The sequence below is a fragment of the Mytilus galloprovincialis genome, chromosome 7 (assembly GCF_965363235.1).
Source record: "Mytilus galloprovincialis chromosome 7, xbMytGall1.hap1.1, whole genome shotgun sequence".
Lineage (NCBI taxonomy): Eukaryota > Metazoa > Mollusca > Bivalvia > Mytilida > Mytilidae > Mytilus > Mytilus galloprovincialis.
In genome coordinates, this window is record NC_134844.1 from 75,009,932 (window position 1) to 75,154,110 (window position 144,179).

A 144,179-nucleotide genomic window follows, 5' to 3' on the forward strand; every position below is an offset into this window, starting at 1 on the left:
GGCCAAAAAGGGCCCTAATAAGCATTTTCTTGGTTTTCGCACAATAACTTTAGTTTAAGTAAATAGAAATCTATGAAATTTTGACACAAGGTTTATGATCACAAAAGGAAGGTTGGGATTGATTTTGGGAGTTTTGGTTCCAACAGTTTAGGAATTAGGGGCAAAAAAAGGGCCCAAATAAGCATTATTCTTGGTTTTTGCACAATAACTTTAGTTTAAGTAAATAGAAATCAATGAAATTTAAACATAAGGTTTATTACCACAAAAAGGAAGGTTGGTATTGGTTTTGGGAGTTATGGTCCCAACAGTTTAGGAATTAGGGGCCAAAAAGGGGCCCAAATAAGCATTTTTCTTGGTTTTCGCACTATAACTTTAGTATAAGCAAATAGAAATCTGCTAATGATGGTAAGTTTAGTGTAGTAAGCATGTTTGTAACACTACTTGTATTATGGAATTTATTGCAGACATACATGTACCGAGCAGCTCGTCATTGGACCATCTCAATTTTGGATACCGATGCGGTTGTGTGAGGGTCCCAAACTAATTAACAGAACAGGAATATTCAAGTTTGGGTCTGACGAGTGCTTGGTAACCGTTTTTTGCCGAAACCGTCTCGAAAGAGTCCCGTTATTAATACGAAATTCGTCAATGATACCCACGTCAGAGTCCCGACAATTACAGAATACAATACGACTGAGACCAGACAAAGCCGTTTGCAATGCGATAGAGCGGACCTTGATAGGATTACGCTTCGATAGTACCTGATCGTCCCGAATATGCCAACAGTTTTCGAACGGATAACTTCCGTCAGCGTCGGTTCACTGTCTGGTCACTGTCTGATATCTGTCGGATAACATTCGGTAGAGTCGGGACGCAGTCGTGACAGACTCGGTCGAATTTTACCTGGCGAAATATACAAATCGGATTAGAAGCGGATTCAGAACGGGATTATCGGGACTAATTCGCTTAGAAACGGTTGAATATCGACGCTTCCTGAACACTATCTGATTGTTGTCGTGATCAAATTTTTTTTTTTACAACTTTTAATTTAAGTTTGAATTTCCATCCACGATTCACAGGATCTTGATCAGACTTTTAATAAATTTTAATCGGGAATGGTCCTGTCAAGGACGGTAGTAAAAATCGTGAATGTGTGACCCCAGCTTAAAAACAGTATAGGATATTTTGATTGAAATGTAGACCTATAGTAAAAATGTCGATTTCAATATGCATATGGTTTGCATAACGTGTATTAAATTAAAAAAAAAGAAGACATGATTTGTTAGAGATTTAACTGGGGAAAAAATATGCATGCAGGCTTTCCTTAGGTAAAATTTTTCAATGAAAGGCATATTTTTTTTTATAGTTTTTATACGATCGCAAAAATTGAAATTTTTTTCGTCGTATATTGCTATCACGTTGGCGTCGTCGTCTGCGTCGTCGTCCGAATACTTTTAGTTTTCCCACTCTAACTTTAGTAAAAGTGAATAGAAATCTATGAAATTTTATCACAAGGTTTATGACCACAAAAGGAAGGTGGGGATTGATTTTGGGAGTTTTGATCCCAACATTTTAGGAATTAGGGGCCAAAAAGGGCCCTAATAAGCATTTTCTTGGTTTTCGCACAATAACTTTAGTTTAAGTAAATAGAAATCTATGAAATTTTGACACAAGGTTTATGATCACAAAAGGAAGGTTGGGATTGATTTTGGGAGTTTTGGTTCCAACAGTTTAGGAATTAGGGGCAAAAAAAGGGCCCAAATAAGCATTATTCTTGGTTTTTGCACAATAACTTTAGTTTAAGTAAATAGAAATCAATGAAATTTAAACATAAGGTTTATTACCACAAAAAGGAAGGTTGGTATTGGTTTTGGGAGTTATGGTCCCAACAGTTTAGGAATTAGGGGCCAAAAAGGGGCCCAAATAAGCATTTTTCTTGGTTTTCGCACTATAACTTTAGTATAAGCAAATAGAAATCTGCTAATGATGGTAAGTTTAGTGTAGTAAGCATGTTTGTAACACTACTTGTATTATGGAATTTATTGCAGACATACATGTACCGAGCAGCTCGTCATTGGACCATCTCAATTTTGGATACCGATGCGGTTGTGTGAGGGTCCCAAACTAATTAACAGAACAGGAATATTCAAGTTTGGGTCTGACGAGTGCTTGGTAACCGTTTTTTGCCGAAACCGTCTCGAAAGAGTCCCGTTATTAATACGAAATTCGTCAATGATACCCACGTCAGAGTCCCGACAATTACAGAATACAATACGACTGAGACCAGACAAAGCCGTTTGCAATGCGATAGAGCGGACCTTGATAGGATTACGCTTCGATAGTACCTGATCGTCCCGAATATGCCAACAGTTTTCGAACGGATAACTTCCGTCAGCGTCGGTTCACTGTCTGGTCACTGTCTGATATCTGTCGGATAACATTCGGTAGAGTCGGGACGCAGTCGTGACAGACTCGGTCGAATTTTACCTGGCGAAATATACAAATCGGATTAGAAGCGGATTCAGAACGGGATTATCGGGACTAATTCGCTTAGAAACGGTTGAATATCGACGCTTCCTGAACACTATCTGATTGTTGTCGTGATCAAATTTTTTTTTTTACAACTTTTAATTTAAGTTTGAATTTCCATCCACGATTCACAGGATCTTGATCAGACTTTTAATAAATTTTAATCGGGAATGGTCCTGTCAAGGACGGTAGTAAAAATCGTGAATGTGTGACCCCAGCTTAAAAACAGTATAGGATATTTTGATTGAAATGTAGACCTATAGTAAAAATGTCGATTTCAATATGCATATGGTTTGCATAACGTGTATTAAATTAAAAAAAAAGAAGACATGATTTGTTAGAGACTTAACTGGGGAAAAAATATGCATGCAGGCTTTCCTTAGGTAAAATTTTTCAATGAAAGGCATATTTTTTTTTATAGTTTTTATACGATCGCAAAAATTGAAATTTTTTTCGTCGTATATTGCTATCACGTTGGCGTCGTCGTCTGCGTCGTCGTCCGAATACTTTTAGTTTTCGCACTCTAACTTTAGTAAAAGTGAATAGAAATCTATGAAATTTTATCACAAGGTTTATGACCACAAAAGGAAGGTGGGGATTGATTTTGGGAGTTTTGATCCCAACATTTTAGGAATTAGGGGCCAAAAAGGGCCCTAATAAGCATTTTCTTGGTTTTCGCACAATAACTTTAGTTTAAGTAAATAGAAATCTATGAAATTTTGACACAAGGTTTATGATCACAAAAGGAAGGTTGGGATTGATTTTGGGAGTTTTGGTTCCAACAGTTTAGGAATTAGGGGCAAAAAAGGGCCCAAATAAGCATTATTCTTGGTTTTTGCACAATAACTTTAGTTTAAGTAAATAGAAATCAATGAAATTTAAACTTAAGGTTTATTACCACAAAAAGGAAGGTTGGTATTGGTTTTGGGAGTTGAGGTCCCAACAGTTTAGGAATTAGGGGCCAAAAAGGGGCCCAAATAAGCATTTTTCTTGGTTTTCGCACTATAACTTTAGTATAAGCAAATAGAAATCTATGAAATTTAAACACAAGGTTTATGACCATAAAAGGAAGGTTGGTATTGATTTTGGGAGGTTTGGAACCCAACAGTTTAGGAATAAGGGACCCAAAGGGTCCAAAATTAAACTTTGTTTGATTTCATCAAAAATTGTATAATTGGGGTTCTTTGATATGCCGAATCTAACTGTGTATGTAGATTCTTAATGTTTGGTCCCGTTTTCAAATTGGTCTACATTAAGGTCCAAATTCGGGTCCAAAATTAAACTTAGTTTGATTTTGACAAAAATTGAATCCTTCGGGTTCTTTGATATGCTGAATCTAAAAATGAACTTAGATAATTGATTATTGGCCCAGTTTTCAAGTTGGTCCAAATCGGGGTCCAAAATTAAACTTTGTTTGTTTCATCAAAAAATGAATTAATGGGGTTCTTTGATATGCCAAATCTAACTGTGTATGTAGATTCTTAATTTTTGACAAAAATTGAATTCTTGGGGTTCTTTGATATGCTGAATCCAAACATGTACTTAGATTTTTGATTATGGGCCCAGTTTTCAAGTTTGTCCAAATCAGGATCCAAAATTATTATATTAAGTATTGTGCAATAGCAAGAAATTTTCAATTGACCAGTACTCAGCAATAACAAGAAATCTTCAATTGCACAATATTGTGCAATAGCAAGAAATTTTCTGTTGTACAGTACTGCGCAATAGCAAGAAATCTTCAATTGCACAGTATTGTGCAATAGCAAGTATTTTCAATTGCACAGTATTGCGCAATAGTAAGAAATATCTAATTGCACAATATTGTGCAATAGCAAGTAATTTCAATTGGAGTTATCTTTCTTTGTCCAGAATAGTAGTAAGTTGAATCAACTTAAGTCATTGTTTTATACAATATACAATGTATATTCACTTTTACTACCAAATGATAAATTAAAACAATCTTTACCATTCAGTGATAACAAGCACTTTTTTTACATTTTAATATTTTATGATGTATTTAAATGAGTAATTATTGTTGCAACTCCATTAGAAATTTGAATTGAGATCGGTTTTGAAATATAGGAAAGGGGGATGTGAAAAAAAAATTGGGGGGGGGGGTGCAATTTTTCTCATTTGAAATTTCATAAATAAAAAGAAAATTTCTTCAAACATTTTTTTTGAGAGGATTAATATTCAACAGCATAGTGAATTGCTCAAAGGCAAAACAAAAATTTTAAGTTCATTAGACCACATTCATTCTGTGTCAGAAACCTATGCTGTGTCAACTATTTAATCACAATCCAAATTTAGAGTTGAATCCAGCTTGAATGTTGTGTCCATACTTGCCCCAACCGTTCAGGTTTCAACCTCTGCGGTCGTATAAAGCTGCTCCCTGCGGAGCATCTGGTTTTCTATTAAACTGCATGTTTCTGTAATTTTTTTTCTATTCTTAAATTAAATACTTAAAATCTTACTTGAAAACCGGCAAAATTTATAGCAAAACTCAAATATAAACCGCTATTTAACCCGAGCCGGAAAAACAGTGCTAAGGAGGCTATTTTTGTCGCAGCCGGTTAAATAGTACCTTAGATGCTACTTTGCGGGAACCGTCAAAATAGCCACTGCCTTTTATTCAACATGTCCACTTATAGATATAAAGAATGTAGAAAAATGACCTGAAAATCAAGGAAAACAGACTGAAATGACTGATTACCCACCCCCAGACCCGCATAAAACAGAAGTTCCTTTAATATGAATTGTTCTAAAAAATATATATTTCCCACAGGAAGAAATTATTACATAGAGGGATTATACAGTTTGTATTACTGGCTGAAAAAAAAAGGCTGATTGTTCCAACGAGAACAGATAAATTACATATTACTATTATGGCTTTGCATTGCTAATTGAAATAACGAGTGTTAGGCGGAAGAAATATACGTTGACATTACGGTCGACCTAGCCTACTAATCCATAGTAATCATCGATCCTTGATTTTTAATATAAATAACTAGACAAAATAAATTTAAATCACCCATGTATAGTGCTGAAATCATATTTATGATCATTTATAACACTTATAGCCTGTCGTACTTTTAAACTGTTTACACTGGTAACCAGTGACATGGAAAATGCTGAGAGTTTGATAAAGTCACGAAAAAGCAAAGACGTTTCATATATCGTGTTTGAAAACAGATCCTCAACTGTGGCCAGTGTGTTTTGGCATGATTTTGATGGGAGAAAGATAAAATTCTGCCAACTTCAGAGTAGTGGAACATATAGCAAATATAAAGTCAAAACATTCGTGGGCCATCCATGGTCGGCTGAAGATTCTGACACTGGAGTAAGCTTGCGAATCGACTATAAGCCTGTGTTCTATCCGTATTCAAATTCAAATAGGCACGCAACGGTTTACATAGATGACGTTACTAAAAACAGAGGTATAATAATGCTTATTAGTCACGAATAACTGTTTATATACTATCAGTTTTTGATAAGTTGTATTGTAATGCAACATTGAATTAGGTTAGTTATTTAGATCTTATTCCTTTCAATACCAGTAATTCATCAGCGGCGGATCTAGAGGGGGTTCCGGGACCCGGTTAGAACCACCCGTATTTTGGAACGATCATCGCAAAGAAGTTTGGACATATACATGTAGTTGAAACCCCTCCTTTAGTCCTGGGTTGCGATCCCCCTTTTAAGAACGACTGGATCCGCTCTAGCTTATACATTATTGATATGTGACCTAATATAAAAATTATACATGTATAATCATAATAAATTTTCAGAATCACAGGGACTTTGAAAGCAAATTACATGTATTTCATTAATGTCAATGTGCAATTAATGTTTACTCTCAATATCTGTACACTAGCTGTCGGGCTTTCATTTGATCAATCCTGACACCCCTCGGTGTGTTCTACGACAAGAAAACCCTTAAAATATGCATTATCTATAACATAATATAGGCCTACTGATGTGTTAATTTTGTCCCATTTATTATATGGAGAAATTTATGTATTACTGAAAAATTATTACACCAGGGTTTTCGATATCACAATCTAGTCAAAACATTTACTAAATTTTATCATCGGTATATATAATGAAATAATTCGTTAATATAACATGCAAAATCTTATACGTTCAGGTATTTCACATCCAATCTTTTATGGTAATATTCTTTACAAGCACAAAAATGTCAGTATTCACCTCAAAAGCTTACAAAACCTTTAAACATACTTATTAAGAAGGGATATAGTTACGATACTGTTGTCATGTCATTAAAGATTGCATATTTTGGCTTTAACACACGGAACTAAACACATTTATTTAAAAAAAACAGTTGTTGGCATGGCACGGGTTATGTTCTTCTCATATATTTTATGATAGTCTGATACTAAACCCTTAACGGGAGGGATTGTGCCTGATATTCATATGATGGAAGATATAATCTTTCATGCAATCAGTTGATTGAGGTCTGGAGATGACATGTCAGTTAATTGCTAGTAGTCTGTTGCCGGTTATTTCTGTATTATTGTCATTTTATTTATTTTCTTTTGTTAACTCTTCGGACATCGGACTCGGACTTCTCTTGAACTGAATTGTGCGTATTGTTATGCGTTTACTTTTCTACATTAGGAGGTATAGGGGGAGGGTTGAGATCTCATAAACATGTTTAAATTTGCCGCAATTTTGCTCCTGTCCCAAGTCAGGAGCCTTTGGCCTTTGTTAGTCTTGTATGCTTTTTAGTTTTAGTTTCTTGTGTATAATTCGGAGTTTAGTATGACGTCCATTATCACTGTACTAGTATACATATTTTTTAAGGGGCAAGCTGAAGGACGCCTTCGAGTGCGGGAGTTTCTCGCTACATTGAAGACCCATTGGGGGCCTTCGGCTGTTGTCTGCTCTATGATCGGGTTGTTGTCGCTTTGACACATTCCCCATTTCCTTTCTCAATTTTAACAATCGAAAACAAGCACCAAATGATAACAACCAGATAATAATAATGGGTAAATAATTTCTTTAATTTTGATTTATTAATATATTGAAAAGCTGTACATGGACATATATTGTGTTGACTGTAATCAGGTCGGACAATTTCTATTAGACGGAAGGGCCTTTTTTCTAGATGTCTGGTTTAAGGGAGTAGACATTGGTTCAGGGAGATAACTCTTTAAATCAGTTAAGCGTTTGTAAAAGTCAAGTTCATCAATGTATTTTAAGCATTTACCTGAAACAGATTGTAAATAATCTATGTAACCTAGAAGCTTAGAATATATTTTTGAAAATGGTTGACACAATCGTACTGATGATTTAAGAGTTATTTCCCTTAACTAAGGTCTACCTCCTTAAACCTTTATTTTTGTTAGAATTTGAGATTCGTCTTTAATTTTCGCTAGAATTCGGGATTTATACTTATCAGGATCCGGGAATTAATGATGATTTGTTGGGGATTCGGTAAAGAATGTTAATCATTTTTTTTCGGGAAAACAAGGATCAAGAACCCCTACCCTCACACTTCTGTATTCCTCCAAGATGAATCTGCCACACACTTTGTTTATACGCAAGATTTTGAAACTGCAAAAAAAAGACCAGCGTTTCTCATGATCGCTGTGACCACCGGACCCCAAATATTGATAAAAGATGAGTTAAGAGCACCAATAAACCATTCGATGTATTGTATTAATGATGACTTGTAGCTAAATGTTTGTAAATGCATTCATTCTAGTCTGCAATGCATAAATTCTGTATGTCACAGAACGTTGTTAGACTTATAGATGTAGACTGGATATGTTTCTATATATTTGTGTTTAAAACATCTTAATTTTCATGTTGATTCTTTTTAGATCCTCGTTTATAAATCCATCAGCAATTTTTCATAACTCTTATTTATTTTTGACAGATCCGGGAAGCAGTAAGGGTTTGCAGTCATTTGTAGAAGCAAAAGGTAAATCGAGTTATAATTGTAATTTTTTTTTAAGATATTAACATCAAAATTGGTCAAATTGCATCGAGTTCCAATATTGCGCACATACCATTTTGCAAAAAAGGTGACTGAAATCTGATATTTTTTTTTGGAGAATTTAACAGTTTTTAACTTTCATATATCTATGCAGGTCTTTCATCATCACTTAATATACAGTAAATTCAGACATTTTAGTAAATTCTATCGAGTCAAAAAGTCAACCATAGCAATTGAGCAAAATAAAATGTCCAAGGCAATATTTCTTCAAAAATGCAATTTACAAAAATAGACTAATGTCAAATTGTTCTATAAAATTTGGAGAAATAAAACAAAATATCCGTTTTCGATTTTAATGATTTTGAAGGAAAATACCACGAACTCATCGTAACAGAATTTTGCGTCGTTTGGAAGTCGGTTCTTACTCATTTCTTTTATGATTCAGTACGGATTCAAAGTTTTGTTTTGGAACTACATGTATATGTTAACAAGAATGTGTCCAAAGTACACAGATGCCCCATCGGCACTATCATTTTCTATGTTTAAAGGACCGAAAATGGGGTAAAATCTCTAATTTGGCATTAAAATGAAAAAGATCATATCATACGAAACATGTTTACTAAGTTTCAAGTTGATTGGACTTCAACTTCATAAAAAACTACCTCGACCAAAACTTTAACCTGAAGCGGGATAGACGGACGGACAGACCAGAAAACATAATGCCCATAAATGGGGCATAAAAAGGGATAATTTTATACCTAGATAAAATAAACACAGAATGGACACTTTAGTATGTTTCTGATAATAAGAGTAGGTGAGAAACGATCAAAATATGTGCAATTTGAATACCCTCACGTTATTCAAATAAAGAGATTTAATATTATTGACAATGAATGACACGGCTACATGTATCAACCATCCAGAGACGTAGATGAAGGAAAATATAGATCACCACACATGCAGTATTCAACAAGGAGTACAAATTGAAACTGAAACATACATACATAATTTTTACAATTGCAAAAGAAGTCATTTGCATTTGCTGTTGTGTATAATTTTTAAGCATTTTCTTTTTCAGCATGTCCAATATGGGTCCGGAAGAAACTAGCGAAATGAAAGGAAATCAATATAATGCATATTTGAACATTGACATTTGAGTGTCCGAAATGACCTTAAACAATTTCACAATGACCGCCATCTGACCATGCATCATGATATTTGTTTATTCACGTTCAAGTTTGTTGCCTGACACTCACAGGATATATGACGCCTTTTCTTGCATTTTTCCTACTTTGTATTTTGCCATGCACTAGTGTCACATGCATATATATGAAATGAAATAAGGCCAATATGTTAAAATAAATTTACTTTTTTATGAAGCTGAGAAACAAGAGAAGTAAATTGAAATGTTTCCGTCCATTCGTCACAACTCGGCCGATTCCGTACCTCATCTAGGAGATTAGCGGAGTCAGCCGAGGATTGCCGATTGGTTTCCGTCTTAACTTCCCCCAGATCTCCATACTGATTTGATATTGCATCTTTTCAATTGTTACAATTATATTATTTCATATTGGTTAAGAATACGCTTCTCTTATTGTATAACAAGCGGCCACATAACATTCTTTATTCTTCAGTCTGTGATAAATTCCATCGGTCTTTACATAAAAAAAAACGGACCAGAAAAGGCTATAACTAACTGTTAATAACCAGTGGGGCATGGGTTCTCTGTTTTGAGTGATGTCAAGTTTTTCAATAATTATTATGTATACAAATAACCCTTATTTTCTATCACTAAACGAACCCCAGATTGTGAAAAAAACGTGACTTGATATGAAATCATGATCGAAATTGCACTAACCATTTGATAGATAAAGACAACAGTAAGTGTTTCAAGGGGTTCGACGACTTACAGAAAAGAGCGACGATTTACAGAAAGGAACCGAAAAGGACAAAAAAGGACCAAAAAGAACCGAAAAGGACCGAAAAGAACCGAAAAGGAGATCAACGTTTTTTGTAATCGAAGAAAATTAGCAAATTGCAAATTATTTAAAAGTCTATTAAAAATGAAAGGATATTTTTGACAAAAGTATATTATTAGGTTTTTAAACCTTATACTACGACAGGACTACATATAATAGCTTACTGTACAGGTGAAAAATTATAGGTAGGGTAGGATGCCTAACTTATGGAATAGAAAACATAGAACAGACAAGAACATATAAGATATTTATTCATTACTGTCAAACAATCGTTCTACGTTAATTGTATTTATAAGCTAAGTGTCATTATTTTGTCCAATCTCGGTCGCTAATTCATTTCGAACATTACAACAGTTCCTTATATACTGAGCCAAAAAAGTTTAGCAACACTTTTATTTTTTTTTTTTGTTTTTTTTTTGTTTCTGGAAAAAAAAATATTCAAACATCATTGATATAATCCTTAGTTTTACCTGTAATTTAAAACAGACGTACTTTTTTCCTGGTGATTGATTTCGCGCCATTTCAGCTTTGCACGTGTAATTGACGTTTTACCTTCTGTACCTGTACTTTTAAAACGATAGTAAAAATTTCTTTTTCACTGACGTTCAGAAACATGCCATTGATAGGAAAAACACCTTTGAAAAAATTGCATGGGGCGTCAACCAGGGCTCCCCGAAAATGACCGTCAGACAGGTCTTGGAATGGTTGATGTCGGAATGAGTGTTGCTGACATCTTGGATCGATTTAATGTGCATACGGCAACAGTTTAGAGACTAACAAACAGATATCGACAAATTGCAACTGCACAAGATAGGTCGATATCCCGTAGAACAAAAAAATTATCGCCAAAGGAGGAGCGCTACCTTCGCTTTTCATCAACACGTGACAAGTTTTTTCCCGGCCACAAAAGTAGTGCATTGACTAAGGGCAGCTGCTGGTGTGCCTACCAATCCGTCATTGGTGCACTAAGGGCATGGCTGAGAAATTGATTTTGAATAACAGTATATTCATTTCCGCATTTTGACCCTCCCGCGCTCCATACAAAGAAAATCCTAATGAATGTGAGTGATAAACAGCCATGTTGCTTCTGACATGTAATAAATCCAGTTTTTTATTATTAAAATTATATGTTGTTATGATTTTGTAATAAAATAAAATTTCATATTTTTGTTGCTAAACTTTTTTGGCTCAGTATATATATTTTTTTGGAATGTGTCTATATATTCCATTCCTCAGTGAATATATAATAACACGGACATTCTTACAATCGGACAAAAAACAAAATAAAACAAAATATCGTGACGGAAAACTTTACAGTAGTTATTGAATAAATACGAATATTTCGTTCTTTTTTTGTGTGTGTTTGTGTATGTGTATTACATGAGGGAGGTAATGCCCTTTACCGTCAGGCGTCAAACGGTCATTTTCGGCTACCGTAAGCGTCAAATGTATATTTTTTTTTACCGTGATTCGTCAAAATATCCTTATCGTGATTCGTCCGATGTCTTAAATAATTATCGTTACCGTTATTTTTGGGAAAAAATAGCGTGATTCGTCAAATTCAGCTGATTTTTTTATCGTGTAAAAGAAAGTGTAAATGTTATCGTCATTCACTAAAAATTATCGTTAACGTCTTTGGTTAGAATTTTTACCGTTATACGTCATTAAGGTACCCCCATTTCTACCCTGATCTTACATGTTAAATGAAAACACATTAATTGTTACTTTGACAAGTTAAACCTGTCAAGGATTTGAATTCTTCAAGGAAAAGTCCCGCTATCTCCATGCACAAGTTTCTCTATAGATACATATACTAGCACAGGCCAACATTTATTTTATCACCATCTGACATCGTTTCGCTAATGTGAAAGCTGTTTTAAATGGTTTATAAGATAAAATTATTAGAAATCAACAGGCCATTAACTTTTTCACACCCTTTAATCTATACCTATAAAAGAGTAAACAGTTATCAATTATACCGAAAGCGGGTGCGCTATTCATTTATCTATATTTCCTGAAAGACGAAATGAAATGACTGTGATGTGCACAACATTTATAATATGTAGATAATGATGTATTTTTTTTTATTGATTTATCTCCTTTTATTCACATGTATAGCCCAACGTTTTATACCGTAAATTGAATTAAGAAATTGAAACGAACCAGGAACATCTTAAAGTTTGCCATGGTTTACATGTAGCAGGAATTCAAATTTTCTTCAAATGTTTTTTACAATTCTATTTTCTAAAGCAAGGAAATGACACTTTGATTTTTTTTTTTTTTAAATATTTAAATGCCTTAATCTGATACAGGGAAATCTAACTTTTTTTGTAAGTCTACATATCCCTATAAATGTTCAAAATAAATTTGAACTATACATTCCTTTATTACGAGGGGGGGAAATTGGTGTATATATATTAAATAATAATTTATATGTATGCTCTTTTCGGTTCTTTTCGGTCCTTTTCGGTTCTTTTTGGTCCTTTTCGGTTCTTTTTGGTTCTTTTTGGTCCTTTTCGGTTCTTTTTGGTCCTTTTCGGTTCTTTTCGGTTCTTTTCTGTAAATCGTCGCTCTTTTCTGTAAATCGTTGGACCGGTTTCAAGTGCAGCATAAAAAATTGAACTACAAGACAATATTTATCGAACGTTTGTATTTTCTACTTTACAAATTTATGATGCTGAATTTCCACAAATAACACAATGAAAGGAGGTAGTGTCCAGAATGTAAAATTCACTTGTAAAATAGGCTTAAACGTATAATTTCCAGGCGCGGATCCACAAGGGGGGGGGGGGGGGGGGGGGGGGTTCCGGGGGTTGGAACCACCCCTTTTTTTTGGACGATCAATGCATTTGAATGGGGACATGTAATTGGAACCCCCCTTTGTCCTGGGTTAGGAACCCCCCTTTTTAAAATGGCTGGATCCGCCCCTGATTTCCATATATGCAACATGTATAACTCGTTGACTAAAAATGAATGAAACATTTACGGAAGTTCAAGTTTTTGATTTATTATCCACCATAAAGGAGTGCTAGCGGTTGCTGTGCATTTCCCCGTTCGAACTCCTCTATTTATATATATTAATTAGATTAAAAAGTAAAAGTTTGTGACACTTATGCATGCTGAACTCCCTTTATATCGTTTCTGGAACGGATTGGCAAAAAGAGAGAATAAATGTAGCAGAAAAAGAAAACGTTCCATTTTCAAAAAGTTGACTGTAGTTTTTTGTCGAGCCTGCGACTTTTGTTGCAGAAAGCTCAACATAGGGATAGTGATCCGGCGGCGTTTATAACTTAGCTAACTTCTTAAAAGCTTTATATTTTAGAAGGTGGAATATCTGGATGCTTCATACTTTGTATATACAGTTGCCTCATGTTACGAAGTTTCCGTCAGTCACATGTCCTTGACCTCATTTTCATGGTTCAGTGACTACTTGAAAAAAAAGTTAAATTTCCTTGTAATGTTAAATTCTCTCTTATTATAAGTAATAGTTTCCACTTGATCTCGACCTCATTTCATGGATCAGTGAACAAGGTTAAGTTTTGGTGGTCAAATCCATATCTCAGATAATATAAGCAATAGGTCTAATATATATCTACAAGGTGTACATGTCCAACTGACAGGTGTCATCTGACCTTCAGCTTGACCTCATTTTCATATTCAGTGGTTAAGGTTTGGTGTTTTAGTCTGTCTTAAACTATAACAAAAGGTCAACTATATTTTTTGTATGGAAGAATCGTTAGCTGTACATGTCTGCTTGACATGGTTCATCTGACCTTGACCTTTAATGGTTCATTTGTCAATGTTTATAATTATGGTGGTTACATCGTTTAGTTTATGAGACAGTTCTAATAAAGCTTTATATTTAAGACTAAGTATAGAAGGCGAGACATTTCAGCGTGTGCACTCTTGTTTATTGTAAAAAAAAAGTGAGGGGAGAGAAAATAACTTATATTTACATGTAGGACAAACAGTCTTTGTGTTTATGAAAAATATAATATGGTTACTTTTAAATATGTTCTCTGAACTACGAGTTTGTTCCTTTTTGAGAGGGGTGTACATCATCGCGTTCTCCAAACTTTTTAGTCGTTTTTTACCATTCTGAAATGAATTTCACTTTCAAATGGTAAGAGGATTGAAGTTACAGACTTCCACAAACACTTGGATGTTACATTTAGTAAAGATGCTAAATGGAACATCCATGTAGGAAATATCATAAAAATGTATCTAAACATCTAAATGTACTTAGAAAATTGAAGTACAGGATAAGTAGGAACCCTGATAGAGCAACTTAGAAAAGCTTTACTAGAGTTTTATAAGACCGCTACTCGAATATGCATGTGACGTTTGGGATAATATGGGTGTGGGTTAATGAAAAAAATTAAAACAGCTGCAGCTCGAGGCAGCCATAATTGTAACAGGTCTTCCTATTTTTACAAGTAATAGAATTATTTAGGATGAGATTGTTTGGAAAACTCTAGCTGAACGAAGAGAAAGAAGGAAGTTACAATTATTATATAATATTCAACACAATAATGCACCAGCCTATGTTTACAATTCAATTCCAGGAACAATTCAAAGTAAAGCTGTTTATCCATTACGTAACGGGAATGATGTAATATACCCTTTTTGTAGACTTTCATTAACCCAAGAATATTTCATACCTTCAACAATACGACTGTGGAATAACCTTAATGTGGTGACACGCAACATTGACTCTTTAGGTAAATTTAAAACCGAACTAAAAAATCTTAAATTGAATTCAAAAGCCCAAGTACCAAAACATTATGACTTTGGCAATCGTAAACTCAATATTATTTTGACACAACTTACTGTAGGTGCTCAGCTTCTTTTTTTTTTTGAATTATGATCTTATCAGAGTCAACATTATTTCAGATCCGTCTTGTAGTTGTGGTGCTAAGTGCGAAGATTCACGTCACTTCTTTTTTTGTTGTCCTAATTATTCAAATATACGGTGTCTTCCTGCTATTCCCACTTTTTAAAAATACTATTCCTTCTATTCCCACTTGCAAATAACAATAGATGTTTTGATAAATAAATTGTTTTTATAACAATCAAGGTTAATTAGAATTTCACCTAAGATTCACGTGTATATTTTTTAAAGCATAACTTATGGCAGCAGTCCTTTTGCGCCAATTACTGTTTTTCAGGGGTATCATTTGCGCCAAATTTTATTTTCAAAATGTATCAATTGCGCCAATATTCGTAACTCATTTGCGCCAATTTACCTGTACATATATCTATCATAAATATTAATGATTACTATATATGTATTCTTATTTTTGCCCCAAAAGGTATCACATGTTAGGAGATATTTCACCATAAAGACGAGTTTCTGAAGAGAATTAAATGACTTAAGCAGCATTAGGCAGTCAATGTACAGAGAGAGAATAAAACTTATTGCTTTGCTTAACAAAGATATGCCAATAGAGAAAATAGAAGTTTTTGCTCTTTATGTTTTAGCCACAAATGTTGATGACACAGAGCTTTGTTCCCACCATGCGTATGGGCTTTATTATTATTATGAACTATTATTAACTATTTTATGGATTTCATCCTTCAATGTTTGTGTTTTTGGACAATGAAAAGAAGTTAAAAGCTACTACATACATTAAATTGGGAAGTACCCATGCAGCAGCAGTAATAAAAACATGTTTTAGAAAAGGAAACATGTGCCGTGTTACACTGCCGGTTCCAAGTCCGAATAAAGGAGTAAGGAAGTAATTTTCTTTTAGGCAGTGGCTATTTGACCGGCACCGGCAAAATAGCAAATTTGCTATTTGACCGGCACCGGCAAAATAGCAAATTTGCTATTTAGCCGGCTCTGATTAAGTTATATCTAACTGGAATTAAAATTTAAGAATAATAGTTAAATATCAAAATTTTCTATTTAAAAACTTTTGTCACTGTTGATCATATAAACACTTAAACTTCTTATCTAAAAAAACTATAAAAAAAACTGTGTACACATCGAAAATTTGACAAAAATAAAAATATGATGAATCTATTATGAATAGAAGTGAAGTAATAAGATAAATTAAAAATTAAAATACAAATATGATAATAGTCACTTTGTAGCTATACTACATTCCGGAAACTAGTATACTCTTTTCATTTACGGAACCAGCATTGTGATTGTGTTGCCGATGCAATCGCAGAATGGTCTTTCACTTTCAGTTATAAGTATTGAATGCTTCTTTTTGTAACTTTGTAGGGTTGTAAAAGCGTTGACCGTGCGCACATTTTTAGAATGAAGCGCTTCCGCGCTTCATACAAAATGTACTTCGGTCAACGCTTTTACACCCCAATAAATTTACAAAAAGAAGCATTCAATTCTTAAATGTATTTTCTCATTTTGAAAAATAGCATGTAAGTTGCACAGACGCTGCTCCTTATTATCCAATCTAGCTCAACCCAGTACACATTAGAATAGATATAGGAAGATGTGGTGTGAGTGTTTTTCTCTAATTATTTTTTGTCTTCAAATTATTATATGATTTTTATGAGGTCATGTTAAGTTCCAGGAAATTGCGAGAATGCAGAATTTTTCACTATTAACACCAGAGCTTCCAGGGGCCTTGAGGGGCCACAAGACCCCTCGCAATATGACTTGTGCTAGACTAAACAACTTCCAAAGGCAAATAATTGGTTTTGAAACAATTGCAAATGTTAAATTATGTGTCCATTTGAAATTCATAGCAAACAACTATTAATATTGTCCGTCATATCTGTTTTATGATGTAGTTTTGCATAACACTATTTTTATCACTGGCAGAATATATTAACCATAGATTTTACACAGATTTAAATTTGAAAATCAACATTTTGTTATAAATATTTTAGAAAAAACATATTTAATAATGTATTTACAAATGTGTTTTCATGCTTTTAATTAATATTAGAAAGTTATAAATTATTTTTTTATGAAAATCTTTTATTTTTTATTGTACTGTATTTTTAATGCTTGATATTGTGATAAAATGATTTTAAATTATTATTTAAGCTTTTTTATTCCCTACTAATCACATCAATGAACAGTTTTATTTAGTGCCGGTTAAATAGCAAATTTGCTATTTAGTCGGTGCCGGTCAAATAGCAAATTTGCTATTTTGCCGGTGCCGGTCAAATAGCCACTGCCTTTCTTTCAACTGGCGCAATCGTATGTTTTTTTTTTGGCGCAAATGAAACCATCTAATTTTAAAACATGTGGCGCAAACGTAGCATTTGAGAAAAAAAGTTGTGGCGCAAAAGGACGCATTTTTGGCGCAAACGGATCTCTCCCTAACTTATTTGGTACAATATAAATTCAAAAAATTAAAATATAATTTCTGAGCCATCTTTGTCAAAAGATGTCAAAATTAAATGAATATCGTATAAAATTTGATTCTTAACTTTAAAAATAGGTGCTCTGATGGTTTGAAGGGCTAACAAAGAATCTACTAAAAATACAGTTTTAATAGGTCTTAATCTTCTAGCCAAAATAGACTTAAAAATATTGGCATTAATTCTGACACAAATATTGAAATATAATTTGGTAGTTTAAAACCTTTTTTGATTTTAAGTTCTGGAACAACATATGCACAACGTGTATTGCCATGTGGGTCTTTGGACCCATCTGTAAAAAATTACAAATGTTTTGTATATTTTGAGTCAATTATATCTCGGCTTCACTTTTAATTAAATGTGGCAGATCCTTTTTACTTATTTTATCATGAAGTTGTGTTTTAACTAATGATTTTTCGATATGCCATGGAGGACATGTCCATTCTGAATATCTATAAATAAATTCTTCAGAAAAATTATTTTTAGCTAAGAAATATCTTGCTGTTATTGAAAACGGTTTTTGTTTAACGTTTTTTTTTTAGTAATAATCAAAAATGAAAGTAACATTGACTGCAGCTTTAGCAGGATGCGAGTTCTCAAAACTAGCCATATTTAAAAAAAAAAAGCCTTTGCTATTAAACTTTGTCTTCTTATTTCTAAAGGTGGATCTCCTATTTCAACTTGTAAAGCTTTTAAGGAAGATGATCTCATTGAACCAGTGCATATACGTAATGCTTGAGTTTGAATTTTATCTAGACATTTTTTAGTACTAACAGAGACTGAATTATAAATTTTGCATCCATAATCAAGTTTTGATCTAATCAAAGATATATAAATAGTTCTAAGGGTATTGCTGGTTGCGCCCCATCTTGTTCCTGTAAGTACTCCCATGCAGTTAATATCTTTTAAACACTTTGTTTGTAAACTTTGGATATGTTTACAGTCTTTTAAACAAAATCATTAACCATAATGATAAATAAAGTGGGACTGATATACAAGTAATAAAAAAAAAATTCATATATTTGTTTTAATTTCTTTCATATTTACTTTGTTTAAAAAAAACAGAATTCATACAGATGCAAAAATATTACCTGTTCTAATAAAAAAACAGGACCAATTAATAACAGTCGATTAAAAAATGTGTGTACAGTACATGTATAATCCTTTGTTTGCACAAGTTTTCCTCCTATTCCCACATGAAATTTGACCTTTTCTTACCAGATCAATAAAAGTGGGAATAGATCGAGGGAAAGAACCGATTCGGAAGACACCGTTACCAGATAACCAGCTGATAACTCTCTACTAAATTTGAACATCTTAACCTCCGGCGATACGTATTTAACTAATGTTGAAAATGAAAGAATTGTAAAGAATGTATATGAATTTATTAAAGAGTCTAAGAGGTTTCTAATTGTGTAATATAGCACATTATAAAGTGCAAATACATACATATTGTGTATAACCATTCACATCATCACACACCATCTCTTCACAGTTCAAATATTATATATATATATATAATGTATTGTTTGTATGCATGCTTTGTAAATGTTCTATTGTTATAAATTATTATGGGAGAAGACTTTATAAGTTTAATTAACTTGTGTCTCATCCCTTTTGCACATTTAAGCAAATAAAACATGTTTAAACTAAAACCATTCTGCAATTTTAAACCTATAATTCTCTACTCTTGATATTTTTAAGTACAAGTCATAAGTTAATTTTAGTCAAATTTTTGTACAAATTGTAATATGTAAAGGCAAGTTGCAATTTGTACAAAATCAAAAATGCAAATTATATTTGTTCAAATGATAACTTGTGCAAACTATACAAACTTAATTACCATCTAAAAGTAAGATGGGAGGGGCCTCAGTAAGATGCATCTAATCGATTTTTACTCTAAATTTTGCCAACATTTGAACAACAAAGACTACTCGAGACAAGACAAACCGATGCATCTAGCAAAGTTTAAGGTGGTACCTAACACTACAGGCAGATAACTCTGTAAAATCAGCTGAACGTTTTAATTACGTTGCGCTGTAAATGGAATATTAAGCTTCTGAATGATCAAAAATAGTGTTTGTCAAACTGCTACATACTAGTAACCAGTGTAATTTTTCTAATAGAATGCTTGGTTTAAATTTCTCGAAATTTTTATATTTTTGTCAAAGGGTCAAAGTAAATACAAGTAACACATTTACACCACGCAGAGTACACTATACTACATGTATTGGTTGTACCAAGTCAAGAATATGACAGCTGTTTATCATTCTTTTGTTGTTTTTCAGCTTTTGATTTCGTCATTTGATAAGGGATTTTTTCGTTTGGAATTTTTCTTGGAGTTTTGTTATTTTATTTTTTGTAATGTGTATTTTATCAGGATCATTATTTTTCCTCATAATTTTCACAAATAACAGAATGTTTAATTTTTTTTTAGACTGGTGCATCAAATGTGTCTTTTATAAACAACTGTTTTCAAAATTGTATTGTATCGTCCCGAACATGCATGAACTATTTGCCACTGAACGTTAAACAACCATGAAACCGAGCAATTAAAAAACTGTTTAATGAATCAAATTTTTTAAAATACTATATTTCTGCATCACGGGATGCAGTGATGATACCACCATTTTCTAATATGATGGAGTTAAAAATCAGTAATTCGGATGAATCTCACGTGAAATGTTTCATTTAATTTTCACGTAAACTTAACAGAAATCTGAAGGTATTTTTTATGGTTTTAATCAAATTTTAGAACAAAGATATTATTTAAATAATTTTATTTCAAATATTTACGTGAATTTAACGTGTACAAAATTCCGGTGATTTATGCATGAACTATTATCATAAGATTCACATGGAACCTGTTCACGCAAGTTTCAAGTATATGCTCGTTTGATGTGAAAATCAGACGATATTAATATTAATTCATATGAATGAAATTCCATGTGCAGGACGAAATAACATTATATCTGATTCAGTAGAATTTTATATTGCATTACTAGGAACTTTACGACAGTCGACAGGGGATATGAAAATAAAATATACTCATTCAGATCCCGACACATATTTTTTTCTCCATTTCTCTGAGTAGGAATAACGTTATATTCCGTACAATGTCACACGTTTTTGGTCAAATTCTAGGCATATCGATCAACTTTGAAGCCATTTATTTCAAAAACAAGGATGGTGACATATGAGTTGCTATACGTTAATGGATTCACTATGCAATCCCGGATATTATGTTAGTTTTTTGTTTTTCTCCGTATATAAGAAAATAGCCATCCATTCGAAAATCAAAAAAGGTAAGCCGAAAAAAAGGCATTTCCCCTATATACCTAAGTAAATTTGTCGCCAAAATTGACGTTTTCCTATGAAAATTACAAAAAAACAAAAATGGTGACCCCCATTTTTATTACATATTCCGATGTAACTCGATTCAAAGTACACGTATGCCAAAAATTTTGGAAATCGGGAGATATGCCATTCGGTATCGTGTTACCTTAAGTCTTGCATGCATGCTTTTTTTATTAGTTGTTAGTGGCTTTGAACTAGCTGTCAGTAACTACGAGTACACTTAGATATGTACTTAATGTCTTAATAATCTCTTGGGATATACAAGTACCTGGCCACGTCCACTCTGTTTTTGTTAGATGGATTTCAAGTTGTATCCACCTGATGAGTTACGTACTTTCACCTGATTTCAATAGTTCTTTCTTATATTGTACTGTTACACCACAGTCCTACGTTGGAGGAGGGGCGTGATCACGCTTACATGTTTAATCCCGCCACATGCTGCATGTGTGTGCCTGTCCCCTGTCAGGAGCCTATATTTCAGTGGTGGTTGTTTGTTGGTGTGTGACATATTCGTTTTTCCTTAATTTTTTGTTTACATAAAAGGCCGTTAGTTTTCTCGTATGAATTGTTTTACATTTGTCATTTCGGGACCTTTTAAAGTTAATTATGCGGTATGAGCTTTGCTTATTGTTGAAATTTTTGACCTATAGTTGTTAATTTCTGTGGAATTCGGTCTCTTGGGGAGTTGTCTCATTGGCAATCATACAGCATCTTCTTTTTTATATTAACTAACTAAGGCATGACTGGACATAGATGCATAAAAGGTATCAAATATGTAGTTTACGTTCCTGAAAAAAATATTACTTGTCAATTTGCATCATTCCTAAGTACGGAATCTGATGTTCAGCTGTTGTCATTAAACACGGTCCGGGGCAGATTTGTCATTCCATAACTGGTAAATTTAACTTTGTCGGTTGACAAGATATCCAAAAAAATTGTCCACCAATAGATTATTAAAAAATCAAAAAAATCCCATGTGTCCCAAACTGTCACTGCAGCTGATTAAAAGTACATTTCCCGTGTAATGTAATAAATTTTGCTAGGTAGAAGTATTTCGTTTTGATTTCCTTTCTTTATCAACAGAAAGTTGAAAAAAAAAAAGAAAAATATTGTCGCAGCTGTTTCAATCAAATTGAGAATGGAAATGGAGAATTTGTCAAAGAGACAACAATGCGACCATAGAACAGTCAACAGCAGAAGGTCACCAATAGGTTTTCAATGCAGCGAGAAACTCCCGCACACGGAGGTGTCCTTCAGATGTCCCTTTAACTTTCTTCTCATTGCTTCATATTCTACTGGATAATGAGTTTCATGAAATGTGCAATTTTCAATAGAATTCAATTGAATGTTGTTTTATGGCAAATATTTCATACATGTTCTGAATGAGTCCATTCTATACAAAACCATATAGAATTCTTGCAGAGAACCTGCTGACTTTAATAATTTAACATAAATCCAGTATTTACAACTTTACAAATTGTAATTTTTCTGGGGAAGAAAATTAAATGGAAAATAATGTTCCCATTGTAATATTATATGTTCCCATAGGAAGAACAAATTGTTCCCATGGGAAGAAACATTGTTTCTTTGGGACGAAAATTATTCTCATGTGGGAAAATCTTCCGATGGGAAAAGTTAATTTCCATGGGAGTAGGATTTTGAAAATAAATTACTCAGTATTGTTAATCCCAAAAATAAACGGTTTGTTTTGTGGTAATTTGAAAATAAATAATTTTGACTTACAACGTATTGAAAATAAATAACTCGGCGGGCTTTTTTAACCATTTTATAAATACTATTCGACAGTATGAGATGACACCAGATTCTTCATTAAGTTCATATTTTTTTATCAGAAAAAGAATCGGGAGACACTTCCCAAATCTTTTAATTATAAAAGTATGAATATCATTTAAATATACTTGCTGAATGTATGAAAATGGGTTTCATTTAACTTGAGGTATATTGTCTCAGGAACACTTACAACTTTTATTACAGGGCTGTAACTACATATTAAGAGCAATTGCCTCATGTAGGGAATTTCAAAACCAAAAGCTTGTTTTAATATCAAATTGTTTTCACGGCGAGTGTCTTGTGATTGATTTTTCGTTTCATTCCTTTTGATATTTAGTAATTTTGATTATGAGTTTTATTTTATTTTAGACTTTTGAGCTATTTTTCATAATTTTTAACTACTTTAAATTGTATCCCAGTTAATAATAATAGTAATAATAAAATTCTTTATTTAACGAAGGTAACACATTTATTAATTACATGTTAATCTGCCATGAGGCCTTCAAAAACTATTAATACAAATAGAAAACAACAAAAAAATACATACAAAATAAAATACATACTACAGTTAAATATACCAGCTTAAATATTGAATAAGTACATATGCATTCAGTAGAAGAAGAAAAATACATTAGTTTCGTGCATCTTTGTTCTGTTCAGTTAGAAAATAGTTTGAACAGTTGGTCTTAAATGTATCTAAATTATCTATTTATTTAATATTAGTTGGTAAATTATTCCAGGTAATAAGACCAGAATATTTAAATGTTCTTTTTAAAAAATCAGAATTATAGGTCTTGGTACATGAAGAAGTCCTGATGTTGTCGACCTCAGACAATAATTATAAAGATCAGCACAAGCAGTAAGTTTAATAGATTAGTTAGGAGCTATATCAAGTTGTAATTGAAACTTTCTTCACATAGTTATATCACTGATAATCAGTCCCCTCTTGACTTAACTTGAAGAAAAAACCCATATAATTTACTGGTATAAAAGATTAAAATTTTGCAAGCCGAAACACCAAAAAAAAAAAAAAAAAAACAGCAGCCACATATTTAACTATGTGGATTACAGTTTCACTGGATCTACTATGCATTTTGCTTTGAGACCAAAAAATTGTTAAAACAGAATATGCGTTTTCAGATTAAGAAAGGGTCTAAGAATAGCCTATAGAAAGCATGCTTTTGCATCATTTGCTCTAAAGCCTCTTGGGGGGCCTTTCTGAGGCTCCCAAATCCTGCGTTAACTTTTTTAACGAACTGCTCGGCATAAAAATGTTTGTTAATACTTTTTAAAGGGGCACTAGCTGTCAAATTCATGGTCACCGATTTGACTCAAATTCTCATATTTGATTTATAACAATGTAAAACATTTATCCAAACTATCAAAAGTCTAAAATAAACAGTTTACAGAGCATGGGGTAGATACAAATGCAGTGAAGTTTATCATTGATAGTTCATTGATAACATTCTGGCGTATCATTAACAAACAACTTGTAACGTCTCATTTCATTGGCCGAAGGATTCAAATACAAAAACAATGTAGTCTGTGTGCACGTGAATTGACACAGGTGACCGACAATGGAATGTACTATGTTACTACGAACGTAAAAACAAGGATTGGTTTAATTTACAAACCTTTGGTCAAACGAATTAAATAAATCTTTTGTTAACTTCAAATAGTGGGGTCGAAATATTATACTGGTATTTTGTATTAAGTAATATTGCATGCAGCAACTCAATTATCGTGTACCGCATAATGAGAAATATAACGATAAAATAAAATGCATGTGTCGCTTTTATACAAATGAATATATGAACCACTTTTAATTTCTTTCATACTGACGATAGGTTATAATCCTAACAATGTCGTAGTCACTTATAATAAGTATCTCATAATGCTGATCCATTACAATAATTAATGATGGGTTGCACTGACATTCCTCTTTTATTATTTTCATGCTATAAAACATACACACAGTAGCTACATTTGTAAGCGTACAATAAACGGAGGAAATTGCCCCCCCCCCCCCCCCCCCCCCCAAAATAGAAACAAAGTAACTTTAATCGTATCATTTGTGCATGAATTCAGTGAAGGCATGTTGTTGTAATAAATTATAAAGTTACATCGGCGAAGATTATTCAGTTCTTTTGCATGTGTTGAACAAAATAATAAATTAATACTTGTGAGAAATGTCGTAGTTTACAAGGAACAATTCTCGTTTGAATTATTTTACATTGTCATTTCGGGGCCTTTTATGGCTGACTTTGCGGTATGGGCTTTGCTCATTATTGAAAGCCGTACGGTGATCTATTATAGCTGTTAATTTCTGTGTTATTTTGTTCTCTTGTGGAGAGTTGTCTCATTGGCAATCATACCACATCTTCTTTTATATATGTATTTATAGTATACAAGGTATTATCCCGCAGTTAAGATTTGTCCACTTTTTAAGAACACATCCGTAAAAACGGACGCTCACCGGACAGAAGGGGTCAGAAGGGCAATCATACCACATCTTCCTTTTTAAATATAAATGTACTGTTTTCGATTTTAAATGGATGAATATTTATTTTTTTATTTTATACTGTAAGAATAGAGCTGCATAACATTGTTGAACTATTCGCTAAAGTACATGTAGTATGTATTCGTATTTAAAATGAAATACAAAACGAAAAATGTATGATAAACTGATAAACAAAATATCAAGAAATTAACCTTTTTGATCAAAAATTTTTATGAATAAACACTTTTTTTTAAAAACTGATTGTTTCTATTTACATGTACATATTTACAATTATTATATACAATTTACGTTCGTTTTTCAACCGAGAATAGCAAAACCTCATGAAGTATATCGTTGGAGTTTATAAACTACATTTAATTCCCCTGTGCCATGGTTTGCCATCTGCGTTTTTTTTAACAAAGCATGGTTGGTTACATATTATGAATTTACTTACAATTTCGGAATTTTTTTTTCTCAAGTAAACGGAATCAGAAAAAAAAAATCACTATCCTGTGACGAATACCTAAAACTTGACAAAGAATATGAAAAGTGTTTGTAGAAAAGTACGGTTTCATTTTTCAAGTACAACGCTAATTCATCGAGTCCATTGAGTGAAAGAAAAGGCAGGATGAGCAACTTGTGGGGAGGGGGGGGGGAGTCAATGAAAACAAATATGTGGATTGAGTTTTTTTTAGTTTTTCATTGAACTTTTGATGTCGTCCCGTGATCCAGAGGACAAATTTGAATTAAATATTTCGATGTGAAAACTGTTAAGATTTTAAAGTTTAAAATTTTACTATGATATCAATTGCAGAAAATTATAAAACCAATGAATTTCACATGCACATTTATAAAAGCTAGAATTGTGATTGCTTAATCAAGAACACAATCATGTACGCAAATACGACGATGGAAGCTTTAAACGACCTTGACCAGCTACATGAATATTGATCAGTCCATTCAACGTTATAGTACGTGTGTTCTATTTCCGCAGGTGTGAGGTCGAAGGTTTGAATTGACCAATGAAAACGATCGTTCCTTAAAGAGTTAATCGAATAAAGTTTGTTTGACTGATTACGTCGCAATACCTTTCGCTAAGCTTTACCGCATATGAGTATAATATATAGGTTCGTTTCGTGTGTATTTTAGTCCAGACGCCATCTAATTACCTATCGATTTGACCTCAGATGACCATGTAAGCGATGTAAACATAAATAAAGATATGAATAGATTAAACCAATACGTGCAATTGGATTTGTATAGGTCTGTTTGATTTTATTTTATAGACTAAAAATAGATGTTTCTCATTGTTTTTAACCGTATATGCATCGAATTAGTAATCAAATGATTTACCGTAGTTTCACTTTCATTGTTGACATTCTTCTTATTTAAATAACCAGTACACGTACAATGCATGCGTTGTCAATCTTTACCTAGGGGTTAAAGTGAATAACTAATTATCAATGTTTCTTAGCGTAGTTTGACAAAATTTAACCTTTTTGGCTGAAAAAAGCGAATTGTTATTTCACTATTTCACTTTCATTATTGATTGAACAAAAAACATCAAACTTTAGATTTTTTATATATCTCGTAGCTAGTGCCCCTTTAAGAATAAAAAAATGAATTTAAAAATACTATAAATATGTTTGTGAAAATAGAAAGTCGTTCCCTTATTCTAGAATGGAAATGAAAAATCTTGCTTCAACAGTGCATAAAATAAATAAGTAATCATGATGCAGTCCTCTTAGGTTTCAAAAATAAATAACCAAATAACCGATTAAAAACAAATCATCCTGTCACCCCCCCCCCCCCTTTTCACCAGAATATCAAAATGATCGTCCCTTATAATCACCTATAAACCCATTTCTCTTTAATTTATCCGCTATAAGGTAAACATTAACTACCTGTGCATCAACAAATATTAAAATCCACAGTATTTGTATTTAGTATAATTACTTATTAGCAATGGAGATTTAAAAAACTCAATCAATAGTATAAATAACTGACGACTGTAGTCGACCGTAGGTATACGCCATTGTGGTAAAATATGTTTACATTAATAACTGTATAATACAAAATGGAAAAAATAGACGCAGAGCCAATTGTCAAATCTCTACAAGGCGGCAAAGTTTCCTATACTTTGTTTGAAAACAGATCAACGTGTGTGGCGAGTATTTACTGGCATAATTTTGAAGGACAAAAAATAAAATACGCTGATATTGAACCTAACGGAACGCACAGTATGAAGACATACGAAGAACATCCATGGTCGGCCCAAGACCCAACGACAGGAAAGATCCTTCCGATTGATAAAAATCCTGTGTTCTATCCTCGACACAATCCAACGACACACGAAAGAGTATATATCGATAATCCAACAGACGTGACAAACATAATAGACAAAGGTAAAGTTTTATCAATTTTGTTCGCAATTTCTAGACTGTGGTAGCCTTCATTTTTTTAGCGTAAAAGATCGATACATGTATAATATGCTATTAAAGGAATGCAGGTACATGACGAAATGATTGAAATAGAACTACCAAAATTCAATATACATCATGGCAAAAGGCTAGTCCGTACAGGTTAGTCCCGCTAAGTCTGAATGGGCTTGTCTTTAATGTGTGTGTTTGTCATTTTTTTCTATTTAAATGTAATTAAACATAAATACTCCAAAGTCTTTTGTTAACCTGTTTGGGTAGTATTGTCCATTCTAGAAGATCCGATCATTCCTTCAAAGTTTTGGGTGTTTTCAAAGAGAAAACGTATTGCGTACGATACAATTAAAATAAGAGAGCAATTTCCATCTTACTAAGGCTTGTACTACATGTATGTATATTGTTTTAGTTAACAAAGAAAAGAAAAAAAAAGATATATATTTTATATGTAATATAACCATTTATAAGTTTGCCCTAAGAATTGAATGCTTCTTTTTGTAATTTGCTATATAGAAATAAGTATTAAATCAAACGAATCGTAAGGAAAAAGAAAAGCTGATGGAAAATCACACATATTTTTAATTACTAGTATATAAAAAAGAAGATGTGGTATGGTTGCCAATGAGACAACTATCCACAAAAGACCAAAATGACACAGACATTAACAATATTATAATATATTCAGTAACAGAAGAAACGCACCATCTCTACTTTTTCTCAATCTCCTTGATCATAGCGGCCTGTTTGTGCTGCTGGGCGGAAACCACCACCAATCAATCATTGACTGAAGTCCAACCCATGTGTCTGGAAATGACTAATTGAGAAAAAACATATGACACGAGGGTCTAACTTGGGGGTCCTACATTTCCGTTTTCTAAAAAAAAATATATATATAATATTATAGGCCATTTTTCTCTATTCTTTATGTTATTGCTCATTATTCCTCTATTTTCTTTTAACACCTCATTATTCTCCTTTTCAGATTTTTATTATGCATTTTTCTCAATCTATTCATTATATTTTTATCCCACTATTCTCGATTCTGTAAAACCCTATTCACACCCTCTGACAAGATATGTTAGAAATATAATGTCTATAAATATTGTATTTTCATTTAGAAAAAGATATAGAAGATACAGAGGATCAAAATAAAGGAATCGAGTCTTTTGGAGAAGCAAAAGGTAAAATGTATTAATCAGAATATCAGAATATAGAGCATATATCTCCAGTTTGTTATAATTTTCTAGAGCTTACAAATATGTTACCTATGATGATTGTCTTGATAAAGGGTTGCTACTAACAGTGAAGCTTTTAAACAAAGTGTTTTACGTGGTGAGAGTGGTGAAAGTCAAAGCAACATCATGTCATGTTTTTGTTTTTTTTTTAATTACCTGATTCTTACCAAGATTAACACTTTAGGAATATGTCTCCCTCATGCATAACCATGATTCCTTGTCCTAGTTTTGGCTTTACGTACAATGTATGACCATTTCCCGTTGCGTCTGCTCTTCAAAGTCGTGTATTTTGTGTACGATAGTAGAGGGGCATTATGTTTTCTGGTCTGTGCGTCTGTTCTTTCGTTTTCAGTCCGTTCGTTCGTTCGTCCGTTCGTCTGTCTCATTTTAGGTTAAGGTTTTTGGTCAGGTCAAGGTAGTTTTTTATCAAGTTTTAGTCCAATCAACTTGAAACTTCGTACACACGTTCCCTTTGATATGATCTTTCTAGTTTTTAATACCAAATTAGAGTTATGACCCCAATTTCACGGTCCGCTGACATGATAGTGCGAGTGGGATATCCATGTACGATGGACATATTCTTGGTTTTTTTTTTATAATTTATCGACCGCGATCATCAATGAAGGGACATTTATTGTCGAGATGCACATCTGGTGCAATTAAAAAATGATTAAAAAATGGTAGATAGCATTAATCCTATTTATCAATAAGAGAAAAGAGGTGTTTCGCCCTAAATCATGTAAACTGAAATATATATACTTAAGGTTTTTTTCATCATAATTTACCGACGCATATGTGCAAGGTAAGCGATAGTGGTTATTGTCCAATCAGGTCCACACATTTAAAGTAGAATATTTTTACAGTTATTATTATTGTTAGACGAAATATGTGTTATTGTTTGTAATTTAAAAGCTAATATTACAGTCATACTTAAGACGAGAACAAGACTTTGTAATTTGATTAAATGATGGAAAACACTACATAGATATGTAAGAAGATGTGGTATGAGTGCCAATGTGACAACTCTCCATTTAAGTCACAATTTGTAAACGTAATAAAACCATTATAGGTTAAGGTACAACCTTCAACATGTCTGAAGGATAAGACAAAATGATATTATGGACCTTAGAAAGCCCTCATACATATCTGGTCCCGTCGTTTAGGAAAATGTCATAGAATGCGGGTTATCGGGGTTCATATTAGAAGCTTGCCCTGTTGACGTCACGCATCTGGTGTAACTCCGGTCTAATAGATAAAGAAAGATGTGATATGAGTCATGTGAGTGCCAATGAGACAACTCGCCATCCAAGTCACAATTCATAAAAGTTGACCAGTATCGGTCAAAGTACGGTCTTCAACACGGAGCCTTGACTCACTTGATAGACATTGTTACAATTTCATGTTATTTGTTTAAAACGTAACATATGATTTAGATTTTTGTTGTGGCAGGATACTACTTAAAAGTATTAGAGAGGGGTTTTATGGTTTTTGTCTGAATCAGACAATTTTAGAATAAGCACGATCATGTTTCTAGTTTTTCGAAGCTTTCAATCAAATTATATTTTTTTTTCAATTTGGGACCCCATCAAAATGGAAACATGTGATACATATATATATATATATATACATGTACATGTACATAACTTATAGATATGCTAGGAATTTTTGGGTCTTCTAGTTTGACAGTCCAAATAGTACACCTTATAACTCATACATTGTATATATTTGTTTAGGGTCCAGCTGAAGGACGCCTCCGGGTGCGGGAATTTCTCGCTACATTGAAGACCTGTTGGTGACCTTCTGCTGTTGTTTTTTTTCTATGGTCGGGTTGGTGTCTCTTTGGCACATTCCCCATTTCCATTCTCAATTTTATTAACTTTATATCTTGATTTTTTTCAGGTTGTCCAGCATGGGTTCGAAGGAAACTTACCAACTGATTACAGAACTTAATGATATCATGTTATTTGCATGGAAACGTCAAGGACAAAATATTGTTCTCTCGAAGTAAACGTTTAATACTCAAGTCTGACAATCAAAGGTGTTTATGTGTTGCCGCGAACTACTAAAGAAAAACTGATATTGCATTTAGGGAGCTACCATTTGATTTTTATGGGGGGGGCTAGGATGAAAAATTGTGTCCTGCCTTTTTTTTTCTTAGCTTATCCTGACTTTTTTACAACAATTGTCATCCTGGCTTTTTTTTTGCCAAGTTACTCATCCTGCCTTTTTTTTTTACTCAAAATCCTGTCCTGCCTTTTTTTCAAATTTCATCCTAGCCGCCCCCCCCCCCCCCCCATAAAAATCAAATGGTAGCTCCCTTACGCATTTTTTTTTTTTACCAAGTACATATGTGATGTCCCTATGATATCTTTAGAAACTCAAGAATCTCATGCTTTTATCGTATCGTGTGTGGCAATATTTTATTTTGTTATTATTTCGTTTTACATGTAAAAAAACAACAATAAACTTTCTTCTCAGGAAACGTTGTTTATTTTTTGACAGTGAAGAAGCCCCATTATTGCAGGCTAAAATCACTCCGCAAATAGAGCGTAGATCCAACAGAAAGCAGATGTGTTTTATCATTCTGATAACATACCACGCCAATCATTTCTAGTTAATGCAAAGCTTACATGTTAGCAAACAAATGGAAATTTTTAACGACCTTGACTGGCAATTACATATTAGAGTGTTTTCTGTACCCTATTTATAACCATCAAAAGACCTGTTTCTGGATAGCAAAAGGTGTAAAGATACATTGGAAGTTGTAAAAATGAAGGATAATATCAAAAACCAACGATGTTGAACTAAAACATTTTTTTCTGTTCTTTAATAAGGAGACTGAAGTCTCCATTTATATAAGATCCAGATTCCTATATCAATATACATTACAAAAATTTATTAACCAACTAAGTGCATTATTGCCAAAAGTGACTGTTTATTAAAAATTACATCTTTTCTGTAATGGCCCTGTTTTTCTGTAATGGCCCTGTTTTTTTTCTGTAATGGCCCTGTTTTTCTGTAATGGCCCTGTTTTTCTGTAATGGGCCTGTTTTTTCTGTAATGGCCCTGTTTTTCTGTAATGGCCCTGTATTAATGCCCAGTTTGTCTGTATTGAGCCCTGTTAGGGTTTTTAATAAAGTTAATAAAACTAAGTTGTAAAGAGTATAATACCTTTTTGTATTTTATTTAATTTAGTAACCAGCAACCAACATTAAAGAACCATATAAAGGGATCACTGTTCATCCTGTTTTTTAACACATATCTCTTTCAACTTAATATCTTGGATATTTGGTATATTTAAAGCTTTATAATGGTGAAGTACAAATTATTTTGTTCAAACTAAACTGTCATTAAAAGAGTAAGACAGTACATCAAGTTAGCAGCAACACATACACTTTTGTTCAGTTGGTTAATAAATGTATTAAGAAATAGGTGTTTTTATAATGGCCCTGTTATATGTCCTCGGTCAGTAATAATGGCCTCGGATGTCTGTAATAGCCCTCGGCGTTGCCTCGGGCCATTACAGACTTCCTCGACCATTATAACAGACCTTGGACATATAACAGGGCCATTATAAAAACACCCATTCATTAATACTATAGTTATTTATTCTTTAACAGAACAGAAGTCCCAATAATGCAAACAAAAAATCACTACGAATGTAGAGCTTACTGAAAGCAGGCTTGTATTATAATTCTGTTAACTTAATTATCATCACAACCATTGCTAGGTAATGCAAAGCTTAATTACTTTTTAGAGTGTTTTCTGTATACCCTATTTATAACCATATTTCACCAGAAGACCGGAGCCTTGTATTTGGAAAGAACAAGATGTAAAGATACAACGGAAATTGTAAAAAGGAAATGACAGTATAAAAAACACCAATCTTGAATTAAAGAAAAATTCTATCTTTAAAATATGGAGGCAGAAGTCGGAAAGAGAAGTCTTAAAATATACTATAAATCAAACTCATATTTTACCGGATTTAGCCACAGGAGGTTGAAATCCTATCAATGAGGGTCTATAAATATGTCAACTCGACTATCACAGTAGAGCTTCTCTCGTAGAGAGAAGCGACAGGAATGCAACGCGTTTTTCAATTTTTTTTAACTTTTTTGAATCTGGGACTTTTTGATCGGAATAAACGCTATGCGTCAACTAATAAACATATTGTTACTTCAATTAACCACTTAAACTACTTTGCAGGTCACTAATTATTAATTTACAGCTTCTTTTTACGTCCTGACAGAATCCTTGTCATTATTTTTGGCCATGGGAGGAAGTCGAGGAAATTCCAATCAGCAGTGAATATCGATCGACTATCTCATGAATAAACATTAGAACATTGAACTTTTGAACTTTTGAACCATCATGAACTTCCGGTTTCTTTCCCGCAAAATTATTTCTTTCTACCAGAGCTGTCAAAATGGACAATAGACGAGAATTTTCGTTCGCCAAAGCAAGAGAGGGCCATAATTTGCTAATTACAGGCATGTGTGGAACAGGGAAGACAAGTATTGTAAAGTATGAGTATATTTCATCAGCAATTAGTAAAAATGCGTGATAAAAGTAAAACATAAAAGCTCTGAAAATTTGGCGCAAGTTATTTTTGGTCGTATGCCCTGTTTGCCTCGGGGTCCTTGAGGCATAAAGATTGTTCGAGAGATTGTTACTTCATCTCAACATGAAAAAGCATAAATAAAACAGAAAAAATATAATATCTCGAGTTTTATTCTATTTTATTCACGTATGAATTAAAATTATTGATAAAATTTGATGAAAAAAAATTGGCGCATTTTTCTGATAGTATGCCATGAATGAGGATTGGATGTATTCTTGGCATGGTGGTCCTCTTATTATAAAGATTGTGAATTAAATTAAGGCACTGATCATTCATCTTTTGAATGAAAGTTGGGTGTTTTTTTTTTTTTTGAAAAAATGTTTGATAATTTCTGAAATTTGTTAAAAAAAAAAGTTTTACGGGAGGGGATATAAAAACAACATTAAACCTGGTACAAATTTATCAAGACATTGAACCCGTGCTAGGATACAATTTAAAAAAAGGCAGGACAGGATCAAAGTTTTGAGTGAAAAGCAGGAGGAGCAGCTGGACAAATCAATCCAGGATTAAGTTATAAAAAAGAGACGGGACCAAATATCACACATATAGTGAAAAAAAATAAAAATGTTAGACAGAGATTGCAACTAGAAAAAGGCAGCCCAAAATATAGTCCCCCCCCCCTCCCCCCTACTAAAATTAAATCATAGCCTAATTCTAAACTATAAACAGCCATAACCAAAATACCAAACAAACTGTAACTTCTAAGTATGTGTGACTTGTCTTGTGTCTTGCAAGTCAAGAAAATGATTTGTTTCAATAAAAAAAAATCTATGTCCCATGCATATTTTCATTGGTCTTATGCATTGAGAAATTTTGACCGGTCACTTAAACAGTTAGAAGTACAAAAAAAATACATTATGTTTCAGAAAAATATTTGTTGTTTCTGTATGCTATAAAACATTAGTTTGTTCCTTTAAAACATAAAAAAGTTTGTTCTGAGAAAATAAAGGTTTCCCACCCCTCTAAAGATGAATGGTTGGTGCCTTTTTAAAAACTTGATATCACACATATAATCACCCAATGCACCCTAAAAATTATAAATTTGTTTTACAAACTATATGATAGAAATGTGTCCTTTATATTGTGTTCAGTACCCAGCTTGGCTTTTATCTTTTATTATCCTTTTGCCTTGATCAGCAGAGTATACATGTGGCAAGTGGTCGTCAATCTCAACTTTACTCGAACACTGATAACCATTCAGAGCGGATATCTCATTTTTGATAGCATCCTGAAAAATAAAGTTCATTGAAGAATTTGTCACCATGACCCTGGTCACCCAACATTTCATTCACCTCCAAATCTATTAGCATAATCTTCAGTCATACATTGTATATTCAAGGCATCACACCCCGGGCTACTAAGTTACATGGGAAAGAATAATGAAATATCCACAATCTTACAGGAGCATAGTCAAAGGCATTTGTGGGTTCACACTTTTATTTTTATTTCTACATGAATAAGATCTGGTGTGTGTGTGTGCCAATGAGACAACTTTCCATCCAAATCACAATGTATTAAAAGTGAACAATTATAGGTCACAGTACAGCCTTCAACACAGAGCCTTACATAAGACAGAACAGCAAGCTATAAAGGGCCCCAAAATGACCAGTGTAACTCAATTCAAACAGGAAAATAAATTGTCTAATCTACATTGTATTTACAAAACTAGAAACAAGAAACACCTAACAAACTACCAATGACAAACACTGAACAACAGGTTCCTGGGTTATGACAGGTGCATATGATATGCAGTTGGTTTGAATATTTTACCAATTGCCAATACAGCAGTATAAAACTACAACACGAAAAGGCACACTGTAAAATGATAATTGAAAATGGCTTAACTTAAAATGGCAATTGAACAAAATACATAATAAAAAAGAAGATGTGGTGTAATTGCCAATGAGACAACTCTACACAAGAGACCAAAGGACACAGAAATTAACAACTATAGGTCACTGTACGGTCTTCAATATTGAGCAAAGCCCATACCGCATAGTCAGCTATAAAAGGCCCTGGAATGAAAAATGTAAAACAATTCTAACGAGAAAACTAACTGCCTTATTAATGTACAAATAAATGAAAGAAAAAAATATGTGACACAGTAACAAACGACAACCACTAAATTACAGGCTCCTGACTTGGGACAGGCACATACATAAATAATGTGGCGGGTTAAACATGTAAGCGGGATCCCAACACTGGGACAGTGGTGTAACAATACAACATATAAGAACGAACTATAAAAATCAGTTGAAAAAGGCTCAACTCATCAGATGGATAGAAATACATCTAACAAAAACAGAATGGCTCAATGTTTGTTAATTGAATGAACTGAAATATGCATATGAGGTCCCCTGATTTGAACAATTAAATGACAAAAATTTCACTTTACAAATTTGTGTTTTCTAGATATTTTTATTTTAGCCTTTTCAATTCTATGGCTGTCAGAATGTATTTTAATATAGTAAATATAATACAGTTTGTATACACCTGAAATTATGAATTCTCTATATATGCAATTTATAGCTAGTTTTGTTGGATTTTAAATAAAGTAATGATTATTAAATGACCAGGGCGATTCATTAATTTTAGCTGCATTGTATAAGTTTCATATTTGGTAAAAGAAAACTGAGGCCAGAGGAGCAACATATTTCGCAATTTTTTAATTGATAAGGCCACACTTAAAAATATTATCAGTTATAAGTTGTGATGTCACTGCAAATTTATGTATGTATAAAAAAGAGGATGTGGTGTGATTGCCAATGAGACAACTCTTCACCAGAGACCAAATGACACAAAAAATAATGGCCTGATTAATTTACAAAAAAATTAACAAAAAACAAATATGTAACTCAACAACGAATTACAGGCTCCTAACTTGGGACAGGCACAAACATACATAATGTGGCGGCTTAACCATGTTAGCGGCATCCTAACCCTCCCCTAACTTGAGACAGTGGTAACAGTACAACATACGAACGAACTATAAAAATCAGTATTGTTTGAAAACCCATGGACAACCTCACAAGACAACGTCCAGGGATGTCAACAAAAACCTTGGTATCATTTACAGTACACTGAAAAACTATCCAAAAACTATAAAATATGTATAACATAATTATTTTCATAACTAACTATTACAGGAAGAAGTGAAATATTTTCATCACAAGAACACAGGATGTTAACTGGATTTTTTTTCAGTTAAGTATATATATATATTAATCAGTAACTAAAATAGAAAATCAAAAATGCCCCAGATTTAACAGTCAGGGGTATGACTCAAACAAGTGATTTCATTATCGCTTATTTCAGTGATTTTCAAATTTCAGTAATCACCTATTTAAGTGATTTTGGTGTTTTCTTTGATCTTCAAATGCTGATTTCACTAATTTTCCATGAAATGGCAATTTTTTCTGAAATTTGTCTACATAGATCAATTATCTCTTTATCTTGATATATCAATTTTATCAGTGCGCTTGGGCAGCAAGTTAGTGCGCTGAAGCTTTTAAAAGAACCCTTGGGACTATTTCTGTCTTCTATATACTATATTTCTAGAGTTTACTACTCTACCAATAACATAAAGGTCAACACATTTATGTAATCTGCTTTGTTTTCTTTATAATTAGTATGATTTACTTCAAGGTTTTGACCGTATCTACAAATTATCCCAGTTTAAGCATAATCCAAATAAATTTTAAAAACTGACAAAATAATTTAGCAAAAGAGCATTTTTGCATGTATTCAGTTGTATTTTCAATAGAATAGTTTTTTTAACCCTATGTAAATCTAGATTGTGGGTAAATTATTGAGAAAATGTTATAATAAGTGATTTAATGTTTACATCTCAAATCACTTATGCAAGTGATTTTAAAAAGTGTTTCTAATTTTATAAACATTTTTCATTTTTCAATAGCGCAATCACTTTAATAGGTGATCCTGAAATCACTTGTTTAAGTAGTACCCCTGACTGTTTAATGTTTAGTCAATAAATTCAATGTTTTAAATAATATCAAACGTACCAGGCTTTTAATGTTAACCAGACACCTGTTTTGTGTAATCAACACTTATCAGTGACTCAAATCGAAATATTAGTTAGGCAAAAAAAAAATCTAGAGCATAAGACAAAATGATATTTGATATAAGTGCCAATAAGACAATGTAATAGTTATGTAATTTATGACACAGGTATTGACTCACTCAAGAGAAAAAAACAGACAAATAGAGGATGTAAAGCAAAGAAGACTGAACATGGAAGAATCATGTCATATTCTGGAAGATAAATGGAAACATCCTTGGCTGAAAAAAATAGTTTAAAGCAACAGGTAACAATTTAACTAGATAAAAGCAAATATATGCAGTGACGCAGGTCCAGACCAGTATTGGTCTTGAATGCTGGATACTATCCATGCATGTCTGTGTCCACACAGTAAATTAATTATAAATTTCCGGATCTGCATTATTCATCATACGTAGCTGTTATAGTTTTAAATAATAAAAGCAAACAGTTTTACAATTTTTTTTCTAATTATTCATTTGACAATATATAGTTTTCTTATTATTTCAGTGAGACGTTTCAATATTTCATCACATGAACACTGGGACATCTATAGAAACAAGTGGGACATGCAGTTTATTGATATTCTAAATAAAAAAAAATTGCTTCCAATTTCATTTCAAGCTTTTGTATTTGACCTTTAGAATGAGAAGATTTATATTCAATTCTTTACACCGCCTCGGTGATGTAATGGTTAGTGTGGTCGCCTCGAGTGCGGTAGGTTGTGGGTTCCACCCTCGGCGGGGTCAAACCAAAGACTTGAAAATTGGTATTTGCTGCTTCTCCGCCAAGCACGCGGCATTAAGGAGTTAGAGCAAAGACGATTCGGCCCGGACTGTTCAGTCAGAATAATGTGTCTGGGTAAGTGACATATATTCCTGCGAACTGTTACCTTGTGAGCTAGCATGTTAAAAATCCAGGTCAGTGTGTCGGTCGAGTACAAAGCAGGGTTAATATTCATTAATCATTATCATGTTCTCATCCTGAATATGCATCTGACTTGCCACTGGACGTTAAACAACCATCCATCCATCCATCAATTACTTATTGTTTGATTGCTGGTAACCCTTAATTTAACTGCTACTGTAATTTCCTTCCACTGTAGTGTAATTGTAGTGTAGTTTGTAATTGAAAACAGACAACCATTTTGACTGACATATTGCTATCCACATAAGTTGCTTTAAAAATCTTCCCTTCTATAGACTGATCAGAATCGTATTTAGAACATCTAATCGTATAAATAAGAAGATGTGGTATGAGTGCCAATGAGACAACGCTCCATCAAAGTCACAATATATAAAAAGTTGATAATTATAGGTCAAAGTACAGCCTTCAGCCTTCACCACAGAGTTAAGTTTCTGTTAAAATTATACCCCATGACGCCATCAACCAACATGATGAAAATAGAGTTATTTTTTTCAGTTTCATGCAGTTTTCAATTGATATTAAGTACATAATTTTATAATGATAAAAGAAAGGTAAAACCGACTTGAAAGGGACAATCAAACTTGAATGTAGAAAGGAAACTTACATAAACATGGATAGATATGTATTTCATTTTTTTTCTGCTTACAGACCCTTTGCATATAAGCTTATTCCATACAGAGATTAATAATTCAATTAAGTGTGTCCTCTATTTGAATTGAAAATAACAGGTTCTCTGGTTATTGCAGTGGTCAGTCTGTCTGTTGACCATTTTCAGTGTTGAGACTACAGAATTTAAGATTTTATGGAACGCCACGACTGCCTTATGTTAATAATCAGCATTATACGCAGTGTTCACAGCATTATATGAAGTGATCACAGCATTATATGTAGTGCTCACAACATTATATGATGTGATCACAGCATTATATGCAGTGCTCACAGCATTATATTAAGTGCTCACAGCATTATATTAAGTGCTCACAACATTATATTAAGTGCTCACAGCATTATATTAAGTGCTCACAACATTATATTAAGTGCTCACAGCATTATATGCAGTGCTCACAACATTATATTAAGTGCTCACAACATTATATTAAGTGCTCACAGCATTATATTAGGTGCTCACAACATTATATTAAGTGCTCACAGCATTATATGCAGTGCTCACAACATTATATTAAGTGCTCACAACAGTATATTAAGTGCTCACAGCATTATATTAAGTGCTCACAACATAATATTAAGTGCTCACAGCATTATATGCAGTGCTCACAACATTATATTAAGTGCTCACAACATTATATTAAGTGTTCACAACATTATACGTTTTTTGTTGTATGATGAGATTGATGTATGATGAGATTTATGAATGATGAGATCATTCGGTAAACTTCGTTTTTAGCGGAAATTACCGAATCCATAATTGGTAAATTACGGTAAATCAATGCCCAGCAAACAAATTTAAACAGTTATTATTATATATGTGATCATTTAAGGCAGTATCCAATATTTAAAACGGATTGAAATAAGTAAATTAAGAAGTATGATCAATTTAACCCAAGTTTATTCCACACCAGGGCATTTTAAACTTATTTTGAGGATTAGTTTCACCATATTCACAAATTAATATGTATATCACTAGTAGCACGATTTCAGTCTGAAACGGTCATTTTGGTCTGATCGCATCTTGATTGACTGGATTTACCGCTAGAGAAATTCGTCAAGATATTTAAGGTCGTTCAGTCGTCGTTCAGATCGATAGCCTCATCAGGTAAATCAGTTCGTTAAGGCATGTCAAGACGGAAAAGACTGAATCGTCTAGCGGGCTGTTAAGATCCGTTACGACTGTGTCAGACCAAAACAGACTACGGATAGAAAATTACGTTAAGATGTTGTCAGACCATGTCAAGGCATGTTCAGATTTTTAAAATTTGGATAAAAAACGGGTGAAACTTTCACAGTGATTATCAGGGGTTGCTCCCCTTTTAAGAATAAAATAAAAATTAGAAAGAAGACGGTTTATGTTAACTGAAAGTGTACCATGTCCCCTTAATTAAATAGAAAAAATAATCAACTTTAATTCTTGCTTCTTCCTATTTAATTAATTAATATTTTTGATATTAAAAAAAATAAGTAGCTCAAAGTCAAACTGCTGCACAAACCGCTGCGACTTGAGTTAAAAATCAACAGATTGCCGAAGTATTATTTATTTATTGAATATTAAAGCATCTGAAACTTTATAAGTGATTGCAAATACATTTGTGCAATTACTGACTGGTGCCGTAATGAAAAATTTGTCAACTTGACTTATCAGTTATAAATTAAAGAATTACAGATGTTCTTAAAAAAATACGGGATGTCGGGATGATCATAGTGACTTGAAAACGCGTAATCATGTTTAATTAAATTTTGATGTATTTTTTTTTAATATTGGAAATGAAAAAAAAAACATTATCACTTATTTTCTTTATGTTTTCCATATAAATTTCATTTTGGGTAAATTTGAGGCAGGAAAAATCTATTAAATAACGAAAGTTGCCAATCAATCTCGCAGTGCACAAATTATTCGGAAGACTCTTGCAATACTCTACGTAGTTTAAGGTGACCCCAGAGGAGTATCGATTGAGGCACGCTATCGTTGGCGCCATTTTAGATGCTGAAGCCGAACAAACTACAACCTGTAAATTACATCGGAAATAGTAGACACCCGTAAGTAGATTTTTCTAATAGAAAACTATCTTATATTGCCACCGGCCTTAAAATATCATTTATAAATGTAAAAATGTATAGATATATTGCAATTTGCAGAGTAAGAGCCTAGAGGCTCTCAGTTTCCGCACTCCATGATCCATCATAACAAATTAAAATTGATAACTTGGCAGTGAATTCCGTGCTAATAAATGTTTGAAACATCACCACCTCAGTCTGACTTGAAAATCCCTTGTATTCACACAAAAGTATATTTCTGAACTTTCTATTTTAAAAAAAATATATGGAATGAGGGGGTGGGGATGGGGTGGGGGAAATATACCTTTTTGTGTTAACCTGTTATGGCCCTTTTCAAGGTGCTGGTAACTGTTATTTGAGATCAAGTTGTTCGTTAAATGTTATCAGCATTTTTTGTGACCTGTTTTTGCCAAAATCTAGGTGTTGTTAACCTGTTAACAGACCCCTATTGCCCCCCCCCCCCCCCCCTGATGAAATATTCACTGACAGAATTCACAAAGTAGTGTATTGAATATTTTTCTACACACTGTTATACATAGATATATAGGAAGATGTGGTGTGTTTGCCAATGAGACAACTATCCGTCCAAATAACAATTTATAAAAGTAAACCATTATACATGTGGTCCAAGGACACAGTTATCGTCCTTTGGTTTTCGTTGTCTACGAATATAGTCCCTAGTGTAAACAGTGTATAACTTGCATGTTTTATTTGATACACTTTCCCAATTTATTTCTTGATATTAAATGCATGCAATATTAAGTAGGGGGATGTAATTACATGTAAAAAAAAATTGGGTGCTGAATCTTTATGTTAAGAAGTAAATTAGTCCAGTTCTAAAAGGTCAAATTTTAGCACGTCTGAAGCTGTCAAACTGAATTTTACATCCCCTTAACACAGATTTGTCAATATTTTGAGTTAGAGCTGGTAGAAGTTTGTATAATTTTGATATTATTTGTCTCACTGGTAGTACACTACACTGTAAAATCATTTTGAGAAAGAGCAGGTGCGGATTTTTTTAATTTGAATTTATTGTCTAAAAGAAATGCACTACAAAATAACTGTGTTCTCGGGCCTAAGAAGGTCAAATTATGGCATTCAACTGGGAGCCTTGTTGACATTAAAAGAATGAAAGGAAGTATTGTCCACTGTCATTGATAATTTTTTACAATATTTGAATAAGAAACTTTCTTAAGGTGCAAGTGTAATTCAGAACATATGCGTGACAAGGCAATGAATATGAATAAATTATTTGAAAAATAACTAATCTGTACTTCTACTTAAAACTTAATGTATTTTGAAAAACATGAAAAATGTATTCTTAAAAGTACATGCATTAACACAGACTTTCAATTTTTCCTGAAGTTTCATTGGTGGAGGTTGACTTTTCACAGTTTGGTGGTCAAGGGGTCTCTAGTTCTGAAGTTTGATTATTAACTTTTTTCTACCCTTTATATTACATTATAAGAAGCATAAAAAGCAGTAGAAAGTGCTTGCCTAAATAAAAAAATCCCTTTCAGAAAGCTGTAAAATATCGTCATACATGTATATGAAAATCATTATTTTCTTTAATTTAAGAAAGGAAAAATGGGGAATTTAATAGCAGAGTCTTAAATACTTAGCTATTACTCAATTGTGTTCAATTTTAAACTATTTTATTCATCTCAGCTTTTTTGTACATGTAATATTCATTTGGTGACACTGACATGACTGATAGTTGATTTACATGTATAGATATCAGTAATAATAATTATAACAAGTTACATTTTTGTAACTAACATCTAAATCACACCCAGCTTCATATAAACCAGTACTGTCCTTATGCAAATTAAAATGTTACAGATTAGCACCATCACTCAGTTGAGAAAATATTGTTGATATATATTTGTACATGCATTGATAATTTAGTAGCAAGATTTTCTCAGATTTAAATTTTAAGTGGTTTCTATGTATTACATTGACCTATGGTTAGAGGAATGGTTAGGATCCGGCTTAGATGTTTAACCCGCCACATTCTCAATTTCTGTATGGTGTCTGTGCCATGTATCATGTGTATATTTGTTTGTTATTTTTTTGTACATAATTTAGGCCAATAATTTTGTTGTTATATGAAGGATTTCACTAATATACAACAGCAATTTATACCTGAAATTTCAACCAAGAAAAAAAGGTGTATAAATGCTCATTATTGAAGGCTGTTTACCATGTTCACCTATATTTGCTAACTGCTACAATATTTGATCTAGTGGAGACTTGTATCAATAGTATAAATCATACATATACATTTGTGTACATGTACACGTACCACGTAATTAATATATTAAAAATAGCTGGCCATTTAGTTATGGAACATGAGAGACAAACATTGTCATTGTAAGACCTTAAATTAAGATTTATTTAGAGTCTGATAAAACCGGGCTGTACTGGAGATACAAATGTACATGTAGGTGTAGAGTGGTCATTAAGGAAATGAATTGCAATGACCATAGTCAGAGCAATTTACATATTTTTGTATGTATAGTGCATGTAGTTGTTTCGTGGTAATAAGGGGAAGTTGAAAAACCATCTAGTTATTAAAATGTATAGCAACACATCCATAGCATAATTTATAAGAAAACCACTTCAGATAGCATCACATTAAAAATTGTAAAATCACATTACCATGAAGTTAAAAGGCCCTTGGGAGAACACTGTGAGTAACTATAGAAAGATGAACAAAAGTTTGCTCGTTTATGGTTGTATGCTGTTCACCTTTACATTTACCTGATTTATATTCAATGTCCTTTGGTCTGTGATGGCATTGTCATATTGTAAATCATACTAGATATCTTTTAACTATAAAATTTAAACACACTGATAAAATTTAATAGCTGGCATGGAGACAGGGCTCACATGCTTCAGAATCATAGGGATACATTGCAAGTGACTCTAGTTGAAACAGATAGGGAGAAGTGGAGATTTGAGAGAGAAGTGCTCTAGTACTATAGTATTAAGTGTCTACCGGTATGATGATAAAATTGAGAAAGGAAATGGTGAATATGTCAAAGCGACAACCACCCGACCATAGAGCAAACAACAGCCGAAGGCAACCAATGGGTCTTCAATGTAGCGAGAATTCCCGCACCCGTAGGTGTCCTTCAGCTGGCCCCTAAAATATGCATAATAGTACAGTGATAATGGACGTCATACTAAACTCCGAATTATACACAAGAAACTAAAATTTAAAATCATACAAGACTAACAAAGGCCAGAGGCTCCTGACTTGGGACAGGCGCAAAATTGCGGCGGGGTTAAACATGTTTATGAGATCTCAACCCTCCCCCTATACCTCTAGCCAATGTAGAAAAGTAAAAGAATAACAATACGCACATTAAAATTCAGTTCAAGAGAAGTCCGAGTCTGATGTCAAAAGATGTAACAAAAGAAAATAAATAAAATGACAATAATACATAAATAACAACAGACTACTAGCAGTTAACTGACATGCCAGCTCCAGACCTCAATTAAACTGATTGAAAGATTATGTCTTCATCATATGAATATCAGGTACAATCCCTCCCGTTAGGGGTTTAGTATCATACTATCATAAAATATATGAGAAGAACATAACCCGTGTCATGCCAACAACTGTTTTTTTAGAAATAAATGTGTTTAGTTCCGATGCAAAGACCCTATCAGTGAATCAATGTTAAGGCCAAAATATGCAATCTTTAATGACCTGACAACAGTATCGTAACTATATCCCCTTTTAATAAGTCTATTTAAAGGTTTTGTTAGTTTCTGAGGAGAATACTGACATTTTTGTGCTTTATAAAGAATATTTCCATAAAATTTTGGATGTGAAATACCTGAACATATAAGATGTCTGCATGTTGAGTTATATTTACGAATTGAGTTTATATATGTAAATAATGTTCTTTTTATATTGTTCAATTCAAGTTGGAGTATACAATTTAAGTCCAAATCTTTTAATTATCATAAAAATAAATTATGTTTCATTGACTTGTTAAGAATGATCCATGAAAGCAACTAAATAGAGAATGGTCAGGTGGCAAAAGGAATTGATTGGAAAGCGACTTGAACACTGATGTCGCCTGCTAGCATGAGCCATGAATTAGACATTGTATTTTATTTATTTTAGAATCTGACATACATGACATATGACTAAGATTTACTTCTAGTCAATTAGCAAAAATCTTCTGGAAATCTATTTATGCATGGCAGTCATTTAGGGAGCTACCATTTGATTTTTATGGGGGGGCTAGGAGGAAATTTGAAAAAAATAGGCAGGACAGGAGTTTTGCGTAAAGAAAAAGGCAGGATGAGACACTTTGCAAAAAAAACAGGCAGGATGACAATTTAGGTAAAAAAAAGTCAGGATAAACTATAATAAAAAAAAAGGCAGGACCGAATAGAGTGAAAAATAAAAAGGCAGGACAGAGCTATTACAACTAAAAAAAAATGCAGGACAAAATTTTTCATCCTAGCCCCCCCCCCCCCCCCCCCCCCTAAAAATCAAATGGTAGCTCCCTTAAGACAATATTGTATTTTATCAAACTATGGCCATGTTCCTAGCTTTAGTTACAGCTAAGATAAAGAGTGATGCAATTTCACCATCTCTTATAAGGTTACCATAAGAGTCTTGTATTTTCATCACAAAGAAGTGTTACATGTACTCCTTTGAATTATAGAATAAGTTAACATCAGTAAATTAAGTCTCAAATAAACTTTATTTCATCACCAAACATAAAATCAGGACCATTTTCCCCATTTCAAGCCTCTGTAAGTTTTCTTCTATTTTCACCATGTACACACATGCGCAAAGTCAACATTCTAATACACATCCTAATTGGAATTTTGTACATCAGGAGTTTGTAAACATTGACCAATAAGACAATGATTTAAAACATAATGAAATATTGGCAAGCTAAAAAGGTAAGACCAGTTCGAGTCTATGGACATTTCATGCTTTTCTGAATCCCACTGACTTCATTCTTTTTTATACGTCCGCAAAAAAAAAAAAAAAATATGGTTGTATATTGGTATCACATCGTCCGAAGACGGATTGTTTTCGAATTATAACTTTTGTATTTATATAAGTAAAAAGAAATCAAAAAATTTTAACACAATGTTTATAACCACAAAAGAGGGGTTAAATATCTATTTTTTGTATGTTAAATTAACTCACATAAACTCTTGTAATATGATAGGGGGTTAGGGGGGATATTTGTAGATCATAACATTATGTTGAATAACAACATAAAAAGAAATTTGTCTAAATATATGTAAAATTAATTCCTAACTTTTGTCTCATTTAGGTTAATACATTGTACGTGTACAAAGTGATGGTTACATTACCTTAGATGAATATGGATTTTTCTGGTTATTTTGATATATGTGGTAAGTACAATTACAAATAATTAAAAATGTTAATTCGTACAACTGTATTTTTTTATGGTCCTGGGGCTGGCCTGTTATCATTTTTATACCCCATGGAAAGAAGACACAGAGAGTATAATGTTTTTGACCCGTCCATCCGTCAGTCCTGTTTCTTGTCATAGCAACTCCTCTGAAACTACACTGTAACAGAATTTAATGAAGCTTTTTGAAGATAATAAGGACATACTATGTAGATGTGCATAAAGACAGGATTTTTTTTTATATTTTTCTTACCATTATTTAATTTCTCCTATAAAGACAATGTGTGGATGTGGGGTATGTGAGGTTGTTTAATCTTGCATGAAGAGATATTTCCTGTATCACAGTATTGATAGTGTCATTATTATATTGAAATTAAATACCATGATATATCAAATGATATCCAGTAATTACTTGTGATGAAACTACATTTGTGTAACTATTTATTGATTGTTAAAAAAAAACATTGATATATACATGTACATTTTTTTTACATGTATCCTGATAATAGTGAGTGCAGTTGTGGGAAATGTTGTATATTATTTAATGCTATCGCACAATTCAATGACAATGCAAGTATTAATTGCATCCACCCCTCAGTCAGTGTCTAGCGACTTGAGTTTACATCTATTAATTAACTAGAACAAACCCGCGAAATTGCAGGCATTCAAAGCGTGTTTGAAAGTATGTAAAGTGTCATAGGAAGGATTTTGTGGTTGTTGTTTGTTTAAGTGTTTCATATTTGTTTTTCGTTCATTTTTTGTACATAAATAAGGCCGTTAGCTTTCTCCTTTGAATTGTTTTACATTGTCATTTTAGGGCCTTTTATATCTGACTATGCCGTATCGGCTTTACTCATTGTTGATTTCTGTGTCATTTTGGTCTCTTGTGGAGAGTTGTCTCATTGTCACTCATACCACATCTTTTTTTTGGTAAAAAAATTTGATAACTGAAGAATTTCAGAACAACAAATCATAGGTGATTTGGGACAGGATTATTGTTTTTATAGCCCGGCTCATGCTTTTTTCACAAAAAAATAAGTTTTTTTTGTTTGCTATTGATTTTAATAATACATGAATAACTTTCATATGTATGTTCAAAAGTATACAGAAAACCGCTAACCGTAAGTCTAATCTGACTTAGAATTTCATCTAACGACGAATATCAGACAGCAAATACACTTCATTCGTAGTATATGTATGTTTATAGTATACAGGAAAACACATACTGGAAGTCTAATCTGACTTAAAATTATCTAACGACGAATATCAGACAGCAAATACACTTCATTCGTAGTATATGTATGTTTATAGTATACAGGAAAACACATACTGGAAGTCTAATCTGACTTAAAATTATCTAACGACGAATATCAGACAGCAAATACACTTCATTCGTAGTATATGTATGTTTATAGTATACAGAAAAACACATACTGGATGTCTAATCTGACTTAAAATTATCTAACAACGAATATCAGACAGCAAATACACTTCATTCGTAGTATATGTATGTTTATAGTATACAGAAAAACACATACTGGAAGTCTAATCTGACATATCAGGACGCCTTTTTCTCGTTTTTCTCCCCAAAAAACTAAATCTGAATAATTATATGAATGGATGACAAATGCAATTATGCACTGTACCTATAGGACACAGAGGCATGATGATTAATTTATTGTGGAAAGAAGAGAATTGACACACATCTGGTTAAATAGTATAGATATTTCTGGCATTATTTCTATTATTCAATATTGGTTGTTTTATAAACCAGATTCTCAATACCGATGCTGCACTTGGTCTCTTGTGTACTTGGTAAAACAAAGTCTACCTAACCATTAGGAACAGTATTACTACAATGTATTCTGTATGGTTTTTTGCTCATTGTTGAAACCTGTATGGTGGCCTATACCTAATAACTTCAACACCATTTCAGTCTTTGTTGAGAAGTTTCATACCAAATTTTATGTTTTATAATATTATTAACTACTGATCTTGAAATTAAAAAACCACATACAGTCCTTGTTCTGTAACATGTGTAGATATACATTTGGTTCTGTCAATTTCTGTTAAGTTTGTAGTACATATGTTCATTCGTAAGTAAGCAAAATGTGAAGTATTAATTCGTTGCTGTGAATGCCAAACCTCTATTTCTATGGCTGAGCTGGTAGATAAAAAATATTTAAAGAAAGACTTGATGATGTTATATTTGCCTTTGGCATTTCTTTTAATAAATACAATGTTGAATATACATGTATATTGATGATCATACATGAATGAAAAAATGAATATATATCAAAAAATATAAAAATATGTATATATTATATCCTAATTTATCCTTCCTCACTCATTTAATCATACATGCATGTATCGTGTTTTGTCGAATTTACAAATGATCAATACATGAAAGTTTTGGGCATTCTATTTTAGACATTTACAATGTACAAACATGAGAAATATAATGCCACAATTTTAGGTGCTGTAATCATTAGACTAGGCCTATAATTTATCTTTAATGTTCATACAATTTCATACATTTAGGTTTTGATGATATCAGTCTATTGGGTTTTAAAGTAATATTCTTTCATTTGGTTTTTTTTTTTTTAGCTAATTTAGGGATGACTTGATGATGATAAGATATGTCAATAAAAAATCGTTATGAACAAAGTACAAGGTTTATAAAAAAAACTGTTCTGGTTACACAAACAATTTGAGTTATATATTTCAATTAAAAAAATTCTTAAACATTCTCAAAGTTGCTCATACCAAGTAAACAGGGACAGTTTGATAGGTTTTCAATTTTTGATATATATATTATTTTATAATAAATAACATGTGATAACCATGATAACAGAAATATAATTTAAAAATGTTGACAATAATGGATCAGTTTTTTTTCCCAAGCTTCATCGGCTGGTATCTCATCAGTTGGAACAGTTGATTTTTCCTCAGTTGGAACAGTTGATATTTCGTCAGTTGGAACAGTTGATATTTCGTCAGTTGGAACAGTTGATATTTCATCAGTTGGAACAGTTGATTTTTCTTCAGTTGGAACAGTTGATATTTCATCAGTTGGCTTTGCAGCATCTAAGTCTTGAATGGGTGTTGCTTCATATATTATATGATCATGATGATCTGTATCATTGGACTTGTGATGAATTTCTGCTCTAATTGTTATGTTGGCTCCAGCAGTTTTGTTTGCTTCAACCGGTGTGTTGGCTTCAAGGTCTGTGTTGTTGGTATCAGAATCATCTTGCTGGTTGAATTCTGGTTCTCGGTCAGGATCGATTGTCATCAGGTCTGTGCTTGTTTGGTCATCAAGGGGACAAGTTGATTCAAGTCTGAAATTAAAAAATCCTAATTAATAAGATAAGATATTAAAGATAATTGTATTCCAATTAAAGGGCCCATTTATTACAATGATTTTTATACAATCGCAAAAATTCTAAAAATTTTGGTCATATTGATATCACGTTGGCGTTGTTATCTGCGTCGTCAGAGTACTTTAAGTTTTCGCCCTCTAACTTTAGTTTAAGTCAATAGAAATCTATGAAACTTGAACACAAGGTTAATGACCACAAAAGGAAGGTTTGGATTGATTTTGGAAGTTTTGGTCCTAACAGTTTAGGAATTAGGGGCCAAAAAGGGCCCAAATAAGCATTTCTTGGTTTTCACACCATAACTTTAGTTTAAGACATAACAATATATCTATTATTAACAGGCAAATATATTCCATGAATTAATATGTTCATGTTGAATATTTTATACCCCATTGTCCAGAAGTAATGGTCTAAAATATGATCTTATATGGATAATAGAAATTATGATGAGTCTGTGCTATCTAAGATGGCTGCTAGTTGAGGACTTGATTAACCATATAAGACCCTATGGACAATACATTAGAATGTCTTCTGTTAGAGAACCACTGTATCATGTGTATGGAATGAATGTTCCAAATGAGGTGATTGTACTCTGAAGCAATCCAGCAACCAAAATGGCTGACAATGGGGAACTTAGTTTAAAAAGCACCCTGTATGCGAAATATATACACATGTCTTCATCTAGATAACCTCTTAATTATGGAATGAAACCAAACATTACATTTATAAATGTTCCTTATGGGATGCTGATCATTATTTGCAACTTAGTTGTCGATTTACTGTTCAAGATGGCCACCAGGATATTAAGGCCAAATAAAGAAGTATGTGTGGTTCCAGTTAGATCTGAAAAAAGTTAGGGTAGGTAGGTAGGGATTTTTTTTTATTTTATGGGTTTTTTTTTACATTGAGTCTATGGGAGCAACATTCTGACTTTAACAGTGCTTACTGAAAAATGACAATAAAATCTTTAGGGTAGGCTATTTTTAAGCCTCTAGTTTGTAATAGGGGATAATGAACCTTCAATAATGTTAAAAAGTGCCACTTATAGTGTTGAGCTTTTTTTATGATGCATTTTATTTTAGTCCGTCATTGATTTTGATTTAAGGATGCCCTACCTTTTTGTCTTATTAAGCATCTGACGCACTGTTTGTCCCTGTGTTTCAGCTCTTTGCCTGTAATTAAAAAAGTAAAATATAAAACAAATCGCAATCGAAACAGATTAAGACAAATTTATCATAAATCAAATTAATATAATTAGGACCAATCATGGTCTTTTGATTTGAGGTATTAGTTTATAACCATGATAACCTTGAAATATATCTCAAGGTGACCTTTTGACAATTGAAATGACACTTTAAACTTATTTTCTTCCTTCATACATTGTCATATTTGAATACATGTTTTTGGTGATAAGACCTTCCAGAACAATTTTTAAACGCCCGTCAAAATTTTGAGGAGATGTACATGTATTTTGTAATAAAAATGTCAGGTGTCAGTCAAGAACGACTTATCCAAATTTCATGAAACTTATTATAGTTGTTTATTATGAGGGTCAAATGATCTGTATACTTTTTGGTGAAAACAAGATTAAAACTTTTTTTGAGTTACGGCACTTTGTTACTAAAACAGGTGTGTGTTTTTCACATGTCATACTGTAGATCTAAAACGATTTAGATTATTGCTTAAAACTTTACACACTTCTAAGTTATAATTTAATCTTAAGATCGATATACTTTTTTGTGATGATTCAAAATTTTATTTTTCAGTTATTTAGTATTTTGTAAAAAAGGGGAAGTTTTTTTTACATGTCATGCCATATCTCAAAAATAAAAATTAGGATTAGTGCATAAAACTTTACACACTTCTTTGTTATATTAATCTAAGGATCTGTATATTTTTGGTTTTGATTCAAAATTCAATTTGAGAATGTGCTATTATCTTGTAAACCGTCTAGATCCCCACCCCTAAACCATATATATTCTTGTATCAGGGTTTGCAAAAACCCTGGTTTTATGAGTATTGCCCAGCCCAGTGGGAAATACTGGGAAAACCCGGGTTTTACTGGGTTTTAGTGGGTAATAATGGGCAATACTGGGTAATATAAAATACTTGTCTGAATTTTAAAGAAGATTCAGTGATACACAAATTTAATATATTTAATAAGATATTTATACCCTATTTTGTTTGTCTAGCATTTGTCTAGATTGTCAAACTGTAAATATAAAGCAAAACAATTTTTTCTTTCAAATAGATATAACTCCTAATTTAAGAATTAACAATTACTTTGTAAGAAAAATTACAATTAAATAATGTCACTAATTAATTAGTAATTATTCAGATTAGAACACAGATTTGTTTATGTAACAATAATCAGCCCTTAAAATTCTATAAGTTTTATTGGCATGACCCCTTAGGGTGTTTATTTAGCAATATGAATGTATAACAAATAAAATTAACAAGTCACTTTAACACTGCAATAAAATGCATGTTTCAAAGTTTGGATTATTAAAATAATGTTTGGTAATTAAAAAGGTATCTTTAAATGTACAAATCTTCTGTTCTGCCTACATATAGAATTAATAGAGAAGAGAATGAAATTGAGAATGATATATTTCTAGAAATGACTGTCAATGGTTATCTGTATAAAAAGTATATATTTAGCTGTTATACTATGAAACTGTACCAAGTCTTTACTTTTTAGTGTTAAAATAAGCTTAGAAAATCATATTGCCCAGTATTGCCCACTATTACCTATTTCTGGGAGTATTGCCCAGCCACGGGAAAACCCGGGTTTTCCCACCGGGGAATTCCCGGGCGGGTAATACTTTGCCAACCCTGTCTTGTATGGGACAATAAAACAAATTAAATGATAAAAAAGGGAAGTCCTTGGGGGTCACCTCACCCTATTCAATTTAATAATGTGCTTTTATCTTGTAATCAGACGAGATCCCCACCCCTAACCAAGAAATATTGGGTAATAAAACAAATGAAATGAAATAAAAGGGAAGCCCCTTGGGGTCATACCCATCCCCTCTTGGTTAAAAAGTTGTAAACAGTCCCCACCCTTAAACCATATATATTCTTGCATGGAACAATAAAACACATCAAATGATGAGAGTCCATTGACTGTCATTAAACCAAAACTATTCATGAAAAAAATAAAATTACGTACTTGAGGTTACCATAGTATTGTCTGTTGACTTTTGACCTTCTAATAGCACGGTTTAACTTTTTGTTGGTTTTTGGTGATGAGCGTATCTCTGGAAACATCTCTCTAACAATTCCAATAGTCTTGTGTCTATTGTCGGACACTTCATCTAGGGTTCTTATGGCTCTCTGCAAGTGTAAAATGATTTTAATTTAATTTAAACTAAAAACAAATTGGAGAAAAAATGAATGACTACTAAACAAATGGCGGTTTTTTTTTATACCCCAGGAATAGTGCAGTAGGATTACTTTTTTCAGAGATATGATTTTTGGACTAAAAATAGTCACTTAAATGATAAATTTTCAACACTTTTGGTCTTCTTTCTTGAGGATGTTGATTTGATATAATTTGTCAAAAAGTATACACTGTGACAAGTTATAAATCAAGTTCGGATTTTGTTCCAATAAAATTAATTTGTAACAGGTACCAGGGATCTCCATGGATGAAAATTGAACCATGGAGGAACTTTCATCATCATAAACTGTATCATACGCCGTACAGTGTAGCACGATGTAATGTATTTCATCCCTCCACATAAGTATGGGTGAACATGCTAATTTATTTTATTTGAATTATATTTATTTGAATTTTCATTATAAATACTATATAGAAGTATATATTTTCAATGATTGCCGTTTTTATTAACCCTTCAAAGGCCAAGCCCTCATGCCCCTACCTTTCCCTAAGTCGAGAATAACCAATAGCTGTCACGAAGGTCCCAATGCATTTTTCTTGCTATTTTTTGGTAATTGTTATGGGGGTTAAAAATTATGTGGAGCTTATTTTTCACGGACACTGTCAAATTCAGTAGTCATGAACCCATTACCAGTATGGCTGGTTTGCAGTAGTGCGGATGTATCAATTTGATTATAAAATACGAAATGTTTGCACCTGTCCTAAGTCAGGAATCTGATGTACAGTAGTTGTCGTTTGTTTATGTAATATATACGTGTTTCTCGTTTCTCGTTTTGTTTATATAGATTAGACCGTTGGTTTTCCTGTTTGAATGGTTTTACACTAGTAATTTTGGGGCCCTTTATAGCTTGTTGTTCGGTGTGAGCCAAGGCTCCGTGTTGAAGGCCGTACTTTAATCTATAATGGTTTACTTTTTAAATTGTCATTTGGATGGAGAGTTGTCTCATTGGCACTCACACCACATCTTCCTATATCTATATATTATTGTTACAATACAGCAGTACTCAAGTTATTTCTGATGAAATAACAATTACTGTTCTACGCCTTATTTTGTACTTCTTAAAAAAGGGGGATGCTGATTGCGCAAGTCAAAATAAAAGCATGTGTTCATCTTGTTAAAACTTTGTAACTGGATTATCAATTTATTTATTTGATCTCTGAATTTTCATAAGCATTTGCGGAAACTTAGTTAGATAATTCGACAAATAAATCGTTTATCTTCAGATAATATTCTCCTGTCTGTTTTGTTGATCTATCTGTACAAGCTCAGGTACAAGTGATTAGCGATCTTAATCTGGTTATCCCTAATGGATTATACTATAAAAACAGCCTGAGGGTTATGCAATAACATGCATTTGATTAAAATTGCTAATAAAATGGTGTCAGGCTATTAAAACTTTCCAGTTTTGAACCATGGCAGAAGACAATTGAACGATGGCACAAGTCATTTGACGATTGCGCAAGACATTTGAACGTTGGCGGGGCGCTATCATTAAACAGGCCATGGAGATCCCTGAGGTACATGTAGTGATTTGCAATACTCACAGAAATCAGAATGCTAAATGTTTATATATTAATTTTTCGTTATAATGATCTGAGTTAATATCAATCACACAATTCCAAATTCACTAAAATCTGTCTTTTCTTTCAGAACTTGGGAAAAGTAAAAGGACTCAAAGAAGACAACAACAGAATTATTTTAAAACCATCAGTAATTCAATCAAGGAATCTTCATATCTGAAGCCAAACTTTTTACCGATAGAGAATAATGATGATTCACTTGGCGAAAAACTTCAAGAACCACTATATCCAGGTTGTCGTACAACACTACTTGACTCCTTGTTTAGACACTTCATAAATTTCAGCGCTAACAATGGAATGTCTAAAACAGCACTGAGCATGTGCCTAAAAAATGAGAAGACAGTATTACCAACTCCCAACTGCCTCCCTGAATCTTATAAGGAAGCATATCAAATGATAAAACCGATGATTATAGAAACAAAAAGATATGATGCATGTGTCAATGACTGCTTACTTTTCTGCAAAACAAGTGACAATGACCACTCATTAGACAGAGAATGTACAAAATGTGGAGAGCCAAGATACAAAGCAGAGTCCTTAAGTGCACGAAAAACTTTTACGTATATGCCTATTGGACCAAGACTTTCAAGGATTTTTGGAAGTGACAATATATGTAAGATTCTTTATTCCAGACAAGATCTTTGCAATGGAAAGTTAACTGACATAACTGATGGAAAGATATATAAATCTTGGTATGAAGATGGAGGAGTCTTTCAGGACATGGAGGAAAGCTGTACAGTTCCATTGGCACTTTTTTGTGATGGGCTTAATCCTCACAAAAGTATGGCAACTCAGAAGTCGATGTGGCCATTAATCCTCACCTGGCTCAATTTGCCTGTAAATGTCCGAAATATTTTAGGACCAATGATGTTGGTTGGCATTGTTCCAGGTACAAAGACAGAAGAGCCAAAAAACCTCGATCCATATTTGGACCTTTTAGTAGATGAATTGCTAGAACTGACAGAGTGCACAATGTTTAATGCCTACAGAGGAGCCCCTACATCAGTCCGAATAGCACTCCTGCATTACATGTGTGACATTCCCGCATTCAGCAAGATTTTACATGTTTCAAGCCAGGCTGCACTCCGTGGATGTCCTTATTGTAAGGAAGAAGGATTCTATTGTAAGTCTTTACACAAAGTGGTTCATATCAACAATAGAGCTTTTTTACCAGAAAATCATCCATTGAGAAAAGAAAAGAATGGTTTTGCTATCAAAGGTGAGGACAGAGCAAGTAAACCAGAGTCTTATACAAAAGAAGAAGAATTAGAAATCAGAAACAGCTATGATCAACTTCCAAATCAAAACAGAAAATCTCTTTTACAGAAAAAAACAGGACTGAAAGGAAAATATAGCTTCATGAGACTGCCTTACCATAATCGTCAAGAACAAATGCAACCTGACGGTATGCACACCATTGCAGATGTAATTGGCAATCTCTTTGGCCTCATAACAGGAAAAGATGATGGGAAAAAGGTACGGAGTGGAGAAGAAGAGTTTCAACGATTTAAGGATTCATGGAACAGCAGAACCATCATCAATGACGAGGAAACAGTTGTAGGAAGCAACAAAAGAAAATCAAATACAGAAGACGGGAGAAAAGCTAAAAAAGCAAGAGTAGAATCAATGACAGCAGAAAATGAACTACCCCCAGCTCCATGGAGACTTGATAGATCAAGTGTTAAAATTGCTGATCAAAGAGCCATGTCATTGGTGTATCCAACAGGATATGACTACCACCCAGACCAGCATTTTTCAAAGCCATGGACACTGAGGACTATGCATGGAAAACATCAGGTATACATTTTGACTTTTGATTTTGTTGTTCTTGTTAGGAGAATGATAACATGTATATGATGTGGGTCTTTGACTGGCACACATGTTGTTTATGCCCCAATTATGAACAGTGTGTTTTTCATTCTGTTCCTCCTTTTGTTTGTCCTGCTTCAGGTTTCATTGACCTATAGTTGTTAATTTCTGTGTCATTTGGCATGTTTGGTCTCTTGTTGAGAGTTGTTTCACTGCATCGGCAATCATACCACATCTTCTAAGTTACAGGTCAAGTTTAATATTGGTTTAGTCTAGTGATTTTGTATAGAGCTATGATCCTTGATGTATTATGTTTACACCTTGACAAGTTATAGATTAAGTTAAAATTTTGTTCAAATACAATGTACAATGAACAGGTAGGGGGCTATGTCTAACAGAATGTTTGTTTGTAATGGTCTTCATTGCAAATTTAAAAAAATGAGACAATTATAATTTGTTGTTGGATGTTCAATTTTAATGCTGTAATACTGTAGTACGATTTGTGAATTTTCTTGTCAATTTGATAATTACAGTACATTCTTCCAATTTTATATAAAAAAAGTTTTTTCTGTACCCACATGTACAATGTATTCATGCATGCACAACACAAAACAATAGATTCACTGAAGTATTTGACCATTTATTTGACATTTTCAGTTTGTAACCAGTGGAGCTGCACTTTGGTGTCTACGAGGACTATTGCCCAGTAAACAAGAGACAACATTAGGGAAGCTTTTTAATGTGATTGAGTTGCTGACCAGTGAATCTTATCATGAAAACGAATTGGAATTCATTATTGAATCTACAAGTGAAGCTGTTTCATTGGTGGAAAGAGATTTCCCTATTGCATTACAGGTATGAGACAAACTTAATTAGTATGTGCATTTCGTTTTATCAGTACACAAAAAGATAATTGTCAAAATTGCTTATGTTAGCTTACAGTGAGGGGGTACTACTTGTACATGTTATTTTTAATGACTTGGGGAAGTAATATTAATATTCTTATATAAGTAAATTTGTAGGATACTTATACAGGTGAATTTTATTTACTTGTACTCCTGTAGGTAAAACAATATTGGCTGAGTTATGTCCCTTAGACATTCAGATTTTTTTACTTGTAGAAGTAAAAAAAATCATCCTAGCTTCTTTTATTGAATTCTAATGATTTCTTTGCTCTAATAGAATTTTGCAGATGTCTTTACTGATCATTTAAGTGTAATTTCATGGAAAATCCAATACATGATTAAGATCTTTGCACAATCAGTTTATTTGTTGAATTAATGAGACGAAACATTGGACTCTAATACAAAAATTGAGAAAACTTGGGGAAGAATTATTAAAGGCATGAATTTACTTTTTAAAACTTAAACACTTTTGTGGGATTGTAAGAAAAAAGTTACTTCTACAAGTATTTTTTTGAGAAAATTGTATTTGCAGTGTTTTGTGGTTTACTGAAGTGTATGTCATATTAATTTTAACCATTACTGATACATTGTTATTTATTTATGTTATAGACTATTACAACACATCTACTTCATCATATACCAGAAGGATTTGCAAATTTTGGTCCTCTTTATGGGAGGTGGCTGTTTCCATTTGAAAGAGTAAACAGTTGGATAACCCGTCAAGCTTTAAATAAAAATAAGATTGAAGCCACAATCATGGAGACTTATGCTGTAAGTATATGCCATATAAGGCAACTTTATCATATATATATATATAGTTATATTTCAGTCTCAACACCAGATCTTTACTCAAGTCCACCATGAAAAATTTTGTCACAAGATTTTCATGTCAATTTCTGTTTTAATGATGTCTACTTAAGAAGCTATTTAAAATACTATTATAAATTACAACGTATATGAATCAAGGAATTAATAGAAAACATGAAACATGTAGGGTCTTTGTGGTTGCTTTCAAGATATTAATTGTTTAGCAATTTGGTGGGAAGTGAATACCTCTAGATTTTTATGCATTTAACAATGGATGAATAGCATCAGTTTTCCTTCAGAAACTTTAAAATTAAAGGATTTTTATTTAAATAAGGCATCTTAATCAATATATGTTTTAATAAGATATAAAAGGAAAAGAAAGGGTTTTGGTAACAGAATGTGTCAATCGCACTCACTACATCAGAAAAACCAGAGGATTCAGAATAACAGGCAAACATTCAAAAGCAAGGAACATTCTTAGACTTGATTTTATTTCATGGTTAATATTATTAACATGATTAAAGAATTGTGTTTTGATTACAAAATAGTCAGCAAGTTTGGTTTTTACTGTTTTCACTTTGGTTTATAATAAAGCAGGATCTGGAAAGCAATTATATAAATTCATAATCTTATTTTATATTTTATATCTCAAATCCAGTGTTTCTGTTCAGTTCTTGCATGTAAATCGCAAAATGGAATATCCATTTTTTAAATTGTTTCTCATGGTCATTTCTTTATTTTTTAGATTTACGATTGGTGTGTCTACATGATAATGTCTGGAAAGGTCAAACAAGATGGTATTGACATTGGCAAACTAGAGAGACTGCTTTTAGAAGATGAAAAAGATGACAGTTGTAGTACAAATGAGAAAACGTTCTCTATTGATGATAACATTTTGAGAGAAATGTCCAATGTTTATGACTTTTGTTTGGTAGCAAGAATGAGTAAGGAAGGCAAAGAACTTGCTTCATGCACAAGGTCCTATGGAAACACTACATATGGAAACACTGGCAGGAAAATTAATTTTTCACCTTTTTCCAATAACAGATCTTCAAATTCATATGTGTATACTGTAGATGAAAATTCAACAGATTCTTTAGTTGACAGTATAATATTTGGTTCAATTTGTAAGATTTTTGAGCACGTTTGGAAAGGACAAACATACACCTGGGTTTTGCTTGATATATTTGATGATGTAAGATATGAAGATGGATTCTGGAGTGTGTTAGAGCATAAAACCTCACAGAAACCTGTTATGTTGAAAGATGTCAGTGCTCCACAGATTGTTGGGAGAGAAAATGATAGACTTCATTATGTCCGTACATGTATCTAACTTGTAATTGATCAGTTTTCTTATTTGACAAAGTATATGTATATAGACAATGTTTTAAATTTCTCCAAAACTGCTGTTTAAATTTAACTTTTTTGATACCAATGTGTATGAATGTTAAATAAAAGCTCCTTTTCTTATAAGATACCATAAGAATATTTATTTCAGACTGCAAAGTCAATATTTTTACATGAAACAGAATATTCTGTTCATATTTACACATATATAACTGTCTGAATACTGTATATTCAGAAATTATTGCGTGCATTTATTACTGATATTTTATCATTTAAGAATAAAATGCTATATTCAGAAATTTCCTATTGATTTAAAGAAAAATTTCAAAATGGGAGTTTTAATTATTGGAATGACTTTTAGCAAAAATAAAATAATTTCATAATATACAGTCCTGACAGTATTCATGATATGTTTATATATGAGTAGTTCTTTATTTATTATATATTGGAATGTAAGGTTAATTAAATAATTAAATCTTAAACTATTAAAGCTATTTAGAAAGATAGGGTTTTCGAGTATTTATCTTCAAAATAATTTAGACCATGTGTATTCTTTCTTACATGTACAAATGATACATGCTTGGTCAGAGAGTTTGACTGTTTCTATACAGATTTTGTGTACATAGATTTTTTTTTTAATTCTTTGTATTAAAGAATTTTAACTATTTGTCAGTACAAACTGTACATACAATATAATATACCTAAATAAATCTATTTTATCTTGAGAGTCACACATCCTTTGAACCTGTACATAATTATAAATAAATTCAAGTGATCTCTTAAGATTGAAATTAATGCCAAGCCAAACAAATTTAAAGGATATATATTAAAGTATAAAAGTTGGCTTATCAGGCTGACTTGTACTTACTTGTATTTTAAGTGAATACTGTTGTAACAGTGTGTATTAAAAAACGTTTTCAAACTCTAGCTCATGTATTTTATACTTATCAACAAAATCACACACTTATAATTTTATATAAAGTTAGTTTTTTTCTGAATTGAAATAAAGATGATAAAAATTTATAGATAGGTTACTAGTTCACATTTTTGACACAATAAATTTTGAAGTTTAACTTATTTGTAAGGGAGAACATGTTTTTTGTTATTGAAAGTTTATAAAAGTGTATCATATGATCATTGATAATTATTATTTCTTAATTTGCAAGGGTAGTTTTACATGTGATAGCTTATATATTTGATCTTGCTGTATTGACTGACTTTCAGATGTGTAATTTGTTACATTGTGTTCATATAGTATGAATAAAAATATTCTTGTACACAAATATGTCCTTCTTCCATATAGCTGAAACGTTTTTAAACAAGTAAGAAGTTATATTGGCATCAGTTACAGGTCAATAATGTTTTCAGTCACTCTTAAGCATACCTGCACACTTATTGAGCGTTAAATTGTTTGTTTTTTTCAAAACCACATGAATAAATATACTCTGGACATGTATAAAAATGACAGAACAAGCCTAACATATGTTTTTATATGAAAGAAAACAGTTAAGGTGGTACCTAACCCAACAGGGAGATAACTCTGTAAAATTTGAGTTATGTTGGGTTGTTAAGGGAAAAATTAGTGTTTGTCAAACTGCTATATATATATAACCAGTGTATTTTTTCTGAAAAAACGGTTGCTTCAAATTCTTTGTATTTTTATACAACCGCAAAAATTGAAAAAAAATTTGTCAATTATTGGTATCACGTTGGCTTCGTCGTCGTCTGAAGACATTTGGTTTTCGCACTATAACTTTAGTATAAGTAAATAAGTATCTTTGAAATCTGAACACAAGGTTTATGACCACAAAAGGAAGGTTGGGATTGATTTTGGAAGTTTTGGTACCAACAGTTAAGAAATTAGGGTCCAAAAGGGCCTAATTAAGCATTATTCTTGGTTTTCGCACAATAACTTTAGTATAAGTAAATAGAAATCAATGAAATTTAAACACAAGGAGGACTTTCAAATAACCATCTTCAACAAGTTAACTCATACAAATAAGGCAACATCTTTAATTTTTTCACAAGATTCATTACCATGATGCATCATGAATATGCATGAAAACATTTCCACTATGTAAAGCAAACAACTAATAAGTCAATACGAGATTCACAATCAAATATGGAACAAATACACATATTTAATATGCACGCAATTAAAAACAAATATCACATGGTAAAACAGGATGTAAAACAATGAATGAGAGTTGTCTCATTGGCATGCATTCCACATTCCTCTAAATACCAGTAATTTCAGATATTTCCTATTAATGTGGTACCTAACATTACAGGGAGATAGCTCTGTAAAATCAGCTAAACGTTTTAATTACGTTGTGTTGTTAAGGGGAAATTCAGCTTCTGAATGATCAAAATTACTGTCTGTCAAACTGCTATATAACCAGTGTAATTTTTCTGATAAAATGATTGGTTCAATTTTATTTATATTTTTGTCAAAAGGTCAAAGTAAATACTTCAAAACTTTGTGAAAATTAAACGAGCCAAATTAATTTTAGTGAAAGTGGTGTGTACCACCTTAAACTTATATACATTTATATTTTATGTGGTGTACTCACATGAAGCAATGAATGGGCAACATTGCCCCTGGTGAAGTAACTGTCGGAACTGTATCCGTAGCTTATGCCTGGATCTGTTTGTGTTGAGATTGTTGCTGTGGCGACTGGTTTCCAACAGCTGCATGGCTCATTGTGGGCGATGAGTTTGGCACAACATAAACATCCAATAGTACATATAGCGCGATTATAATGAGCAGGTTGAGAACCGGGTTGGCTGAAGCTAGTATCCATGATTTATGAAATAATCACGGTTAAAAATGATTGTTTATATATGAGGGGGGCTTACATCAGGGAGGCCATACCTCTGTCTGAGTGTACGGCAAGGGGTGCAGGGTATTGTCATAAATTCTCTGGAACTATGGTACACTTACCTGTCAGTAGATGTCAACCCTAATTAATATACTTTGTGTTGTTGTAACAATTACCTTGTGTTTGTGTACACATATTAATCGGACATTCTAAAAAAGAATACTTTTAATAAACTACATTTCATAGTAACAAAGAAAATATATATTTACAATTATTAATACCATGCACATTGGTTGAAAAAAACTTGATTTAACTTGCATGTAGCTTGCAGGACCGATTTACCTGTAACATTTGTAGGAACTTAGATTATTTTTTGTATATAAGATGACCGATAGTGCTGTCTCAATTCAGAGTTTTAACTTTAAAAAACATGATTAAGTGTGTAATAATATAGTACAGAATAGTATAGAATGTCTATCTATAGCTACATCCAACGCTTTACATGTCATGATATAATGATATTCGTCACCGATATCTATTGAGCCGCAGAAATGACAAAGTCTGTCTTGAAAGGGGTTGGTTATAATAACTTGAGGAAATTATACTGTTTTTACAATAACTGTTTACTTGTTATCATTTCAATGAATATCAAGTAATATTTGCCGATGGACGGTTGTTGAGTTAATGCACGGTATTGTGAATTTTTTTTTCACAATTAAATTTATAGAACCTTTTGTTAAGATTCATTGTCCTATGTATCAAATTAAAATAGCTTTCTATTTCCAGTTCTTTGGCGTTTGAACACCACTGCATGCTCATTCAATGAAAAAAGGAAAGTCATAATATTTATTTTATTAATAATATAATCTTTTATTCCTAAGCAATACAACTTACAAAAAATAATTATTACAAATATTCAGTTACATCAGTGAAATATATTTACATTTAAACAATTAGTCAAATAATCATATAAGTAAGTATACCCATGCATATAACAGTACAGCAGAGTATGATCAAATATAACACATTTTTAAATGAATTTAATTTCGTGCCTTCTCAGTCAGAAATAATAACCTCCCTTGAATTGTTAAGTTGCTTTATATTATGAACAGATACTGGTGAGCACCCAGCCACTTTAAAAGGGGGTCCCATCCCAGCACAAAAAAAGGGGCGAGTTCCAACTATATGTCCCCATTCAAATACATTATCGTCTAAACAGTTTAAGATTCGACGGTTTTCTTCAACAATATGGTTTGATAAATTTCTTTCGAAGTTCATTATACTTTTCACATACTAAAATAAAATGATAATCATCTTCAATTACTCGTTTATCACACATATTACAAAATCTCGGACATCTCTCAATATTATGAAATCGACAAGTTTCTATATTCAAACAGTGAGCAGATATATGCGGTATTTACCAATAAATGGTTTTATCAATATAATTTTAAAACAGCTTGATCTAAATAAATTGTTGTTGTCAAATACATCTATGCAACATACATTTAGGCGAGATTTCAAAAAAATTAGTTCATTTCACTATTAAAGCTACCGTTTAATCTATCTTTGAACTCAATTAAAAACAAATTCACATTGTTTACACCCTGATGCATAACCGTACTTTTAAAGCGTAGTCATCCGTATCAATAAATTGTTTCATATCAAAATTGAAGTGCATGAGTATTATTAACGTCTGGGATGAGTGTGAGAAATCTCTGTTGATGGAAATAAACAAAATTTAGCTGAATTTGTATTATTCAATTAATGAAAAGGCAAGCTAGTTTGTGTTTAAAATGATATTGTTGGAATGGATTTATAGCATGAAAAATGTGTGTAACCGATTTTACATTGACTTGGACTGCGAATTTGAAAATCATATATTTGTGAAATCACATTCTACAAGATGACATATTTTGTAAGTACGTTAACCTTTTATTCTTATTCTAGTATCTTTGAAATGCATTTTATAGCTGACTATGCGGTTTGGGATTTGCTCATTGTTGACGGCCGTACGGTGACATGTAGTTGTTAATATCTGTGTCATTTTGGTCTCTTGTAGACAGTGGTCTAATTCGCATTCATACCACATCTTCTCTTTTATATTTATACAGCTATATTTCTTACAACTGCATGTTATGTGTACATGTTCCAGGCTCGTGTCGCTGAAACTTTGAGAGGTCTTCTTTCAAGTTTGAAAATATGTGAATAGGTCGGGAAAACTATCAGAAATATAGTATGATAAAAAAAAATTAGCAAAGTTCCCACTACTCTTTTTGTAAACTTTCTTGCTATTTCCGGGTGTGTTTTAATCGAAGAATGTTCTCTCTATTGACACTATGGTATATAAACTCATCATATATACCATGATTGACATTTTATATTGACGGAAGACGTGCGTTTCGTCTAAAAAAAATAAGACTCATTAGTGCGCTCGAATAAAAAATTTAAAAAGGCAAAATAAAGTTCGAAGTTGAAGAGGATTGAGGACCAATATACGTATTCCCAATTACATCCACCGTAAGGTCATCTATTCCTAAGATAGAAAAGCCTCTTGTTCAAAAATAAAAAAAAAATTGTTAACTTTAAATTTATAATTATGAACATATCAATGATAACTCTTCCATCCTTCAATTGCAAACCACATAAAACCTAAACAATTCAAGTGAACTTATAAATTAAATGATGAAAAATCGAATGGCGAACAAAATAGTATAATAGATTTGGTTTGGCAATCTTCGTTTTGAGACCTTATTGATGGGCTAGCTAGCATAAAGAATTACATGTACTTTAAATGTATAAAATACATATTTTCTACAATGATATATAATTAGGAATGGAAATTAAAAGGCTTATTCAAAAACATAAAAAGGATCTTTATTTGTATATTTAAATATCCTCGAAAATATCTTTGCGTTTGAAAGCTCTTTTAATATATTTTACACGTATATCGAAATGTGTTCATACCAATTGTCCCGCTTAATACCGAACCCGCGTAACCTTAAAATTAGGACATTACACGAACAAAACATTACAATTTTGTTTATTACAGATATTTTATCATATCCACGGTTGAATGCACAATATCCCAACCAAGAAAACCGTCTACTGTTAGAGGAGGGACGACAGCCTAGATGTCGTGTGCAAAAATAATAATTACTTGGTACGGTTTCAGCTTGCGTATTGTAATTTTGAATAGTATAGATCGATTCGTGTTTGAAAATCAAATAAACGCTACTGCTTTCACTGATGACCGAAAAATTACTTTAATATATATATATAAAAAAACAATGTATTTGTTACATGTTTTTGGTATAAACATATTATATATTTTGAAGATCATATTCCGTAATGTTATGACCTGAATTCTATTCGATGTCTATAAAGCAAATTAAATCTAATTGCAACGTCTTTTTCAATAATATATAAGAAAAAAAGATAAATTAAGGACTTAAATGAAAGTAATAAAATTCTCCTATACAAAAATATTAAGATTAACTTGAAACAAGAATTTTACCTAAAACATAACCATTCTGACTCCAGAAAACAATGAACAAAATTCATTATTAGCGAACTCACTCTTTTAATAGAAAAGGTCAAACATTCCTAGATATCAGAGATATGCAAATTCTGTAATGAGATTGAGGACGAAAAACACTTCTGTCTCAAATGCTCTAAATACAATTTTTATAAAATTTTTTTTTGACTCAACGAAAATCAATTCGGAGTGTAAAAACACTGCAAAAAATGATACACTTAAACTTAGGATATTACTAAACGCCACATCTCGCAGTCAAATTAAAAATACAGAGTCTTTAGAACTGAGGACGGGAGACCCAAAACAATAATTTCAACTGCTACATGTTGTATTTTAATATTGTACTGTATATTTTTGTATATATGTTATGTTTGTCAGAGATCAGTTTTTTTTTTATTTATATGACAATATAAGTATTTGATTATAAAAATTCAAGGCAAACGTTTTGTTAACATTTCGTTAGAAATCATTGAAATATATAACAATTTTTAAGAATATTATTCATACACACAAAAGTCATTATAATAAAATTGAGAATGGAAATGGAGAATGTGTCAAAGAGACAACAACCCGACCATAGAGAAGACAACAGCAGAAGGTCACCAACAGGTCTTCAATGCAGCGAGAAATAATGTCTGCATCAGTTGATGCATATATATTCTTACGACGCTAAAAACGGCGATATTCCAGTAAAAATTTCAAATGTAATTGTCAAATACGTGACAAAATACGTAACCCTATGACATAAAAACTTTTTTGGGTATTTGGATTTAATTCAAGATAAAATAAACACTTGATCATGACAAAATTTTCTTTGAAAATTAGTGTTATTTGTGCATAGGTCGACTTCGTTCTCTAAGACTATTTCTATTTTTTTTGTGTAAAGAATGAATACAATATAACCGATTTTGTGTCAAATGCAGTTTGGTACGAAATAATAGCTTAAAACCTTTCAAACTATTCTAGTAATTTATCCATGCCGTATGGCGTAGGTTATGATTAGCCCTCGGGGAAAAACATTCAAAATTAATGTAGGGATAATTATGACAAGTACGTGTATTCCCGACAAACAATGACAATTACCAAATTCGTTTATTACGTGTACATGAATGCATTTTGTATAACCATTAAATCTGTGGCACCAAATCTATATATGTATAACTGTATAAATTACCCAAGCAGGAACATATATATAATAGTTAGATTTACTGTAACCAGATTCACCTTTTATATTTCTTGACACGTGTGTTGTGAGGTTGATTTATTTTTAATAACTAAATAGATAAAAAAAATTAACGAATATATGATACATAATTGTAGATAATACAAAACTGGCTGTATGACATTATAAGTAATAACACGGGCCATGCTTGTAAAAACTGTGTGATAGTGGTTAGTTCGTATAATAAGTCAACGTTCGGTATAGTCAGGGCTCGAGAGACTAGTCAGGGATTGTTTTACACCAGGAGCCTTTGAATTTAAAAACATGGAACTATGTTATTGCCAATCAGATAATTATTGTACAACTAAATACTATTTTTGACTCTTTGGCTCTCATACCACAATGCACATCTTCTTAATCTATCTTTACGAATACGTCGCTTCTATATATCATAGTCCATATTTAGCAAACGACAGTGTAAACCGAATATTTTGTGTATGAGTGTCTGAAATGATTCGATGACATACTAGTGTATAATGCAGGCTGTAATCTTTCAAATTTCTTCCTTTATATGTCATGCATCAAATAAAAAGTAGTATTATACATGTGAAAATTAAGGTGACAAATCTAAGGTAAAGTAGTGACTAAGACCAACGCGTCCGTTGTGTATATACCGCAAAGGATTTCTTAGTGCACTAAGAAGAAAGGTTAAGCACTCAGGACTCTAAAAAAACGACCTTTTAAGGCTCCAAAGAACATGCCAGGATAAAAGAGAATATTAGTATATAACTCATATTAATGGTATCAATAGATATAGTAATTGTGAAGTAAAATGACTTTTTAATCAGCGTGTGCCACTCGGCACGTGACCAACGGCTTAATGAAAATTCCCAATCATCACAATAAAAAGGGCTTTCAAACTAAATGGTAGACCCGACCCCCAACATAGAATGGTTAAAATTTTGAGTTGGAGCCATTAAACTGCTCTATAATTTGACGTAATTTGTCTCGAAAGCAGTACACTGCACTCTGAGTATTTGTTAGATAATCACGCGCGATTTTATTATTTAAAGCTTTAATGAAATGCTGTACGAAATAACTAAGATCAGTTTATTTGTACTCGTAACAAAAAGGAGAAAAGATTGGGCTGCCTCTCTGCAATTTTGTCTAGTTACTAATGTAAAATCAAACTTTAATTCTCCGGCAATGCACATGTTGATATATATATATTGTATAGGTCATTCCAACACTTACACTTGTTCTTTTATTTGAGTGCCGGGCTATTTAATTACCATTTTAATTCAAAGCTTGGATTTGAATCCTTCATTCTCCAGTACGTTTGAATTTCTACATACATCACAGAAAGTAATGAAAGTTGTGTGTTAAACGTCAATGCGAAAGCAAACAATCCATTAAAGAAGACTTTTAGAAGGCAAATATTTATCTTTCGTCTGACAGCACGTATACACCACAGTTATCGTAAATTATATAAACATATAAAAAAAATCGAACAAAAAAACATTGTTTTTTTAGACAAAAAGAGAAAAGAACTGATAAGTGCGGGTTTTCCATGCGCTTTTTGTAGCTTGCCTTCTTTATTTATGTTTCGATATTTCAAAACTTAATTATTCTTTTTATCTATTATAACACGTGAAAACCACACCGGTGAGACCATATATGTCATAAACTTACAGCTGGTCCTGAACATACATGAAGTATTTGCCACTGGACCTTAAACAACAATCAATCACACTACAACTTATAGTATACTATAGTTGTGAAATACAAAATGTATATTATAATGATACAATTAGCCAAATAAATAGAATACAAATACACACTACTTTATATAACTGACACACTCTCTAAACTATATAAGTAGAGAAGCGAAAAGTTTCCTGTGAATACTAAACAACCTTTCGAACAGCACATGTTTTAATGGGTTTCCATGCGGCGCTCAAATATTTTGCATGGTCTTTGGGTATAGTGTTTAGACATATATGATATTCTAAGAACCTTTAACGTATAATAGATTCAAATTCGTTATTTTCCTCAATAAAAAAAAAAACCAAGCATGTATATTAAAAACTGACGGTCAGACATCACTAATACGTGTATACACAAATTAATTAATTCTTTATTAACGTTTAGCCCTACGGCACCTTTTTATTAAGAATGATGATGAGAGTAATAAAATAGGTATGTGCTTTCTTACGTTATGGATCAATGATTTTGTTACCTGTTGACCCGGTTGATTACTAGCACGTGCCATTGAACTCGACCATTTTAACCAAAACAGATTTTGTTTTTTTAAATTAACGCCATATATATATATATATATTTATATTTATACTAAGTACTGTATATATATTATATAGATTAGAAAATAAATATTAGAAGGAAACATTGTTCGAATGAAAATTTGTATACGGTGATACTTTAACACCGTCCCGACAGAGACTGACTGCAGTATTATGATCAGCTTTCGGAATCCGGAAAGTCTTTTTTCGAATTTCCGGATGTCGGGAATATTTTTTTCCAAGTTTAATAGAGTAACTCGCACGAAAAAAAAATAAACATACGGTAAACTAGGATTAATCAACAGACAACGAATTAAAGCAACTGTCATATACATAAAACAAAAATATGCATGTGTTAATTTGCCTCCGCTGCATTTCTGTGGATTGTCTCATTGGCCATCATACCACATCTCCTGAAGTAACTTTTTTTAGGTTACGTTAAGGATTTTCCGTTACTAATATTCAAATACGAAAAACTATTTCACCGGTGTTCACAACATTTTAAGGTTAAATTTATGGCATACATATTGGAGTGTATACAATTAACATACGCCCTTGCATTTAATTTATTTTCAATATTTATTTATATAAACTAACATTTATTAAAAAATAAACAACATGTATAGACGAATAATTTATTTGTTCCTCAACAGAACAAGAAAAGAAATAAAGAATCAACAGAAGATTTAATCTTTTTTATTAAATAATCCGGCAAAATATACTTCAAATTCTAATATTAAAATACATATATACATATTAATCTAAAATTCATTATCGAGTAGAAGGGGTGCAACTCGTGGTATCAAACCGGTATACTGAACGGATCTAAACAGGGTCTGAAAATTATGAACGTAGTTTTGTATCCATGGTCTGTTTTGGTCTGACACGCTCTTAACGGATCTAAACAAGCCGCTAGACGATTCAGTCTTTTCCGTCTTGACATGCCTTAACGAACTGATTTACCTGGTGAGGCTATCGATCTGAACGACGACTGAACGATCGTAAATATCTTGACGAATTTCTCTAGCGGTAAATCCAGTCAATCAAGATGCGATCAGACCAAAATGACCGTTTCAGACTGAAATCGTGCTACTAGTGTATATATTTACTAGAACACATCCGTGATATCGCGGGTCTGTGACTGAATTAAAGAATATAACTATGCGTAAGCCTTATTTGAGTATTGGTATTGTCATCTGATAAAGTCATGCCGATTGTAAGATGAAGTTTTTTCTGCTTTTAACATCTTTCTGTTTGAATCCGTCGACCTGGAACTTGTCAATTTAATATTGGTATTATTGATTTTGTTTGGAAAACAAAAGTCTCTGGAAAGGAGTATTTTTTAATCAACAGTTTTGTCCTTTATGAGTTATGAATAAAATTGAATCTTTGATTCGCTGTTTTACGTCTAACAAATTGAAAACTGTACATGTTGTACCTATACGCATTATTGTAAGTCCAGATTTTTATTATTCGTATTGTCATCTTAGAAAGTCATACTGATTTTAAAAGTACTACAATCGGGAACAATGTGACAATGATTGAATTAAGTAGTTTCAACCCTGTGATTACGACCCGTGTATATAGCAAAATCTTAAATACAGCGTTGCGTGGTACTCCTGTCAGATGCGGAACGTACAGATAATGTAATAGTTAACAGGTGAATATATTATTGGTATCTATTCGACCCCGAACTTCTTAATTATTGGCAATATTAATTATGTGGAAAACAAAAGGGTCTGAAGTGATGTTATTTTTAATCAACAGCATGGTACTATATTAGTTATATATACTCTCAGATCAGTCTTTTTATTGGAATATACAAGTACCCGCCCACATGCACGTTCACTCTATTTTCTTGTTAGATCATATGTATTTATATTTGTACCAATCTAATGAGTTAATATAAAAAAAAAAAGATGTGGTATGATTGCCAATGAGACAACTATCCACAAAATACCAAAATGCATACCTGCCAACTGTCACTATTTGCGGGGGATTTCCCCCATGGAGGCTCTCAAATAATAATTTTGAAAGAGCAATTGTGTCCACAATTTAAACAAAACAATTAATTTTACAATGGCTATAGGCTTGTAAAAGTATAAAGAAGCCAAAAAAACAACATTAAAATATATTTGAAGGCCCCTTTAAAGGTTTTTTAGGACTATGAGAGCCATCTTGCACCCAAAACCCCCATGGGCATTTTGAAAAGTTGGCAGGTATGAAAATGACACAAACATTAACAACTATAGGTCACCGTACGGCCTTCAACAATGAGCAAAGCCCATACCGCATAGTCAGCTATAAAAGGCCCCGATACGACCATGTAAAACAATTCAAACGAGAAAACTAACAAGCCTTTTACAACTGATTTTCATAGTTCGTTCTTATGTTGTTCTGTTACGCCACTGTCCCAGGTTAGAGGGAGGATACCAACATCCCGCTAACATGTTAAAACCCGCCACATTTTGCATATATGTGGCCGTCCCAAGTCAGGAGGAGCCTTTATTTCAGTGGTTGTCGTTTGTTAATTAATGTGTTATATATACATGTTAATTTTTCAATCGTTTGTTTGTACATAAATTAGGAATATTTTTCGTTTATCATTTCGGGGCCTTCTATAGCTGACTATCCGGTATGGGCTTTCCTCATTGTTGAAGGTCGTACTGTGGCCGTTTAGCTGTTTAAAATTTCTGTGATGTCATTTTGTCTCTTGTGGAAAGTTGTTTCATTGGCAAGCATACCACTTTTATATATATATATGTACCGTGCAAACTGACGAACAAACGTAGTAAACGTTTTATTCATCCCCACAAACTCAATTTTCATAAGAGATGATAACTTTAAATGAATATGTTAAACAGGGTCTTGAAAGGGTAATTTTTTCTATGAAAGTTTAAATTTCTATATAAGACTGCTGATCATATTTAGAAGACAATCTTAGTACTTGCCGTGCTAAAAAGCTTGTAAAAAAATGGAATAATTGATGTAAAGTTATGTTTAACACCTACAGTGAAATGCTTTAAACTGCATTTTCCATATCTGTTAGATACTTATACATGTAAAAATGCAAAATTCTGAAAATCGATGCCAAAAATGACTCTATCATGACATATATAAGCAAGCGTAATATGGCACCTATGTGTTATAGAAAGCTGACTGTTTTATTTAAAAGGTAATTAAGCTTTTTAAAACTGAGTACGGACTATAAAGTGGCACCTTGCTAAATTTCTTCAGTAGGAAATGAACTCGAGAATATATCATACAAATTTTCCTTCGATATTTCATTAAATAAACTTTTTATTATTTAACTTAAATTTTGCCATTCGTATTTCTTACGACGAACAGAACTACTTCAATCATTCACCTCTCAGTTTCATCTTTTCCTTACTTATTTCAATCAGTTTTAAATATTGTATACTACCTTATGATAACATGATTTTAATAACTTTTTAAATTTGTTTGCTGGGCATTACCGTTATTTACCAACTATGGATTCGGTAATCTCCGCTAAAAAACGAAGTTTACCGAATGATCTCATCATTCATAAATCTCATCATACATCAATCTCATCATACAACAACAAACGTATAATGTTGTGAACACTTAATATAATGTTGTGAGCACTTAATATAATGTTGTGAGCACTTAATATAATGTTGTGAACACTGCATATAATGCTGTGAGCACTGCATATAATGCTGTGATCACTTCATATAATGTTGTGAGCACTACATATAATGCTGTGATCACTTCATATAATGCTGGGAACACTGCGTATAATGCTGATTATTAACATAAGGCAGTAGTGGCGTTCCATAAGATTTGGTCCATTTTCAATAGTGGCCTTTTCTAAATCTTGCTTGTAACAGAGTTGCAGGAGATTCATATTGGTTTTGGTTTAAAAAACTTACAGATTATACTCTCAAGATTATTTTTGTGGTATGCTATTAATGAGAGACATGTAGATAATTTGCATTGACTCTTATACCAGTGGTGCTATTTATATTTATAGGCTTTCAAATCTTATTCTATTTTGATATTGGTATAGAAAGCCTCATAATTAAAAAGTTGGTCTATATACAAGGTCATAGGCATAGGCGGATCCAGGGGGGCCCCCCCTTTCGTGGGAAAAATTTGGTTGATTATATAGGGAATCACTGAAGCATGACTGGAGCGGGCTCCCCCTTAGGTCAGTCAGCGGGCCCCCCCCCCTTATGAAAAGTTCTAGATCTGCCACTGATAGGTCAACCCTTGATTTGTAGTGTACACCATATATTGTTACATGAATGGTGTGATACTTTATGAAAGTCATTCTGCATACATGGTCATAGACATATGTCAACATTTTATTTATATTATGCTTTATATCTTGGTGAATAAATATAATCTGGTAAGTAATTCAAAGGTTTGGTCTTCTAACAAGGTCGCAGAAATATTGTATGTTTTGACTATTTGTATAGTTCACAAGAATTGTTGCATGCATGCTTCATACGAGAACTAAGCTACAATTGTGGTCAAAAGGCAGATTATTTAATCTAATACATTGGTTTGAGTTGAGTTTAACCGAAAGATATCTTGTATACTTGCAGCTGTTAATTATATTTATAAACTGGTAATTTAAACTAGTAAACAGAATACCCAATAAAAATCTAATCTGGTGATTAGTTAAAAAGTTTTGAATGATCATGGACACAGGCCCATCTTCTTATCACTAGTCTATTACAGATTATTATGGAAGACAGTCGTCCTACAATATTTAAAATTGTTGACGAGCAAGCACACTACAATATATCTGTTTATGTTATGACCAAGCATTCATGCATGTGGTGGTATGTCAAAAGAAACTGCTAAAAACTGCCAAGTATTTAGACCAAAAATTGAGTTTACTGCTACATACCAAATAATAGGGTAGGTGGGTAGAAGATCAAATATTTTTACTATTGCTTCCTTATTATTAATATATAGAAATAGTTTATAAAAAAAATGAAATTCTGTTTCTATGCAAACAAGAGGTATCCTTAATTTATTTGATTCAAAGTATGGTTTTTTTTCCATAAGATGAAATGACTAACTTGCAAATTCATAACCTAAGGTTATTTGTCAATAAAAAAGCAAAAGTAGGTAAGGTGAAAGTACATAAGTACATATCCACTCAGATGTGGGTGGGGTTTACAGAATGGAGAATAAGGAGTGGGGGCTAGAATAAAAAAAAATACCTGCAAATATTACAGAACAGTCAAAAGTATATCTGAAAGCAATTTCCAGACAACAGTAAGCAAGTAATTATTACATAATAGCCATTGTTTTTATACAAATAAAGTTTGATGTGTGAAAAAATTAAAGAATACACTAACAGGAATGATCCATCATTTCAAGATTTAACAGACATAAATATAAATTTGATTAGACTTCATGAACTAATGAAATAAGGCAAAATAAAATTTATGTGTGCATTCAGTTACATCTAAAAAAAGAAAGTTACATGAAGAGAATTTTTAAAGCCTTTTTTACATTGGGTCTATAAGAACAACATTCTTACTTTAACGGTGCTTAATGAAAAATGACAGAAAAATCTGTAGGGTAGGCAATTAGTAATTTTAAGACTAAAAAGTATAGGGTAACTGAAAACTCACCCCATATATTTTTATTTGTCCTAACCAAAATGAATGATTATTATTGCACCATCTGTAATATGTATTTAATTAATTATTAATTATTTTTCTAAAACCATAAATCATTAGTTGTTGAAATCTTTTCAATTTTTTTTGACACATCCATTGATAAAATTTCAAGAACCTGGGCATATTTTTTTCCAAAGTACTAATATATTTTTCCAAATAATCATTTAGTTTACATCCCCTTTCTACAAATATTTCTAACATAAGGACCCCTTCATTTTTTTAAAAGTGCAAATCAAGCTATCCACTGCTGGAACTGATACTGAACATAAATAAAAAATTACAAATTTCTTATTTTGGTCTGTGCTCCCCCTTTTTTGTTTTCACTTAGAAATTCTAATTAAGGATATAATTGGGCAGGTTACAGGTTTAAGGTACTGATGAAAACGTGTATTACCATATAACTGTATCTATTTGCTTTGACATGATCACTTGAAACAGTAATAGAAAGAAGAATTCTTCAGATTATTGTGAAATTTAAATTTCCCGCATGTAAACTTTTTACACAGAAGAGTTGTTTCCCTTGAACTTCCAAGCGAACAATTAAATTTAATGAAGGGACGGATTTTTTAATAGTTTGACATCATAATACTTTAGGAATAATTATGAGAAAGTACTTGATAAATTTGTATGATTTATTTCGACTGTTTGTTTAATTAAATACTATACCTCATTTACATATATTCACTGCTGATTGGAATTTCCTCGACTTCCTCCCATGGCCAAAAATAATGACAAGGATTCTGTCAGGACGTAAAAAGAAGCTGTAAATTAATAATTAGTGACCTGCAAAGTAGTTTAAGTGGTTAATTGAAGTAACAATATGTTTATTAGTTGACGCATAGCGTTTATTCCGATCAAAAAGTCCCAGATTCAAAAAAGTTAAAAAAAATTGAAAAACGCGTTGCATTCCTGTCGCTTCTCTCTACGAGAGAAGCTCTACTGTGATAGTCGAGTTGACATATTTATAGACCCTCATTGATAGGATTTCAACCTCCTGTGATTTAGCAAAGGAAAAGAGCGATAACTCAAATTGTTTATCTATAAAGTAAACAACGCTGTCATCAAAACGTACTTCCTTGTTGCATGTAAGGTTTGTTTTCTTGTTTATTTGCTTTTTATACCTTTTAATGACATTGATAATATAGACCTTTGATAATTAATTATTGGTGATTTCAATCATGCAAATGCCATATGTAGGTCATAAACATGCAGTAAAACGACCCCGTATTCATCCCTGATCTACCACATAAATATCGATCACGTGCCATGATCGTACAAGATGTCAGTAGTTTTAAAAGTGCTTTTGGATATATATATGTGATATTGCATGTTTTGTATCTTTCAAATTAAAGCCAGAGGCGGATTTAGGGGGGGGGGAGGGGGGGGCGGTCCCCCTTTTTGGGAAAATTTTGGTTGCTTATAAAGGGAATCACTGAAGCATGACCGGAGCGGGTCCCGTCTTAGGCAGCCAGGTGGTCCCCACTTGTGAAAATTTCTGGATCCGCCACCGAAAGCACTACTATGGGTCATGTTGAAAGAGGAACATTTACCACACCGAACAATGCTAGGAATTTCAAGATTTCCTTACTTTCTTTCTTTTAATTAACAGGAGTTAATTATAATATTAATCACCAGAAATTATAATAATCTTTATTTGCGAAACAACAATGAACAAACAAAAACCAATTTGGGTCATGGCAAATACATAGTCAAAACAAACATGTATAATGAAAACTCGACAATAATATAATACATAGATAGGTAGTAACTGTAAAAAGCAAAGTTACCAGCTACAAGAATAATAATAATATGACCGAGACAAAAAAAAATGGGTGACTCTAAAGGAGTTCTAGTCATATAATGACGATTAAAAAAAAAATGATTTTGGCTTTTTCAGTTGAAAATTAATTCGAAAAAGTGAGCTATTATTTCAGGTTACTAGAAGCCTCTAGTTTTTTAAGGTGTTCATTTACTTTATTTGAGTAAGCCGTAAACAATGTCCAGCCACTTCAAATGCACACAGAACAAAAAACACAATTGTGATTTTTCAATTTTGATAATTAACACTTTTAAGCTGTACACAATCAATAACAATAAGTTAGAGTCTATACAGAGGCGTCTATGTCGCTCAACTGGATCTTTGTGCATCATCTTCCACAAAGGTCACTCTGACTCGTTTATTTCTTTCGTTACTCATTTTATGTATCAACCAAGATATTTTACTGCTTATGTATTTTCTGTTGTCTTACTTCGGTTGAACCGAAATTTATAGAGATCTCTGTGTATCTCTGGATGCAAGTGCTGCGTTTTCGCTATAACTGTAGGTCTTGATTAAGTCATATGATAAAAAAATGAAAATAGCACCTGCTACACTTCATGCGTCCGAAGCGCTTCCTGTTTTACGTTTACAGAACTTTATAGAAATAAGAACATGGCATTTACAGGACGAAATTGATGATTCTTCAAATTTTTGTATTACAAAATAAACAAAAATCGACAGGACCGAATTTTTATCGGTCCTGTACTTAATTCGAAGATTGTTTATCAAGAACGTTCAAAACCGATAATTTGAAAGCCAATGATGACTCAATGATGTATAAGAACCGAAATTGTATGACCAGTAAGTATCGAAGATAACCAAATATATCTAAAGCAACTTTGTCGTAGGCAGTCGGAATCGAACAGTGTAACATCAAGTACGAAAGAGACATTTTGTTTATAAATACTTTAATTGCAATCTTAATTTTCATATTCAATATTTTCCAATACATACGCACAAAATAAAAAAAAATAATGAAATACTTCAAACGTCAAAGGAAAAAATCCGCTTGTGAAAAGTAACACATATTCTGTGTGTTAAGCAATGCATTTGAAAGACAATTGGAAGTATATGTTAGTTGTATAATGGCTCAGTATAATGGTCGCTATAAAGACATGTTCACCATAAGCCGATACCGAAACCGAAACCGATATCGAGACGTACCGAAACCAAAAATAGTAGTGAGGTAATTGGAAAATGTTTGTAATGTTAATTAACTCAAACCTTTTACTCCATTATATTGTTTGAAATTTAAATGACACTAGACAGAGTGTTTCTTCAAGTCATCAATTCACATGAATTTATCGAAAATAGCAAAGTTAAATTCAACCATTTAATATTGAATAATCGAATGCACGTAATATACAATTTATGATATTGATTTTGTTTTTGTATTATGTACACTAATCATGAAGTAGGTTTTGTCGTAGGGAATGAGCTGCACATGGTTCTACAATAGGTGCAATACCGTTCCGACTATGTCTAAAAAGTTCCGTCTTATGGATTGTTCTACATCGGCTCTTCTTGCACGCATCTTTTCATTGGCAAATTTGCGTTGAAAGCTGAATATTGCACATTGATTTGCGTAGCTGCCTTCCAGTAAATGGTGTTGCAATAGGATGTTCAAATGGATATATGGTATCGCCAAGTAAGTAACATTCACGAGGAAACGGTAATATCACTTATGGACCGATCGCATCCATCAGTATGTAGTCATCGCGTCATTTTTATAACCTAGGAAATCAGAGTATATGTATCGTATTTTCTTTCCTGTGTCCATCGTGACTTGCGTGTGAATAAAGTGTATATGACGATGTCTTCTATAAAGCAATGCCTGGTTTTCGGTTGAGCGATTCATCCACAAACTTACAGACACATACTTACATTTAAAGACTGTTAAAATATTCATTTTTTTCCGTTTACTATCACACAATGGAATGTACTATCTCCAAAGGTAGTACTTTCTCCGACCTTAAATATTTTTAGAGAACAGTTGACACCTGCTGTTCTCTACAATATAGAACAGTAAACCTGGTAGTTATGTAAATAATTTTAACCACATGTCATGTTAGTATTTGTTTATTTTTGGCACTATTCTTATGTAAATATTTATTTATTATTATCCTACGCATGCGCAGCAGTTAGTAATCATCGAAAATCTGATGGATAACTGGATACCATAAGAAGAAGAAGAAAACTATAATAATTAAAAGTTTATTTCTCCAGTTTATAAGTACCGACTTTATAATCATCCGTCTTATTCTGATTAGAGCTCTTTTATTTCCCCGAGGGTATCACCAGCCTAGTAGTCAGCACTTTGTGCTGACATGAATTATCATTGATATGGTTATATTTATAAATTAACTGTTTACAAAATTTTTGAATTTTTGAAATACTAAGGCTTTACTACCTCAGGCATAGATTACCTTAGCTGGATTTGGCAAAACTTTTAGAAATCTTGGTCCTCAATGCTCTTCAATTCGTACTTCATTTGGCCTTTTTAACTTTTTTGGGATTCGAGCGTCACTGATGAGTCTTTTGTAGACGAAACGCGCGTCTGGCGTATATACAAAATTTAGTCCTGGTATCTATGATGAGTTTTTTTGAGTATCATATATACTTCATTAAAACTATCTACTGTTTCTACTGCAGATGAAACAGAAATGCAGCCTAGCACATCAAGGGGGCAATAAAACGTGCTTCAAGAAAAAGAAAATGGAGAAAGAAATCATAAAAATGTATAACAAACTGTTGAAAGTAATTTTGCCGAAAGTTCACAAGCTTTTTGGGTCCTTCTCTTCTAAAACAGCTTAACAATAGTCACAAAATATTACTGGACAAAAATGTTTGTCTTTATATATTAAGTATTTGTTTTGGTTCATTTGTAAATTATAAAAGGTTCTCTTTTTATATATATTCGGGAACGATTGTGTAAATTTGTGTACAATTCTTTCCAATCGACGAAACTTGCTTGAAGAATAATGTACATCATCGATGAATTTGTATCTACATCTTAATTATTTATTACTTGCCTTACGTTAGTGTATTTAATACTCGTTAAATTTAAAAGCCATAAGAAACCTCAAATTAAAAAAAAAAATGCATGTGTTTTTTTATAACTCAATGGGTAGTTTTCATTATAAAACTTATGTACATATACTTTTTTTCTGAAGAAAATTCTTTAATTTGTTCATATTTAGAAGAAGTTTACTTTATTTTAACTGCTTCCTACCAGGAATCAATTCCCCGACATATTTTCCGTATGCAAAGTGACCTCAGTGTGACCCATCTCGTAAAAATCCGGTGATCGCAATACGCATGGATTTCCTTAAAATAAACTATTATCTGATTGTACATGTTTAACACGTGCTCAATATCCATGCTTTTTTGTTGCTGTTGACAAAGAGGTGACAATCGTTAAACTTCGACTTCAAACCACGAACTTTAATTACCAGCCATATTTTTACAACAACACTGACCGATTGAAAAAAAAAAATTTGACAATTATACGAATTATATATCATTTGTATATCATGTACGAAATTTATGGGGAAACAATGATAAAATCGTGCACAGAAGACTAAGTTTATGATATTTGTATGCATTGGTTCAAGAATTGGAATAGCATTATTTTTCAGCGGTCACTCGTTTCATATGACTTTAACTTTAAATATAAAAAAGAAGATGTGGTATGATTGCCAATGAGACAACTATCCACAAAAGACCAATATGACACAGACATTACCAACTATAGGTCACCGTACTGCCTTCAACAATGAGCAAAGCCCATACCGCATAGTCAGCTATAAAAGGCTCCGATAAGACAATGTAAAACAAATCAAACGAGAAAACTAACGGCCTTATTTATGTAAAAAAATGAACGAAAAACAAATATGTAACACATAAACAAACGACAACCACTGAATTACAGGGTCCTGACTTGGGACAGGCACATACATAAATAATGTGGCGGGGTTAAACATGTTAGCGGGATCCCAAGCCTCCCCTAACCTGTGGCAGTGGTATAACAGTACAACATAAGAACGAACTATAAAAATCAGTTGAAAAAGGCTTAACTCATCAGATGGACAAACATACAAGTGGACGTGGCCGGGTACTTATACATCCCGACACAAAAAGACACAAAGAACAGATCTGAGAGTACTCGCAGTTATCTGACAGCTAGTTCAAAGCCACTAACAACTAATAAAAAAATCATGCATCTAAGACTAAGCTATCAATCCGTACACATCCAACATCCATTGGATTTAGTGTAAAGACGTCATAAACAGCCACAGAAATACATGACCTTGTGCAATGCCAAGTTACAGGTATCGACAGATTGTAGATCCATGAATATGTATATGTGTTTTCTATAAATCAATATTAAATGTTGATTTAATTAATACTTCATCTAGTGTATTCAAATTTCAAAAAATAAGATAGAGTAAAAAGGACAAGTTAATTAAACATTATAAACATTTACTAGTTTTCTTACTAATTTTGGTTTCGGTATCGGTATCGTTTTTGGTTTCGGTATCGGCTTATGGTTAACATGTCTATTTAAAACTGTCGAATAATAACAGGTAACAAATGACAAAAAAGAAGCATATTAATTTATTTTCATTTTTACCAGTGACCAATGGCTACAAATACATCATTATGTGCCATATGTGATCTACGACATCTTACCATCTCATCCACACACTGGTGTCCAGAATGTGAGGAAGCACTTTGCGTTGATTGTAAAGAACATCACGTTTTATCAAAAGCTTCCAGGGGTCACCAAGTCATGCCTATATCAGACTACAATAATTTACCTCCGTTCATCGCCAAAATCGACTTATTTTGTACTTATCACAATGAGAAATACACGCAATACTGTGTAAAGCACGAATGTCCTATTTGTTACAAATGTATTAAAGAGCATGGCAACTGTGGGGGACTGACACTTCTAGAGGATCTTGCTATCGATGTTAAATCATCTGAGGTGTTCCGAGATATGGAACAAAGCTTAAAGGATATAATGGTTAATACCAGTCGAATCCGAGAGAACGGGGAGTCCAATATTAAAACTCTTAGGGGAAAAAAGAAGCAAATCATCGACGATATTAGTTGCGTGAAAGAACAAATAAACCTGCACCTTGATAAGCTGCAAGAAGATTGCATGAGAGAACTTGATAGAATAGAAGCGGAATGTTTTGAAAAGATCCAATCAATCGTGACCTATCTCAATGACCAAGACAAAGAGATGATTCAGTGCAACATAGAAATCGAAAACATGAAGATGCATGCTTCCGATATACAGGCATTCCTGGGTATGAGAGAAATTCAGAAGAATATCACAAAAAAAGAGCAATGCATTCTCGGTGTAGTTAAAGATAAGAACATAGAAAAAATTGGCTTGGATTTTACTGTTGATATTAGGATACAGGATTTGTTAACAAACGTCAAGAAATTAGGTTCAATAATGGTTGAAAGCTATCATTCTGAAGGAATCGAGATAGTCAGAAAGAAAGACAGACAAGCGCAAATATTTGTAAAAGACGAAAACAGATCTATCAAAAATATAGAATTCAAATTTAAGAGGGAACTTAAAACATCATGTGATCAAACTACGGGATGCTGTGTACCTGAGAAATGTGGGTATCTTTTTACGGATAACAAACCATATGGACAGAAACTCGTGACAGTTAACTCAAATGGTGAGACTGAATATACTATCGAATTGTCACATCCTTATAGTGCCTTCGATTTAGCATGTATAGACGACAAAACAGTTGCTGTTAGTACTGGAAATTATTATATGACAACTGGTATTATGATTATTGATTTGACCAACCGAAAAGTGAAAAGGTTCGTTCGACTACCTCACGCACCCTTTGGCATTGCTTTCGATGGTGAATCATCGATTTGTTGTTGTTCCGAATTTGGTATATGGCTGCTATCATGTACAGACTTTAGCCGTACCAATATTCCGAACACATCAATGTCGCAAGACTCATATATTGCATCCCAGAGTGATATGATTGTATATACAGCGCCTTCTAAAAATACAATATCTTGTTTAAAAAGGAAAAAACTAGTTTGGGAGTTCAAGAATGATGCTTTAAAGAAACCAGGCGGAATTACCGTAGACGATAGAGGGAATGTGTTTGTAATCGGGATTGATTCTAAAAATATCTTTGTGGTTTATCCTGATGGTAAACAATACAAGCAGATAGAAACGAATGAATATGGTCTCACTGAACCGACCACAATATTTTTTGACAAAATAAGGAAACAGTTGCTAATTACAAACAGAAAAAGTTTTGCACATCTTTATGACGTTTCCTATGTTTAAATCTAGTTTTACAGATAAAACCTTATAAGAATAAAGATTAATCCATTTCTCCATCTATCATTAACTTTCTAAAGCTTTCGTTTAATGTTGCAGAGGTTTTATTTTTTACTACACTTTGTTCAGTTGTCAAGAATATATACCATATTTCGTGCTGTGCTCGTGGAAATCATAAATGCTTTAGACATAACCCCCCTTTATTAATTTTTGTAGTATAGATACATTTTCTAAAATATCTATATTATTTCTCATTATTTTCCTTTTTTTTTTTAAATCTGCACCATGATTATAGTATATGTTCTTTCTTAGCATAACCTTTCATTTTGAGCAGTTAATAACATTAACCTTTATTCATTCATCAAATCATAACTAAATCAATTGGAACATCTATTTCATTGAGATTCTTGGAAGTCTGTCAATATTCTGTTCTTACAGTGGTCTGGTTTGATTACACTATTTGTCAACGTGTGTTCATTCTGAATATGATTTGAAACAGATATGTAAGCTTTGACAGAGGAAATTTGTAAAATTGAGGCCAATGAAATAAATACGTGCTTTTCATTGTTTAATCATAGGTTTTTTGATTGAGTTAAGTCTGCCAATTGATATTTTATCGTATGTTTTTCTTTGTTTTTATGTTATGCTATTGTTTCAGAAAAAGGGAGAAGGGTTGGATCCATTAAAACGTTTAATCCCGCTGCAAATGTTTGCACCTGTCCTAAGTCAGGAATCTGATGTACAGTAGTTGTCGTTTGTTTATGTAATATATACGTGTTTCTCGTTTCTCGTTTTGTTTATATAGATTAGACCGTTGGTTTTCCCGTTTGAATGGTTTTACACTAGTAATTTTGGGGCCCTTTATAGCTTGTTGTTCGGTGTGAGCCAAGGCTCCGTGTTGAAGGCCGTACTTTAACCTGTAATGGTTTACTTTTTAAATTGTTATTTGTATGGAGAGTTGTCTCATTGGCACTCACACCACATCTTCCTATATCTATTTGAACACAATTTGTTTCAGTGCAGCTCATAATGTAACGATTACTTGACAATTTTTTAAGCATTTAGGATAACATTTACAAAAGTTTTATACGGTTATATTAGAAGTTTGTGACTCGTTCACTTGCAGAACTCCCGTTTAGTATTTTCTTGAACAGGTTAAGAGAAAGGGGGAAAATACTATGGCAGAAAAAAAAGAGTCCCATTTTGAAAAGTCGATTTGCTAATTTTTGGTGGATCAAAGCTCCTAAGATCATCTGCATTTATTTTATTTTTTTTGTTTTTTCGTATTTTCCTTTATATTTTGCTTGGTTGTAGACGATTGTTTTGTGATTTTCGTCGTATTTAATTTCAATCTATATATTTTTCTTCAACTCTTACATGTATTTAGCAAACTAAAATGCGATCATTTGCAACGAAGTACTTTTACATTTAATTGACCAAATATATAAAAAAAAACAATACGCTATATCCTTTATTTTTTTGGCACAATTAATCAAACATATGTAAAGATGACAACAAACAACTTAATCACTTCGAAATAAATTTTCATATTTAATTGTCATTTTCAAAATAACAAAATATGCATGGATCCCACAATAAATTATCCAGTTTGTTGTAGTCATTCAGTAAATTTTCAGACTTATCTAACACTGCTTCCAAGTCACTTCTCTTCAGACAACTGCTTGCAATCATCAGTTCAGCACTCTTTAAACTGTCGGAAAATACCTGAATTAACCGCAGTTTATGAATCCGAAAAATGACTGAAAGACTGAAAATGATTGCATCATATAATAAAATATAAATGTAAGTCTTTTAAGAGCTGTTTTAACACAGCCAAGAAAAGGAATCGTATAACGTTCGGTTATCAAGTAAAAGCGTTGGGTTCTATTTCTTCTGAAGAAAACGATTCAGGGTTTCCTCTTGTGGAATATGCTCCTATATCTTTAAGTATCTCCTCCAAACATTGAGTTCCTCTTCCGACATTTACCAAAGCATGGACAAGAACAGCTATGGTTGGTCTGACTCTCTGATCTTCTCTCCATTTGAATAATATCTCTTTACATTGTGCTACTAAATTCCGTCCATTGTTGTACCGTATGTTATCTAATGATGTTATAGATAATCCTAATTCTATACCAAGTTGGAAGGACACCACGCCTATAACCTGTGCCAGCTCATCAAGTATTTCATCTGTTGGAATTAAATCCATATTTTCCTCACTGATATCTGTAAAGAGTAAGCAAGCTAATAACACATATATTGTAAAGGCACGGCCGGCTAACCGAGAGATTAGTCGGTTAATCTATATTGAGTATGCGGCTATATCGGCGGTTGGTCTGTTAATCGGGTTGGCTAAAGTCTGTTAATCAGGCGTTATCGAGAAAATCATTGAAAGTTCAGCATGTTTCATTGTATAACTTTTTAAATATATGTTTATCATAAAACTTATTCATGTCTAACAAAACCATTCAATGTACTGAATCCAGTGGTGTAATTATTATTTTTCTAGCTTCGATGTACGATCTATAAAATGAAAAGGCGGGTTACTCATCAATAAATTTATGCACATTTTACACACACAAAATGTACACAAAATGTCACGTTGCTTGAATTTACTTCCATGCAATATTTTGAACATCGAAAAAAGACAGGCATTATATTTGTTTACCATATTGATACCATTGTGTGGAAAAATCTATACGAAAATCTGTATTTTGGTGACATAAATCAATTTTTTTTTAAAACACGGTCTGTTAATGGGTCGGATGTATAAAACCCGGTCTGTTAATTGGTCTGTTAAGAGTTATCAATGACAATAAAAGTATAATTCTATTGCTATATGGGGTGTAATCGGATCAAATGGGTAGGCTCAAGACGAGCGGCTAAAATATACGGAAACAACACATGATAAATTAAACATAAAATATACGGAAACAACACATGAACAATGAACAATGCAGACAATGGAAATTGAAAATTGATGAAAATTAGTTTCAAAAAGTGTAATACTAAGTAATATTGATTTTTATCCAAGAATGGTTGCATATATCATGTGGATTCTGTTTAGTTGTCATGAATGACACCAATTGGTCATCTGCATTGGTAACCAGTATATAAATCAGAGATAATATAAACGTCGTAATGTAAGTAAACATCAGTTAGTAAAATATATTGGGATGCTAAAATATAAAGAATAGAGAAAGATAAATAAAATGTAGAGAAAAGTGACGTAACAATTTAAAGAATATAGAAATAAAAAACACCCCTAATCTGGACCTTCATGGTATACATGAGAATCTGGATGAAGACGCAGAATATAAAATAATAAATAAGGACAATAGAGAGTGATGCATTGCTAAAAAAAAAAGGGAGAAAAATAATAATTTTTAAAGAATACAGACATGAAACACCCCTGGGTGTTGAAACAGTAACGGATTGCGATGTACTCATATTGGTGACAAATGCTAGAAGTTTACATACGGACAACTGCAGTTCTCCCATGCACTTATGTAGAAAGGAACTAAACGGAATAAAATGAATTAAAACTTAAGATGACCAAATGTAGCTGTATTGGCTCCTTTCCATTTACTTCTTTAGAATGATTTGTAAACAACATATGATTAAGTAATAGAAGAAAAGAACCAATTGGATGATGCTGACGAATTAGGGTTTAACGTCCAGTGACAAATATCATGTGCATAAGAGAACGACAACACGTTATATGTATCCTGTGTTGTATAAGAAAGACACTTTCAGTCGGATTTGAGAACGTGCTACTTTGAACAGACACAAAAATTAAGGCTGATTAAAAACGTTAATAATAAATTCATGCACATTCCAGCACCAATGACCGGCCAATCCATATCACGCTGTATTGAAGTGACACACCCTTCAATAACATGCAAAGAAAGTCAAAATAACAAGTGAAACTGCGAGCTACTGCTCACTGATGATACCCCCGCCGCAAGTGGATAATATTAATAGTGTATAAATATGCAAGTGTTCGGTAAACAGAAAGTTGTCGAGTGATGAATCTGAAAACACATCACACGGTATAGCTGACTTGTGTAAATCCTGAAACCAAATTTCAGAAATCCTTGTATTGTAGTTCCTGAGAAAAATGTGACGAAAATTTTCAACTTGGCTATCATGTGTAAAATCATACAAGTGCTCGGTAAACAGGAAGTTGTCAAGTGATCAATCTGAAAACGCATCACACGGTATAGCTGACTTAAATAAACCCTGAAACCAAATTTCAGAAATCCTTGTATTGTAGTTCCTGAGAAAAATGCGACGAAAAATATTCATGGGACGGACGGACTGGACTGACTGACGGACTGACGGACTGACGGACTGACGGACTGACGGAAGGACAGACAGAGGTAAAACAGTATACCCCCTTTTTTAAAAGCGGGGGTATAAAAATGCTCTTACTTTAGAAGGATGCTTTTGCTCCGTATTGTCATTTTTTTTTCTCAAGCACATCTCATTCTTAACTTTTCAATGGAAAAATATAAAGGTAGGAAAACTATTGTCGTGGCTAAATAACTCTAAACTGACACAATTTCAATTGTCCAACACATTAACAGACTTTATTTCCATGATTTTCACTAAAACGTGGTAGTATTAATGTTATATTACAATTATGAAATATTTACTAATGTCAATTTATTTTTTAGAACCAAAGTACTATTTTGTGTCCTTTAAATGAAATCTAAAATTGTTTGTTTCGCCTTTTATTAAAAAAAATGCTATGCGTATAAGCACCAATACTACATACTTGCGCGACGCCTTTTAGTTTTACTGAAAACTGCGCAGACTATGAAATATTTTTACAGGTGGAAAATGTTCTATGATATATATCATTTTGTCAGACATTTTTCTTTTTTTGATTTGGTTCTTATAATATACCAAAAATCTGTATATTTGATAGCGTTTAACATTAAATTGTGCGTTTTAATCTTAACAGACGTATAACCAACCCGATTAACAGACCAATCACCTATATAGCCGCATACTCAATATAGATTAACCGACCAATCTCTCGGTTAGCCGAGTGTCGGCCGTGAAAGGACTCTAAATGACATTTGATTAGAATGATTTCTCCTTCTTATACCCGTAACTAAACACTAATTAAAAAACGGTATATAGTGAAAATTAAGCTATAAGGATATGTTTCTTATGTCGTAACTACAATCCGTTTCCTTTTCCCGAACATGACCTACAAATTAGACTATTTACCGGGATTATACGAGCTACACGGTGGGTGCAACATGTTGAGTAGGATCTGCTTACCATTCAAGAGCACATACGGTCACCCCCAGTTGTTGGTGGGGTTGCTGTTGCTAAGTCTTTAGATTTTTGTATGCAGTGTCTTCTGTCTTGTGTACCCATATTTGTCTGTTGGTATTTTTCATGTTGTCAGTTTATTTTTGATCTATGAGATTAAATGTCCCTCTGGTATCTTTCGACCTTCTTTTGTAGATAAATAAAACCTCAAACATGAACGCAAATATGTGTGTACATTTTCCATGTGACTAATGTGTCAGTGAGTAGTTTTTCATATATTCGTATTTCCTTTAGTTAAACATAGTTGTTGGAAGTAAGAATAATACACTGTAGTTATATTAAGCATAAATTAGTTTGCATTACGGATGTTTTTGGTTTTTTTCAATGGAGATAACACAAGAAAAAAAAACCAATAACTTTATTTTATTTTTTCATAATTCACAAGTACAGTCATTGGACACAAGTGAGTTCCCAGTCAAACAAAGTCCTATCGTTTCAACTAAATCGATATTTTCCCCAAAATTATTATGAAGTAACTGTATGAGCGATTTTCATAATATCGATACAAAAAGATGTAGAAATGTCTGAGGTTTTATTGTTTTGTTTGGTTATAATATTATTCATGCTAATTTTAATTTTCTGACGAGATGAGCACAAAGAAAAATATTTCTTGAAAAGTTTTCTATTATTCTTACCAAATTAAAATCGTATAAATTTGCATTTGTGTTTAACTGATCAGATGAAGAAAACCAAACTAAAGAAAATTATAACTAAATAAACAATAAAACTTCAGACATTTTTACATCTAATGGTATCTATATTATAAAAATCGCTCATAAAGTTATCAGTATTTTTTTTTGGAAAAATATCAACTTTAGTTGAAATGATAGGACATTTTTTGAGTGAGAACTCACTTTTGTCCCATGACTGTACGTTTGTTATATGAAGTTGAGTTTTAAAAAATATTTTAATCAATGAAATTGAAATTAAACAATTCTTGCTTTCAAAACAAAACAAACAAGAATGTGTCCAAAGTACACGGATGCCCCACTCCCACTATCATTTTCCATGTTCAATGGACCGTGAAATTGGATAAAAAATATAATTAGGCATTAAAATTAGAAAGATAATATCATAGGGAACATTTGTACTAAGTTTCAAGTTGATTGGACTTCAACTTCATCAAAAACTACCTTGACCAAAAACTTTAACCTGAAACATGCACTTTCATTTTCTATGTTCAGTGGACCGTGAAATTGGGGTCAAAAGTTTAATTTGGCTTTAAAATTAGAAAGATCATATCATAAGGAACATGTGTACTAAGTTTCAAGTTGACTGGACTTCAACTTCATCAAAAACTACCTTGACCAAAAACTTTAACCTGAAGCGGGACAGACGGACGAACGAACGAACGAACGGACGAACGAACGAACAGATGGACGGACGAACGAACGGACGCACAGACCAGAAAACATAATGCCCCTCTACTATCGTAGGTGGGGCATAAAAAGTATGTTTTACAGACGAGTTTAATGAAAGTGCTACTTTATTGTTAAATTTATATTTCACAAGTCCTTCAGTCTTTACCTTACAATTCATAAGTATATGACATAATCTTTCAGTTATAAAAAATGAATACAAACTCCATTCTCAATATTGGTATAATGTAAATTAGAGATAGAACACAACCATTATCGAAGCCACTGTACTCTACTGTACTTTAATATCATACAAAAAAAAGAAAGCAGTAATGTTCGATTTATGAGTTTTAAACACAGAGTTGCCTCTAATGTTAAGTTATGATTAAAATATACGTACCATATTGTCCTTTTCTGATTCTTTTTGCCTATAAAATTTGATATTGTATTAATAACATAGAAGAAACAAAACTGAACATTTTAACAACACAAGCAGATATTTTTGAATGTTTGCAATTGATGAATTTATAGTTTCTACCCCGAGTTATGTTCTTTGCATTTATTATTCTAACTCACGAAAATAACCAACAGACAATAACAATAACCAATGTTTAAAATATTTAAAGCATGTTACATATGTCCATCATATTAATTAGGATTCAATATGTTTGAAGCAAAGCTAATAATAAAAGATATTCTTACAGCAAATAGTTAACTTTATGACAGAGTATGTAGCTTAACATGTTCATGTGATTTGACATGTATGTTACCTTGAAAACTTACCAAATATCATTAGGCATCAAACAAAAAAAGCTTTGTCTACATTCTAAATAATTGTGGTGAATTTGCACGGATATGCTATCAACATTTTTTTATGAACAAGACACTAAAAGTAAAAACATATGTTATCAACCTTCACGCTGATATTATAGAAGATATGATATGGACATTCTATCAGTGAATTTTCAATTTCCATGTAAAAAAAATTCATTCCAAAAACTTTCAAAAAGTAAGTTATAAATAGATTCTTACATCGATACCAGTTGATTATCGAATTTATCCAATCAAGATAGTTAAACTATCAATTTTAAAGTCCGAGCCGCCTCTAATTTAACTATCGAGATTGGATAAATCCGATAATTCACGAGTAACTATGTAAGAATCTGTTTCTCTAATGATTAAAAATACATTTTTTTTTTGTTAACCGAAAATCCCCTTCGAGTGCCTTTCACGTTGCACGAAGTTGTCAATATCATTAACACCTGTTAGCATATTTTGATTCATTCAGTTAGCTAAAAGGTCATGACCCTTTAAATCATTCAATAATCTTTTGAGATCACAAAGCAACCACACGTTGATTAATTTTTTTTATACAATGGGTTCAGAAAGGGATAAATTTCCATAGAATTAGAGAAAGAATATTATTGCCTTTTCAAACATTTATCTGTTGATATGATTGTTAAAGAAATATAATGTAAACAACAAATACAATATATCAAAATACTTACCTGACAAAGTATATGGGTAGTAAGTTTCATATTTATTAAAGCTTTCTCAATGTCGCCAAATCGTCCTTTATATTTGTCTCTCCAGTTGACCATGATTTTCAATCTAACCATCATAATCTGATCGTAATCACATCTAACGTCCTCACATTCTTGAAAAGACATACCAAGATATATTGCTAACTCTCGTATTGTAGTATCATCACATCGTGAAACTAGTCGTTGAAGTTCAATATCACTCGGTGTCTGATTCAATGCACCTTCTTGTAAACCTAAAGGTGTACAAATGATAAATGATAATATTAGTGATGACAGATTTTCAAACATGACGTTTGTTGTAGCAGTTGTGGTCTTATTTCCCACTCGGGATGAAGAGGATAGGTAGATAAAACACGACGTCTATTTTAAGAGGATAGGTAGAGAAAACATGACGTTAATTTTCAGAGGATAGGAAGAGAAAACATGACGTTTATTTTTAAGAGGATAGGTAGAGAAAACGTGACGTTTATTTTCAGAGGATAGGTAGAGAAAACATGACGTTTATTTTCAGAGGATAGGTGGAGAAAACATTACAATTATTTTAAGAGGATAGGTAGAGAAAACATGACGTTTATTTTCAGAGGATATGAAGAGAAAACATGACATTTATTTTCAGAGGATAGGTAGAGAAAACATGACGTTTATTTTCAGAGGATAGGAAGAGAAAACATGACGTTTATTTTTAGAGGATAGGTAGAAAAAACATGACGTTTATTTTAAGAGGATAGGTAAAGAAAACATGACGTTTATTTTCAGAGGATATGAAGAGAAAACATGAAATTTATTTTCCGAGGATAGGTAGAGAAAACATGACGTTTATTTTCAGAGGATAGGTAGAGAAAACATGACGTTTATTTTCAGAGGATAATAGTAGAGAAAACATGACATTTATTTTCAGAGGATAGGTAGAGAAAACATGACGTTTATTTTCAGAGGATAGGTAGAGAAAACATGACGTTTATTTTCAGAGGATAATAGTAGAGAAAACATGACATTTATTTTCAGAGGATAGGTAGAGAAAACATGACGTTTATTTTCAGAGGATAGGTAGAAAAAACATGACATTTATTTGGTACACAAATATGAAGAACAAAATATGATTGTTAATATAATGTCGACGTTTTGATACATGAAAGTCACTTATGTTATCACTATGATGTCACAAAAATGCCTAAATATACTTTTTTGACTAAAATGGCCAATAGTAATTTTGGAACTCTTCATAGCTTGCTTTTCGGTGTGGGACAAGGCTCCGTGTGGACTTCGAATGGTTTACTTGTCTGATTGGCATTCAAATCACATCTTTTCATATCTATTAACGATAAATTGTATATAAATATTAGTAGTTTAGATCTTATATTCTTATTGAAACCAAATTGTGTGTATGATAGAATATATGATAGACACAGACTAATTAATTCATAAATATTGAATTAAACAAGTATAATAAACAGTTTGAAGTATACTTTTTACCTGGACAGTTGTCTTCACATTGTTCTTTAGTCTGAAACAAAATATTGCTATAAATAAAATAAAACTATTTACAAAACTGTATTTAGATGTAGGTAATTCTAATATGACGAGTTTCTTTCGCTTTGTAAACAACACCGTGTACTTCCTTGGTAAATCCATATCTATAGGAATCTATTTGCAAACCCTTATCCGATTTTATTGTTTTAAAAATAGCAATTAAAAAAATAAAAAAAAATAACTTTTATTCTTATTCGGATGCATAATAAAAATAAGTAATGCACAAGAGCTCGGAAAAATCAACAAAATATAAATAAATAATATTCTGCTAAAGTCAATTAATGTTTTTGGCGCATTTAAGTCATTTAAAAAAACATGAAGTCAGAGTTGAAAGTTTTATGTTACGCGAACCATCAAAATTCGTATACTATTGTATCAAAATTGATTTTCGAGGTGGGTTTTGTCTTATTTTCTTTTCTATTGCATACTTTGAATATTTACTAATTGCAGCAAGTCAACATGGCGGCTCCTTAATTACAAACTTTGGATTAGGCGGTAGCTTACGAGAAAAACATGTAAATTAAATATGGCAAATGTTGAGTTTGAGAATTAAAAGAATTAAACAGCTTTTTTCTAGCGATAACTAACGAAATAATCCATGCAAGCTACAGATTTATTAGAATGTTTGAGCTTTATCTATCAGGAATTTTACAAAAACAGCCACACACAAAGCATATCCACCCTCGCTTCAGTTTTTTAATGACTTTAATTGTTCATAAGAAACAAAATAATTCATGGAAGCTAAAGGTTGTTGGAAATTTACAAGGCTTCTAAGAATTATTTCTTATATATATATATATACCTTGTCATATTTTATGATTAACTGGAATATTTTCAACAAATATAATTTCGATAAAGGAACTTTGCGTAATGCTAAAAACATGAAAAATGTGTATGTCATATGTTTTTATCCTTTGACAGAAAGATGCGTTAGTGAAAGTTCATAGGAAGACCAAACAATGTTCAGTTAGCAGGTATTTTTTATATGGAAAATATTCGTGGGTAAATCTATTCTAGAATCATGCTTCTATGAAATCAAATACATTGATTGATAGTTCTTTTTTTAATAAAAAGGGCAGGTTGAATATTATAGCTCAAAATATGAACGATTGAACACATGTACAAGTTAAGGACTTCTTTTGTCTTTTGTTTTAACAACAGTTGCATTTTACCTACAGGTGTTGATTTAGGGATACTTTCACCTTTCTGATATAACAACCAGTGAAGATGTGTATGTTACATACCGTATAAGGGCATACTTTATCTCTATGCTGGTATGTACATTATAAGCTGATATAGGGCCTCTTTGAACTTTTTTTTCAACAGAACAGTCACGTTTTTACTCTCCTTTTACCTCAAGATCACACAGGCCAGACAAGGGCATTTTTTATTTTCCTTCTCAACAAGACCTTTATGTTTTTACAAACCCTGAACTCTTTATTACACAATCTTTATAAGGCCTTGATTACCTTCGATTACAATAGGACAGTCCCGTATTAAACACACCCTGACAACACACTTGCTAATTTAAGGCATAATTCACTTTTTTTCCTTAGCAGTCAGTTTTGCTCTTATATATCGTAAAATCTTCATCTCATTTTTTGGTTTAATGGCTATTCACTCGTGTTTTAATGAGATAGTTGTGATTTTATCTACCTTGAACTACACAATCCATAATTACCTGATCTTGATTCCAAACATTCCACATTTCTCTAGTATGTACAATCTTATGTTTATCGCATATCCATTCATCAGTTGTCAATGCTGTCTCTTCAGTGATGTAACATCCTAACCTGGAGCACCCATATTCAATGTGGAAGGGTAGTGTGTGGCTGCTTGGGCTGCCATTTACCGTAGATTTGTAGAATTCTGATATTCTTTCCAATGTATTGAACATGCATTCCTTTATACCAGTAGCTATATCTGGTACGATTAGCCCATTTGAGGTTTTATGCACTATGTACAGCAGAATCTTGTTACCTTCAACACATACTACAATGTCATGTACCTTATCAAATGATAACCCAATAAAACCTGAAAACATAAGTTTTCTTCCTTTATATATCTTTGTGGTCCACATACTTAGACAGGCGCCGATAAGACGGTTTGGGAAGGCGGGTGGTATAATTGTCCCTTTGAAAACGAATGCAATACTGATAGCCTTCTCTGGTGTGCATTCATGTGTCATGAAATCCGTTTCATTTCTCTGTGTGAGCATACAGGGAACAAAGAAGTTCTCCACTTGTTGCCGACTTCCTGTATGAGTATCATATCTACGTTGCTCTGATAGAATATCAAGATGGATGAGCATATCAAATATGAACTGTTTATAGGGTAATATTTTCTCAAACTGTTCTTGTTCCCAAATCAGATACAGAGCCTTTCTTTGAATTATTCCACTTCCTGACATCATTTCAAAAGTATTTCTTATGGACCCGTCCTTTGGCCAAAAGGCAACATCTGTAGAATAAAATAAACAATATGAATAAGCAAGAAAGTTTAAACAATCAGTTCTATATTATCATATAACGTCATATATTTTTACGACAAAAGATGTTTTAACACTGAATGTAGTGACAATCACTGACAAGTTTACCATAAATAAAGAAAATTGGTAGTATTGTTTATCCATATGGTGTATTTCTATGCTGTTTCCAAGTTTAAATCCCAAACTAAAAGCCAACCCACCTATTAAAATATTTCAACTTTTCATGTTTTCTACAAAGGTAAAATTTACATATGAATCAAGGAGAACTCCTTAACGAAAAATATGATATTGTCTGTTTACACATTCCGCCTACTAAAAATAAGTAGTTCTTACCATTTAACAAATAGTTTCATATATTTTAACCAGTAAGATTATGCATATATCCAATGTGAATGGTATCAAAGTGGAAGTTACAGAATAAAGTACCTGTAACAAAGGATCTCATTACTTCCACCAGAAGTAGCGGTTTGATGATAACATAATCTCTCAACTGTGGAGTATCAAAATAAACAATCTTCCCAAGTGAGTGTTGGAAATGAAGAAAACTGATTAGTTGTTCATAAGACAAGACGGACATAGTGCTGATGGCATTTAGTTCTTCGACTTCGGTCAGAGACAATATTTGCTGTCCTTCGGCCACCAATTCAGCAATCTCAAGCTCAAGGGGAACACAAAAATTAGGCATTCTCTCTCCCCAACATGGATGTTCAAACGTTAAGTCAGTAATTGTTTTCTTCAGAACTTCAATTTCAGGGTCAGATTTGTCTGTTGCATTGATGAATATTCGCTGTTCAAGTACCAGATGACTTCGTCCTTCGTGGTCGTTAAATAACTCTTCTATTCCAACGTATAAAGATTCACGCTGTGTCTCAATAATCTCCTATAAAAGGTTACTAAATTATCAGATGTGGTGTTTAAGCAATTGACACTTATAGACATAAGGTATGCATTCAATTTTGCTTTATGTACAAGTTCATGTTTACAGGTTGATAAATTGATATAAGATATGGTTATCTGAATCAACATATTTCGCCAGATACAAAATAAATTTATTGAAACACTTAGAAGGTTTATACAACGCAATGAAACAATCAAAGACAATTGTGTATTACATGTATATCTGGAAGGCAGCAAACATTTAAATCTTTTAAACACTTCCAAGCTGCTGACTACATATTAAGTAATTCTTCTCATTAGTTCCATATACTCAAGTAAATTGAAAAGACCATTTAAAAGTTCATAAAAAAAATAAAGATGTCAATCATCAAGAAGCTCGTATAAAAGAAATAGATCATATCATAATAAACAACCGTACGGCCTTCAATAGTGAGAAAAGAAAAAAAACAAACTCTATAGTCGGCTATAAATTGTTCCGACATTAAAAGTATTAAAACTAACGGCTAAAGTTATGGCAAAATAATATACGACTACAATTATTGCAGACGTGAATGGACAGACACATGAAAAATGTGATGAATAGTTAGTCTGTTTAGGAGACAAGAAATGGAAGGTATCCAAATCAGCAAAATCAAATCTACTCAAGAAGGATTCAATAAAAGATTAAACAAATTGAAAATATCCGAATAGCAAGATATAGACACATTCTCTATTTCCATTTTCAATTTTATATAAAAAAGGATTCGATAACGGACACAACAAATGTAACGTATTCGAGAAAGTTTTACCTAGTCGTTTCAGGGAATTGATTACGGATACAAATATAAAACATACTCGAGTAAGCTTAATTTAACCTTTTAAAGGACGATTCGATAATAGAGTGGACAAATGGAAGATACCCCAATTAGATAACGAATACAACAAATGAAACATAACCGAGTTTGCTAGATTCATAAAGTAGAATGTTGTAATTGAAACAACAATTGAACAAAACCCTAGTAACATATATTTACTCTTAAAAAGTCAATTTGATGACGGGCGAAACATGTGAAGCTCAATTTGTTAACTTTTCTTTTTTGTGAAATTTATGTTGATTAAAAGAGTGCGAAAGATAAAAGCAACAGTGCTATACCTTTGTCAAAAGTCTCCAATCGATTCAAACTAAAACCTAGGTAAACACATCAACTATCATAGGAAAACAACGAAACAAAAGAACAATAAAGTGCAACAAAAAACATACAACAATTCAACATACATGGAAACGAACTATTAGACAACAACTGCCATAGTCTTGGCTTTGTACAGACATTTTAAGACAAAAATGGTGGTTTTAACATTGTGTTGTAACAAGCCAAACCTGGCGCTTAATTGCAATGTTAAAAATATCCTTAAAAACAAACCTTTAAGACAGAAATACAGTACAAATAGATACAAGAACACTTAGGACAGAGAAAGACCTCAATAAATAATACAATAGTACATTTCGACATGTAAACCACAGAATTACAACAAATACCTCAAATAATTTAGGACAGTGCACAAAACAGAATAAAAGAAAAACGAGCAGTGCGTCACACGAACATAATCTATAGTCTACTGTATCGTGCTCTTATCTTTGATGTTTAATTTTCTATTGCGCAATGGATTTTGTCTTACTTGTCGATAAATATGCACTTGCTCATGACGACGATGAACTCATTGTTGTACGAAATCAGCAAAACATTATGTATATAATTCCTTTTACAGTAGGTCACTTACTCTTGGGATTTTGTCTTTGTGAGTAGCAACAAACAATATCTTTGGAATGCCTGCATGTACAGCTTTGCAATAAGTTAGGATGCAGTTAACCCAGTGTTGTAAAAATACTGAAAATACAAAGTATGATTAAAATTAACCCATTTGCGCTTTTGCACCTTACAATATTATATGAGGCCCATTTTACTTGTCAATTGATTATATCTTACTTGCCTACTTCTTAATGGTATAGTATTGCTTCAAAAGAATCACACAAAGGTATACCTTGACTCGCAGATGTATAGTTTAGTTTTTCATTGACATGGCAATCTCATAAAATCACCATACTAATCCCTCCAACTAAATGTTGTGATATTATACTGACATTTTGGCTTTTTTGGATTGATCTTCACCAGGAACACTAAAAAAATTAAACCCAATAAGGGATAAGATATAAAGACCTATAACTTACCCGCTGGCGTCATATGCTGCCCTGGGAAACAAAACACACCAGAAACCTGTTCATGCAATCCTTTGCTTCCATCAAAAACAACAAGAAACAAAGCTCTGTAGGTCATGAATGTTTGATGGGTGGTATAATATACATATTGTCCACCAAAGTCCCAGAATATGAGTCGTCCAACTTTCATCCTATATTTTCCACTCTCAAGGAGATTTTCCATTTTCCTCCTGATATCACCTTTAGTTATCTTGGGTTCCATTTTCGTGTTCAGCAGCTGTTTGGCTAGGGGCAACGTGACAGACGTCTGAGGTGACATAGAAAGGGCTGCTGGATATATATTTGCGATATTATCTGAAGGGGGAGTCAATGACATAGCTTGTAATTGCTGTAGGAGAACATCTGGATTATTCAGGTTATCATTTTTATTTATATAAGGGCAATCACGTGATGTTTGTGATTTTTCTAACTGATCTGTTGGATTACTTGCATCTCTTTCTTCTGGCGTCATTAATACCTTTTGGTATACAACATCACGGGAATCATAAGTTTCTAAACGAAATAAAACACATCACTACAGAGTACGTTATCTGATATATGTATTTAATAAAAAAAAAAAATCATAGTATTTACATGATTTATTCTCATGTACGTAATACATTAAAAATTAAAATTAATCCACTTGAAAAAACATAAATCAGCTGTTTCCGCTAAATATACTACAAATAACTGATATACAACTATATATCGTCTGTATGTATTTCTGATATTATAGGCAAAATAAATGTTGAAAAGTGACAAGACTTAAACTTATGTAAAAACAAATTTACATCTTCATTGATATAGATAAAAATTATATGTATATTAGCATACATACAGTTTTAATAGTTGCTATAGGCTTTGGACAAGCTGTCAGTTCCTGGGAGGATTCTAAGATCCTTACTTAAGTTCTTTCTAGTTGCAGGATGTATATTTATGCTGCCACGTCTGGTCTGTTTTTCCGTCAGATGTTTTCTGCTTTTGATCAATCTGATGTGTGAATCCTTATAAATGATTTTTACAGTTTTTTCTCATGTTGTACTGTTAAACTATGTCGCTGGAAAGGGAAGTTTTTTTTTTGCTAGCAAACTAGTGTAACCCCTCTACGTTCTATATGCGTCTGTTCAAATTCAGGAGCATGAAGTTCGATAGTTGTCGTTGGATTATGTCCGTCAAATTTGATTTTCGTAAATGTTCTGTTATATATTAGGCCATGAACTCATTGTAAAGGTCCGTATGAGTGCCTGTAATTGTGCTTAAATCTGCTGAATTTTAACTTATGTAGACAGTTGTCTCATTAGCAATAATACCACATCTCCTTATTTTTATAAAGTTTAAAAAGTAAATCAAAATGATGACTTGAAGAATATAGTTTTGTACAAATGTTTTCTTTTCTTTTGTTAAAAAGGACTACATGTTAACTGAATTTAGGTTCTTAATTCTAGTTGCTAATTTTGTAAATGTTACTCCTCACCTGGATCAATCAGTACCCATTGCTTTGTATCTATATCAATACCACATCGTCCTTCGAGGAGAGAAATTCCGTCTGTAGGATGTCTCCCTTCCGGTATGCTATCACCAACTAGCAGCTTTACTAGAGTAGATTTTCCGACTGCAAATTGACCAGTTACCATGCATCGCATTTCATATGATTCGTATGTGCCTTTGCCCGTTAAACGGTTAAGCATATGGAAATTATCTGTAAAAATAATAAAAATATTTTTTCCTTAAAAAATATATTTTGTGTAAAAAAAACCAAGAAAACTAAGAACGTTCAAAGCATTTTTCACCAAAATTTGCAGTATTTATTTTTCTTCCAAATATGGAAATAATCAAAAGGAGTTACGTGTTATTATTATGTCCAATTGAACGGACAATATTTCACTGCAAATAAGATAATAACCATTACTGAAAGTAAACCAATCAAATTTCAATCCATGTTTTCCTCTGTACAAGCTTTAGTAACCATGTCACCTCATATTTCTAAAATATTCTATAGAAACACTAAATAAATAAGAAAGTTGCTTTGAAACACCAAAGATATATATTTTTACAGCAATGAAATGTATATGTTGTGTACAAGATGTAAGTTTGTACAAATTATAATTTGAACAGGGTTTTTGTACAATTTATAAGATTTTTGACACTTACCTTCTTGCAACAGGTGATACAGGTTTATCTTATAAAATGTACTAATGTAATGTTTTAAATTCAAAAAAATATAATTCAACCTAACATTTAGTGCTATTCTCCTTGTCTTCAAACTGGAAATGAGGATACCTGAATGGTTTAAATTCTAATTTTATTTTTTTCCTTATACAATATTCATATCCATACAAAATCTTTTTGTGGTCTTATAATGTTTTTGTATCAATGCTCAGTATTTGACTGTATCATGAAGTTGTGAAAATATGACAGAAGTATGTGAAGCAAAAGACTGTGTGCTTGCATAATCCATTTTTGTTCAGCAGGTCATTAAACACTGATAACTTGTACAAAAATTCTGTACAAATTACAATTTGTACAACATTACAACTGGTACACAACATATATATATCATCATTAATAAACACCTCAGTTTTATCATTTCTTATGTTTTCATTGTTAACAGATCTGGAGATTTTCACTTTTTTTTAGCTAGCAGTTATATCATGCATATATAAGTCAATGAATTTCAAGGATAAACGGACTTACCTTCTGGTTTCGCTATCATGGTAGTCTTAAAAAAAAAAGAATATGTGACATTTTAGCATTTGCCTTATAACAAATTGTTTAAAAGTTGAAGCAGCATTCAAGTTTAGGGAAAAATCAATTTCTGGGCCTATTTTGGCACTAAAGCTGATTTAAAGGCCATAAACTAAAATTCTCAAAACGTAATGATAAATATAATCAATCAATTTTATTTATAAATTGATCCTCCTTCTGAGAATAGGAATTGTGTACACTGTGCATGTTCTTCCGTCCATCATTCCTGTCAGATTTGGTTTAAATTACCAAAATGGAAACGAAAAGAGAATGAACATGCCACAAAGTTTGCCAACCCATACAGATTAGAACAGGAATGTAGAGGGTCTCCCAATAATGAATTCTGTAAAGTGTCATTATATTTCGTCGTTATCGAATTTTTGTCAATCTGTTAATCGGAATCAGAGATTGACTTGAGTGTTTATTTCATTTAACAAATTATAACACATGAGGATCGTGTTTACGTTATAAGATGAATAACCATTCTTATCAAGTAACTAAAATGTAAAAGGGATGTGATGTTTACTCCATGGAAATAGCCAGTCAACGTATGAACTGTCAGAACATTGTTTACTTGCAAGAAAAGGCTAAACATAACAAGAGGCTCCTATAAGACAGATGGACAAAATATGCCATTTTGATTAGCATGTTTGATCTTCGGGACTTTTATATGCACATACTAGCTGTTCTTTTTTTTTCAAACCATTTTTATTATTTACAGAAATTATATAAATAAGCACATATATCTTTTGAAACAGCACCAAAACTGAAAAAAGCATGTCAGTGGCAAGAATGAAAGTAATGTTATATTTTCAGAGTGAGTAGATTGAGTTAGGTTGTTTTTTTTTCACTTTTTACAAATAGCTTCTATACTTGTTTCCGCCAAACAGCGAAGCACTGCAAACCAATTGGAAATTCAGAGCCTCTACTTAAACATAGGTTTTTAGATTTGTCTTACATATCCTGGGTAAATATATCTTGTTGTCGTACCTTTCTAACCTATTTACAATATGTGTCACGATAACTGCCAACACTTTTGTTAAAAACTTCCAAAATTCAAGGACTATAACGCAAAAGGAAAAGTATATAGATAAACTACTGCATACAATGTAATTTTTTTTTGTATTTTTAGATTGAGGGTGGACAAATTAATAAGAATACAAAAATTGGGGTCACATTTCGAGCTAGAAAAAAATATGTGAGGTGTCAACTTTAATTGCCGTTTACTAAGGTACCAGAATTATAATTTAATACACTAGACGCGCGTTTAAATACTACAGATATACTCAATTGAATGTTTTCTATGCAAAAGCCTACATGAGTAAATTAAGCGATTTGTTATATATGATAGTGATGTAATTGTTTGGATATTAAATCTGAAACGATTACACAGAAAAGTTAATCGTACCTAGTTCACTCAATTTGCACACATGTTCGTATATACGTTTAACACAGTTTTACATACACAAAAATCGACTTTTGACTTGATGTTCACAATGTGTTATGTTTTGCAAAACTAAAAGAAGAAGTGATGTTTATACTAAGAAGATATCGGTCAATGGAAATACAAAAGCCATAAGACATTCAACAGATGAGCATACTGGTTTCAATGATTGTTTCTATCATATACCAACATCAATATTGATCAACAAAGTTCGATTTGTCAATCAATACTATTAATTAACAAAAATGTTCTAATGACATAACTATAACTGTTTATAATCTTTATTTACATGTGATGTATGTGTAAATATCTGATTGTAAGTAAAACAAAAAATTTACCTCAAGGAAGTCCTTCACTATTTTCTTCTTTCTTTTTTTCTCTTTAGAGTCATTACTTTTTATTGTCACCAAACCATAGGGAGTTTGACCCTGAAATACAATCAATAACCTTTTAACATGTAATAGGATCCCAGTTATAGCATATAACTGTTATTTAAAATGGTGTAGTGTTGTTATTACACAAGTAATGTAACTGAATGCAGATTTATTTGAAAGGGTAGGCTATATAGTTTGAATTTCTGTGAACAACAATTGACTGATTTAAATTATCTGGCGTCTGTACAGAAAATAAATTGCCTTACTTCTAGCCTTCATTCTTCCCCGGAGGTAGACATAGTGACCCTGCTGGCATTCAAAACAAAATTGTGCAACGGAATGCCGGTCATGGGGCACTGATATTGTACTTAGAAACTTCGAAACAAATACCTATCATGAAACAGAAGTCCAAAAGTGGCTATCAAAACTGTTTATTGAACAGCACCCCATTTATTTACTAAAATGTTCAGTGTGTTTCAATGAACATAACTGGGTCCCGGTTCCACATTTAAATCTTTTTTTCTCTAACCATCTGAAATGAACTATAAGAGGAGATTGTTTTTCACTAGCACATTGTAGTGGTAGTACGGTGACTTTATGGTGTATAATCGGGGGTATGCAGTTGTAATTAGTACGACTGTTTGTCGTGTATGCTGGCATTTATAGCCGTCGGTTGTTATTTAGTAGTTCGTGCTGATTTCAGTTTTTCAATTATTGTTTGACTGAAAGAAGGTGAACTGTATTTTTATTATGGTGAGATGATTGGGAACAGTATATTTGTTGGAAGTATGTTACGTTTGATTGACTGTCAGTGTGTTAGAAACATTTGAGTGTCTTTAAATATTTCATCAATATTTGAATGGTTGTTTGTGGGTTTACAACTTTTAATTAGTTGTATGATCAATATTTGAATAGTTATCTGTGTGTGAAAAACGAAATCAATTTGGGTTGATATGACTTATGTTTACTATTGAATAATATGAAATAAAATGTTGTCATATATATCAATTTAAAAAGGTCACACACGATGGCGCGTAGAAAAGTTTTCATAATTTAGTAAATACTTATCGTGCATAATATCTAAGACTGAATTTTACCTTTCGTGTTTTCACCCAAGGACTGCATCCATGTCCTATCAACCATTTTGCTACTTCTATCTGTCCATTTTCAGCAGCATGATGTAATGCTCTTGCTCCATCCTATGAAAATAAATAAGCTATTATCATGAGGTATATATACAATATTAGGTCAATGTCCAGAAAGTATTAACGTTTTTGTAAGAGGTTGAGAAACTGGGGAAGGACGAGGTTCTATCAAGGACCGAGTATAAAAAAGTTTATATGACCTTATAGTGTTTTGATACTGCAACTTTAAATTAATACATTGATAGCTTTTTAAATTTAAACACAAATGTAAAACTTATTTATGTTCATCCCTTTATAAACCTCTGATTTTGGAGGAAGTGTTTCATGATGAAATTGATACAAAATATAGCTATGTTACTATATTTAGGGAATACACACAGGTAGTGCAGTATAAAATGATTCATTTGTCAAAAATCGTGTAATATATAAGGAAGATAAAAATACATTGCAAAAAGAGAAAAAAAGATTTATCTTTATGGAAAAATCTTCAATCTTATCTCATACATATCAACGAAATATTATTTTCTGATTAGTTCAACATGACATGCAAAATAAGTTCAGACTTTGCATTGGTCTCGAAAGTTTTTGTTGTTCATACAAGTAGAAAATGATTTTGAATTGATTCATTATAATGATTAAAAAACATAAAAACGAGTTATATTTTGAGATTTGGCACAATAAACGAAGATACGTGGAAACAAATAACTACCCACTTTTGGTATTTTTTACATATGACGTGGCTCTGTACTTATAAATCCCGTCATTGTGTTATTATGCCAATGTTTGTTTAGATATTTGCTGTTTTTTTTTAGTGATTAAGATAATAACACAATGTTAACTACTATACCTTATCTACCTATAATACCAGGTTTTAATCCACCATTTTTTACATAAGACAATGCCAGAACCAAGTCAGGAATATAACAGTTGTTAACTATTAGATTGTTGTGTTTGAGCTTTTGATTTTGCGTTTTCATTACCAGTTTTCGTTTTGAATTTTCTTAAGAGTTCAGTATGTTTGTGGATTCACTTTTTACAGGTATTTGTTATTCAGATGCTTCACCTGTAAACTGTATACTTTATTTCGTCTGCATGAAATTGTCTCAAAACTTGCTCTCATAATAATCAGATCTAAGCAAATGATTTTTCGCAAGACCATTACTATTTGCTTCAGTTTTACGTTGCGATGAATACAAAACCCGACTTATTATAATTAGTTATATTAAATTAATATAATTTATTTTTGTCGTCTTCACGATCTGCTTGATACACAGCAAATATGTTTGATGTTTCAGATAAAAAGAGGGGTATGATCAGACTGAGGAGACTATTCTTACCATGTCTGTTGCCTCTAAATTACAGCCATGTGTTGCAAGATTACGGATGATCTCCATGTGCCCTTTGTAGGCAGCATGCATTAATGGCGTCTTACCAAACTATAATATATCACCATTTAACATACATCAATTTGTTTTTTTAATAAACTGGACAATGTTGAGTAATAAATATGAATAAAACATATATATATCACACGAAATTGTGGTTTAAGCTGTATAAAACACCCAATCACGCTTGTATGTATCTTTCATAAAGGAGGGGCGAAAGATACCAGAGTGACAGTCAAACTAAAAGATCGAAAATAAACTGAAAATAAACATGAAAGCATACATAATGTTAACATGTATGTTGTAAAATGTTCGAACTTTCATGAGAACTGTCAAATGAAAATTCCTAAACAGTGATCATATCAAGAAATTTAGTCAAAACGAGTAAACTGAGTCTACAGCTTCCATGTTAGCCCCAATTTTCCTAGTTTTTTTCACCTTGGGAGATATATGCTCGGTATGTAAGACGCTGCTGGAATAATGCTTCATAAATGGAAAACGGACATCTGGGAAGTTAGAATTATCTCCCTCGTCGTAAATCTTTGTTTCCAGCCGACCGTGTTTGTCAATTTTATACTAATCTTTTGTTTTTGCTGCCACTTGGTTTTTTATCAAGTTACTTCGCTTAAGTATAGTTGGGAAACATGACATGATTTGTATACATATGTGTTGAATACAGCAGTACCTGCAATTACCAATATTCACTCTGGTTATCATTTACAAGGACAAGGATGATATTTTTTTTATCTGTTTTTCCTTGTGCGTACTGTACCAGAAATGAATATATTTTTAAATATTTCTACTTCACTAACATCATCTGTACATTCCAAACTAGCGCCATTCTTAACGCATAATTCTACATCTCTTAAGTTTCCATCCGTAGCAGCTGTAAGAAGTTTCTGAAAGAAAATAACAGCTTTTACATTTCTTACTTGAACATACGAATGAATTATTATTGTAAAAAAAAATAAGCTACATATTTATAGTTTCAATAGATTATATCAAATAAAGTGACTATTAAGAGGAAGTGAAATTGCTGTCTTTAGTTTCAAATGTTTATTTAGAAAAACTAAAGACATGTATTGTGTATCAGTTTTGATATGGCCCTAGTTTTGCGTTAGTTTCGTGTAATTTAATTGTTGGTTTTCTATGGAGTATTTTGTAGACTGTTGTTTGTTTTTTCGTGTTTTTCCCTTACCATGGTGCTGTCAGTTTTATTTCGACTTAAAAAGGTTTAATTGTCCCTATGGCATCTTCAGCCTCTCTCTCCACTGGAATTTTCAACATTTAATTTCATCGAATTACATTTTTTTTTCACTCAGGTTAATACATACGTGCATCTTTGTTTTCAGTTTATAGACAGCAATATGTCCACATGATCATTGATATTTTTAAAGAACATTTTACCTTATTCCAACTTATCATTTTATCCTACAAAAGAAAAATAAAAATATTTTATATTTTTACAACAAATTTAAATCATTGTTGTAGGCATGTTGAAGAAATGTGGTAGTTTCAATTGAAATTGGCGGTTGATTTCTACTGACAGTTCCATAAAAATCGATCAAATTCAAAATATGATATGTGCATTGTTAAACAAGAATACTATACACTTGTTTTATTATGTACAGGTAAACAGACAATAACATGAATATAACATCAATTGAAAATTACGTTTAAGAAGCAACTTACCAAGCGCAAACTTGCCCTTTTATCCTACAAAAGAAAGAAGACAATTGACATGTATCATTCAAGTTTGTATACATGAGTTTTAGTTTACCATGACAATGCTCATCCTTTTTGTAGGCATAATGTCGAATTCAAAGTTTCCCAATATTTTTAAATATAGATGGTGATTGAATCTGTTTTGCACAATAGTTTAAAATAGTTAAAATTTTAAACCTAAAATTATTACATATAAGTTATATTTTTTTATAATTTCCAAAAAAATGTCAGACTCATACAAATATTGCCAGAAGGTTGAAACAAAATCACAGCAAACCAGATTTTGCTTACATGTTTAGATGTCTTTGAATCAAGATGCGCAATGTATTTTGGTAAGGCGAACACGGTAGCCTATCCCGCAATTTATCTGTCCATATCGTAAACTTTGAAAAGCAAACCGACTCATTTCAATGAACAGACAATTTAGGAGATAACTGTATTGTTTTTAAAGCTTGGCCTTCGTAAAACGTAGATTTTAATGAAGCAAATTGATTTTACCTATCGACGCGGAGCGGAGATAGGTAAACGGATATTTGCCATATTAAAATCAAGTTTTACGAAGGCCAAGCTTAAAATACAATACAGTTATCTCCATTCTGATGCCACATATTAGAATAAATTTCATTTAATTAATATGTTGGCTTAAAAATGCAATTTTTATGCAATTTAATCCCGCTGCAAATGTTTGCACCTGTCCTAAGTTAGGAATATGATGTACAGTAGTTGTCGTTTGTTTATGTAATTTATACGAGTTTCTCGTTTCTCGATTTTTTATATACATTAGACCGTTGGTTTTCCCGTTTAAATGGTTTTACACTTGTAATTTTGGGGCCCTTTATAGCTTGTTGTTCGGTGTGAACCAAGGCTCCGTGTTGAAGGCCGTACATTGACCTATAATGGTTTACTTTTTTAAATTGTTATTTGGATGAATAGTTGTCTAAATTGGCACTCACACCACATCTTCCTATATCTAATAAATGAAAAACTCCGCGAAACTGTTGCATCGTCTTTAGCATCTAAACAATGTGACATCATATGTATACTCTGGAAGACAAACATAAATACTAAACGTATTTTTACTTTTAGTACGCTTCAGAATGGTTTCAATATAGACAAACAGAAGATTTTGAGGCTCAGAATGTGACCATCTTGGTTTTTTATGGAGAAATTACCTACCCCAAAAAAAATCGGAATTCAAAATGGTGGCTTTTTTAGTTACAGACTGGTAGAACCTGGAATCTCATCCCTCGAAATATTTGTCAACGTCCAATGAAAATTATCGTTACAAACTAATTGCATTAGAATTTCATTTAAGTGGTAAATTTTCGGGGTACGATATCTGATTCTTTTTCTCAAAATAGTTCACACCCCGAAAAGCCTTTTATCAGGAGGAATAACATAAAACCATATACTATGTCTATCCTTTACCAGTATTTTGATTTTATTATGGTTATATATTTGCATTATGTTCCTCTTGATATAATAAATGAAATGAAACACAAGCTTTCCTTTTGTCTGAAATACGTTCATGAAAAAGAAATAAGATCAAAATCGGGCTTGATTTAAATATCGAATGCCAATAAATCGTAAATATTCAAGCGCTCTACAAAAATAGTACGATGAAAAATTAACGGATGAAGGCACGAATGAACAACAATTGATTCCATATATTATGTCTCTCTTTCACCAGTGTTTTCTTTGTAAATATTCATGAATATATATTGTTATAATTTTCTCGCAAATATAAAAAATGAATAGCAATGCAAACATTCATTTGGGAATTTTTTTCAAGAAAATTATTAAATCAGGCTTGAATACATTATTGTATGTTTGACATCTATCCACGGACAAAAATAATTCTTTCGATTCAGAATAAATTACGTGCATTTAAATAAAAGTATACTATATATATACTTGTATCTTTCCAGCAATTACTAAAAATAAATCACATGGACTTTAAGATTTTCAAAACATTTTCTTACCTCATCGAAACTTTTAAGTAAATCCTGTAAAAAAAAAAGAAGACCTTTGCTCATGTTTTCGATTATCATTCAAATAATTATTGAGACTGTCGTTTGTTAATGTAATTCATAAGAGTTTGTAAGGGTATTTCTCTTTTCACGTTATATTTTTAGATTAGACCGTTAGTTTTCCTTTTTGGATGTTTTTTTACTAATCATTTTGTAAGACCTGTATAGCTTGCTGTTCAATGTTAGCCAAGGCCCCGTGTTGAAGAGATATAACGGTTTACTTTGACTAGTTCTGACTTGGATGCAGAGCTGTCTCATCGGCACTCATGCAACATCGTCTTATATCTATTGTCGTCATATTTAGATGTATCCAAATGCTTTGCATTTATAAAAAATCTGATTTTCCCAAAATTATGATTAAGAAATGACCCCTGCAAATCAAATTAACAGTTTTAGGGGAAGGTTGAAATCTCCCAAATTATGTTCATACCAGCTGCATGTTTGCGCCTGTCCAAATTCAGGAGCCTATGACCTTTGTGGATTAATTTGTCTGCCCATTGCTGCGCCTAAGTCTGGTCGTTATCTCTTTCACACATTTCTCATTTCCATTCTTAATTTCATATTTAATACTTTTTTCAAAACAACTCTCAATTATTATTTTAGATAAATCAAGACGCTGTAAAAACATATAACATAATTTGCTTTAGTTGTTTATAGTCATTGTAAACTCAATCATAACCCTTAAACAGTATCAGTGACAATCCCATTTGATCTGATCTATACTTTGATGATTTTGGGGAAAAAATAATGAATGGTTCACAAGTTTGTATTTCTCGAAACGTTAGAATTGGACACTTTCATACAACCTAGGAAATATACTTCGAATTAAAATCTTACCGAACTTTGCCTTGATCTGTGAAGCTGCAGAAAATGAAGACCTTTTTTATTTTGGTATACTGGGGTTTTAATTTTACGATGAAAATGTCCATCATTGTTGTAAGCATAATTGTCAGATTTAGATTCTTATAATAACTAAATTATAATTAACACATCAGCTTGAATTATTACATACACATCTTTCTTGAAAATCTTTCGAACTACATATCATTCTTTTTTATTTTAATATTAAAAGATGCTCTAAATATTACATCCAAGCAGAAGCTGCCTTCTTAAATATTTCATTGTTAACGTATCAAGGGTCATAACTCATAGATAGCATAATACGTTACATAAACCACAATCTTGTTTGATTAGAAAACATATATTTTCAAATTTGAAAGGAACTGAATAAAGGGTTTGCAAGTTTTTACAGGACACACGTCATAAAACGCTATTTTCCATCAGCCAAGGGACATAATTTTTGAACAAAAAGAGTGAAATCAACTAACAAAGTAAATGATGGAGGAACAAAGATAATTTTTCATATGCCTATCCTATTCTAGTATTTTAGTTTATGAATGATAGTATAGTGTCTTTTTTTCACAAACTAACAGAATAATAGAAATGCGATCTAGAGTTTTGTAATGAATTACTTCAAATAGAATGCACTAACGAATGCTTAATAAAATTGCTGAAAGTCTGTATTCTTTCGACCGTCATGTGAACAAATTAATGAATTAGTTCGAAAATTTCTTATGAGCATTGCTATCGTATTGTATCTTTCTGTACAGTTTTAGACAAAAATACTTCACAAGACAAATATATACATTGCGTGTATGTTTCTTATACTACGTTAGTTTGATTGGCGAACAGCAATATCGCGTCTTTATAGAACTAACCTAATTTCACAATGAAATGTAACATTAATGATGACATAAGCTTCCACAATGATAAAACACGTGTTGTCATAATCCTAACAAGCATTTAATTATAAATATCGAATGCTTCTTTTTGTGATTTTATATGGTTGTATTAGCATTGACCGTGCGCACATTTTTAGAATGAAGCGCTTCATACAAAATGTAGTTCGGTCAACGATTTTACACCCCAATAAATTCACAAAAAAAGTATTCAATTTTCAACTCAATTATCAAGAGAAATCTTACCACACGCCGCCTTGTTCTCTTATCCTGCAAAAATGAAGGCAATATGTTTGTAAACAGGAAATTTAATTTTACGATCCCGCATTTTGTCGTTTTTAGGTTGTTGCAATATTTTTATATATTATGTTTAATTTATGATTAACCAATAACCTTGACTGAACGTATTCAAGTTATATTAGCATTATTCTATAATCAAAGGAGACTTCTGTTACAATATTATCAGAATCTATAAACATTTCTGCAATCTAGATTTCTTCTTAAATTTTAATGTCACTAACAAAGCAATCAAGAATAATATTTCTGGAACAGCATACATGTGAACTTGTACAATCACATTTGACCCCAATTTTAGTTTTTACGAAACTGCATTTTCATATTTGAAAAGAATTGATTAACCGGTTCGCAAGTTATAACACAGACACGTTAGAAAGCCCTTTGGTCAATTAAAAAATCAACGCGACTCATGATCTAAAAAAAAGAGTTGAAAGAAAATCGAAGTGGAAGAAATATAGATTAGTCAATATAAATACTACCAAAGCCGGATATATTCCGGTGATCAGCTAAATTCTATTGTGATCAATCAAACAGATGAATAGAGAAATAAAACAAACCATATAACGTGTCGCCTTTCACAGGTTTTTTAAGTATTCATAATTAAATATTGTCATTATATAATGAAAAGAATTATAAGCTAAAAAAAAGAAATAGATGAATTGAATCTGGAAAAATTATATTCGAACTAATGCTCAATTGAAGCATTATATTTTTAAACTCAATCGACCGTCGTATGAAAACCGGTCGGATCAAAATACGTAATCTGCCTTACAAAACAAGAGTAAGTTTTAGTATAGTTCACGGACAACAATTCATCAATTTACTTCTGAGAAGAAATCTTACCACATGCTTCTTTGTATTCCTATCCTGCAAAAAAATAACACAGGAGTTAAAAACAAATTTACAAAAATTAGCTCAGATTTGTTTTAAGCAAGACTCGTTTGAAAGTACTACCAGAAGCTGTTATCAATATCAAAACGGTTTTTGCTTACATATTAATAGTATATCTATAGCTATTAAGGATCATATCTTCTGAACAGCATACGTGAGAATTAGAATATATCTTTTAACCTCTATTTTGAATATGGAAACAACATATTTTATCAATTTGAACAATTGATTACATGCTTCGCAAATTATCTACACCGAAATGTCAAAATGCGTTCTTTACAACCAACAAAGGGAATTAACTCGTGACTAGGAAAGTGGACAGAAAAATCAAAGTTGAAGAAAACTAACATTAAGCCATAAAAATACAAAACTATGATCAACCTATAGCCTTAAAAAACAAAATTAATTTTTGGGTGCTTTGGAAGAAATAGTAACAAAAAGAGAATTATAATAGGAATGAACTTATTTTATCATTCAATAATAATTAAAAAATATCTCACATTTTCCATCTAAATATGTTCTTTTTGCTATACTTGTATTACAGTTTGAAGCCTGAAAAGGCCTAGTATTTTTACTCGCGCCCCCGGGAACATATATATGACGTCACATTATTAAGTTGCAAAGACGATATCATCATTTTGTAGAATTTTCGTTTTATGAAATATTACATAAAAACATATCTTAAATGGACTGATTTGCTTATTTTACAATAGAGATAACTGTGTGGTATATGAAGCTTGGCCTATATGGTCGAATAAATAAGATACGCGCTACCCGGAAGAGCCAATTTTGTGTATTGACACGTTTGCTCTAAAATCATATACACTTTGATTATGCGGGTTTTCGATATATTGGTCGCCATATTAGAAGTATCATTGTTGTATCCATAATGTCATATTCAGATTATTCGAATATCATTAAATATTTAAAGTGAATATCCTCTAAATCTTGATTAACGAGTGAGATTGGTGTATTACGTTTTAATCTTTTTCTTTTTGGTAACTTCCAAACAAAATCAGATTCTTTTTAAAGGAGTATAAGACTACATTGGCGAATAAAGTATTTTGTTATTCTTACCACATTTCGCCTTGTATCCTTATCCTGCAAAAATAAAGACAATTTATCAGGTTTGAATACTGAAGTTGATACATTGTTCGTATTGATATGCATCTGGCCTTTGTTAGTCTTGAATAATCTTTAATTTTAGTTTCTTGTGTATATTTCGGAGTTTAGTATGACTCCTAAACATTTTTGTTTAGGGTCCAGCTAAAGCACGAATCCGGGTGAGGGAGTTTCTCGCTGCATTGAAAACCCATTGGTGGCCTGCGGCTGTTGTCGCTCTTTGGTCGAGTTGCTGTATCTTTGACATATTCCCCATTTCCAATTTCAATTTTATTTATCTTTGTTTTAGAGATGATGTCGTGTTTAGATTGTTCTTATATATTTAAATATTGAAGCTGATCAAACGCATTAAGGCTATATTTTCTGCAAATAATGATTTACCTATAACCTTGGTCTATTAAATGCCAATTATATTTGTGAAAGTTTAAACTGCTATTAGAATATAACAATACGATGTTCAAATGAGACCAAGCCATATGTTGCTAATAGTTAAGTGCCCTGGGTTAAGCTATAAAGGTTTATTACTCATTTACAGCATAAGTGAAGTTTGACAAAACTACATTTAAAAATTGTCAATGGATTTTGTATGGTTAGGAAATACTACGCATGAGAGTTCATCTTAAATAAGAAAATCTTACCTCATCCGAACTTGACAGATCCTGCAAAAATAAAAGAAAGAAAACAGTTTACGATCAATATTTTTGAAAACATGTATTCAAACCATACATCAGATATAGTTTGACTTCTTAGACGAATTCTTACAGAATGCTGCTTTGCCTTGTTATCTCAATAAAAACAGAAGATAATTTATTACCAAATTTTTTTACAGGACTGGTATATTTGTGACGATTATGCCCATTAATGTTGTAATAGAACAGAAATGGATATGGGGGTATCAATCCATGCCAACAAAAAAATCATTAAATGAACACTAATAAACACAAAATGGGAAAGAAACGGTGCTTTCATTGCTGTTCTTTATCCCAAAGTCATTTTTATTTTATCTACAAATTATGGACAGTGATACATCAGATTACAATTGAATTTTGAAAAAAAATCCTACCTGATCCGAGCATTTCTCTAAAACGGCAAAAAAAATATTGTAACATGTTTGTTTACTGGAGCTTGTATATTAAAACTTGTTGTAGATATCATAACATTTATAAATTGGTCAAAACACTTTACTAATTGAAGTTGATTAAGTCTTTTTTTTCTTCAAAAAAATACAAAACTATAATCAACCTATAGCCTTAAATTATCAATACAAATTTGTATTTGGTAATTTTTAATCAAATAAGACCCTCTTCTTAGAGGTTTAGGATGTAGCTGTTTATAATGAAAACAATATTCATAGTTGTTGCAGGAATTATTTCATATTTTGGTTATTCCTAAATCTATAAATATGGAGTGTGAATACATCTTACTTTTCTCCTAACAAATTTTTTTAACAGATTTTAAAATGACAGCAATCCAGATACCTAATAATATGGTTATCTTTACCGGTGTTTTGATACAATAATGATGATATTTTGTCACTAAGTTACTCTTGATATAACGAATGAATAGAACTGCAAGCTGTTGTTTTGCCTAAAATTCGTGCACGAAAATAAGGTGTGATTTTGATTTTAATATTGAATACCACTAAAAATAACTGCAAATAACAGGCGCTATAGATTTAATTCAAGAATTGATATAACTATATTAAATTATGCTTGATTAAAAAATTGATCGTTTGACATCTACCTTCGGAATAAAGTAAATTCGTCCGACTCAAAATAAGTCACATGCATTTCAAAACGAGAATACTATACACTGGTATCTTTTTATGCAATCTCAAAAACAAAAATACATAACATCACAATTCACGTTTCAAGCGAAATTCTAACCTTTTTCAAACTTCTGTTTAAATCCTTTAAATCCTGCAAAAGAAAAGGAAGACATATTATCGTGTTAAGATTTTATGTATAGTTGTAAGCTTGATGTCATATCTATATTGTTCCAATACATTAAGCTAATAAAATATGTTTTTACACCAACAAATTGAGGATTAAATATAACTTAGACTTATCCCATACAAATCTTATTTTGCAATTGTTCAAAACAACAATAAACCTTTTTTTTTTAAACAAGTTTATGTAAAAATTACAACGAACAAGATATCATTTACATTGTTACATTATCAAAGCACTGAAATGTCACAACTGACCAACAGCATACCTTTAAACGAAACAATCACATGTGCTCACTATTGTGGGAATGTTTATATTACAAGTTCAAACAGAATTGCCTGAATGCTTTGCAAGCGATAACACAGAAACGTTATGATCTGCCACTTTCAAACAAGCCATAACATTACTTTGAAGTAAAAATCTTACCAAACTCTGCCTTGCCTTGTAATTCTGTAAACAAGAAATAGGACATTTTATCATGTTTGTATTTAGGGTTGTAATATTTTGACAGCATATAACACGTATACCAAATGTAACAACTTTTCAATCTCTAACAGACTTCGGGCATTGTTATTCAACCAAAACTATACATATTAGCCTGACTTTATGTCTCTACATGACTTTCCCCCATGGATTTCGTACTTATTCACATTTAATAAATAAATCAAGTGACTTTTGAAAAGATAAAAGATTAAAAAATAACGAATTATCTTCAAAATTAATTTTCTGAAATATTCGATCAATTACTTACTCTAATTTGTGTTTTAAAAAAATGAATAAAAAACTGAACATATTTTCAAACATTCACTTTCTTCACGTTTTCTTCACTCATGTCATTACTGATGAACTTGGTTATTAAGACATTTGACCAGAGTAGGAAGTTGTCTAAATGAATGAGTTTGGGGTTTTTTGCGGGGGGGGAACTACATTTGCACTTTCACACTCTTTCTCAGTTTGAATTGAGACACTACTACTAAACCCCGAAATAATTATTCAAATGATTCGCAAGTTGTTTCACGAAAAATCATACAGTAATTTCCATCAATAAAGGAACATAACTCTACATCGGGAATGTTAAAATCGACATATATTATAAAAAAAAAAAGCAAAACAGATACCATACAAAACCAGATATGGTCGGATGCGCTATAAAATGGGAATAACACATAAGTGTTGATATGCTTATCTTTTACCAGTGTTTTAAAAGAAAATTAAAATATTATTGTTTCGTCATTTCCATCAATGATAAAAACTTGTTATAAAATTCATTATTTTGCGCTTGATATAACAGATGAATATAAAAACAAGCTACAGTTTTGTTTATAAAAAAGTTAGAAAACAATATATTAACAAAGATTTAAGTAACATATTGACTGCCTGACTTCTACTGACTGTCATATGGAAATCAATCAGATTAAACATGGGCTATGTACCGAATTAGACTATTTACCGGATTTGTAATCACATAAACAACACGACGGGTGCCACATGTGGAGCAGGATCTGCTTACCCTTCCGGAGCACCTGAGATCACCCCTAGTTTTTGGTGGGGTTCGTGTTGTTTATTCTTTAGTTTTCTATGTTGTGTCATGTGTACTATTGTTTTTCTGTTTGTCTTTTTCATTTTTAGCTATGGCATTGTCAGTTTGTTTTAGATTTATGAGTTTGACTGTCCCTTTGGTATCTTTCGTCCCTCTTCTATGTGGATTCCAAACCAAGCATATCTTGATATCTTTCGGTATTTTTTAGACAATAATGCATCACTTAAAGATTGACTTTTCATGAGAAATCTTACAACTCGCCGCCTTGGTTTGTTATCCTGCAAAATAGAAGAGATTGTTTTATGTTTGTAATAGTTTACATTTTAAATATATTGGAAATTAAAGTACAATCTATTTTATTCGTTGCAATGAATTTTCCGGATTACTTTTGCTATTAAGATAAAAAGACCTCAAAATTGATTTGTTAAACAATATATTTCGCAAGTTATTACACTGAAATGTCGTAAAGTGACATTTCCAATCATCCAGGAAAGCGGGCAGAAACTCGAATTTAAAGAACACTAGAATAAGGAGTTTGGCCATACGGATTTCACAAAAAAAAACAGATATATATGTGAGTACTTTGGAAGACATAACAGTGGAATCAACTAACAGAAAGATGGGCAGAAGAACACGTTATACCAAATACTTAGTTATATATTAATGACGCAACATTGTCTTTACTTTATTTTGATAAAATATATGAACAGAAATACAAGTATTGATTTGTATGAAATAACTGCAGGGATGATAAGTGTTAATGATTAATCAAAAGATCAATTGTTTGACCTCTACAGAATGACCTAAGTTCATAGGACTCAAAATATGTTTTGTATATTTCGTAACAATGATACTGTACATTTTGTAGACAACAATACCTCACATGACAATTAAATTTTTAGAAAAATATTTTACCTCATACACACTTTGAAGTAGTACATCCTGCAAAAGAAAAAAAGATGTCTTATCAGCATTAGAATAGATGTATTTTTACGATTAATATGCTTCAGAAATAAAACGATAATTCAATAAAACGTGCAAGCCTGTTATACACGATGCTTTTTTGTAGTGTTAACACAACATTATATTGTTTTCCTTAGATAATAAGAATGTTTAAATATCACTGCAAACCAAATGTTTCTTTCATTTATCATTTTCATTGTTAAGGCAATCAAGGATCATAACTCTTGAAGAACATCCGACTCAATTGTAATATTTAATGTCGACCACTACCAAATTCGATCTTTATGTCAAATCATGAATACTAAACACTTGCACCTTTCTATACAGGTTATAGACAATAAAACTATACACTTATATTCGTCTTAGAGGCATCATTTTTTTATTAGATTTTAGTGGCTTTGAACTAGCTGTCAGTTAACTGTGAGTACTCACAGAACTGCACCTAGTGTCTTTTTGTTGTTGTGATGTACAAGTACCCGGCAACGTCCGCTTGTATTTTTATCCATTTGATGAGTTAAGTCCTTTTCAACTGATTTGTATAGTTCGTTCTTATGTTGTACTGTTATACCACTGTCCCAGGTAAGGGGAGGGTTAGGATCCCGCTAATATGTTTAACCCCGCCACGATATGTATGTATGTGCCTGTCCCAAGTCAGGAGCCTGTAATTCAGTGGTTGTCGTTTGTTTATGCGTTACATATTTGTTTTTCGTTCAATTTTTGTACATAAATAAGGCCGTTAGTTTTCTCGTTTGAATTGTTTAACATTGTCATTTCGAGGCCTTCTATAGCTGTATGGGCTTTGCTCATTGTTGAAGGCCGTACTGTGTGACCTATAGTTGTTACTTTTTGTGTCATTTTGGACTCTTGTGGAGAGTTGTCTCATTGGTAATCATGCCACATCTTCTTTTTTATATTGTATATAACTTTTAGACAACACTTCATCAACAGAAAATTACTCTAAAGAAAAAATCTTACCGATAACAGTTTTGAATCGTTATTCTGAAAAAAGAACAGACAATTAGTTTTGAATACAAAGATAGTCATTTACGTATATATGCATCATTGTTATAGATATGATGTCATATTTAGATTGTTCTAGTATGTTTAAATATTGAAGTTTATTAAAAGTGTTTAATCTGTGTTTTCTGCATGTAACGACCAATCTATAACCTTGACCTATTAAATACAAATTATATTTGATAATGTTTAAATGATTTTAAAGTGCTTTTGGAATATAACAAGATAAACTGCTTTTTAATATAACAAGATAAACTGCTTTTTAATATAACAAGAAAAACTGCTTTTTAATATAACAAGATAGTGTTTAAATGACACAAAATCATGTGTTGTTTACATTTTTAGTACCCTTGGTGGAGCAATCAATATTCATAAACCATTAACAGCATTTGTGACAATAAGTACAATTACATTTTACCTTCATTTCGATTTGGGAAAGTATTTAAAAATTAGCAAGTATTTTTTTGAAAAATTAGCAAATATTTCACAAGAAAATCTTACTTCGTTAAAAGTTGGTTTATTCCGCAAAAGAAAATGAAGACATTTTAGCATCATTAAGTCAGAAAACAAAATTTGTGATTTTACGTTGAATATTGTAATCATTGTTGAAGCCATGATGTTGAATTACGTTTCTATAGATATTGAAAGTTTATACATCGTGCTTCTTTTTCCAAATTATTATTAACAAAATTACCTTTATTTGTCACACATATATATAACATTTGATATATCAAGACGTTGTAAAAGTTACCCCTAACCAAAATACCTTTTTAGGTTATTGTCAATGGTTATCAAATGTACCAGGATAATAATCGTGTACGCCAGACTCGCGTTTCTTCTACAAAAGACTCATCAGTGACGCTCATATCAAAATATTTATAAAGGCAAACCATTACAAAGTTGAAGAGCATTGAGGATCCAAATTCCAAAAAGTTGTGCCAAATACGGCTAAGGTAATCTATGCCTGGGATAAGAAAATAATCAAAGTTTTGTAAACAGCAAATTCAGAACGTCAGACGCGCGTTTCGTCTACAAAAGACTCATCAGTGACGCTCATATCAAAATATTTATAAAGGCAAACCATTACAAAGTTGAGACACATTGAGGATATAAAATTCCAAAAAGTTGTGCCAAATACGGCTAAGGTAATCTATGCCTGGGATAAGAAAATAATCAAAGTTTTGTAAACAGCAAATTCAGAACGTCAGACGCGCGTTTCGTCTACAAAAGACTCATCAGTGACGCTCATATCAAAATATTTATAAAGCCAAACCAGTACAAAGTTGAGACACATTGAGGATCTAAAATTCCAAAAAGTTGTGCCAAATACGGCTAAGGTAATCTATGCCTGGGATAAGAAAATCATTAGTTTTTCGAGAAAAAAAAAATCAATTTGTGCAAAGTTCACGATTAGTGTACAGCAACAGAGAAACTCTGCATAATTACATTTGACATTGATTGTGATTTATAAAAAAATGCATTTGTTTGCACCTTTAGTGATCTTCATTGGTTGTCGTTTGTTGAAGGTGTTCATAAGAGTTTTTCTTTCTCGTCTTTTTGTATAGATTAGAACGTTGGTTTTCCCATTTGAACGGTTTTACACTAGTCATTTTGGGGGCTCTTAATATCTTATCGTTTGGTGTGAGCCAAGGTTCCGTGTTTAAGACCGTACTTTGACCGTAACTTTGTTGGAGAGTTGTCTCATTGGCACTCATACCACATTTTCTGATATCTTTTTCAATTGTATCTTTCTGTACTTATACAGCCATACATCTCATGTCTTTTAAAAAATCGAAAATAAATCTTACTATTTTCTGCACTGCTCTTTTATCCTGCAAAATAAGCAAAATTAATTGCAAGTTTGTTAACAGGAGTTTTAATTTAACGATGAATATGTTTATCGTTATGTTAACAGAGAGAAAAAGGATATTGGGTATGCATCTATGACCAAAAAGTCCTTACATGCACACCAATAAACAATAAATTAGGAGAGGACAGCGCTTCCCTTGCTGTTCTTTATCTTAAAGTCCTTGCATTTTCTATACAAATTATGGACAGCAATACCTTACATGATAATTTATCATGTTTGTTTACATGATTTGTGTTATCTAAATGTTGATAATTTGTTCCAAAAACTTTTAAAAGTTGGTGAAAGTGTTTTTTTCTGTCCTAAAACTAGAGTAAAGTTTTTTTAAGGGAAGTAAACTAGATTGAATTTTTTTAAGGAAAGTTGAAATTGAAGAAAACTTAGGCAATATATATAACGATGCAAAGCGGATATATTCATGTTTTCTGGACAAGTGATCAGCTAACAAAAAGATGGACGAAAAACAACAGCTACCATATAGCATGTCCATCCATCGTCAGTATTTTATTGTGACATTATTTGCCATTACTATATCCTCTCAAAATGGCAAATGAACAGAAATACAATCTATAGTTTTGTTTGAAATAATGTAAAGAAATATTATTTAATGAGAATATTAAAGGTCTGACATCTACTGACCATTCATGAAATTGTATGTGTATTTCAAAACAAGAATAGTATACGTTTGTTTCTTTCTATACACATGAAAATTGTACATCCGTAACCAGTGTTTTGAAATAATTGTGATGATATATTGTGTTTAATGTTTCTCTTAATAAAAAAAAAACATAGAAATACAATTACAGTTTTGTGTGAAATTAGTTCAAGCAACTTCTTTTTCCTGAAGACTTTATTAGAAGATTGAATGGCCTCTACAGGCCGACTTCAAGAAATAGAACTAACTCAAAACTTGTTAGGTGTATTGGAGAATAATAATACTTAGACTTGTATCTTTTTGTTCATTAAAGTCAAGAATACATCACATAACAACATTTCATTTTTTTTTTATTTTTAAATTCTTACATCCAACACACTTGCTATATCCTGCAAATGAACAAGAAGACATTTATTAGCGTCATATTTGAAAACATTTATTGAGTCGATGTATTGTTAATAGTTCATTTTAGTAATCTAGATCTTCATTTTAGTATGTTATTTGTGAAATATGAGAATTTGAAACAAATCGGTGAGCATAATATCAACAGTTTTTGCCCATTTAAAGTAACTACGATAATATATTGCCATTATGTTTCTCACTACATAACAAATAAATTGAAATGCATGGCACTGTTTTGTTGAGAAATAAGTAGTTTAGAAAAATATATATTAACTAATGGATAAATGATAGTTTGATTGTTTGACCGATACAGTCCGACTTATAGAAATCTGTAGGGCTCTAAAGATGTTGTGTGAATTTAAGACAAATTATACTATATAATTCACCTTTTTCACAATCGAAAGGACTGTGGGTAATTTCATTGTCCGTACACCAAAATGAAAATAGTGTTATGTCATTGGATGATGGATTTCCATTGTTTAGAACGTATTGAACCAATCACAACGTGTTGGTGTACGCTTATAAAATATTAAACAGAATAAATTAGATTCTGAAACGGCGATTTGTATATCAGAACATATCACCAAAAAATTGAGTAAAGAAAAACTTACATCAAACACACTTGCCACTTTATCCTGCAAAATAAAAAGAAGACATTTTAGCATCATTATGTTTGAATACGGGAGCTGTTATTTTTAAATGAATATGTAAGAAAAATATTGGCTGTAGGCATGGTGTCATATTAAGATTGTTCTAATGTCTTTAGATGTTGTAGAAGGACACATCTTTACTTTCACCAATAGCCTAGATCATCACATACAAAATATATTTTTAAAATTTAAACGAATAAATATTTTTATTTTCATTATTAAATCATATAAAAATCATAACTCCTGTATAAGTCATGAAGTTAAATTGGCACAGTCCCAGTGTACCTTCATTTTTATTTGGGAAACTGACAAACATTGATTGAATGATTACTAAAAAGTTATCAAGGGTAGGAACTAGCAGGCCAGGATCATAATTCAATTCGCCATGGTCGCTTTTCGACTACTTTAGACTCATCAAAAGACCTCAGATCAAAATAGTTATTCAGCCACACAAGTAAAACGTTGAAGAGCATTGAGAACCCAAATTCCAAAAAGTTGTGCCAATTACAGCGTAGGTTATTTGCTGGGATAAGAAAATCCTTAGTTAACAAAAAAAAAATAAAAAAATAACCATATAATATTCGTGTCAACCACGAAGTGCTGACTGCTGTGCCTGTAAGACCCTTGGGATGTCATCCGCAAATGTCAAATGAAATACCTTTCAATCATACGCGGAACATACCTCTTAATCCGAAAAAGGAGATAGAAAAATCAAAGTTGAAGAAAACTAAGATAGGGCAATACAAACTCCTCGATACTCGTATATACTAAGGTGCACAGGAAAAATAGTAGTGTGATCAATTATTTTCGGGGTGTGAAATTTCGCGACTTTCATTCAATAAGGTTTAAACTTTTGCGGTTATTTTTTTGGCGATTTCATAAGTTTTATCAATACCTTTGAATGTACACTTTTAAATTGGCGGAATTTATTTTTGGCGATTTTGTTCTATCCGCGAAAATAAGCAAAATTTCCACCCCGCGAAAATAACCCGCTATACGCGTATTGCTTTTCATTTTAGTACAATACCAATATATCATTCGTAACAGTGCATAAATACAATACGTCACATGACAATTCACTTTCAAAAAGAAATCTTACCAAATTCCTCCTTTTATCCTGCAAACAAGAAGACAAATGATCATGTTGGTATACAATTTCAATGCAATTCAATTAAATCTTTATTACTGTAACACTACATATTTATAGTATTTGACACGACATAACAATAAACAATAAACAATAAACAATAACAACACGATTATTAATAAACATAATAAAAGTAAATTTTACAGTGAAAATCTCAGACGTTGAAGAAAGCTAAAATTAAGCTTTACAATTATCTTCAAAAATAGAATATATCCAAGCGTTCTCGAAAAATGGCGTGTGATCAACATACAGATAATAATAAACGAACCGCGAACAGATATTACTTGATTTATTTCACTTGACTGGGCGGATTTTAATCAGTTCGCTTATTTAAGACCAGTCAAAATGTGTCGGGGTAAACTCATTAATGAAGTGTCAAGTTATTCGTCCAAAATCATACATTCGACTGTCATTTGCTCTCCGGTGATGATCGAGTTCAAAATAAATAAATATCCAGCCCTTATACAAAGTTTAAAAACACCACAAAGGGTAGCCTAATCTTGAACAAAATAATGTGCATTTCAAAACAAGATTACTAAATTGTTTTTTTTAAATATTTTTTTGTTTACAAATTATACACAACAATACATTAAATGACTTTAAGGAGGAAACACTTACTTCATCGGAACTATTCTTTGAATCCTGCAAAAGAAAAAGAAAACATTTCATTATGTTTATAAACAGTAGTTGCTATCTCTACGATGAATATTCTAATATTTGGCTTTGAGCGTTCCTGATGAATTTTAATCCAAATAAAGCGCTTCGGACGCATGAAATTATTAAACGTGTTGTTTTCAATTTTGACATCACATAACAAATCTTTTAAAAATTGTCCGTTTGTAAATTTTGAAATTATAAAAAAACTAAGGTTTCAACTGTCACAAGCAAAGTTGGCCTTATATGAATTTGGCTATTTGTTTTAAGTATTTTTGTCATATAGCTCTTCAACTGTTTCGATACTTATACATCCGTCGGATTTCAAATGTTTGGCTTTGAGCATTCCTGAAGAAGGTAAATCCAGAGAAGTGCTCAGGACGAATGCAATTGTTAAACGAGTTTTTTTTTCATTTTTTTACTAGTCATTATTGCAGTCAAAATATCACATCTAGATTATTTCAAAACTTTCAATGTTAAAGTTGTGGAATTCTTTTTTTTAAACTGTGGTAACTTCATAATTACCTTGTCTGAGCACATTCCAATTTCATAGTTTTACAAAAAATAAGAGACTTCTTTTTTCCGATTTAACAAGACGATGTTCAAAAGACAGCAAACAATATTTTACTCAAAATTGTTCAACTGTCATTATAAAAGCAATCAAAGGTCAAATCTTCTAAACAGTATGAGTGGAAATATGCTGAGACACATTTGATCTCCATTTGTAATTAAAAACGTACTTTCATAGAGGATTGACTGAATGGTCCGCAATGTTATTACAACTAAACGTCACAGAGAGCTATTTAAATACAACAGGACCAGAGCTATTGTTCAGAAAAACGTTTCTTCAATCTCGATCCACGTTGACGAATGAGACCTACCGAATTAGACTATTTACCGGGTTTGTAATAAGATGAGCAACACGGCAGGTGTTACATGTGGAGCAGGATCTGTCTACCCTTCCGGGGCACTTGTGTGATCACCCCAAGTTTTTGGTGGGGCCCGTGTGCTTAAGTTTTGGTTTTCTATGTTGTGACTTGTGTACTTTTATTTGTCTGATTGTCTTTTCTTTTTTAGCCATGACGTTGTCAGTTTATTTTCTATTTATGAGTTTGAATGTCCATCAAGTAACTTTCGACCCTCTTTTAAATGAAAATTGAATTAAACCTGTCAAAAGAAATTGATATTAGACAATACAAATACCACAAAAAAAACGGATGTATTCCGGTGATCTAAACAAATGTAGGGTGAAGGGTGATCAACAAGCTACTGGATGAAGCAACAACACATCTTATTCTTTTTTTAATTTTACTTATCTTCACCGGTGTTTTAAATATAAAATTGATAGGATATCGTCATTAAATTTCTCTCTACATGTTATTAAACAAATGAATAGAAATGCAAGCTATGGTTTTGTGTGAAATCAGTTAAAGAAAAAACAATATAAATTTAAACATTACTGTAGATTCATTATTATTCGTTGGATACCAATTTTCGTGGATTTCGTGGTATGCCAGGAACCGCGTATTCAAATTTCCAACGAATTACAAATTTTGTATAGGAACTCATGAAGATTTTTTAAACACCACGAAATCCAATATCCACAAAAATACAAGTTCTGCTTAATCCACGAAAATTGGACCCACGAAAATAAATAAATCCACAGTATCATGTTTATTAAGATATTGAATATTTGACCACAACTGACCGACATGTCTGTCTCAAGATATGTTATTTTCATTTACAAACAAATTAACGTTCTTCACAAAGTAAAGACCACAATATATCACATGACATGATAAGTATTACCTCATCCGAACTTGACTTTTTACCCTGAAAATAAAAAACAAGACATTTTATCATGTTTCTATAGAGGAGTTATTATTTTAACGAAAAACATTTTATTATTGCTGTTGACCTTATGGTATACTCAAATTGTTTTTGAAACTTTATATACTTTAGTCGATTAAATATTGTTTTTTTAACAAAACCATGGTTTACCTAAAACCTTCAATTATTACAAAGTGAATTAACATGATAGTTTTTAACAAGAGTGCACACGTTTATATGAATCGCCTGCTTAAGGAAAATTCATTTGTATTTTGAAAGTTTTAAAGATTTATCTACTAGTTTCACATTAACTTATTTTTTTTTTAAATTCATGACTATGAGGCCAAGGTCATGTAAGTCCTGTCAGGCAGACATGTACTTTTGCTTATTGTAAGGTAATTGACACACCAAAACACAAAAAATCGTTGACCAATGATCCATGAAAATGAGATCTATGTTAGAATATACTTAAATGTACATGTACAACTTACAAACATTATATACATCAAACATAGTTGCGTATTATATATGAAAAACAGAAAGTCGCTAAGCAATCAAGGTGCATACTTCTTACGAACAATAAAAATGAAAAAATGGTACAACCTCATTTGACATCCATTTCGACTTTAGATGTTGCAATTGTAAATATTTAGCATAGGTATTCCTATTCGTTTTAACCAGGCATGGTTTGTGAAACAGCTGTATTGTTAAACTTTAACTGAGTGAGATGAAAACTAAGTTTCTTTATAATTTCAAAATTTATACTTATTACTGGTGACGTATACTGTGCAAGAAATGCTTACACTTCCGGAGCACCTGATTTCACTCCCGATTTTTAGTGGAGTTTGTGTTGTTTCTTATTTATTATCAATAACTGTTGATGTAAATGTCCTTTGGTTTTATGAGTCTTTGTTTACTCCTTGGTTTTGATCGTTATTGTCTTATACACCACATCAGTACTGAAGTGTTGACTACTAACATGATGATACCCTCGGGGACTGATAGTGCAGCAGCAGAGATAACGACCCATTTCTGTGATACTGTAGATTCGTTTATTTTCGTTGGTACTAATTTTCGTGGATAAAGGCAAACTTGTATGTTCGTGGGTTTCTAATTTCGTGGTTTTGCTAAGGTCTGCATACAAGTCTATAGAAAATTTGTCATTCTTTGAACATTTAATTTCGTGGTTTACCTGTACCTATGAAATCCACCAAAAATGGTATCCAACGAATAATAATGAATCCACAGTATACGGAAACGAAAAGTAATAAATTCCATGCGTCCGAAGCGTTTAAATGCATAGAAATAAATGAAAAATATTGTTTTGATCACAATAAGTTTAAGAAAGATCTATTGATTCAGACTTCATTGAAGTATTGAATGAAAATCAGTCTGACCCAACATATGTAAGTGGAATACACGAATACAAAAAAAACTAGTATCATGCTTTACCGTTTATAGGCATCAATTGATAACTGACTGTTAAGCAGAAAACCTTACCTTAGATCGACTTGCCATTATATCCTACAAAAGATTTTTTTTAACATGTTTGTAAACAAAACTTGTCACTCTTATATATTGATTTACTCGGTTTTTTTTCAATGTATTGATGAACTTTTAAGCTTAACTTATCACCATTATATTTCATAATTTTAAAACAAAATTAGATATTTTGTTTTTAATTAGCGCTTTAGGTACCAAGGGCCAACATGATGACATAGATATTATTTGAAAAATAAAGTGATGCATGTTCACTTTGTTCTGAACTTGCATGTAATATTTGCCACTATTTATGGAGCGTAAACGACGACTTTTTCATTACTAAAACTAAGATAACATATTCATTCTTTCCTACCTATGTTTATTTTATTACTGTGGATGCTATGTTGTCAGAGGTAAGTGCAAAAAAATAATAAAGAATAATTATATTAGATGTATGTTTCATTATAATACTTTATTCTGATTGGCTAACTGCACATCACGTGTTATTCCGTAAGCAGTTGCATTGCTCAATACAACTTTTTATTCATGATAACACGTGGTCCAACAATAAAGTGCACAGGTGAATTAAATAAAAAAAATATATAAAATTCGTGTTTTCATGATCATAGCTAAACAATGTAATTATAAGTTTTGAATGCTTCTTTTTGTAACTTTATAGGGTTGTAAAAGCGTTGACCGTGCGCACATTTTTTAGAATGAAGCGCTTCCGCGCTTCATACAAAATGTACTTCGGTCAACGCTTTTACACCCCAATAAATTTACAAAAAGAAGCATTCAATTCTTAAATAACACAACAGTTCACACGCTGAAATGTCTCGCCTTCTATACTTATCATTGATATTATGTTGATAGTCCTAAGTATAAAGCTAAGCTTTAATACAACTGTCACATAAACTTAACATACAACATATATAGTTGACCTATTACTTATAGTTTAAGAAAAATAGACCAAAACACAAAAACTTAACACTGTGCAATGAACCGTGAAAATGAGGTCACGGTCAAATAAAACCCGCGTGACTGACATAAAGATCATAAAATATTTCCATACACCAAATATAGATGACCTATGGCATATGGTATTAGATAAAAAAACCAAAACTCAAAAACTTAACTTTGACCACTGAACCATGAAAATGAGGTCAAGGTCACATGACATCTGTCCGCTAGATAGGTACACCTTACAATCATTCCATACAACAAATAAAGTAGACCTATTGCATATAGTATGAGAAAAACAGACCAAAACACAAAAATTTAACTATAACCACTGAACCATGAAAATGAGGTCAAGGTCAGATTACACCTGCCAGTTGGACATGTACACCTTACAGTCCTTTCATACACCGAATATACTAGCCCTATAGCTTGTAGTATCTGAGATATGGACTTGACCACCAAAACTTAACCTTGTTCACTGATCCATGAAATGAGGTCGAGGTCAAGTGAAAACTGTCTGACAGACATGAGGACCTTGCAAGGTACGCACATATCAAATATAGGTATCCTATTACTTATAATAAGAGAGAATTCAACATTACAAAAAATCTGAACTTTTTTTTCAAGTGGTCATTGAACCATGAAAAAGAGGTCAAGGACATTGGACATGATACTGACGGAAACTTCGTAACATGAGGCATCTATATAGAAAGTATGAAGCATCCAGGTCTTCCACCTTCTATAACCACTTGAAGGTGACTATGTGGAACGCATCTATCCAATCGTTCAGATCATCGTCCTAGTGACAATAGCAATATTACACATATACAGCCATGTTCAGTTCTCCTTAAAGACATTTTGGTTTTTGATGACACAGTACAACACTGTCGCATTTCAAAATGTGAGACCAAAAGCTGCAAAACTTGTGCTATTTTAATTACAGATGCTGAATTCACTAGCAATTTGACCAAGAAGTCATATTTTACCAGAAGTTACGATGATCTGAATTGTAAATCGATAAATGTCGTCTACGGATTAGAATGCAACCTTTGCGGATTGGTATACGTCGGTGAAACGAAAGGAAGGCTAAACAAACGTATGTGCGGTCATAGATCAGACATTAACCTCAATGCTAACGACATTCTATACCAGCATTTCAATCAGCCCGATCATTCCATCGTTTCTATGGCAGTTCGCATTATCGAAAAGATATACCATAGCTCTAACAATCCTAATCTTTCAACGACTCTCCGTAGACAAAAAGAAGACTACTGGATTAGACTATTGGGAACTGCAACGACAAAATTGATGGTATAGGTATTCTATCTAGTCCTTCGTGTAACTCGGTGAATGTGATGAATATTTTCAACTCGACTCCTCGACGTAGACGCAGTCATGGTCATCGTCATTATACATCACCTTCTCTGCATGATGTCTCTATTAATGACTTGCTGCCATTTATACAAAAGCCGTTAGGTATTCATCACATTCGCACGAAACTTTATTCATTACCCCTTTCAAAACTTCATTCTCTGTTCAATTTATGTTTGGAATCCACTGTTACAAACCCTCATTCAAACCTATACAAAATTACAGCTATAATTTCGGATATTGCAAGTCACAGACTTTTCAAGCCAGTCCGCATTGGCAAAGATCTTTCCTTAATCTTTCCTTTGCCAACAAAGGTATCGATGGCGTCAACTTAGGCAATATCCTTCATCATAAATTAGTTCAATCGAAAATACCTCCTTATTTCAAAGACCAGTCTGTACCAATCATTTCTTATACCTATACCAAACCTATTGCAACTAAAATTTTCAATTACAAACACGTTTTGCAGGATCTCGATATTGACGACTTCAAGTCTAAACATCCCGATTGCACTTGTGCTAGTTACCAATTCACATATAATCCCGCTGGCCACGTTATTACCGGTGACCTCAACATTGTTAATAACACTTCTCTACGAAATGTGTTATCGAAAGGTCCGAAATATCGTGAGCCTAAATCCATCAATTGGAAATTCAACTTTAAAATTTTGATGGATTCAGTTGAGGATTATGCCAGGCAATGGGCTAAGCGCGAGAAGGAAGACGTAGACACTCTTTCCGAATGGATTAAGGCAGTGAGGTCGTTGATACAAATCAGAATTAAAAAAGTGAATGGGTCTATCAATGCCCATGCTACGTCAATCTTTAAAGACCCAAATGTTGCAAAACACCTATCCTACCTCCATGACAAATATGTTGTTGTCCCCGCAGATAAAGCCCCAAACAACATCGTTTTTGTATGTAAAACTCATTACATTAACTGCTTGATAAACGAATTAGGTATTGACAATTCACTTGGAAACTCAACATATACACTCACGACACTTACCAAAGAGGAAATCCTGGATAATCATAGGTCTGTTCTGTGTTCCTTTGGAATTTCAACCAAAGATGAAGAACTGGATCTGCCATCACTGTATTGGATACCTAAACTACAAACAACGGTATATTGCTGGGTCTTCCAAGTGCTCCACGAAACCTCTTTCTAAATTATTAACACCTACTTTATCAGCAATCAAAGACGGGCTTCAAAGTTATTGTGAAACTGCCTATTCTAGAGGGGGCGTGAATCAGATGTGGATACTTAAAAATTCCAAAGATCTTTTAGAGTACATACAATCTAACTCTCTTTCATCTTGTAACAGTATTAAAACATTTGACTTTTCTACTGTGTACACTAGTATTCCACATTCCAAACTAAAAGACAAATTGAAAGAGTTGGTATTGCTTTGCTTCGTAAAAAAGAATGGCCAACAAGTATCTTGTCTTAGGGAGGGATAAATCCTACTTTGTAAAGGATCACTCTGATTCGAACAAAAAATTCTCTGAAACTGATATTATCAAGATGCTTGATTTCTTGATTGACAACATATTTGTTACGTTCGGAGGACGTGTTTTTCAACAGACTGTCGGCATTCCAATGGGAACATACTGTGCCCCTCTACTTGCCGACTTGTTTCTTTATTATTATGAGGCTGACTTCATGCAGGAACTTCTTAGGAAGAAAGATAAGAAGTTAGCACTATCCTTTAACTCTACGTTTCGCTATATAGATGATGTTCTTTCACTAAATAATTCAAAATTTGGTGATTATGTGGAACGCATCTATCCAATTGAGCTAGAGATAAAGGATACTACAGATACAGTTAAGTCGGCCTCATATCTTGACTTACATCTAGAAATTGACAATGAGGGTCGGTTGAAAACAAAACTTTACGACAAAAGAGATGAGTTCAGATTTCCAATTGTGAACTTTCCATTTCTAAGTAGCAACATTCCAGCAGCGCCTGCATATGGGGTATATATCTCCCAATTGATACGATATTCCCGTGCTTGCATTTTCTATCATGATTTTCTTGATAGAGGGTTGCTGCTCACAAAAAAGCTATTAAACCAAGAGTTCCAAATGGTGAAGTTGAAATCATCCCTTCGTAAATTTTACGGACGCCATCACGAGTTGGTTGACCGTTATGGAATAACCGTATCACAAATGATATCGGATATGTTCCTTACGTCGTAACTACAATCCCCTTCCCTTTCCTGAATGTGACCTACCGAATTAGACTATTTACCGGATTTGTTATCACATAAGCAACACGACGGGTGCCGCATGTGGAGCAGGATCTGCTTACCCTTCCGGAGCACCTGAGATCACCCCTAGTTTTTGGTGGGGTTCGTGTTGTTTATTCTTTAGTTTTCTATGTTGTGTCATGTGTACTATTGTTTTTCTGTTTGTCTTTTTTATTTTTAGCCATGGCGTTGTCAGTTTGTTTTAGATTTATGAGTTTGACTGTCCCTTTGGTATCTTTCGTCCCTCTTTTTTCTAAAATATAAAGCTTTTAAGAAGTTAGCTAACACCGCCGCCGTAGCCGCCGTAGCCGCCGCCGCCGCCGTATCACTATCCCTATGTCGAGCTTTCTGCAACAAAAGTTGCAGGCTCGACAAAAAATGACTTTTTTACGAAATTACTTTTTCATGAAATTTTTTATCCCCTTAGTTTATGTTTGTTTTCTGATTGACGAAATAAGGACTGGGATAATCGTCATTCCGTTTTATTATTTATTCGAATTTCAAGATCATGAAGATATCTCATTTGATAGACATGCATCTTATCTGAAGAGCAGGAAGATAAAGTTTAGTCAATCCGAGGCGAAATTAATATAAACAGGAAGTTCGTTAATTTATATATACATATATATTTAAAAGGAAATGAATCCATGAAAATGAACACAAATTAGTATAGAGTATCTTTACATATGTGTTATACATGTTCTAGACTAAAACAAATACAAATGTACATTTACTATGTATGTTGTATAGCTATTTCAATTACGTCTTGCTGTTTAAATACATTTTGTTTTTCGATTTTCGGTTGATAGTCGTCTTAATATTTGAAGAGCAGGAAGATAAAGTTTAGTCAAACCGAGGCGCAATTATAACCAGGAAGTTCGTTAATTTATATTATATGTTCATATATATTTGAAAGAAAACTAATCCATCAGAATAAAGACAAATTAGTAGAGAATCTCTTTTCACGAATGTTCTAGAATAACACAAATAGAAATGTAAATTAACCTTATATAGCTTTCCCAATTACGTCTTGCTGTTTACAATATTTTTTTCAACTCTCAGTTGATAGACATGCATCTAATATGAAGAGCAGGAAAATAAAGTTTAGAAAAACAGAAGCAATTAATACTAGTAACAAGGAAGTTCGTTAATTTATATATTCATATATATTTAAAAGGAAATGAATCAATTAGAATGAGCACAGATTAGTATAGTATCTCTTTACACGAGTGTTCTAGACTAAAACAAAAACAATGGAACCTTTACCTTATACACCTATTCCAATTACGTCCTGCTGTTTGAAAAAAAATTTCAACTCTCAGTTTAAAGCCTTGCATCTCGAGTAAAGAGCAGGAAGACAAAGTTAAGTCAAACCTAGACGCAATTATAATCAGGAAGTTCGTTAATTTATATAAACATATATATCTAAAAGAAAAGACTCCATCCGAATGATCGCTTTACACGAGTGTTCTACACTTAAACAAATACAAATGTACATTTACCTTATGTAGCTATTACAATAACGGCTTGTTGTTTAAAAACATCTTTTCAGTCAACACTCATTTGATAACCATGCATCTTATATGAAGAGCAGGAAGATAAAGGTTAGTCAAACCGAGGCAATTATATCAGTTGCACATACTGAAACATACTTAGAAAAATCAATGAAAATAAAATCTACGTGTCATATACTTTGTTTATCATACAAATGATCATCCTAATGTAAGATTACCAAGTAAAATGAACTAACGGACAGGAAGAATAGCTTATTAAGGGAATTCCATATATAAATAAATATAAGTAATTATACAAAGTTAAATATTGAATATATGAATTCATTTACTTCACACAACATCGAGGGTCAACATGATGACAGAAGCTTTATTTCTAAAAGTAAATTGTTACATGTTAAATTTGGTCTGAATGCGCATGTAAGGTATGGCAATGATCATAGATCTTAAAGGATTTACTGTTCATGATCAAAGATCACGAGATCAATTACCTATTTATTCTGTCTTACAATTCTTGTTTATTTGTGATCATGTTATATTGAATTGTCAGTACTAAGCGTAAAATAAAGGGACGATTTAAAATATGATATTTAAATCTAGAATTGTATACCATAATTTGTTATTTAGTGCACGTGTGTTGATTTCCATAAATTGTGTGGTTTTATAATTTTACTGGTTGCTGGCATTGATGTACTTCTGGCCGTTGTAATAAATGTGAACATACATGCATTAGTTAGTGAATTCCATCAATTTAGAAATGTAAATTTAGCCAGATATTGCTACTACAAGTATGATTGAATGTCATCACCATGGAATTATTTTCAATTGCACCTATCTAGGTTATTTTATAATATTCATATCGAACCTTTAACAATGATTAAATTTGTCGCATTTTAGTCATAGAGTCAACGCCGTTTTATCGTGCACAATTCACAAAAAAAACTGCAGCTTCTACTTTAAACAAAGCAGTAAGGAAAATAAATTGTATTGCATAATTTCAAATATGGTAACATATCTTCTCTTATGGTTGGGGCCTGTTATCTAACTCCCACGTGAATAGATATTTTTCGTATCACACCGTACGGAGTGTAATATGAAAAAGTGATATCAAAATTACGTTAATTTGATTGGCTTATCTCGTAAATTTCCAATATTTTCATTGGCCGTTGATCAGGTCTTGACAACTGATTGTTTACTTCCGGTTTTCGCGATTTTCGTCTGCATTATCTATTATAAATCTTATCATGGACGAATAAATAAAGAAAGGAACCCGTGTACGGTTATGTAACGGAGCAAAGGGCATTATAACTGGCACAACTTCCAATTTCAATTTCCCTCTGTAGGATATTCAGCTTCAATCAGGCAAAACAGTAACAGAAGCAAGATATCTCTTTGATATAATTGAAAGTCAATCCCAGACTCCATTCACCAATTTCTATTCACAGCAAACAACTGTAAATTCGTTGTTAATGATGCCGAAGCGTAATGACAGTGTCCGCCATGGACCATGCTTGTTCAAGTTGTTGTAAAATATCGTTGTGCTCGTTATTCCGCGCAAAAAAATACTTACTTGAAAGGACTTATGATGTGATATCAAATGTGTGTATTTTCTGAAGTGTTGTATGACACAATCATTAAAGTTTTTTACTGTTCAACAGCATTTTTCTTTCATTCTATATTCTGTAAACTGCCATGCTCTCTCGTCTTTCATTCTTGATAAAATTATAAGAGATCAGTCCGCGCATACTTAGCAACTGACAGATGACGCCCGTAGCAACAACTCTCGCCACGAAAATAATCATAAAAACATTTGTTTTTTACCATACGTTTTACAGCTTGTGATAATTCAATATCGTTTGAATTAAACTGAGTCATCTCATTTTTAAATATATAAAATCAGCCTTGAGCGAATAAAATAAAACCATATTAGTTCAAAAAGTATACAGATCAGTACGCGTTGCAAAGAAAAATGGCCGTAGCAACACAACTCGCAATAAATAGGCCACGCACATACAACTTTTTGCCATAAGAGAAATAGGTTTAACAACTTGTGAGAATTAGATATCGCTTGATATCAACTCTCGTTATTTAATTTCAATAATAATAAACTCGCCATAGGCTCGTTTATCATTATTGAAATTAAATAACTCGAGTTGATATCAATCGATATCTAATTCTCACTCGTTATGAAACCTATAAATATCTGCAAAATAATAATATATTAAAGTGTTAATGCAGTTACGCACTGAAAATATTTCTACAATGAATGACAGCTCATTATTAAGATTTAAATTCTTGACTTATTTTTTACTTATCCAACTTTCAACTTCAGAAAACGCAATTCGTAATGAGCTCTCGTTCTGATTATTTTTATATTCATATATAAGATACATTTTCAACCAGGATTTTAGTGTTTTCATTTTAACTCTGAGCTGCATAAACTTATTGAAGCAACAATTCATTGCACAACGTATTGACCCAATCACATTCAAATTCGAGAAATGGACTATTGTATTGGGTGTAATTTGATACTATCGTTGTTAAACCTGGTTTTAAAGCTAGTAAAACCTCCCACGTGCCAGTTATTTATTGTTCAATTTTCTATCATGTAAATAATAAGTTGAGCATCCCAAAATAGCCTTATTAATTGCTTATTATCAGCATCCAGCAGCAAAAACTGGGTAAACACACATTATCGACATACAAATTGACGAAACAATTGAAATACAAATGAAGTTTTTTTTAAATAAAAAAAGTAAACAAAAAGGCAACCAAATTTAGCTTACACTTATAATCGTGGAATGCTTAGTCCCTGGTGAGATGCCTTCTTTCAATAATCGATTCAGTACCCAAAACCAAAGGTTTGATATGATGCACATCCAGACGCCAAACATCATGTCGAGAATATTTCAAAGACGATACCGGTCTATCTTTCATGTATATTTACCACTGAATAAGATTTACTGGGCTAACAGGATTGAAAACAGCTGTGAAATGTCCTAAACTATGCATTAATCAGCCATCAATCTATTTAAAACTGGTTACATTCATTTTATTTTTTGACTAGCTATATTGAAGATCCAACTAACACATCACGGCGAGAGCTCTCCCATACGATTCAGGTGCAATTGCTAATTTAATCAGATGAATGCACTAAATTCATGCTAGATTTCACTTTCTTCTACATGTGCGATATTTATTGTCAGATGTAAAAAAAAAATAATACTCACGTCATCACTATTGATAAAACTATTAATATTATCTATGCCTCACTTTCATGTGCAAATAAAGCTTTCTTCATCATCAGCATTACATGTGATGCCGGGGAATCTCTGAACTTCTTGTTGTTTAGACATGTGAATAAACTCATCAAATCATCAAAGATAAAGATACCAGGACTACATTTTATATATACGCCAGACGCGCGTTTCGTCTACAAAAGACTCATCAGTGACGCTCGAATCCAAAAAAGAAAAAAATGCCAAATAAAGTACGAAGTTGACGAGCATTGAGATCCAAAATTCCTAAAAGTGTTGCCAAATACAGCTAAGGTAATCTATGCCTGATGTAGAAAAGCCTTAGTATTTCAAAAAATTCTAAATTTTGTAAACAGTTAATTTATAAATTGTTTAACAATTTCTAACATGTGAGCACCTGAGATCACCCCAAGTTTTTGATGGGGTTCGTGTATCTAAGACTTTAGTTTTCTTTTTTGTGTCTTTTGTACTATTATGTGTCTGTTTACTTTGTCTTTTTATTTTATTAGCTAAGGCGTTGTCAGTTTGTTTTCGATTTGTGAGTTTGACTGTCCCTCTGGTATCTTTCGCCCCTCTTTTACGTTATCAGAAAGATTACAACCACTTCGACAATTCGGTCTCCCTGATGATCCTTTTGAGTTCATATGATTCTCGCAATTTATTTATTTAATTTGTCATCTTGATCCATTTATGGGATATAAAAATTGGAATTCTACAACTGCCTATATCAGTTAAACTTACACGAAGAGTATTTGTTCGTGCTTAGCTGACTACGGGCGGACATCACTACAATCCCTAAGTTTTAGTTTTAGTTCTGTAAATAATGGCACGATTCGATGTAATTTCAGCCTTTCTATTTTCGAATATGTGTATCAGCATGACAAAACAAGACAATTCGGAAATGTCTTTAAAAACAGAGCGTTGAATGGAGCGTTTTCAAATTCTTGTAATCCAAACATAGACATAGGATCCCCGAAAAGTGTTAAAATCAGATCAGTTCTTAGTTTTTCAACAAGTCAATGTATAAGCTAAATAAGAGGGGTTTTATAAGCATATCTGAATACATTTTAAAAGATATGTAAATGGTATTGTTAAGTTGTACATATGCGTCTGTGTGTTCTTCGAATAGTTTGTTCTTCAATCTTTGAACAAAACTTCAAAGACATCTGTTCATACATCCTACAGAGTATTTTCAGCATGACCATGATTAATTTATGCATTTGAACAGATCATACTATGTCATTTGCATATGTTCCTGAGAATATAAGAGTTGTTACTGAAAATGCTATTATTCCAAGGATTGAAAGAAATGGCAAACGAAAACAATTATATAACATGCCAGAAGGAAAGAAACACAGCAAATTGAAACATTTGTTTAAATGACGTTCAAAAATGTTGAGAAAAAATCTCATTTATATACTAATTAACAACATTTTTAGATGGCTAAATTTCTTATGTCTCAATGAAATTTTCGGCGAAGATTATACTAGATGTACATAAACTTGAACGATAATAAAACAGTTCTACAATAATTCTAAAATCTGAATATCAGTCATTAAGATGAATAATGAAAGTATATTTATCGACCTCGAGTGTATCAGCCATGTATTCAGCACTTCGGTGTTAACTTGTATATCAGATTAAATTTAAAATTTTTGACCTGGTATCTTTGATAACTATTGGCATGCCAAAATGTACTATTGTATTATTTATTTGAGTATTTCTCTGACTTCAATATTCTTGCATTTATTTGTACTGTAGTCCCGGCATGTCATGTTGTCATTTAAGTGATATATTTAACATTGCCATAAAAGTGCCAGGTTTGGCTAGCCACAAACATAGGTTCAACCCACCATTTTTTCTTAAAATGTCTTGTATCAAGTCAGGAAAATTGTAGTTGTTATCTTGTAGTTCATTTCTGTGTGTTTTGCATTGTCGTTTTGGTTTTTTGTTGCACTTCAGTGTTTCTGTTGTTTCGTTGTTTTAATCTTATAGTTGATGTGTTTACCTCAGTTTTAGTTTGTAACCCGGATTTGTTTTCTTTAAATCGATTTATGTTTTTCGAACAGCGGTATACTACTGTCGACTTTACTTTACTTCAGTTAATAATTTGGTGTCATCTCGAGGAACTTCACCCAATAATTATACAAATTAATTCCAATCCAATTGAATTTAATATACATGGTCCAACTGTTTGATTTGTTACCAATGGTGATAACCTGAAATATTTCTTGATTAGTTCTAAGTTTTGTAATAACAAACCAATAAATCAAAACTTTCCAAATGCTAATGTATAACTTATAATCCATTTAATCAGCTAATGAGTGTGAAAATGTATTGTAATCTGCAATTTTCGTTGATAGTAGTGTTTTGTGACAAGAAAGAATGAAAATTCCTACAAAAATGGTCTATAAACTGCTGGTATCTGGCCATCAGTGACGTCACTATGGGCTCTTTTATTTTTGTTGTTATTAACATTTATGACTGAACAGACGTGTCTACATAGCTTAGCGTAAAATTGCCACAGTTCACACCTCTACCTTCCCTTTCAAAGAACTTTGACACAACCGGTATGTAGTTGTATACCTCTGACTATTCTTCTTACATGTTAAACGTCATCTAATTAATATATCATTGACGTTCCAGGATATTGAAGAATGATTTTATACTTTTCTAAAAGATGTAATAATATGTTATCGTTGAAGGTACTAACTATAGTTTACAAGATAAGACAAAATCTTTATTCAGCAGATTTAAGGTAACCCGCCATCAATAGTCCGAGAAAAGCACGATTTTTGGAATAACATAATATAAGAATCGACAGGATGTAAGATTATAAGAGTTTAATTACTGTTAGCCATACATATTTACAAAATGAATTCTGCAACCGATAAAGACAATATTCAATGACCAAACAGTCTGTGCTCTATGTTGTTTTTGAGCACTTTTGTTTGTCTTTTTGATGTTTTCGCTTTTAGTCATGCAAATCTAGTCGTCTTTCAAAGGATCAATGAGTTTTCATGTGTCTTGTGTAAATTAACATATTCTATTAAAAATATTACAGTTAAACTTTTGACATTATATTCAGTTTGAAATATGACATTATCTGGAAATGGCAAAGGCTAAATCCAAAATCCAAATACTCGTTAATTACGAAGGAGGAATATATACAAATTAATAATAATAAAAAAGAAATAAGGTTATCCAAATTAATTTATCTTAAAAAGATGAAAATCTCATAATAAACAAATCATTGGTTTAAAATCGAAACCAATTAGAACCAATTCTTGACAAAATGTTTATCAAATAGTGACCAAGACGAGATCAAATATTACCAAGTTGTAAAGAGGTGTCAAATTTAAAATAAGACAATTACAAATACCTAAAACTAAGTTAAGCGCCTGTGCCAAATATAAGTATAAACAGATCACATCTTCTTGTTTATTTATACATTTGACATGCGCACTACATGAACATGTCATATGACAACACAGTAAAGTTTTCTACAAAACCAAAAGACAGCGTCGATCTTAACCAGAAAAGTACATACGAAATGTATAAGAAAGTAAATTTCTAAGTAGCTGGATGGTCATTGATCTTAGGCTGCATCAGTCATAAAACTGAATTTAACAATAGGAAATGTCATAAATATGTGCGAAATTGCTATTGTTTGTTACTAGCATTTGTTTTCTAATTTTGTCAAAAAAAATCGTAGTGGGTTCGGTAAGACCATGTGTCTTTGTGAGTATCTGTTTGTGTTGTTTTCCATCAGGGGATATCACAAGGATATTTTTAGAATCCAACCCAACGATAAAAACATTTCCCCTGTCGTCTACAGTAATTCCTCCTGGTTTCTTTAAAATACTGTCATTCTTGAATTCCCAAACTAATTTTCCTTTATATGAACAAAATACTGTATTCGCCTCTGGTACGCTATAGACATAATTGTCACCATGCTTTGCAATGTAAGAGTCGTTAGGCATACACGTGTTTCGGATATCGGTACAGCAAAAATCTTTACATGAAATATGTATGTCGTTACCGTAAGAGCAACAAGTCAATGATTCACCATCGAAAGTAATGCCATAAGGTCTACGAGGTAATGCAACGAACCTTTTTACTTTTCTGGTGGTCAAATCAATAAGCATTACACCAGTAGTTCCATGATTTGAAAATCCTGTAGTAACAGCTACTATATTGTCGTCTATACATACTAAATCGAAGGCGCTATATGACCGTGAAAGATTAATGGTATATTCAGCCTTACCATTTGAGTTCAATGCCACAAGTTTCTCCTTACCGCCAGAATAATCTGTAAAAAGGTATCTACATTTCGCAGTTACGCAACATCCCATCGTTAGGTTGCATGACGTTTTTAGTTCTCGCTTAAACTTTAATTTGATATTGTTTATAGACTGTTCTACTGTTGCCAATATCTGAGCTTGTCTGTCTTTCTTCCTGACGAATTCGATGATATTAGTTTGGCAGCTATCAACTATAATGGAACCAAATTTTCTAACATTAGTCAAAACATCTCGTAACTTAGTTTCGACATTAAAATCTAAGTCGACTCTTTCTAAATTCTTATTTTGAACCATAGACTGAATGCAGTGCCCGCTTGTGTTTATATTCTTCTGGATTTCTCTCATGCCAAGAAAGGCTTGTAAATCGGAAGCATATTTCTTTATGTTTTCGATTTCTACATCGTACTGAATTATTTCAGTATCCTGGTCATTGATAGATGAAACGATTGAATAGATCTTTTCGCAACATTCAGTTTCTACTTTGTCAAGTTCCTTCAAAATATCCTCTTGCAGCTGATCAATATGCAAGTTTATCTGCTTTTTAAAGGAACATACATCTTTGACGATTTGCTTCTTCTTGTCTTTAATAGTTATAATATTGTACTCTCTATCTTCTCGAATTTTATTGAAATTAACCTTAAGATCATTCAAGCTTTGTTCCATATCTCGGAACAACTCTGATGATTTTATGTCTCGTGCAAGATCTTCTAGAAGAGCCAGTTCACCGCAGTTACCATGTTCTTTGATACATTTGTAACATATTGGACATTCATGTTTTACACAGTATTGTGTGTACTTCTCATTGTGATAAGTGCAGAATGAGTTAATATTGGCGATAACCGAAGGAACATTGTTGTAGTCTGATATAGGTATGACTTGATGGCCTCGTGATGATTTCGAAAAGCTGTGATGTTCCTTACAGTTATTGCAAAGTGATTCCTCACATTCTGGACACCAGTGCGTGGACGTTGCTGTAAGATGTCGAAGATCACATATCGCACACAATGATGCATTGGTAGACATTGATGGTTGGTCTCACTGATAAAATATTTAAAAACATATGATCTTTATTTTCGTCATATAATTAGATATAATAATCAGAAGAATTTAGATATCAAAAGTGTAATCTGCTTTGTTTTTCGAGCACGGTACTGACCTCATACAAATGTTGTAACATTTCAATGCGGATGTTATACTAGTATCTGAATTTTGAAATGTAATAATTTGAATATGTCTTTCCAAAATAATTTGTTCATAAATGTTAACAATGCTTTATCGATATGAAAATGAGAAAATCTATTATATAATTTGTAACGCACAAGTTTTCAATGTTTAATTGATGTTTAATCGTTATATTCTAGCTCGAGACTTAAACAAAATAAAAATAAATAGGGAATGTGTCCATGGGACACAGATGATGCCCCCGCTTGCAAGTAACGTTATAAAGGGACATATATTAAACACTGTAAAAGTGATGCTACCCTTATTTACCGACCGTGCAAGGGCTGTATAGCCAGTCAATGTCGTTAAAAATTTCCATTTGTTGTTGTACCCTTATTTGTACTTGATCTGATTTTTGTGTAAATAAGCATTGTGTACACATTTCATTACATTTGGTTGTGTCAAACTAATTTAAAAGGAAGTGAACAGAAACCAAAAACTCAACATTTGTTTCATTTGTAAAGGGGTATAACTCTTGAACGGTAAAAGTAATGCCACCATAATTCAAACTGGATCTGTGTTTTATGGTAATGAGCTTTGCGTATAAGTTAAATAACATTTGTTTGGGGGAAACTAAAAAAAGAGGACAAACGATAAATTCAGCCATTTTCCATTCGTAAAGGGGTGTAACTTTAGAACAGTATCAGGGATACCACCAAAATTCAAACTTGATCTATGTTTTAGTGGTAATAAGCATTCAATTTTTTGTGTGCATAAGTTTCGTAATATTTATTCAAGAGGGGGAGGACAGGGATAAGGGAGACAGGGAGAAAGGGTAGGAGAAAGGAGAGGAAGGCTGGGAGAAAGGAGAAAAAGTTGGAGAAAGGAGAAAAAATAAAATATCTCTCCTTTTAAAATTTTTTCTAATATTTCAAGAAAAAATATCTCAAAAGGAGATGTTTTATTCTAATGGGAGAAAGGAAAACGGTGGTAGGAGAAAGGAGAAGAGGGGTGGGAGAAGGGTTTCCCCCTGTCCTACCCCTCCATTCAAGGCAAACTTAATTGAGAGAACGGTAACATTTTTTTGTTGATTTGTTATTAATATTTATGTGTTCTCTGTACCACTCCAATGTAAA

At 32.3% G+C, this 144,179-nt stretch overlaps 3 protein-coding genes and 5 long non-coding RNA genes across 9 annotated transcripts in view; 4 read left to right on the forward strand and 4 right to left on the reverse strand.

Annotated features, from left to right (window-relative positions):
- The first annotated feature begins 5,598 nt into the window (after positions 1 to 5,598).
- On the forward strand, positions 5,599 to 10,379 carry LOC143083651 (uncharacterized). The gene is made up of 3 exons (XR_012980821.1): positions 5,599 to 5,966; positions 8,432 to 8,476; positions 9,570 to 10,379. It is a non-coding gene; the product is annotated as an uncharacterized LOC143083651 (long non-coding RNA).
- Positions 10,380 to 27,452: 17,073 nt separating this feature from the next.
- Positions 27,453 to 31,218, forward strand: LOC143081957 (uncharacterized). The gene is made up of 3 exons (XR_012980179.1): positions 27,453 to 27,864; positions 29,013 to 29,075; positions 31,029 to 31,218. It is a non-coding gene; the product is annotated as an uncharacterized LOC143081957 (long non-coding RNA).
- Positions 31,219 to 33,114: 1,896 nt separating this feature from the next.
- On the forward strand, positions 33,115 to 38,424 carry LOC143083652 (uncharacterized). Of its 2 annotated transcripts, XR_012980822.1 has the most exons (4): positions 33,115 to 33,653; positions 36,897 to 36,953; positions 37,939 to 38,075; positions 38,318 to 38,424. It is a non-coding gene; the product is annotated as an uncharacterized LOC143083652 (long non-coding RNA). The 2 variants fall into 2 exon arrangements; XR_012980823.1 differs by lacking the exon at positions 36,897 to 36,953 and having other exon boundaries at positions 33,117 to 33,653.
- Positions 38,425 to 41,079: 2,655 nt separating this feature from the next.
- Positions 41,080 to 61,399, forward strand: LOC143083653 (uncharacterized). Its single transcript, XM_076259936.1, has 6 exons — positions 41,080 to 41,446; positions 46,783 to 46,864; positions 55,319 to 57,045; positions 57,715 to 57,912; positions 58,572 to 58,733; positions 59,515 to 61,399. Exons 2-6 carry the CDS (start codon positions 46,828 to 46,830, stop codon positions 60,100 to 60,102), a joined length of 2,712 nt encoding a protein of 903 aa, XP_076116051.1. The 5' UTR covers positions 41,080 to 41,446; positions 46,783 to 46,827; the 3' UTR covers positions 60,103 to 61,399.
- LOC143083655 (uncharacterized) lies at positions 49,307 to 53,573 on the reverse strand. Its single transcript, XM_076259937.1, has 3 exons — positions 53,437 to 53,573; positions 51,380 to 51,436; positions 49,307 to 50,225 (listed from the first exon to the last, which is right to left on the reverse strand). Exons 1-3 carry the CDS (start codon positions 53,532 to 53,534, stop codon positions 49,748 to 49,750), a joined length of 633 nt encoding a protein of 210 aa, XP_076116052.1. The 5' UTR covers positions 53,535 to 53,573; the 3' UTR covers positions 49,307 to 49,747.
- Positions 61,400 to 85,235: 23,836 nt separating the features above from the next.
- On the reverse strand, positions 85,236 to 119,585 carry LOC143083656 (uncharacterized). The gene is made up of 27 exons (XM_076259938.1): positions 119,502 to 119,585; positions 118,479 to 118,505; positions 117,818 to 117,841; positions 116,450 to 116,473; positions 115,961 to 115,993; positions 114,713 to 114,733; positions 114,030 to 114,053; positions 112,905 to 112,928; positions 112,011 to 112,034; positions 110,863 to 110,886; positions 109,978 to 110,001; positions 107,963 to 107,986; positions 107,678 to 107,701; positions 107,083 to 107,169; positions 106,223 to 106,321; positions 104,838 to 104,939; positions 103,705 to 103,794; positions 101,872 to 101,896; positions 100,652 to 100,876; positions 99,151 to 99,690; positions 98,703 to 98,809; positions 96,474 to 96,927; positions 95,241 to 96,019; positions 93,503 to 93,533; positions 91,994 to 92,262; positions 90,886 to 90,913; positions 85,236 to 86,004 (listed from the first exon to the last, which is right to left on the reverse strand). The coding sequence occupies exons 1-27, from the start codon at positions 119,568 to 119,570 to the stop codon at positions 85,643 to 85,645; spliced, it is 3,564 nt and encodes a 1,187-aa protein (XP_076116053.1). The 5' UTR covers positions 119,571 to 119,585; the 3' UTR covers positions 85,236 to 85,642.
- Positions 119,586 to 122,432: 2,847 nt separating this feature from the next.
- On the reverse strand, positions 122,433 to 128,281 carry LOC143083657 (uncharacterized). The gene is made up of 6 exons (XR_012980824.1): positions 128,249 to 128,281; positions 126,728 to 126,751; positions 124,883 to 124,906; positions 124,217 to 124,234; positions 123,079 to 123,102; positions 122,433 to 122,454 (listed from the first exon to the last, which is right to left on the reverse strand). It is a non-coding gene; the product is annotated as an uncharacterized LOC143083657 (long non-coding RNA).
- A 12,125-nt stretch (positions 128,282 to 140,406) lies between these two features.
- Positions 140,407 to 144,179, reverse strand: part of LOC143083658 (uncharacterized) — a 4,362-nt gene continuing 589 nt past the window's right edge. The window contains exon 2 of the long non-coding RNA XR_012980825.1: positions 140,407 to 142,920. This is a non-coding gene — a long non-coding RNA (uncharacterized LOC143083658). The remainder of the gene's footprint in view (positions 142,921 to 144,179) is intronic.

What these genes read in the sequence shown, in the direction of transcription:
- LOC143083653 (XM_076259936.1), top strand. Translation starts at nt 46,828, where the DNA reads ATGAATATGGATTTTTCTGGTTATTTTGATATATGTG. An exon ending in CTATGCATGGAAAACATCAG is followed by an intron (nt 57,046 to 57,714) that starts GTATACATTTTG and finishes TGACATTTTCAG; the next exon opens with TTTGTAACCAGTGGAGCTGC. An exon ending in CAATCATGGAGACTTATGCT is followed by an intron (nt 58,734 to 59,514) that starts GTAAGTATATGC and finishes TTTATTTTTTAG; the next exon opens with ATTTACGATTGGTGTGTCTA.
- LOC143083655 (XM_076259937.1), bottom strand. Translation starts at nt 53,534, where the DNA reads ATGTTTCCAGAGATACGCTCATCACCAAAAACCAACAAAAAGTTAAAC. An exon ending in CAATACTATGGTAACCTCAA is followed by an intron (nt 51,437 to 53,436) that starts GTACGTAATTTT and finishes TTTTAATTACAG; the next exon opens with GCAAAGAGCTGAAACACAGG. An exon ending in ATGCTTAATAAGACAAAAAG is followed by an intron (nt 50,226 to 51,379) that starts GTAGGGCATCCT and finishes TTTTAATTTCAG; the next exon opens with ACTTGAATCAACTTGTCCCC.
- LOC143083656 (XM_076259938.1), bottom strand. Translation starts at nt 119,570, where the DNA reads ATGACTATCTTTGTATTCAAAACTAATTGTCTGTTCTTTTTTCAGAAT. An exon ending in ACAAACCAAGGCGGCGAGTT is followed by an intron (nt 116,474 to 117,817) that starts GTAAGATTTCTC and finishes TCTTGTTTACAG; the next exon opens with AATTACAAGGCAAGGCAGAG. An exon ending in CTACCCATATACTTTGTCAG is followed by an intron (nt 90,914 to 91,993) that starts GTAAGTATTTTG and finishes CAAATTTTATAG; the next exon opens with GCAAAAAGAATCAGAAAAGG.